At 33.2% G+C, this 120,278-nt stretch overlaps 1 protein-coding gene across 1 annotated transcript; it reads left to right on the forward strand.

Annotated features, from left to right (window-relative positions):
• The first annotated feature begins 2,631 nt into the window (after nt 1–2,631).
• Nucleotides 2,632–65,857, forward strand: LOC149411796 (zwei Ig domain protein zig-8-like). The gene is made up of 7 exons (XM_089646244.1): nt 2,632–2,756; nt 39,751–39,853; nt 39,939–40,018; nt 42,449–42,585; nt 44,808–44,967; nt 57,849–57,985; nt 65,643–65,857. The coding sequence occupies exons 1-7, from the start codon at nt 2,632–2,634 to the stop codon at nt 65,777–65,779; spliced, it is 879 nt and encodes a 292-aa protein (XP_089502370.1). The 3' UTR covers nt 65,780–65,857.
• The last annotated feature ends 54,421 nt before the right edge of the window (nt 65,858–120,278 follow it).

Here is a 120,278-nt window from a genome sequence, read left to right on the forward strand (position 1 = left end):
TTTTTTACTTACAATTTAATGCCTCTATTTTATACTGCTTAATGCCTTTCTAATTGTTACTTAAAATTAAATTCCTCTGTTTTATTGTTTTCTACTTCTTACTGAACATTAGATTCCTCTATTTTATGCTTTTCTTTTTGTTACTCATCATTAAATTCATTTGTTTTTTTATGGTGTACTTGTACATACACTTCTCACCAATTCATTATACTATTGTATTAATTTTACTATTTTGTAGCACTTGTATTGTGAACGTTGCGCCTTAAACAATATGATTTTTTTTTAATATATGATTTATTTTTATAATAACTCCAAATACGAAATTCTCCCTAAGGTAAATAATTTCCATAGGGACCTGTGTCAGGTTTTGTAATACTGCGTGGAGGGTCTTTTTAAAAAAAAGAAGGAGTATAAGCTCTGGGAAGGAAAAAGGTATGAGGGGTGGGTAAGAACCTTGGGGTCGGTTGAAGGCAATGGCAAGGGAGTCCAGTTCGAGAGGTACGATCTTCCAGGCAAACGCATCCGACACCAAGGCATGGACAAACCTTACCCCATGGAATCGGGCACCTTTGTCAATGGTAGAGGTATTGGCTAACCAATTAATGGTTCCCGGGACGGTAATACTCATACCCGCCTCCCAAATTGACATATGACTTTTGTTTTTTTGGTTTATAAGTCTTTTGGATAGAAGCGATTTTCTGTACTACGGGCGAAAGATGTTGGCAAAACGCATTGATTGTTCCTAATAATGGTGCATGGCCCATCTCTTTATCTAGTATCTTTGTTTTCTTTAGCTACAAATTTTGAAAAAGCATATTTTCGTGATGTTTAATAAGACTGTTCCAAACAGAAGGGAAAACTTAGGGATTTATATCGCAGACGAAGATGGAACTTTTTTTAGATATTTTGCGGACAGCCTTGAAGTTTTTTTTCGTTATATCTCAAAGGAATAAGAATAATTTATAAAAAGCCGTACTTTCGCACGAACACCCTCTCGTGAAGTGTTTTCTTCTTGCGCAGCGCGGTTGGTTAGCGACTATATTTTAATATTACGGTGACATTCATAGACCCGAAGGAAGAGTATCGCCTGCTTAAGGTTTGTCAATCATCCATAAACTTTCGTTATTTGGAATATGTGCGAAGAAAAATTCGGAGTAGTTTATACTGTACATGAATACTCAATTTTTTTGTTTAAATAATCCACTTATTGTACTCGATTTTAAGACTCGTAGGAGTTAATCTGTGTTGTGTAGAAATTTCTCAAGAGGCGAATTATGTAACATTAAGTACAACGAAAGACTATAAAGAAATAATATAAATGGTGATTTTTTTATAAATCTTAACTGAATTTTTTCAACATTTTTAATTAAGATGGCCGAAGTGATCGGGGAATAAGATTCTCGACTAGCACTTGGATGTGGCGGGTTAATTAATTTGTGTTGTTTCATAATTTAGTCATTAAAAATTGTGAATACACTATATTTTTGACCCGTTCTGGATTTGAAGATACTCTCATTATCGTCTTGGTTAAGGACTATCATTCAGAATTGAATCGTTGCTTCAAGCCGTATTTGGTGAGACCAGGCTAATTGTGAAATTAATATTTTACAATTATTTTACAAGCAATAATTATTAGCCTGAAACACTCATCCACATTGAAAAATCTCCTGATAAAAGATACATGACGCCAACGGGACTTGAACCCGTGTCTTTTCGATTTCCGGTCGACAGCTCTGACCACTGAGCTATGGCGGCTTATCTCTTATCCGCGAAATAATTCAATATATACTAGTGTTGCTTGTAAAATAATTGTTACCCTTTGTGCTATGCATAAAAAAATCTTGTCTTAAACATTAGTTTACCAAAAAAAATAATAATTAATATTTTACAGTCCACTCTTGATTCGTCGATTATTCACATAACATATTCGTGCATTACTGATAGTTTTTTCTGAAATTTTTCAAATGATTTGTTATAGGTTTCCAGTCCCGTTTTGAACAGGAAAACGAAAAATTTGACTAATAAATTTGTAGCGTTTACGTCACCGCTCCTAGGGTCATCATATCATAACCAGACCGCACGAGTTAAAAATCTGAATTAACAATCATAATTACGAAACTTCAATTGAAATATAGGTACCGCGATGCGTAAACTACTGATACGAGAATTTTTGCATACAGGGTGATGCAAACGTTCATTCAATGAACCGAGTCAGCGATCCTGCGGGTTCGACGTTCAAACGCTACTCCAACCCGTGGCAGACAAGAACAAAGGAATCAGCAGCTATATAAGCGGTGAAGGACCTAAGTACATCATCATTCCATTCAATAAGTTCCACCCAATCATCATCCCACTCGAGAAGTCCGTAGCGGAGGAATCGGCCATTATAGCCGGCTCCCCGCGCAACACGCCTCGCTCTTTTTTCACCACATCGCTACACACCTACACCCGACCTTGCGCGAACTACAACCATGGACTCCTTGAGATTTCACCTCAACGCTCTGGCCCAGGCTATCATTCCTGTCAAGCGCTGACCTCACGCGCCTAGACCCTGCAACCACATCATCGCCGGTCTGCGCAACGACCCGTGACATTCGTCGCCGGCCTGCATCTCCCGTTCATCTGCCGACCATGTCCATCGCACCTTCAGCTACCTCGTTCACGCTGAAGTACCTGGAAGACTCCTCGCCTTCACCAGTGCGGAACAAGCCCACGAGTCCGATCTCCACCAACGAAGTCATTGCCGTCTACGCCTGGTATCATCATCATCGGTCCAGAGCCATCTCCCAACTGCACAATTATACTGACTCGCAATAAATGCCGTGACACCACATAACATCATCCATCATTGTCTCACTACCAGATCCCCACAAATTAAAAATATTTTATTTTAATAAGTTTTTTCCTTGTAGGTACAACTGTTATTGATTATATCTGCCTACCCTTGTGGGTAAATAATGGCTGGATAATTATTTATTCATTTTATTAGTTAATTTTCGTGGAAATAGACCGAATTGTATAGTGAACGTTTTAGTTCTTCAATAAAAACATTTTATTACGGAAGTTAAATTGAAAACACAATGAAATAATTTTATATCTACCTGCTACTATTACTGAAGCCATGAAATTAACATTTCAATTTCTCAATTAAGTACACGTTTGAAAGGAGAAAAATTAAGAAAGTTTGTATGTTTTAATTGTTATTAGAAATACTTCGAACAAGTTAAATTGGCATTTTTGAGATATTAATCTTTTCAAATGAAGTTAAGACGAAATTGCCCATTGGATTTTGGTAAAAAACAAATTTTTCACGAATCGGAGTTGTCAGAATTTTTGCCAGTTTGTGGCTTCTATTTTTGATGTTTTTTCTGAAGAAACTTCATCCTCTTCCTTCTCACGCGTCTTGTTCTTCCATGTCCAAAACAAAAAATCAACCGTAAAAACAAAGTTTATTTACTGCGATACATCTCTCTTTATTAATAGTAATTTTAACTCTTTATTAGATGTAATGAAAAAAAAAAATCTTTTTGGATTTTCTGAAGATTGGGCATACTTTCCCAGGGGCTGGCTCTTAACTGATGGGAACTTTTTAAATGTCTTTTAAAACTATATATATTTGGAGTTAAAGTTGAGATTAAACCTTTCTCCTTGGGACTGGAGCCAACAATCCTAACACCGAAGCCAAATTCTAATTGGATACTTATGCTTAATTTACTGCTGAAAATTTGTATTTAATATATATAAATTGTCATCCAATTTCAATTAGTGCCACCAAAAGATGATACAATGTGCTAAATTTTAGCTCAATCGGGTGTCGGCAAGTGGGTTATTCATTTTTCATTAATTCAAGAAAACCAAATCGAAATTCAAATAGATGTATTTAAGAAGACAGAAGATATTAGAACTTCAAGTACGATCTCTCGTTGGACTTGTATAATCACTTCTACGCACAGCGGTTTTCCTACCTACACATCGCATAACATACGCACAACTTATATAGCTCCACGCATCGTTTTGATATTCCGTGTAGTTAGGTTAGGTTAGGTTCGTCGACAATTGGCACGCTTACATGCCATATCTCCTTTGTTTCTTATATCGAAAAGCTAAACGGTGAAGTGAGAGTGAAGAAGGTATCCGGAAACTAGTGGTACAAGCTGTAAATATCACCGAGATCGAAAACCCAAAAAAAAAATTTTTTCGGTCGGAGCATTTCGATTTCTTTTTCTATTTTTTTTTTGTTCGGTATCTAAAGAGTTAATAAATGAAGCCTAGTTTACGTTTCAAGGTATTTTAAAATGCATAAAACAGCTGATATTAACCCTATAGTGACTTATATATTTTTTTTTAATTTTCCCTATTAATTCCAATTTCGGAATCAATTTACGCGAAAACGTAAGCTTAAATCTAAAAAAAAGTGTATTATGAAATTGACACCAATTGTAATTATGTGGATGAAACATTTTCCTTATTTTAGAGTTTCCGGTATCTATGTATAGGCCTTTGGCGAATGCTTCCAGTATTGTGAATTAATCTTATTCAGTGTCAGCCTTACTAAAGAAAAACCACTTCACATTCGTTAAACGGTGTTTTTGTTACACCTTGTACAAAGATTGTACACATAAATAAACCACGCCTGTTTCCCCGCGAATGACTGTGTCTGTTTGTTATGTGTAATTAATAGTAATTTAATAATATTTTTTTAAATAAAGTTTTTAATAATAATTTCTATCCTAATGACTAACCATTATATTAGTATAATTCAATATGTTTACCATTATTTGTGTTATTTTCGACAGTTTTAATCCGTTAATAATATCATTTTGTGAATAATATAGTTTCATCTTATCGGAAAAAGCGAGGTTATTTCCTAATTATTATTTTTAATTGACTTTCAACGCATGAATTTAATAAAACTTCCATTAAATCTACGCTGATCAATAACATAAATGCCTTATGCTTTTGTCGGTAAATACTAAGTTTAAACAGAACGTTTATATTGATGACAAAATGTCTAAAAGTTTTCGGTAATTCTCTGGAAATAACGTTACGTTAGTAAAATATATTTTTTATTTTTTATTATATAAGTACATTTTTGTTTATTTGTTACAATATATGATCAATATTTCAAGATTATTATAATATTTTTAATTACATAAACAAGATAAAAAAGTGAAGTGAGAGATATCTCAATTTTTTTTAAATAAAAATTCTGTGTTTTTTTATTATTTTTCCGAGATTTTGCGACCTTTTTATTCAAAATATTTGTGTTTGGGTTTTTTTTTATTTTTTTCACGTTTGAAATTAAAATATTCCAAACACAGAAATCAAAAAGGAAAGTTCCTCTTGTTTTTAATTCATTTGTTTTTACGAAATCTTTAAAATGAGGAAATATAGAGAACTTTTAAAATACCTTGGAAAAATTTCGAAATGCGATTGAAAATTTTTATTATTTGATGTTTATACAACAGATAAACTACCGCCTTGGACTGGATAAGCAAAGTATATATCTTATTTATCTTTCCATGAACTATTTTATGACATTTTCTATTTTGCGTTTAATTAGTAAGGAATTGAATAAAATTTTCACCACGTTTTTTAGCTAGGCTGAGTATTAATAATGCTTCAAACATTGTGATTATATCAAATATGGAATACGCAAATTTTGTAAATGTCGCGGTTGTCGTTAGTGATGTATCGAGTGTTGTAAATGCTGCAAATGTCCCCAATGTTGTAAATATTATTAATGTTGTTTATGTTCCAAATTTTGCAAATGTTACGAATTTTAACCAGATAATGAAAATATGAAATGGAATTTGGTTTGGCGTAGCTATAAACGTTTTTGATGGGAACTTTAGGTGACTCTAGGATTCTCAAAATAAATACCGTAATACTTTTGACAAACTTTATATTGTTTTTTTTTTAATTTTCAACATTGGTTCTTTCTTTACCCTCAGTTTCTAAAACATATCAATATTTCAAAAGACATCCAAATATTGTTTTCGTCTTTATAAAATTTTAGGTTTTATATTGAAAATATTATTATTTTATCTACGAGTACATAGGTCAGGGAAAAGATTCAATACTAACCGTTTATTTGGATTCACCGATAACTCGATCTCACCTTTTACGTCAAATTCAATTATAATCAATAAAACTAGCCACGAATTTCTAAGGATTAATTTACCCTTATATACGAAAATGGTTAAGCCCAAGTGTCACAATTCTAACAATTAATAACGAATAATTCAACAGCTGACCACCTGCCAGAAAACAGATGTCCCCGTGGCGGCAGGCAGAGAGGGGGTGATTTATGTCTGCCGGAAGTGGCAGGAAGTGGCCCGGAAGTAGACCGGAAGTCAAACTATCCCACCCCACGTATTCTCCCTTTGTGGTGTCCGGTACTGTTTCAACTTGCGCCTTGGGGAGAGGAATGGGAAAGGGAAGTAGAATCGGAAGGGGAAGCAGCAATTAGCGCAATTTCCCACCGGAAGCAATTAGAATGATCGACTGGACATGGCTGGACTGCGGCGGTACGTGAAACTCCGCTGGGCTTTGCACTAGTGCCCAGTGCAATGCGAAATACATATAATGTGTATTAAGACCTCTGCGCTTGGATCCAATAAATCAATACGTTCAATGGATTCATACTTAACAGAAACTTTATGTGGATGTTATTCGTGAACCCTGTTATGGGAAATAGTAAAAAACATATTACATTAACCTATCCACTATAAATAAATTTCTGAAAATGTATGAATTTACCTACGGGTTACATATTACATAGTTTTTTATACAAGTTCGTAAAAGAAGATGATCCATTGAATTTAGGTAAAATCTAATAGATTTTTCGTGTAAAACCTGCTTTCAAATAACTGCTGTAAAACAGATATATTTTTTAAACACTCGAAACGGCGCGACATCGTGAAAATCGTTTACAATTTGGATTTTCGAGGTTAATGCATAATAACAGTTTTATGCTCAATCAACAAAACAATGAAAGTGAATAATATCAGTGTGTAATATATTTATGTGTAATATATATGTAATTTCTAGTTAAATAAGTGAAAAATGTAATTTTCTTTTATCTAGAATAAAAAATAAAAATATCCATTTATTATAAAATGCGATGCACACAAATGCTTTTTTCATTAAGAAAAATTAGGCTAGACCAAATTTTAAAAACTACATTAAATAATTTTTATATCATTAAAGAAGAACATAATACTTAAATAACTAAATATAAACGAGACGTGAATAGAACAAAAAAAAATCAGAATTAACAATATCTACCTCAACTAATTTTTTTCATATATATTTGGCTACTCTTTTTTTGAATGATTACACCGTTCTAACGAATTTATCGGTAACACAAATAGTGTCTTGGTAAACATGTGATCTTTATTTATAACACGTTTACATAAAAAAAATTCTCAATCTGGTAAATAATATTTTTTATTATAATATCTTTTTTTTCAATTCATGCACTAGGCTATTGTTAATTAGTGTTTTTAATTTAAAAGTCCAACTCTACCGGGAATACCATCGAATCCAAAGGTAATTACATCATAAGTCCTATGGGGGACATGTGAAGCCCCGTGAATTCCAATAAATCCCTGCGATTTGATTGATTCGCCGATAACCAGTGGAATTAACGCGAGCCCGCGGGGCCGGCGATTAAATTGGGTTACCAAGTGCTCTTAGATTTCATTGATGGAATCGTGACACTTATTACTTGTGATAATTCGGGGTTGAGTTGAGCTTAATGAGCATCTTCTAATAAGGTTTTATCGACCACTGTAATGGGAAAAGAGTTCTGAAAGTAAATTCTTTTCACAAACAAAATTTTAATATACCTTCATGCCGTAAGTACCGTGCACCCACGCAGTCGCAGTAGGAAAAACAGCGAATTAATTAATATTTTTAAAATATCATGAAATGAATATCCTGAAAGTTTAACATTCAACCCCGTTAAATGTTTTTGTAATATTTCTCATTAAAAAAATAGCAGTACTAGCCTGCATTTTCATTTTGTCGGGATATTTGAGGGAGGAGATTTGGGAGGTCAGTTCGGTGCCCAAAACCCCTTCAACGAACTCTCTCTGGTATTAATCGTTAAGGAAGTCGGTCATTACCAACGAAACTCTCGTGTCTTTAAAATGTGAACTCAAATCATCGTAAGTTAACTGAAAGGGTATTTTTTTAAATATAAGAAACAAACAGTACATGATTTACAGAGATGAAACAATATACAGGAATAAGATACTTCATGTTGGTTACCTATGATATGTTTCCATGTAATGTTTGCTAAGTGGTATGTTTTTTTCCTTAATTACCAGGTTACGTGTGTAGTATATAGGTTTGTGTGTAATTTATTCGTGAGTGTTTGTGTGTGTGTGTCTGTATATATGCGCATTGAACAGTTTAAATTATTGACATGATGCCGCGTTTGAATTTGGGCAGTGAATCCGAAAAAAATTTAATGTTATAGTTTAGACAAACATTATTTATAGTATGAAGAGCTTGGTTAATTGGCGAATAAGATGCTGAATTTATTTTATAATTAGACGTGTGGAATAGCACTGTATGTCATGTACGTCTCAAAGGTATGTTAAAATTAATAAGTGACAGAAGTTCAGTACAGTCGATGTAATTGTTTAAAATTCTGTGAATAAATATTGAGTCAGCTACTACTTGTCTTTGCTGCAAAGTTTCAAATGAACGTTCAAAGTTATTGTTGAATTTGGAGGTAGTATATGTTATAAATGTGTTTTGGATACGTTCTATACTATCTATGTAAAGTTTATATTGTGGATTCCAAATTAGCGATGCATATTTCAGTGCACGTCTGACTATTGCGAAATATAATATATTTTAAAATAGAAACAAAATTAAATTGTTTAGAAATCAATTAAGTGTTTTCGAATTCGCTTATTCTGGCTGCGGAAGTTAAATGCTATGGTAACGTAAATTTAATTCTTAAGTTTTGAAGTATTTACAGATCTTTTAAAGCTGAAAAAGATTTATCAGTTAATTTATCTACCAAATTTGTCCACAAAGAGATTAAAGCTTTTCCTCGAAGTGTAAACTCATTCGCTGCAATATACTCGTAGGTCTCTAAAGGGACATTCGTTCATACTATTAAAAAATATTTTTTTAAAGTTTTTTATATTTTCATTTCCCAATTCCTGAGAAGCTGTGATTTTTCAAGTCAAACATCAAATAACTGAAAACACGACAGATACCTTCTCGATTGAGCTAGTAAAAAAAGAAAGTTTTTTAAAAGAAAAACAAATATTCCCGGGTTACGAATAACTTCACAATATTTAAAAACCTCCTACTACCACCACGGTAAGCGGAAAATGTTAATAACAATCAACACCAACACGGTTAGAGACCGTTTCTTTAAGTATATAATTATCAAAATATTGAAGACAATATTAGTGATTTCTAAACAAAAATCTGAAACAGATAAATCAGAAAAGGAAACGGTCACATCTGGGACTCGAACCCAGGACCCTTGTCTTTCCGGGACAGTGCTCTACCTCGAGGTTCGAGTCCCAGATGTGACCGTTTCCTTTTCTGATTTTTCTGTTTCAGATTTTCGTTTAGAAATCACTAATATTGTCTTCAATATTTTGATATTACAATTTGAGGTTTTACTCAATAAAGTTATTCCGAAAAATAAATATTCATTCTGGACTTGCAGAAAAGTCAACAGATGTCGCACATTAAAAATAAAAAATAAGATAGGTTTATCTAAAAAGACGCTGTCTGGATTGCATTTAGTTTGGGTTGAATCTTGCGATCATACATAAAGATAGTTGCCAGTAAAAATGTGCGGTGAAAAAATGAAGACGATGTTAGTAGTTCTTATTCGAAGTATAATACAGTTAAAAGTGACCGAGGGGAATAGGGTCCCATAAGCTCAGTTGGTACTGTTGGTAGAGCACTGTCCCGGAAAGACAAGGGTCCTGGGTTCGAGTCCCAGATGTGACCGTTTCCTTTTCTGATTTTTCTGTTTCAGATTTTCGTTTAGAAATCACTAATATTGTCTTCAATATTTAAATATTACAATTTGAGGTTTTACTCAATAAAGTTATTCCGAAAAATAAATATAATTATCAGTTAATATAATCAACGAGCAGAACGGATTGATTTTCGTTACAATAAATTACAACAGACAACACCCTTCGTGTAAGTTTTCGCTAAGAATAGTTAAGCTGCTATTGGTTCGCCGTTGGTTGGGATTGCTTAACAAACATCATTAATGAATAAATATCTACTGTATTTACTCGTATAACAAGCCAATTACCTGCACAAAATTTCCAAATTGTTTACGCAAATAAAAAAGACTCATAGTTTTATAGCGATTTCATTAATGGGCATTATGCCATATGGCGTTACCTCCTCCTACAGGGCAGACGTGTCATGACAGATTCATAGACTATATTTTTAAAGAATGGTAACATGATATTTTCATTATTTTTTTAGTAAAGTTGTACGAATTGATAGATGTGCCAACAGATGGCACTGATTGCTATATTTGCCGGCATTGTCAAAAGTCACGGCCTTTATGGACACTAATGGACAAAAGAGCCGTCCCTTGCGCACTCATGTACAATGTACGTGTTTTGTGAAGAATACAATAGACATTTGAATGAGACGTCTACGTTATTTTGTTAACTTAGTTTTTGTCATTGACACCACATAGTGTGCGGTCGGTGAATTATGCGGGTTCCGTAGAAGGGTCTTAACAGATTGCAACCGTCTGGAGCCGTTGGAACTATAGCATCTCTAATTGGGATCTACTCATCAAAAGGCTGGGGAAGTGAGGAGGGGAAGTAGATAGAATAAAATAAGTTCCTGGCTTTTCAAATCTCTTCATCAAACATGGCTGAAAACATTGAAGGATTCTGAATGGTGGTCTTTCAAACGGACGACACCGAAAGTCTGTGTAACATCTTTAATGAATTAATAGTGAAATTATTTTTAATTAATTTTATTTGCACACGACTGGATTCTAACCCGCGATATCTGGATTTGTTGTCAAGGATCTTTATCTCATGACTAGAGATCATCTATAGATGTTAGACGATATTATACTCAGTATGAACTCTTGTCCAGGCTAACAGTTAAACGAAACGAGCTCAAAACGCACTACGGATATCCCACTATATGCCTCGAATTTCTACAAGCGTTATGCGTTGTGAAAGGATCCGTTCAAAGTTGAAAGCTAAAATACATAATAAAAAGATTTTTAAATGTAAAGAGGTCCTTTTGCTCCAACCACCTTAATACTCCATATCCACCCACAATCAAATCATTTCCTTTCCCTTCTTGAAAAGACTTTGCATGTTTTTATTTTACTTTGAATTTTTATTTTTATTTCGCGGAAAAAACTCCACAATATTTTATTCTCACCGTAAATCTGGGTTTCTTGGGAGAAATTGCCACCAGGTATTAGTCGTTATTCCTACTCGTTGTTTTGTAAAACGGCTTTTATGTGGAACGTGTTGCAAGCATTCGTCTTTCTTCCTTCATTTAATCCCTTCCCTCAACCCATTTACCATCCAACCTACAGCGCTGCCGGGGGATGAATTAGACCCCTGGTTCTACAATAAAACAACATGGATGTATAAATACTCTCCTGCGAAAGTATTAAGTCTGTATTTGAATTTGTTCCTTGTAAACAGAACTTGGCCTTAAAGTCAGTTATTCTTGTGTGAAATACAAGATTGGCCTCCGTGGTCGATGGTTAAAGCTCTCGACTAGCAATCCTGACGTCGGGGAGCGCAAGTAAATTTAATTTAATTTAATTGTGTTTTTCACAATTTAATAATAAAAATATTGTAAAGTTTATTTGCGACGCGTTCCAGAGTGGAAGATACTCTCGGTATCACCATGGTGTAAGACCAACATTCAGAAATGAAATGTTAATTGAAAAGTCTTTAGATGTGTTCGGTGATTTCCCTACTTTCCTCTTTCCTGTCTTTTTCCCTTCCTCGCTACTTTCAGCCTCATTCCCCAATCAGGGATACCACATTCTCTCTGGCTCCAGACGGTTGGGAGCGGTTATGACTCTTGTGCGGAATTCAAAAAATATATATTTATCTCAAATACCCTTCCAGCCCTAATCTATTCATGTAAATCTAAAATGCATCATAATGAATATTCTTATATGACATTAAAATATTAGCCTTGCAATTTATTTATAATATATTATTTTTTCTTCTTCCGTTTGGCGGTGGGGTTGGAGGGGACATCGAAATCTGAGAGTTAGGCTAAGGCTTCAGAAGTCGCCCTGTGATCCTCATCAATCCTCCCGTGAAAAGAATGGAGCGGGCATTCGTTGACCACAAGTTTGTAATTAAAAATTATTCATTCTATTTATGTTACTTTAAATAATCGGTTAGTTGGTGGAGCAGTTCAAAGCGTCTGGTTTACGGATTCAAATAAGATTCTTTTTTTACAATTACTTGTGTAGGAAGTTTTTCAAGGAAATTAAGGAAAACGAGGAAACGAAAGTTGTCATATGAGGGGTGGGTTGGAAACTGGAGGTCAGTGAGTTCAGAAGTTGCGGACGTATGGATCTATCCCTCCCACTGTGATACAAGGCAATGGGTCGTAATTTTTAAAGGGTATCCCTAAACCGGCCTCTCTCCAAATCTATTCGACTTATCAGTGGCTAAGTCGAATAGATTTGATCACCCAGGCATCTTGGATTCAATTCTTTGGCTGGCTAAGTCTTCCATCACAACACATCGTGACAGTAGGAGATTTTAATTTTTTTTTATATATTCAATAATATTGTTATTGGGTTTATAAAAACAGTTTATTTTTAAACAAGTTCTGCTGTGTAGTTATTATTACGCGTGACAGCTGTTTCGCCCTCTAAAGGCATTATCAAACTGTCAAACAGCTGTCACGCGTAATAATAATTACACAGCAGAACTTGTTTAAAAATAAACTGTTTTTATAAACCCAATAACAATATTATTGAATCGGCCTTAGGTATGTTTGGGGATAAAAGAACGAATGACAACGGGAACAGAATACTTGAAGTATGTTTAGAGTGGAACCTTTTTGTGTCCAATACTTTTTTCGATCATAAAGGTATCCACCAATATACGTGGGAAAGAGGAAATGAGAGGTCAATTATCGATTTTGTAGTAATTGACTCTAGGTTGAGAGCCGTTACCGAGGACACGAGAGTTTTCAGAGGGGCAGAGGTTGAAACTGACCACTTTCTGGTGGTGTCGAGAGTAAACCTCTTTCGCGGTTGGCGCTCTAAAGTGAAAACGGTACTAACTCCAACAAGAATCAAAATAGAAAAACTACAAAACGATAATGAGAGGAGTAAGTATGTGAATTGTGCAGAGATGAGATTGAATGAGAAAAAAATGGATGGTCTAAGCATAGACGAAACATGGAACCACATAAAAGTGAGTCTTTGTGAATCTGCTAGAGAGGTGTGTGGAATAAGTACGCAAGGTAGAAAGAAAGGTGATGCATGGTGGGATGATGATATTAAAGCACTGGTCTCAGAGAAGAAGAAAGCATGGTTATGTCTGATTGCGGCTGGCAGTGCTTCCAGCGAAGAGAAGGATCGAGCGAAAGAAGTATATAAGGAATGTAAGAAAAAAGTAAGAGTTGGAGTGAAAGAACGAAAGAAACGCCTGGAAGAGGAAGAAGGAATGAAAATGACAAACCATTTCCAAGAAAACATTAAGTTGTTTTGGAAGGAAGTCAAAAGGTCCCGGTGTGGCCCTGAAACCGGAAGCATGAAAGTAATAAAATCGAAAGATGGAAAAATGTTGACGAATGAGGAAAAAATAAAAGAGAGATGGATGAAGTATTTCGAGGAAGTCTTTGAAAGCGAAGTGAGTGACAGTGATTCTAGCGGCGAATCAGATATGAACGATGATGGACTGAATGTTACCGAAATTAGCATGGATGAGATAGAAAGATCAATTAAGTGTATGAAGAATGGTAAGGCTGTCGGTTTCGACAATATTGCTGCTGAATATTTTAAAGGAGGTAGCCGTATAATTCTCACATGGTTGTGCAATCTTTTTAACCAATGTTTAAAGGAAGGTTACACGCCTTTAGATTGGAGAAGAGCAGTGATCATGCCATTATACAAAGGTAAAGGGTCACGTATGGAATGTGGGAATCATAGGGCTATTAGCCTGCTAAGTTCAGTTGGCAAGCTGTATGGTAGAATTTTGATTGAAAGGGTAAGAAAGGAAACAAAGGATAAAATATGGGATGTGCAAGGTGCTTTTATGAGTGGAAGGGGGTGCATGGACCAGATCTTCTCATTGCGTATGCTCACCGAGAAGTTTCTGGCAAAAAACCAGAAACTTTTCTGTGCCTTTGTAGATCTACAAAAAGCATACGACCGAGTCGACCGGAAAAAGCTATGGAAGGTGTTGTCCAAGTATGGAGTGAATGCGAATCTGACTCAGGCAATTGCGTCTCTATATGAGGGAAGCGTTGCATGTGTTAGGGTGAACGGTGGTTTTACGGGGTGGTTTGATATCACAAAAGGTGTTAAACAAGGCTGCGTAATGTCACCGTGGTTATTCAATCTATACATGGATAATTGTATGCAAGAATTGAAAGATGTGGGATTGGGCGCGAATTTGAGTAATCTGAAAGTATGTTGCCTGTTGTATGCTGATGATGCGGTGCTGATTGCTAATAGTATGGATGATCTGCAGTCTCTCGTGTCTAGGATGAACGAAGTATGCGTGAAGAATGAGTTAATGATGAATGTAAGTAAGTCTAAAGTAATGGTGTTTGAAAGAGAAAGTACGAAAACAGTGTGTAATATAGCTGTGAATGAGGAATACTTGGAGCAGGTGGATGAATTTGTGTATTTAGGAAGCATGTTTACGAGTGATGGGAAGGCTGACAGAGATATTGAAAGAAGAGTAAATGCAGGTAACTCCATTAATGGAGGACTGAACGCAGTTGGCGCTAACAAAAAATTGTCCAAAGAAGCGAAGTTAGCAGTCCACAATGGAGTGCTGGTACCTACCCTGATGTATGGAAGTGAGGCATGGAACTGGCAAAGAAAGGATGAAAGTAGATTGAATGCTGTTGAAATGAGATCCCTGAGGCGTATGTGTGGTAAAACCATGTATGATCGTGTGAGGAATGTGGATATCCGCAAAGAGTGCAAGGCTGATGTAAGCGTAATGAGTAAGATCAAGAAAGGGACGCTTAGATGGTTTGGGCATGTAGAGCGAATGAGCGAAGAAAGGAGTGTAAGGAGAATATACGATGCAAATGTGAATGGTAGCAGAAGTCGGGGGCGCCCGAGGAAGACATGGCACGACCAAGTGAATCAGATACTTGAGTCGGGCCATGTCAAGAGTCAGAACAATAGAAGAGTATGTATGAGACGATGTATGAATGTGAATGAGGCAAGGAGTGTGTGCCAAGACCGAGTTGTTTGGCGGTCCGTCCTCTCTGCCTACCCCTGCGGGGAAACGGCGTGATGGTTAGTTAGTTAGTTAGTTATAAAAAATTAAAATTAAAATGGAGTTCTACAAATTAAACTTAATGACAATAAAAAAAGGATATTTTAAAATTATTTTCTTATAGTCTTTTTTTCTAAAAAAATAAAAATTTTGGAAACCTCTCTCAGAGGTGTTAATCCAATGAAAGGTTCGAGGTGCGACCTCCTCCCAAATAGTAAACCAAAAACCAAATTTAAATGATAAGCTTTCAAGTTTTCAGACAGAAACAACTTTACTTTAATCTAACAATAGTAAAGCAAGGCGTTTTAACAAAATAAAACCATAACTATACACTTTCTGTAATCTTAACGCATATTTAAAAAACGGACATCGTGCTTATCTTCTTGCGTAAAATTACAATAGCCTAAAATGTAAATTTACGCTAAGTACGAAGCCTTTTTGTGGAGAAAGACATTTTTTGCCGAAATAAGTCGTTTGCTCACTATAGGACCTTTCTCAAACAGATATGTTTCAGCTTAGAAATTAAACGAACAATTTTTGTGCGAAATGCGATCATTATCTGTCCAATGCCGTTCTTTTTTTAGGGTACAAAATTATTTGAGTAAAAATGTAAACATTATTGTACAAAAAAAAGAATAAAAAATCCGAAGAAAATCATTAAGCACATTTTATATTGGACTTTTATACAAATTTGTATTCCGTAATTTGGGTAAAATTCTCGAAATGCAATAATTAGGGATCGAATTATATTTAAAATGTTAGGTAGGGTGTAATTTGCAGTATTTATGGTAATACCCGTAACTGATTCAGATTTATCAATTTTACTTGTTTGAGTTTTCCATTAAAAATCACAAGTATTTTTTTTTGTTGACTTTGATTTTTTTTCTGTTGATACTACCATTTATTATAATACCACATCGACTATATTTTGTATAGCTAATGTTAGTTTTAAGGTTTCTACGAAATGCTTCAATGGAATACTAATTCGATGATAAGTTATTCTCAATAAGTTAAGATAACTTATTCATAGAATTTAGTCATAAGTTCATTTTAATCGATTATATCGCTCATATAGTTAGTTGGCATTTTAATATATTATGTATGTATGCTTAAATAGAATAACTTAGAAGTCAAGCGTGCTAGAAAGATATAATACGATCAAATTAACTAAATACATATCTATATAAATACGAATCATGTAGTATGTTATGCGGATGAATCTAGAAGTGGGAGCCTAGAGAGTTATTAAGCTTTCTCTTATATATACCTACCCCTGATAGTTTAGTCATTGGGTGCTGAAAAGTGGTGTAAAAAAAAATCCTCTGTATTCTGTGATATGGGGTGCTGATTACGAATGCCTACAAAAAAAATCGTTGGAATTCCAGTTTTAACCAAGAACTATCTAAATTAAAGCCATTAAATTATCATCAACGATGTTAATATTTTTACAAAGATATGATAAAATATATAGCAAAAAAGTTTAAATGAGCTTTCTGAGCTTAAATTTAAGTTACAAGCGACTGATTTACTTGAGATGTAATAAAAACCAAAAAACTTTACTCTTTCGTTTTGTTTTTCTTTTCACGTAATAGGTGGGATAAGATTTTTTTTTAAATCTGTCAAAATTAACCACAAAAAAAATTTGTCAGATCCGTTTTAGATATTTTTTATTACATTTTTTTAAATATTCTTAAAGCCGTTCATCTTAATAAGTTAACGTAAACTTTACGTCACTAATTAAGATAGAGAAAAAATCTGTTGGAATATTTTTAGAACTTCTGCAAATTAATCTGACTTTCGTGCCGGACAGGTATTGATAAAAACCTTGTCAAAAAGGGACGTAATTTACGCCAGCCTTTTATATCGTACCTCAGGGAACAAAAGGAGTGATGGGAGAAATCCATCAAAGTCAAACATCTTCTGGAGTGACTACATTAATCTTGGGGACTGTTTTTTTTTACTGCATTTAATCTTCCTTTGTCGTTCATTTTTATAATGTAATATTTGAATCCTTACAGGAATATTAATATCCATAATTTAATTCACTAATCTGCAGGAGTCAGACCATGGTCGTGGCTTTGTAGAAGAATTAGTCTGACGTCAATAGCCGTCTGGCTCCCGCGTCAACCCTTTTAAAAGGTTGGGTAGGAAGTTTCAATCCTCAGTCAAACCGAAAAAAATGTTTCTAATTTTTAATTTTTTTTTTAAATATATATGTATGTAAAATAAACTTCGTTTTACGGGTTGATTTTTTTTAATTAAATAGTTACCAACATTTGATTTCACTTAACTTGTCAATGACGAGAAAAGGTTTGGCATGTGCGCTCATCTACTTGGAACAGCTTTTCACGGTGTTAATAGTATTTTTTAATTAACATATATATAAATATTTGAATATTCTAAAAATATTCAAATTTACGGTAGGTTCGCATAACAATAAAAAATCAGGAAGTGGTGAAGATCGTGTCAATAGGGAGAGATTCTTTGAAAAATCAGTAGAATTTACTTTTTAATGAAGTCTGAGAAGAAAGTTCATCAGTTTAGATAGTGGCCGCACTTTTTCATAAAGGGAAACCTTTTTCTAAAATTCCCCAACACGAGGGATGAGGAATGAGGATGCCAGGTAACTGAGCCACTCTCCAGCCTAGTCACTCTCCTCTCCAGTCCGTAGTCGGACCAAGGAGAAGTACAAAATAAAGTTCCTACCTTTATCTTGGAAAACGCCGATGGAGACTTCACATCTTTGTTAAGCTTCGAAGATTATGAGAGAATATTTTAATACAAAATTAGTTATTTATTACGAAATGTGACAAATTTATGCGTAAAACTGTAATTTTATCAATGAAATAATTAAAAATACTTTTTTTTCCCACGATAATCTTTATTTTTAAAAATCAACATGTTTCTAGAACGAACATCGTTCTCGACATTTAAGGTGGAAACACATTATTAAAACCCGACGCGACCCGATGAAACGCGATACGTGTTGAGTCGAATCAAATATATTGTTTTCTATAGACCAGAATCACACTATGAACATCCGACGCGACGCCATGCGCGCACACGCCACCCGATCCAGACGTGCCAGGTCGGTGTGTTGCCCATGGTGGCGGTAAACACGCCACCCGACGCGGCCTGTGCAGTATGTTTCTAGACAACACCCGACGCCACGCGTCAGTCATTCGAGAACTGTCACAGAGCATATACGGAATTTATTCCAATTTAATATTATTTTAGCATTTATTTAGCGAAATGACCGACGAACAATTAATTGAGTTGGTAAAACGATATCCTGTTCTATATGACATGAGTTTAGCTATATACAGGGATCATACTGTGAGAAATAATGCATGGGAAGAAAGTAACCAATATTAAAAAAAAACCCTATTCAAAATACATATGAAATCTTTCATTATCTTGAAGTAAGTATGCTATTCACCACACATACTTCTCTTTTGATTTATTTCATGAACCCAGTAACGCCTAGTTATTTTCTTTTTCTTGAGACGTTTAAGTATCATATATGTACCCATAATTTGCATCAAATCTTCTTAAAAGTCTTCATCTGACTCGTTATTTATTAAATCCATAGTACAAAACCATTCACTTCCACTGCTGTTAGCTAACTGTATTCAGAAATTGCTAGTATGTCGTGGCGTCGCGTGTTGGTAATGTGCACGGTGCATATCGGGTGTCGAGACGTGGCGTCGCGTCGCTTTTCAATAATGTGTTTCCTCCTTTAATGTCCTGATGAAGAGAACATCGTTCTCGAAACATGTTGATTTTTAAAAAATAAAGATTATCGTGGTAAAAACAAAGTGTTTTTAATTATTTCATTAATAAAATGGTGCCACAAAGTGAATTTGCAAAATTTGAAGAATGTAATTTTATCAATGGAAATATTATTTTGCTGTGGAAATATACAACAGCTTAAATTAGTGTATATTTATATTTTATGTTTAATAGATATAATATATTCTAAATGTTGACAACTAATTTTATAATAAGTAATTATGAGTTAAAGTTTTTTTTTGATTTACATTCAGCCTTAAAATATATAAGTGCCCAATTTAATCTCTGACCGGACTTATTGGAATCAAAGTTTTCATAACTTTTTATGTGAGTTCCGCACAACTACTCCCACCGTCTTTACCGATTCAGGGGGACCATGTCAACCCTAATTGAGGTATGGTGTGAGACTGAAGGTAATGGGCAAAGGTAGCCGAACCTTGCTATTCAGACCTGCTACCCAACACAACTAAAGCCATTTTTTATTTTTATTTTTTTATTGTTTAACTTATAACGTTACATTGTACAAAAAAATTAGGTAATAATAGGTAATAGTGAAAACATATGTTATTGAATTTCTACTCCAATGAAGAGTGCTAGCTCTTGAGCTTGGCGTAGAAGTTATTTCACAATTTTTCATGTTTATATCAGTAATTAACATAAATACAGTACAATAAATATAAACTTAAAAGAGGATTGTGACGTTAATTTTGGTTGTAACATGAATTGAAGTTATAACATTTGAAAGGTGATATTTTTTTTTTAAAGATAAATTTGACCTTCTTTTTGAATAAAATAAAATCTGGTATTTTTTTCACTTCTTCGGGAAGACTATTAAAATATCTTATGCCTTTTTAAATGTAATTATTGTGCATTTTTTGTGTTGAAAATAGAGGAATTTGGATGTTAAAATTATGCCTTAGGGATGAGTTAAATTTAAGTTTTTTTTATTACAGTTTCTTTATATATTTGTAATATTGCATCTTTTTTATAAAGGTCTTCAATTTTTGGTACTTCGAAAATTTTGAACAATGATGCTGAAGAGAATGTTGGTTGTTTTTTCAAAATTACTTTAACAATTAGTTTTTGTACCACTTTTACAGAGCTTAAAATTTTTTCATATGCACCTCCCCACCCAATGATTCCATACTGAAGTAATGATTGTACTGGTGCGTAATAGACTTTTTTCAGGTTGTTTAGCTTGAGAACATTTCTTAATCTAATGAATATATAGATAATTATTTTCTAATGCGCTTAACAAGTTCACATATGTGTCTGTTCCATTTCATATGTTGGTCTACAATTACACCGAGGTACTTTATTTCATTTGTTTGGTTTAGTATGGTACATGATTTATTACAAACATCTTTGTTACATTTTTTGTTGTGCATTATTTATTATATGAATGTTGGGGTAAGTTTTGAATTTATTTATTGTGAATGGTATATAAACTGTTTTTTTTTTGCGTTAATTGTAAGTAGATTTGTATTAAAGCAACGTTTCGATTTTAACGGTGGTCTTACACTAGGACACGCCGGGATTTGAAGCCTTGATCTTTGGATTCGTAACTAGGATCGTAACCACCCATCTAGAGGTTGTCGAAACTTTTTCAAATCTTTTCAACGGATGACTTTTGCTTAAAAATAAGTAAACATTCTCTTTTTACGAATAACCTGACAATAATTGAAAAACTTATATCACCTTTACTAACACAATGTTGCTGAGAGAGGACTTGGCTAGCAGATGAATTGAACCCAAGACGCGACGCCGGGGACCCGACGCATTTGTTCACTCAGCTACAAAAACCGATATTTTATTCCATTGGATAAAGACTCTCCCCGAACGCGAATGAACTGGTCGCACAGTCGTAAATTTAAATTTGATTACTGGCTTAACCAATTCAAAACGGAGCACCTAAGAAAGGTTAAATATGTATATGTAAATGTTCCACACATAAACGCTTTTTATTGAAACTCTTAGATTTAAAAAAAGCTGATCGATTTCACGAACTAGAATGGTGTTACGGTTGAATCAAACTACTTTGCATACTATAATAGTTACCTTCCTACTTATATTTATAAATTATACTCTTTATAAACCCAACTTTACGCCTCTTAGCTTTCTTATCCCACTACCTACATAAATCTTTATTATAAATAATGTACAATGTACCCATCTTCCTAATTTATTTTACTGGAAAGTGATTTTTTCAAAGATAATAAACGTCCATGAGATGGTTTGATCACAAAGGAATCAAACTTATTATTATCACTAGTAGTTTTGTGAACAGACGAAAACCCCCTGTTTAAAAAGTCTGTTTGTAATTTTTTTATATTTATAATAACTTTTAATGATTAACTAATGTTTATAAGACAAGGTTTCTTATGCATAACACAAAGCATAACAAATTATTATGAGCAATAATTAGTCGCCTGAAATATCCAATAAGAACTAGTACATATTGAATTATTTGGCGGGTTGAGACTTAGCCGACGTAACTCAGTGGTCCAGAGCACCTGAACGGACATCAGAAGGTGCGGTCACTTGGTGCGTTCAATTCCCGTCAGCGGCATTTATTTTTACTCGGGAGATATTTTCAATATGTTGGATATTTCAGTATTGCTAATAATAATTTCTTATAAGATACATCAAAATAATTTGCAACGGAATCGTATATCTTTAAAAGGCTTGGAAAAAAGTCCGGCATGGTATATGAGTATATATTCCTATCGATTCTATCACCCGAGGATAACCCCAAACAACGCCGAGTACACGTCAGCTAGAATTTCATAAATCAAAACTTTAATTTACTACGAAATCATAAGATTTGTAAGAACATAATACCTTCATACTAATTATTATAAGCCACGTTTATACGAAACATCTGATTATTTCAAATAAGGAATTATATATTTTCCAGAGAAACGTTATTTCTTCATAAAAAAAAAACTTTTTTAACATTCTTCAGGCGGGTAGGTGCCGTAATATTTAAATACGCGAATGCGTACGTCCAAATTAAAACGAGGATTTCACATTTGAAAAAAGAATCTTAATTGAAAGTTTTACGTTTGGTGTGCATCTCCTGTAATTGTGACAAAGATCTTTCGAAATGACAATAAATGGCATGGACCTAATAAGTCCTGGACGGATCTATTTGAAAACAATTTGAATCTGAGGGAAGTGGGGGAAGATGTATGAAAAATGCAAAACCTACTTAATTTTTTTAATGACATATTCCATTCTCTCTCTCATCAAATACCCAAAAAATCAGAATCCGTTAATCTGCATTAACAATACCAAAATGAAAATATTTAATTAAATACCACTTTTTTTACAAATCATTTCAAAACTTTGTCATACAACATGGTTTCTAGGCAATTTCCACTGACCCTAAATTTGGTTTCAATGCCATTCATACAAAATCACACTAATGCTCTGTCCAGAGCTTTTGGGTTCATGATAAATGGTCATAATATTATGAAAAAAAAGAAAAAAACATCACAATTTTTTGGCTATTCAATAAATAATACAAATTTAGAAAGAGTAAAGGAAATGCGAGATCTTGGCATAATAATGGAAAGAGAAACTAGACTTTTCGGCCCACATTCAACAAATTATGAATAAGGGTATGAAAACATTAGGTTTTATATTAAGAACAATTAAAAACTTTGAATCTTTACAAATCATAAAACTATTGTACATATCCCTTGTTAAAAGCCTGATAGAACATAACTCCATTGTTTGGTCGCCCTTCTACAATCTATATATTCATAATTGAAAGGGTTAAACAAATAAAGTACCTAGGAGTTATTATTGATGCATACTTACAATGGACTGACCACATTACTTTTATTACCAATAAACTAAAACGAGTCTTGCACCTAATAAAATCCATTAAAAACATTTTCCCACTAACAATACTCAGATCAATATATTTTGCACTGTGCCAATCCATTGCCACTTATGGAATATTAGCTTGGGGAAGCGCTACAAACACAACAATTGACCCAATTCAAAAAGTTCAAAAGGCAATAATAAAACTCATACTGCAAGTACCATTCTACACAGACTCAACCAAAATCTTCAAAACACTAGACGTCATGTCAATAAGACAACTTTACGCCAAAACTGCTCTCCTACACCTCATCCATAATAATCTTCATATTACAAATCAAGCAAAAGCCATAATAAAAACCAGGTCCTCAACAAATAAAACACTGAACATTCCGATAACACACACCACACACGGTCAAAGACACTTTCAATACTACGCAACCAAACTTTTTAACAGTATGCCCATTACTTTGAAACAATTATTGACTACAAACACATCTACAAACTTTCTCAAAAAACATATCATAGCCTGGATAAAAAATCAAGATATTCACTTTATTCAAAAGATTATAATTCCAAACCAAACATAACCAAAATATAATAAGTAAAATTAAATATTATACACATTCATCAAGAATTATCCACAAATACATACACTCACATATAAAAGTGTGTTTTCATGTTTCAATATATGTCTGTGAAAAAAATAAATAAATAATATTAACTTTCTACCACAACACATAAATACCTGTCACCCTTAACCACAAACACGTTAACACCTCAGCACAGGTTCTCCTAGTGAGGTGCTCACGTTACATATAATATCACACACACACAGTTTTACCTAAATCAACCTATGTTCTTCATTTTTTATACCTTTTTTTCTTCATTTATTATACCTTTTTTCTGTACTTTTTTTCTCTGTACTGCAATATAAACCACTGTAATAATTTGTAAAACGTGTATTCAAGAATAGACATAAATAAATAAAAAAATAAAAATAAATAAATAATGTTGAAAGAATTCAAAGAAAATTTCTACGCTTCGTCAATTTTAAACTTAACATCCCTAACACATAAGTTACCTGTCATTATTGAATCTTTTAAATATTCCGAAATTAGAAAACAGAAGAAAAATAAACGTCCTAACCTTTTTATTAAATTTATTGAACTCTAAATTCGATTGTTGTGAACTCCTGCATTTAATAAATCTACACATACCTACACGAACAACTAGGCAAATATCAACATTTTACATACACACATCTCATTCCAACTATAGTTTTCACTCTCCAATACAACGATTACACAGTCTTGGTAACAAATATTTAAACAATATAAATGTATTTGACAGTAATTTGAACTTGGCAAACTTTAAACGGAGTATGTTCGAACTATTTTTACCTAATTTGTTATACTTTCTTACTGTCATTATGTTTGATTTGGAGGATTTTGGCTGATTTTCTATTTTTCGTCTCACTTATTTGTACTCTATCCATACCTATATTTTTTAAACTCTTATATTTTATGTAACATATTTTGCTAACTCTGATATTTTTTTTATTTAACCTGTATTTTGATTTTTTTTTAATGTTCTGTATAACTAAAAAAATAAAGATGTACATTATTATAGGTAAAAGCCATATGGGCGTTTAAATAAATAAAATAAAATAAAATATTAAAATGTGTAAATTTAAACACATATTTACACGCGCACAGTTCTTGTTTAAGAATATTAAAATTCTAAGTATTTTATGACGTGTAATTCAAAACACCGGTTTTAAACAACTTTTTACATCTGTCAACATAACAACAACTGCTGAAGATTCATAGGACACGATAATTCCCTTTTCATCCCTTTCTTTTCTCCGTTTCTACCTTGCTACACATTCTTCCCGTATTATCCAAAGATTTATAACTTAGGATCTCGCACCTGGTGCGTGTTTATAAAATAGGACTGAAGAATGAAAAACATTCAAAGAAATTCGGTGAAAAAGAGACCCATTTTGTGTTTGATCGATGGAATTCTATCAAAATGTTCAAATTGCAAGGAAACTGGAAGCGAGTGCAAAATATTGCAAAGATTTAGTGAATTTATTTGTTTGTGTAAAATTACAACACATTACAGGTTGCGTGAAGTTAATACAAGGAGAAATGTTACAAATACAGGATAAATAAAAAAAATTACAGCTTAATAACCGAACAGAAATTGGCTGTAACCTAACTAAATAACCGTCACGCCGTTTCCCCGCAGAGTAGGCAGAGAGGACGGATCGCCAAACAACTCGGTCTTGTCACACACTTCTTGCCTCATTCACATTCATACATCGTCTCATACATACTCTTCTATTATACTGACTCTTGACATGGCCCGACTAGAGTATCTGAGATTCACTTGATGGTGCCATTTCTTCCTCGGGCGTCCCTGACTTCAGACACAATTCGCATTTGCATCATATATCCTCCTTACACTCCTTTCTTCTCTCATTTGCTCTATATGCCCAAACCATCTAAGCGTTCCTTTCTTAATCTTACTCACTACGCTTACATTAGCCTTGCACTCTTGCGCTGATTCCTCACACGATCATATATGATTTTACCATATATACGCCTCAGGGATCTCATTTCAACAGCATTCTATCTACTTTCATCCTTTCTCTGCCAGTTCCATGCCTCAATTCCATACATCAAAGTAGGTACCAGCACTCCATTGTGGACTGCTACCTTCGCTTCTTTGGACAAGGTTGAAACCTAAATCATGCATTATAGAAATAAAAAAATTCATTAGCCAGTTTTTTTTCGTAACATTTGTTGAATTGTTGAAAAAGTCTTACAGATTTGATAATTCAATCGAAGTTCTAAGCTATAACAGTAATACGTAGTATAGTGCCTTTTCTGTGAACACCAAGGGCGATGTACAATTTATTATATGCTCCTATGCTCTATCTAATTAAATTTTTGACAAACAGATACAGAAAACAAAACATATTTTATTAGAAAGATTAACGGAAAACCTATTAATTCATTAGTTGAGACTCTGCAATGCCGTTTTAACCATATTAATAATTTGAAGACTTTCTTTATAAATTAGCAATACTCATTTTTCTCCGTGTAATATAATTTTCACTATTTCTTTTATCAATTTGATGTAAATAAGAAGTTGTGGTGAATAGAAATCCCAAAGTTTTTTATGCATTTATAAACTCGCTCCTTAGGGTAGAACCCCCCTCCCCCCCATGTGAATACAAAAGCTACGCACTTGTTGTTAGCTCAAATTATCTGTTTGTTTCTAAAATAATAAAAAAATGACATAAGCTTGCTCTGATCAAAACACCATGTAAAAATACAACGTGAAAATAATCAATCAGGTCTGATCGGTATTGATACTCAGATGTGAGAATTTCCGATATGGCCGCAACCTCTTTTCATCGAACCGGAACAGAAATAATATTTCTCAGGATTTATGCGAGAACCTCCACTATTTACCTGTGCCAAGAGATGATGCACACCTTTTTAAAATACAGCCTCTTTCTGTGAAATTTAATATTGAAAATATGTTTCCCGACTTTTATTTCTTACAATACGGACCATGTCAACTGGAAAATAATTTTTTCGCACCCTTATTTGTACTACCTTTGAAGAGACTCAATTGTTCCCGACTATCTGGAACCAGCGAGACTATGGCATCTCCAATTGAGGTATTTTATGAGGCTAAAGATATTGAGGAGGGGAACGAGATGAGAAGAGGAAGGTGAGGAAGTACTTGGCTATTCAGATCTGGTCACCAAACACGCCAAAGCCATTTCAAGCAACTTTTCAATTCTGAATGGTGGTCTTACTCTAGGGCGATACTGAGAGTATCTTCTACTCTGAAACGTACCGCAAATATGCATTTTTTTAATATATGGGTAATTTATGAAATAACAGAAAAAAATCAAATAAAATTTACTTGCGCGCTGGAATTTGATCGGGCGATCACCTGCTTGGTAGTCGAGAGCTTTACCCCAAGACCACAGAGCTGTCAAACCTAAACTAACACATTGAATTTATCTTATACGTTTGCGTAAGAATATCGCAAAGAGTCCCAACCCCTAACTGTCGTGAGGTTGAAGTGGGTGGGAATTGTATAGAAGATGGGAAGTAGAAGTACCCAACAATTAGAATGAAATAAAATCAAAACCATACCAAGCAACATTTCATTTCAGTTAAGTGGTCTTTCAGGGCGATTCTTGGAGTACCTTTACTTCATATTATATCATCTGTATTTTTTTGTTACCTACTTTTTAATATTATAACAGTTTTATGATTATTTCGAATTCCAATTCCAACTCAGATTGTCTTTTCCCTTGTTTTTTGTTCCGTTCCTAAAAGGCTTACCTTGAAAGAAAGAAGATATACAAAGCGGGTACCGACGCAAGTGTCATTCGTTATATGTTGTTATATGTTGTAACTTGGCCGTAACAGTCGTAGTACATTATTTTTATTTGGCTTCTTATAAAAATTCATCTCGTAAAAAGTCAATTAAATTGTGCTGATAATAATTATCATCCTCAAGTTAAATACATTCAATTGTGTCGTGCGGTGATTATCAAAGAGTTTGTATTGTGAAAATCTCTAACATTGACAGTGCTCACAAGATGAATCATATGTGCCTACGGAATTTTCCAAAAATAAGCAGAACACCAAAAGAACCAACCATCAGCAATAGGTAAAGACAGTCCGAATATTCCTTGTGATAAATAAACATGTCGTGTGCACCAATTGATTATCACGTCCATGAAAGAATTTTTTTAACAGGCCCTCAAAGGATACCCAAACTTCAACCGCTCGGAGGGTTTTGAAGCAGAGATTGTACGGTTACCTCCAGAGGCTTTCCTTTTGGGGAAAGACTAAACTAGTCGAATTTAATGTTTCAAAGACCCATTAATGTCTGATTACGTCTAAAGGGGGTCGAAATGACAATCTAGTCTCCATCAGCGAAAGCAATCTTCACAACTTTCCTTCCATTAATATGCTTGGTGTAACTCTAAGTGACTAGCTCAGGCGCGGGGGCTTTATCGAAGCAAGGGTCAAGTTAGCCTCTCAGATGCTGTACATGGCCCGCAGATACTTAAATAATATATCTACAATCGCTGACCCTGTACAAATCGCAAGTGCGGCCCACTGTTGAATTTGGCAGCCACCTCTGTTCTTTGGTCCTAAAATACCTGAAAAAGCCCTTGACTCTGCAGAAACAATGTCAGTCATTTGATAGATTCCCATCTATGGTATGGTAGGTATGCTGTCCCTATTACAATGAAATATGAACCGAAAAACTAGCGTCATTACTTCCTTCGGCACCGGTGCCTAGTCGGGAAACACGCCAAATGCGCCCCCAATATATAGACGGGGTTGACATTTGTCACGTGAGAACGGGTCGCTTCCACGAATTGTTCTTGAGTTCATCAGCCAGAGACGTCGTAGGCCGTAGTTAAAAAAAGGAACAGAAAAACAAGATTGCTTGATTTTTTCTTCTCGTTAAAATACAGTCCATTTCAAGTAGCAATCGTCGGTACGAATCATTTTATGAAGAACGAAAATAAAATGAAAACCTTGCTTTCATTTCTGCTTTATTTTGTTTGAATGTCAAATTTAAAAGACATACTATTTATTTTTGTTTTATTTTCAAACTGTTTTGACTTTAAAGACAATTCTATTCAACGCTTACATTGTATTGTTATTCCCTGATGATATTGAAAAATTTTTTTTTGTTAAAATCTTGTCTTGTTATATTCATTATTTAATTGTCTGCTGATTTTACCTTTGACTAGGTACCTACCTACCCACCCCAAGGGAATTTTATAAATCTATTTAATTTTCACTTTGACAAAAGTTTTTTCACAGAAATTAACCCACTTCCCTTCTTCCGTTGATTAATTCGCGTTTCTCTGAATTCGAATGAAATTACGGCGGTTAATATACGAAATAAATTTCAATCCTACCCGATTGGCATTTACAAGGAAGATACAATACTCAGTAAAACCAAAAAAAAATGTTTTTAGGTTTTAAAAGACATTTCAAAATTGATGTATTTCGTAAAAAAAAAATGTTTTTTATGGAATGATATTTCTAATTCTCATATTTATAACCTATTTTGAAAATATTTTTAAGGCTTTCGTTGGTGTACAGATACTTGCTGCGTGATACTTATGGCGTATACTTATGAGTAAAACGACTTATAGGTACTAAATTAATCGTTGGTTATTTACCATAATTGATTATTAGATGATAACGATTTTACGACATCCATCGAGAATAAAACCTGTTAATCCGCGTAATTTAGATTAACAGATAAGTAGCAAGAATAAGTATAATTAGTTTTATCGATTAGTTTAATAGTCATTAGCTGTAATTTCTCAATTATTTTCAGCAAAGTTAGAATATTTGAACAATTTTTTTTAGTTCCTTTGGGTAATTTAACTAATCGCAAAGATTTTTACGAATTATATTTTTAAATCTAATTCTTTTTACAATGTAAAACTTGACGTAGGTAGGAAGACATATAACATTTATAAAACAAATAATTAAGTCAATGGTTTTAAAATAAACGTGACGTCAACCATGAACTCGACTTCAATCGAATAACGTAATTTGAAGTCATAAAAATACCCATTCGCTTTATCAAAAAAAATGTGATTTCTCGACTTTCATGGAAAAAATTTAACATGTCAATCAGCACGTACGTATGAAGATTTTTTATAAAACATTTAAAAAAAATTCTGTTCTAATGAACTGGGTACATACACGCTTAAAGTTTAGTATTTTTTTTTAATATATTATTTTTTATGATTCTGTATATTTTAAATAGCTTCATACTGATGATTTCATTGACATATTATTAAAATTTAATTTGATACAGAATGAGAAGGAATTATTTTTTTTTAAAGAAAGTTACGTAAAACTTGATAATTTTTGAAAATCTCCTACTACCACCACAGTAAGCGGAAAATGTTGCTTGTGTCGTGATGGAAGACTTAGCCAGCTGAGGAATTGAACGTATGAGGCTTGGGTGGAACCCAAACGCAATGCCAACTCATAAATATACTTTATTTATTTATTTATTTATTTAATATTTTGCACGGCGTGCACTTGATTTGTGTCAGTATATTTTCTACTTCTGATCTCCGTATGTTTATCCAGCTTTTTATTTGAAATTTTGTATTATAATATTTTCTACTTCTGATCTCCGTATGTTTATCCAGCTTTTTATTTGAAATTTTGTATTATAATATTTTCTACTTCTGATCTCCGTATGTTTATCCAGCTTTTTATTTGAAATTTTGTATTATAATATTTTCTACTTCTGATCTCCGTATGTTTATCCAGCTTTTTATTTGAAATTTTGTATTATAATATTTTCTACTTCTGATCTCCGTATGTTTATCCAGCTTTTTATTTGAAATTTTGTATTATAATATTTTCTACTTCTGATCTCCGTATGTTTATCCAGCTTTTTATTTGAAATTTTGTATTATAATATTGTTGTGAGTTTTGAATGAGAGTGGGATTTTGTTAGAGAGTTATTACCATAATACAGAAAGAATTTTTGTCAAAATGTTGTATATGTAGTTGGTTGTTGGTATGTTACTTGTGAGTGCATTTCTGCTATTTACATATCTATGTATTATTTTCAACCATAGCGAAGTCCTGTTTTTTGTCGAGCGCTTTGCATCTCATCTGTCGTAAATGTATCTGTGTGTTTCGTTTCTGGTCAATCCTGTCAAGATTCAACATGTGTTTCTAGTTAAAGTAGCTAATTTATTAAAATAAAGATAAAATTATCATTAAAGGTAATCCCAATATTTACAATAACCACATCAGCTGAAAAATGTCAATATTTTAGGCCGTTTACTTTATTTTTTATCTAAGGCATTTTTCATTCTAACTTTTTGATTGTTGTTACGAGTATAAATTATTTGCCTGTGGTGTTTATTTCATTAAGTTCAAAGCGCATTGTTCATTGGAGAAAAAGACTGAATAATAACATTTCTCAGAATTCATTTGCTTCATTCATAAGCTAATGATACCATGAATTATTTTAAGGCTATTTTCACAGCGCATAAACTCGTGGGCTGAAGGATAAAGAAATATTAAAATTGAAAGAGACCGGCTGTGGAGGGGGTTTTGGCGAATTGTTTGTTTCTTTCATTATTCCCGGGAAAAATTCATGAAATATAAGAACATAAAAGAAACAATTTTCTCTAAAATGCCTGGTTAAGCTCAATTTATGAAAAATGAAAAACATAAAAAGGTAGAAAACGTTTCAACTGAGAAGTTTTTTTGTTGTTGATTATTTTTATCACCCCCAAAAGTCATCAGTTCATCAAAAAAGTAGTAACTCCTCAAATGAGGCCCCCTCCATGTAATATGACTAGAGTTGTTGAATTTGACAGGCACCTCAATTCCCTTTTCTCATTGGAAGAATCACAAAGTTACAAGCTTAACACAGAAATCAAAGTATAAAGAAGAACAAATAATTTTAAGCAATAATTAGTCGCCTGAAATATCAATACAAATTGAAAATATCTCCTGATGAAAAATAAATGCCGCCAACGGAAATTGAACCCGTACCTTCTGATCTCCGGTCAGGTGCTCTAAACCACTGAGCTATGTAGGCTTATTTCCAACCCGCCAAATAATTCAATATGTACTAGTACCTCAATCAACAATTACTGCTTATTATATTTTTTCACCTGTAAACTACCAACTTTATTTTTGTGGTAAAGGCTTTGTTAGTCCTAAATTTCACAATAGATGGCGTCGAGACATGTTATATCTAAATCTGTTGGTGAAATATTTTAACTTGTGAAATATTATTATTTTTTTGTTTTTAAATTAAAATTAATTTAATTTTTTTTAATTAAAATTTGTATTTTAAATGTAAAAATAAACAAATATATTAAGCAGTAATTGTTGATCAAGGTACTAGTACGTATTGAATTATTAGGTGGGTTGGAAATAAGCCGACTTTTTACTCGGTAGATATTTTCAATTTGGATTGAAATTTCAGGTGACTTTTTACTGCTTATACCTATTTATTTTTTATCCTTTATGCTATGCATAAAACCTCGTCTTATTAACATTAGTTTATCATTATATAAAAAATAATATAAAGAATAACACCATAAGTACCTCGTGGGCGTTATTCTTGACCCAAATTTAAGCCCTATAAGCCCGAACTCAACCGATATTTCCATACAAAATAGTGTTTCACCACGATTACGTAGTGTAGGAGAGACAGATCGCAAATAAAAATGTCAAAATGTCAACGGGTCGGTTTTACGTTTTTGCGTACAATAATAGCTCTGCTTAGAAATGATTTGACCACTTACGTATTTCTTCCATCTAGGAGATTTTCAAGGCCCAGTCTTCCTTTCCTAAAAATAAAATCCCTACATATCATCCCCGAATATGACGCTGAGTTTTTAGCCCTATTTGATATAATTGATTAAAAAATCATGCCGTTTTATGCACCGAAGACGCAAATTGCACACGAAAGGGCCGCTGAGTGGTGACGAAATTACGGCCATTTCCAAGAAATGGGGATGACGAAGCCCCGGTATTATCGGGACCAAATCATGGTAATGACTGAAAACGGCACGACCCTCCCGACACAATGAGACCCCTTCCAGGTTCCTACACCCACCACACGGTATGTACCGGCCCTTCAAAACTGCACTCTCTGTCTTGCTGCACCCTGTATATTATTGGACATTACTAATATATCTAATAATTATTATCCAGAGGAAAAGGTGTATTAAAAGGACTTAGTTTATGGCCGTATAAAGATGACACAATAAAGAGGTACCAATGACGATCCTTTAACAACAGAAGCAAGCTTCGCTGCAACCAGAACCTCCGAACAGTAAACCAACGGAGCGATTGAATTTAGCAACGTGGCCCGACGCGTCACCCTCGTTGGGAATTCGCCATACGATAAGTTTAATTACTTCCTAGGGTAAGTTGAATATCACAAACAACGAGCGTATGTATAGAAACCTGGCACCCGCTCAAATGTGTAGGTACTCGGCAAAATTTCTGTGTATGGATTTACGGCCCTGCCAAAGCTGATCCTTTTTGCATGGCTGTATCGAGGAGCTTTATATCGCATTGAGCTTGCCCTTCTTAACCTAACCTCCTATAATTTATACAACATTGATGCGGTCGGCCAAACAGCGCAGTAAAAATAGAGGAACATTTGTAAGGTTTGGTTTTTTGGTTAAAGAGTTCCAACTGTTCCCAACTGTCCGGAACCAATGAGACTATGACATTCCTAATTGTGAGGCAGAAGGAAGTTGGGAGGAGAAAAATATGAAGGAAGGAAGAGTTGTAAAGTAAATTGCTATTCAGATTTTTCACCAAACACGATCAAAGCCATTTCAAGCGACATTTCGATTATGAATGTTGGTCGTCCACCAGGGAAATGTTGAAAGTATCTAGAATAGGAGATTGCGCAATACCGGAATAGCATTAAATAATTTTAAGATTTTTCTTAGCTTAGATTTTTAGCTCACTTGAAATGATGTATTATGTTTCACAATAACGACGATTTAAAATTACTCATGTATTAGTATTTTCATTCAAAATCATATTACGTCATATATGATTTGTATTTCTAGAACGGAACGGATCAGTAATCATTTCTAGAAGTTTATATTACAAAATTTTCAAGCAAGTAAATTGATTTCGGTTTCAAAGGATAAATCAAAAGACTTCTCCCGTCATTAATAATTGGTAACAAGGTTGGAAAACCAATGTCTCTGCGGAATAGTAACAGGAAACCATCATTATTTGTTTGAACAATATGTTTTCCGCGTCAGGAAACTTTTAACAATTTGAAAATCCTGCATGATTGGATCGCTGGAGTGTACGGAAATTCAAAATACAATTAAAATACGAGTACGTACGTGTTCACACTTAATTGTTATTTAAACAAAGCACGTGTATCGGTATTTCGTAAAATTATTATGTTTCGTTAATGATGTCTGGATTTTAGTCTTCAGAACTTATATCAAACCGTGTATCAAACACTAGGCCACATTCAATTAAGATAATTCTGAAAGTTCTGTAACGAAAGTAAATCAAATATTTAGAAACTTTGTTGAAAAAAATATTTATCTAATCTTTAAAAAAACATATCTTAATACTCACAATGCCCAACACGAATACTCAACCAGGACAATAAGGCAAAATATACTGGTTATTCCAAGTTTAAATACGTTTTTCGAACAGAGCAAAATTAAATTTTATGTTACAACAATAAAATATTATAATGCTCTACCAAATCAAACAAAAAATAACAACAGAGAATTGACAAACAATCAATTTGCAAACATTATCAAGAAATGTAGAGATAATTATAAACTAAATACAAAAATATAAAAACTAGAGGCTGCCTCAGAACAACAAATCCTATTGAGGAGGATTGTGAATACTGTGACACTATTCTTGTACCTCCTATTTATTCCCGGTGCTTTATTTATAACTTACTGTAATTATCACACAAGTCATAATCTTGTACAAGCTTTGCTGACTAAACTTTAGTGTAATTTTTTTTTTAAATTAAATTGTTTTTTTTCTATAAATTTATTGGTAAATTCAGTGGCAGTTCATTGGTATCGTCCATAGCTTTCAAAATATTCCACTGCCACTGCTCGACACGGACGGGTACTATGTAGGTACTACTCTAGTACCTATTACCAAGCGCTAGCGTCCTGGAACCTACTGGAAGAGTTGGTTGATGCGAGAAGGTAACGCGACTATATTATGTATAAATGTCAGTCAGTCTTTTCACAAATTTTAACGCGCTAATCAAGATACCTTTCGCTCTCTTAAATAATCTTTACCAATTGTGTTGTGAATCACTCGTGTGGCTTAAAATTTATCACGGCTGGTTTATCCCCGTAAACAAAAAAGCCTATTATAAAAAGATTATATATTTTTATTTTCATCAACTTCAAACACATCTTCAACCTTCACAACACATAAACCAAAACTCAAAGATTTCCTGTCTTTTTATTTTGATGTTAAGTTTAGGATGATGTTATTTCAAAAGTGCCGCCATTGTAGAATTTCATAAAATCTGAATTGATCTGAGTGCAAACACTGACACGATATGACTACCGAGGAAGACATTGCACGAATGAATGGTTCAAATATTTGAGGCGAACCACGTCAAGTGTCAGAGTAACAGAAGATACTGAACTGAAGATATAAATGAAGAAAGGAGTCTGTACCAAGCTGGCTTGGCTTGAGAGATTTTGAACTTTGATAAAACTGAACCAATTTTAATTAAAAATTGAGGTAGATTTCGTAAATGTAACTTGTATTTTCCTCAAATTCTAAGGATGTGTAGTTTCAGAGAATTTGAACAATTCATCAAATTTCAAAGTTTATTTTCAAGTTCTGTGAAGGTTCTATTCAAATTCTGTTATTATTTAAGTTTTTTTAAATTACTGAACAATAATGATATAATAACAGAACTCGAATAGAACCTTCCCAGAATTTGAAAATGAACTTCAAAATTTGATGAATCATTCAAAATTTTTGAAACAACCCATCCTTAGTGTCCAAAAAAGCTATGAGAAACTTCAGATTTTACATCTTTATTTTGATCGTGTTCATTCCAACAACATATTTTGTTGCAGATGAAGTCAAACGATACGACTTTGAAATAAATTTGAAGTATTAGGAAAGCAGAAAGTTGGAAGAGTGCAGATGTTAATCAAAACCATTGAAGTACCAGAAGCATGTGAAGAAGTCGAAAGGGATAAAGGAACTACTGCAGCATGAGATCGCTGCCCTTCCTACTCGTGGCACTTATCATAGAGGGAGCTTCAATGCCCGGTAAGCAAAACAAGTTATATAAACTTTATACTATAGTATTTTTTTATATGCTTTGTAGACATTCACGCTATAAATACAAATAATTCCATTCGTGCTAAAGTTTCATTCATCATTAACCGCCATTCATTATGTAACCGCCAGTTTGGTCATAACTTACATCGAAAATTAGGAGGATGCGAGTTCAATCCCCATGCAGCGCAAAATATTAATGAATATAATTTATTTTGGATAGGTGTTAAGTGTTAGAGGATGCCAAGACAATAAACTAGTGTAGTTAGTTAGTGTTATGCTACGTATACATCCGCGAGCCGAACTGCCGAACTGAACCTCAACTTATGGGAAGGAAACGAAGCAACCGCAAATAACGAGAAACTCCACTTGCAGTTGATTCGTTCTTTTCCCGTAATTCGTGGTGCGGTTCGCGTCTCGGTTCTCAAATGTATACGTACCCTTAGTGGCAAACAAAAAGCTCACACAAACTGCCAGAAGCATCTTGCTTCAATTGCTCCTATTAGTATTTAGAAATACTCAAAGGTTCAGTATCACCGTCTCCAGAGCTTTGGCGACACAAAGAGAGAGTCAATTATCCTTTGCAATAGTATTTTTTTACGTCTATGTTAGTACACTACTCATCTCTGCTATGTCTTATTATATATATCTGATTTTATGTTTTATTTTCAGAATCAACAACCGAATCCACTCAGGATGTTAATGGAAAAATATCATCTAAATACAGAGAACTTAAACCAACAATTTCATCAAATAACTTGCCTTTAACAGTTAAAATTATATTGAATGCAAAACAAAAGAAAAAATTCCAAAATATTACTACATTCATCCAACATAACAAAAAAAATATACATGAAAATTTAACAAAACCCGTTGACCTGATAAACCATTTAATTAAATTGAACAACAATTTCGAAGTTGGTGAAAAAGAGCCCACTACAAGTTTTCAACAAGATAATAATATCATATTTAATCGAACCTCAAATAAACAAAACAATATTTCAAATATAATGCGTGTTCTGAATTTAACTAACGGAAATAATTTTACAATAGTACTCGTGAATAAAAAAACATCAGTAGATGATTTAATTACAAAGTTTAGAAACAATGGCACTGATAACTCGGCGAAATTTCGAATGGAACAAAATATACATCTCAAAAACATTGGAAACAAGACGAAAAGAACTGATTCTTTAGTAAACACTTTTAATGAAACTTTTGAAAATATCTTTCCGACTTCAAAAGAAGTCAATAATTTTACCACAGGCATTGTAAATGAGATAATGATAACAGAAAATTTTAATGAAACCGTAAAAAACAGTGAAATGCGTATTGAAGAAGTGATCAAAGAACATCAAGACAAAACTAGTGTTAAAGTGGCTTTGGTGTCTCTCTCTCAAGTTATAAAAGAACAACAAATTTTGAACAGAACAAGAATAAGAGTCAGCAAAAAAAATGAAACATTAAAGTCATTAGGGTCAGTTGACCTCATTCTCTCTAACTTTAATAATAAAAGTGAAATTAAAAACCCTTTCAAAAGTTTAAGTGCATCCGGAGAACATATTGTAGGTCCAACGAGAACTGATAAAACAGAAATTCAGGCTTTAAGCAGAACAGATTCGCCAATGCTCAACTATATATTTGATACACATGCTAATCTTAATAAACACCAGCATCGGAATGACAGGTAAACTATCATTTTTCCCAATACATAATCTTAATATGTAAAAATCACGTGTCACTGTGTTCGTACACGCTAATCTCCGAAACCACCCTACCGATTTTGATGAAATTTTGTGAATGGTTGGTTCCAGCTTGAAATATAGGATTATAGTTTTGGACTCGATAAGTGGTGCTGCTGTCGAGAACAAAAAAAAATACATACCACAAATTTTAACTTCAATATGTTTGTGCTCGCAAAACTCGAAAAGTAGATAAACGATATCTCTGAAAATTTCAAAGTTTGTTTTTACTAGTGCCAAGAGTGTTTAGAAATGGTAGAAGTTAGAATCTTTAAATGTTAGAAGTAGTCGAGGCTGCATGAGGAATAATTAACGCAATATCTCTGCATCGTAATGAGATACGGAGTCGAATTAAAGTCCATGTAATGTAGTTTTTTAACAGTAACATTGTGGTATACAGTAGTGAATGATGGAAAAAGTCGGAGGCGCCCGAGAAAGGCAAGAGCAAAAGCGAAGCATTGCGGGGTATCCACTAGTAAGTTTCAAATACATAGAATCCAAAGGCCTTCCTATAATATTGTGAATTGTGACTCTTAATCCAAAATTTTGACAAAAGCATAAATGTTACTTCGGGAGCTTAAATCGTGCTTTGCTGACTCCTCCCTCTTGCGACAACAATTCAAACAGTTTCGCAGTGTCTTTTATCAGAGCCCAATTGTAGATAGTTATAGGTTCGATCGTGAAGCACGTCCTCGCTTTTTGGAATCAGCAGTCACTTCTAGGAAATACCACCTCCGCGATAAGCTATCTTGATAGGTTTGGACGTTCAATTCCTTAGAGTCCAATGCAAAGAAAGAGCTTGTAACTATTTATAAAATGTCTGCTTTTGTGGATTTGTCCGGTTGGCCAAGTTTACATGTTCACACAGAGAACATTTTTCCATTTGTTAGATAAACTGAGATTAAGTTCATGGACTCCACCTGCTATCATTTACATAAATCCAATGCAAAACTTTCTGAAATGGTATTCGAATCACAAAGAAAATATATAAAACGAAATAAGTTACCTCGATACAGGCTTAAGGTTGTCGAACACATATCGCCCCTGCACCAGACCATCATCGCCTCTGCTCGAGCCACTCGTTCATAATTTCACTGTAGAACAACAACAAAAATTGATATAAAAATTTAAAAACTCGTGAAATGAACTCACGGAGGAATTAGGTACGAATGTAAACTGCAAGCAAAAGTAAGATCATAAGGCATATGTGTAATACCGTTGTAAGAGTATTAATAATATTAAGAAAGGGTTTCTTAGACTGTTTGAATATTATGTAGAGTGGATGGATGAAGAATTTAGGACAATTTAATATTATGAAAGGCAAGGCAAATTGCTAGACAAGGCAAGATTAAGTGAATCAATAATTTAACAAGAGGGTATGTAAAGGAAAGCAATGTTTGTGTGTTAAGAAAGAGCTGTTTGAAGACATTTCACTCTGCCTGCCACTGCGAGGAATGGTGTGACGTGTGGCTTACTAGTTAGAAATGTCAATAAATGTAGATCCTAGGAAATAAATTGTACAGCGCCCTTGAGGTGATTTTTCACAAAAACGGCGCTCTACAAATTATCCAATTATTATTATTATTATTTCATGTCTCCAAAACACAATACAAGTTCCATGACTTGAGTAGATTTTAGGAAATTGTGTATTTTGTGTTTATCAAGGAAATATACTAAAAACAAAACTCATTTAAAATCTTAAGCTAAAACCTCGAGAGTTCGAAATTTAAAACTTTTCAGCCAGTGAGAATGGAGAAAGGGGTGTATTTACTCCAGGTCTCTCTACCCACATAGTTTTCAAAGAAGAGAGGTATGAAATATTGTAACTTATCCGTTATACGGTTTCACATCTGCTCTTGAAACCCACTTAAACAAGCCACAAGAAGCGGCGAGGCTTTAGTTTTACTTTAGTAAAATAATGATAAGATGCGCTATTCAGCACAGCAATTAGGAACGAAGGTGTTTGCTGTAATTAGATGTTTAATATGTTAATGTGTTTTGTAGGTTTGGAGCACCAAGGATTGAATCTTCCAGTAGTAACATAACATTAGACACCGAAGAAAGTGCCAATTTAGATTGCAGGGTTTCTTCACTGAGAGAAAAACTTGTAAGACATAAAAAAATAATTGCATTTTTTAATGAAGCAGCTATTTTTGTGGAATGAAGTAATATATTGAAAATATTTTTTGCAGGTTTCGTGGGTCAGAAGAAAAGGAAATGACCAAATAGATATTTTAACAATAGGACTGCAAGCTTACACCTCCGATCCAAGGTAAAAACATTAAAATCCGTTCGAAAGACCGCTTTGGTCAAAGATTTTCCTTTCTTTGTAACTCGCATTCATCCGAAACCGGTTGTTAATTATTTCAAGTCCTAACTTTATACGTCATTGATACATTTTTCCACACAAGAACACCATTCTTTTTCAAAGATCATCGTCATCAGTGCTAGTTGTTCTACTTGGCCAACAAAATCACCCTGGCGTTTTGAGATTAACATAGACTTTTTCATTTATTATTTTTTTTGATAAATTAATGTTTTAAAGACAAGATTTTATTTATGCATAGCACAAAGGATAACAATTATTTTTATAAGCAATAATTGTTCGCCTGAAACACTCATCCACATTGAAAAAATCTCCTGATAAAAAAAACATGACGCCAACGGGACTCGAACCCGTGTCCATTCGATTTCCGGTCGAAAGCTCTGACCACTGAGCTATGGGGGCTTATTTCTTACCCGAGAAAATATTCAATATATGCTAGTGTTTCATTCAACAATTACTGCTTTTTACATTTTTTCACCTGAGAACAACCAACTTTATTTTTAAAATAAAGTTGGTTGTTCTCAGGTGAAAAAATGTAAAAAGCAGTAATTGTTGAATGAAACACTAGCATATATTGAATATTTTCTCGGGTAAGAAATAAGCCCCCATAGCTCAGTGGTCAGAGCTTTCGACCGGAAATCGAATGGACACGGGTTCGAGTCCCGTTGGCGTCATGTATTTTTTATCAGGAGATTTTTTCAATGTGGATGAGTGTTTCAGGCGAACAATTATTGCTTATAAAAATAATAGACTTTTTCAGTTATCTTTGTGTGTTTGTACTCTAGACGGTTTTGGCATTAATGCATTTACTGAGCAAACATCTTCGGAAGTGTTAAAGTATGTTCTCATTTCTGATGATATGACTAGACCTGGTATACTAAAGACAACTAATCCAAACACGATTGTTTTCTCTATATCGCCGGCAAGGTATACTTCTAAAAGTAATTACATCCCTTTATATTTGCAAGAATGTTCTCCTTGCGGGGGAAAGTCTGTGTGTTGTGGTAGTATGAAACCGTAGTATATTTTTTTAAATTTTAAATACATAAACGGCCATACAGCCTTTTATAATTAAACATATAATAGAGTACAAAAGTAATAAAAATAATATCATTACATAATAGTAGTTTTAAACTTAAAAAAAACATACAATTATTTTGTGTATCACAACCAAAAATAACAAAAAAAGAACAATGAGAAATATCATCATTTCATTTCAACATGTCCATATTGCGTATATAAAGTTACATTATGGAAAAATAATTTTTGAGTGCATGTTTATATTGCGCTAATTTTAAGAAATAAATGTCGCCGATGTTAGCATATTCATTTCCCAAAATGTGTAATCGACTGATTGGTGAGTAATAATGTGATAATGTATGTGTGTTATTATAGTAGAACGGTAGAGTCAGTCTATTGTTAGCGCGACCAGGGCAATGAAATCGTATTAGTTCTACTAAATCAGGTGTATCCAGGACCGAGTGAATTATTTTATATAATATTAATAGATCACAGATTTTTCTGCGATCTGATAAATTTACGAGATTAGTCCAGTCAATCTTAGTCGAAATCAAAATTATCGCTTCCATATGCGGCACAGATCCAGAAAAAAACGGCCTCTCGCATTTTGTCAGTAAATTTGGTTTTTTATTCTTGAAAATATTGCGGCTGATTTTTTCATTGAATCGTGTTCAGTCCATCAATCTAATCCGTAATCCAAGATCGGAGTCAAATCGGTGAAGTGGAGCCATGGAAAATAGCGTTCATTGATCGGCCCCGAGGCTCGCATTTGCCAGCAAATATGATGTTATTATTGCAAATGTTCCTTTTTGATGATTTTTTATTGAATCATTTTCAGACCATAAATCTTAGCTGATTTTCAAAATATCACTCATAAATGGCATAAATCTAGAAAACGGCGTTTATTTTTCGTAACCGCGGCTAGCGAATTGCATGTATTATAATGTAATGTTTTTTTTATGTTTCATGATTTTCATTCAGATTGATTAGTATCAAAAACTTTTGTTATGATACTTTATACATTTAATAAGCAAATATTTAAATTATTTCTTATAAACAAGTAGTTTCAATTCTCGTCTCAATAATTTGGATAAACTACTATCCATTATTAAATTCATTTGTGCGAAAGACATATTTGGTCAGTAAAAACAAAGAATTGTGATTGATTTCACGAAATATTCGAACCATGTTGGAGATACCCACTTAGAATTACAGAACCATTCAAAGGTACTTTATAAAAATCTGAATTGACTTCTACCGATTTAAGACCTTTACCCTTATTTTGTCAAATGACATTTCAGGACAACGATTTCATCGATATTTTATTTTGATTATACTATTTGTTTGTGTGTTTAGATTTTCAATAGATTACTTGGAACCGAACACCTGGAGATTGGTGCTACGTGATGCTGTTTCGTCAGACTCAGGCACGTATGAGTGCCAACTCAGCACCCATCCACCCATCATATCAAGACATCACCTTTACGTCCATGGTAAGTTATTTACCAATTGTTACAAAATCAACAAGTAAATATTTCAATATTTTTACACTTTTTTGCTATACGTTATCTCACAACAATTTGAATGGTCCTAAATTTCTGAAGCCAGTGAGACTATGACACGTTGTATGATTGAAGGGAGTGATTCAGATCTAGTTAGCAAAGAAATACGGCTAAAGCTATTTCATGTGACGTTTCCATCACTCAGATACTGTCAGTATCTCATCCTACTGTAGTAGCCATAATCCCACTGGATCCGTGCAGTTGGGACTTTTTTTGGTTTCCACAAAAAACTTATAAACCCCTAAGTCATCTAAATTATTCTTTGAAAACACGCTACTTTATATGGCGTAGGTAATAAAAATAAAATCAATTTGTTTTTCATTGTTAGTACCAACGTGGAAATGAATATAAATATATACTCTATATGTAAGTGGTCTTACCACAGTTAGATAATACTTTCAGAAGGCGAAACAGCTGTCATATGTAGAGATAATTACACAGCAGAAATATTCTATAAATAATCTGTTTTTTTGTTACTTGAATTATTGAATACATAAAAGAAAAACTTTAAATTAAAATGGAGTTTTACAAATTAAACAATAAAATTTGCGTTCATTTATAATATTTACTCTCTCTCTCTCTCTTTCCACGTAAACATAAAAAATATTAAACTATTTATAGATTTATTATATTTATAGATATATTATGTCAATTGTAGGTATGCTGATGCTTAAGATTATTCAAGTAAGTATTTACGTAAAGAATATTCTGAAAGGAGAGATTTTCTGGTTTAACATAAATAAGCTTACAAGAATATCACCGACAGAAAGCTTATCTTTACGTTCTGGTAAAACTTAAAAAGGCTTTAAAAAATTTGATACGAAACATTATGAAACGAAACAGTTATAACAACAAGAATTGGATAATTAAGGAAGCTAACCATACTTTATAATATATAAACCTATTAAAAGTACTTACAGTTCTTTGATGTTTTCCCTGAAGAAGACACGGTTGTGCCGCAATCCGTTGACATGTTGATATAAATATTGGTATAAATTCTATGTAGAAAACGTATTATAAGTTTCTAGATAAGGGTTCACTTCTCCAAAAGTCCCTCCGCACAGAATTCCCAAAGACGATTTACTCCTTGAGAGAAAATATTTCCCTCTGAGCCTCCAGTGTGGAGTACATATTATATTATGTACATGATATGATATGTATGTAAATATATTTTTATCTTTTCAGGGAAACTCGAACCAACTTGTAGAGTTCGCCATACCCACTGAAAGAACACTAAAGTGGCCAGTTCTGACACGTAGATTTTTCATTCCGACGATACTCAAAAAAAAGTCGATACGATAGAGCCACGGGTAGTAGCCATGCACCCTCATGTAAAGAAACTCTAAGGATTTTTTTCTGAACTCTTCAATATGAGAGAATGCTTTAACTGGTGTGGACTCCAAATTACCGACCCACTTTCAAGTCTCCTCCTTACTAAGAAATTAAATAAAAATATGAGACTTAATTAGTAAAACCTCAATTGTAATATTTACACAGTGAAGACAATATTAGCGATTCTCAACGGAAAAATTGAAACAGAAAAGTTACGGCCGCATCTAGGAATCAAACAAAGGACCTTAACCTTGCCGAGGTTTTATTCATTAATACTAAAAACAAACATATCCATCTTAGACTTGCCGAAAACTCAATAGATGTCACTCATTAAAATAAAAATGGATTTATTTATATAAGTATCTAGATTGCGTTTAGTTCGAGAAGAATCTTGCGACAATCCAAAAAAAAGCAAATAGAAAAAAAATCAAAAGTTTTTAGTGAACAATTCTATCAATGTCTGACTGGAGTTGGTTGCAATTTTTAAAGTTAGTATTTCTAAGAAAGGTTTAAGGTAATCAGAGGTTAAAAAGAAGAAACCTTTAGTACAGAATTACTTCTGAAATATCGTTAATAAAAATGGAAAAGAGGAGTGGACCTAAATAAGAACCCATTAATTTTATATGATCAGTTAACTCCTAAACGTCTAAAATTTATAGATTAGAATAGTCCATGAGAAACAAACTGTTTCCTGTCTGCGAGAACAAAAAAGGAGAGTAGTCTCATGGAGAATCCACTTGTAGCCAGTTTATTGAGTAAGACAAATGATTATCGGCTTATATATTATTTTCCTCACATATATTATTTTTATTGTTTCGCAGCTCCAGAGTTGGGCATTCTCGAGGGGGTGGCGGACAAGTACTACGAGATGAACTCAACGCTGGCGCTGGGGTGTCGCGTGAGGCACCTGGTCGCCACCACCGTCAGTTGGCTGCACAAGGACAGGGTACTCAACGATGACACCGAGAGAGGAGGAATCAGGTAAAACCAAAAATCCAGGTTCCTTAGCATGAAAGACAGCATTAATGCGATAAAAGTCCATAATCAACAACACGAGCACGACTATTAAAAGTTGACACCGACTGTAACTATATCATTATTTTACTGTTATAGTTAGAGGCACGAGACATAAATGGCTCCATTGTAGATAGATCTTAGAGATATGTATTGTTATATAGCAACAATAAAACGCTCTTCTTTACGGCCTACGGCAATAATAACATCCAATATTCAGTGAGGTTATTTCGCAGGTTATGCGCAGTTTGAAATCCCAGCTGTTGGCTGTTGGCCTTTGGCCCGGGACCGCCTGTTCCCGGGCGTCAATCCCTTCTTTACCGGCCGATACGCACATTAGCTGGAGTAGTTTCCCTATTGGCTGACAGAGCGCACCTCTGGTCACATAAGATCGAACCAAACTACTGTAGCGCCAATATTAAAATAAGCCGCTAACAGTATATACTTATCTGACAGATGTCAGTAGTAGGTACAAGGAATCGGTCCTATGCAAGTGGATTATTTATGGTTCTACGGTTTCACAACCATGGTGCGCAAGCAGTTAGGTTTCTAGCCACAGAGCGACTTTGAGATCTTGAGAAGACGCTGTCCTCCAGGCCGTCATATGCACACGTTTCTAATTATTTTAAGTTTCAGATTTAAGATTAGTTTCTGAAGAGTTTTAAGTCATAATGACAAAGTGTTTTGTTGTAAAGGCGTTATTATTTATCAAGAATCAATCAAGAGCCATACCGAGCCCGTTCGCTCCTTAGATAAGCTTATTTACATTTTAAAGATCACTGCAAAATTTTTGTGGGTATATCAACTTACAAAGACTACTTTTTGCTCAATACTGGCAGATCTGAATCTATATATATAAAATATCACGGCTAATGGTTAACGACCATTAAAAAAAAACAACAATTAAAAATGTTTAAAATAATAAGACAAATCGAATTTTATAATGCATAATAAATTTGACTCTTACAAATAGTTAGATACATGTCGTTATCGTTCTTTCACATTTAACACGCATCTTACACTTTTAAATTTCGTCAGCCTTTTTCCGGTCATTGATTAATTTATCGATCATTAGTCATGCTAGGGATATTGTTAAGATTTATTTGGGCTTGATGAAGTCTTCAATTTCAGACGCATGGTTTTTTTTGTTTTTACTGCACAAAACTGCATTTCACTTTATTTAATATTACAAAGAGTTAAATTATTCCCGACCCGGACAAAACACTTTTACTAATGGTCTGTAGACCATAATGACTGCTTTTTACTATTTCTTAGGAGAGAAGAAGGAGGAATCCAGTCGGCGAGGCTTTTATAATCTAACCAAGTAAAACACATTGACAAGCTAATTGTAAACAAACACTGTCAAAGAAAAGCCAATTGATAAGCAGTGGCGGTTCGTGACTTTTAGGTTACTAGAGTGCTAATATTACAAAAAATGGCATTATTGATGTTGTTGTAGCTGAAAACGATTTTTAATTTTTTTTTCGAAAAATTAATTTTTTGTATTAAGATTTTCAGGAATTCCGTGCGGCGCACGGCTATACTGAAATTTCCTGAAAATCTTCATACAAAAAATCGATTTTCTAAAAAAAATAAATAATCGTTTTCAGCTATAACAACATCAGAAATGCCATTTTTGAATATTAGCACTCTACTACACCCAAAAGTCACGAGCCGCCACTGTTGATAAGGCAAAACATCTGTTTTATCTGTTAGCCCTAGTTTTACCTCTGACCGCTAGGTGCTATGCAGGAGCCTGTAAAGTAACTGGTGGTGAACTTTGCTAATGGTTCATACATTTTTAACAGATATCGATAAACAAATATCGAAAGCTATTTTTATACTACCGATATTGCTTCATTATAGTTATTCTAGGCCCCCTGTAGTACAAACTTCTCAGTCAGCAGAAAGGAGCGTCGTTACTGTCTGTTGACTGAAATACCAGGACCGGCCTTGCACCAAACGGCGCCTTGCGCTTGTAAAAACCTCAACTATTGTCATCGCCCATTTGAGGAATGTGGAGATCCGCAAAGAGTGCAAGGCCGATGTAAGCATAATGAGTAAGATTAAGAAAGGGACGCTTACATGGTAAGGAGAATATGTGATGCGAATGTGAATGGTAGCAGAAGTCGGTGACGCCCGAGGAAGACGTGGCACGATCAAGTGAATCAGATACTTGAGTCGGGCTATGCCAAGAGTCAGAATAATAGAAGAGTATGTATGAATCTGAATGAGGCAAGAAGTGTTTGCGAAGACCGAGTTGTTTGGCAGTCCGTCTTCTCTGCCTACCCCTGCGGGGAAACGGCGGGATGGTTAGTTAGCCTTGGCTCCTTGGATCAGGCGTATTTCCAAGTCGGCGCCCGGAGCGAAATGTTGCAATTGCGCCTATACAGGGCCGGCCTTGTGAAAGTTCATTATTAATTTCCCCTTTTTGCGCCTGCACCGAAAAGTGTGCGTATGTGAATTTCTACATTTTGGAAATATTTTGTTTGGCTTTTTGTAAGACATTTTTTTACAATTGTGCATTTCTGCAGTGATAATTTTAATATTAACTTTTAGTAAAGCGAACTAAACAAATTAATTCATATAAGAGAACAACGACGCATTGTTTATTATCTTCGTAATATGACGAATCCTTCTCGACACCTCATATCAAGACGATATTAGAAACATTAATCTTACTCACAAACTAATGCAATCTAATATTGTTTACTTAATAAGATGCTTGATTAAAAAAGTGCCCACTGCAATAAATAAGTTTGAAATGGTTTCAAATTTAAATTAAAGCTGGATTGTGAGGAAAACAAAGTTTCTGGGAAATGGTGTAATTGTATTTGCAAACTTTGGTCAGAGTTTTAATATTCCCTTGATTAATTTTAAGTAAGCAAACTGCTGTTTTGTATGAAAAACCAAGTTTTATTAATTGTAAAACAGACTTTGTTTACGAAAGTTTTAAGCTCGGAAGCAAATTGAATAATCGGTTAGTTTTGGTTACGTGTGGTTTGCTTAAAATTTTGAAAGCAATCAACGCCAGCAGTCCGCAACGGAATTCTAATACTAACTGTGTGGGTCTCTGGTATGAACGCCTTTAAATTATCAATATTGACACGTTAAAGGTTCGTAACAATAATATCGTGAATTAGTCGTCCATAACATTTGACAATGCCATCGACCAAAATGTTATTTGTTTATCGAGCCAGTTAGCTCACTATACAGGGTGTCCGGAGGTAAAGTGCAGTAACTTCGTGGGGGGATTCTACATGATCGTAGGAGTAAAAAAGATAAATAACTTTTTCCGAAATTCCAATTTTTTATTTTTCATACAAAAAGACATACCTGCTAAAAAGCCATAGTGTAGGTGCAAACTTACCCGATAAATTCGCAAGTGTGAACGTGGCAACGTTGCATATTTGTGAGTGGCGCGTATCCATGGAAACCGCATGTGAATTGTAAACAATAACAACACAGAGTTCGCCGTATGTTTTGATATTTTACCAAATTCAAAAAGAGAACTGCACTAAAATCACGTTACACTTTTTATTATAAAAAATATTAATAACTCATTGAACACTTAACTAATTTCATCGCTTTTTACTAATAGGCCACTTGCATCATATTTTTTATTTTTTTTTTCCGGTTAAGGAAAATATTCTAAGACATTCTGTATTATTATTATTTTTTTAATCGTATTTTTGAAACCCTGGGGATTTTTTGAAAATTTCTATCCGAAAAATCAGACCTTTTTTTATAAACCGGAAAGACGGGACATAATTTTATAGGTGAGAAAAAACAATGATTACATAGCCGAAAATCATTTTAAAAAAAAAGAACGTTTTCCACACGAATGACACAGCAGAATAACGAGGCATACCAAAAATATTACATCTCATAAATATTTTTTTCCTTGATCCATCTTATTGATCATAAATCATTATAATGTACAACGCCTATATTAATAAATCCAATGTAATATACTTGTACTTGTAAATTATAATAATAATAAGAATATTATAAAATTTGATTTTGATAAAATCAGCACCATAACCATTATACCTCTAAAACACGTACCGACATCTAAATTGTACGGGGTTCTCTTCACATCTGTCAAAAATTCAAACCAAATGAAAAGTTCGCAGAGAACAAACAATAAATCTAGTGAACGAATTCAAAAATTCTTAGATAAATTAAATTTTCAAAGTTGTTTACTCCGCCCGTCAAATTTTGTGACACATTACATTCAAAGCACGATTTACTAATAGCGGGGGGTGCAGGAGGGGGTGCGGGGGACAGTTTACCAGCTGATCGACTGAATTCGGGTGCCGGGGGTAGCGAGGATTAGTTACCGGGGGGGCGCGGGATGTAGATTTGGCAACGACGAAAAAAATGCCGTCTAGGCACGTCGGAGAAATTTTTCGTTATTAGCTTAAAAGTACATCTAAAAGTTGGAATTTCAGAAAAAGTTATTTATCTTTTTTACTCCTACGATCACGTAGAATCACCTCCCGAAGTTACTGCACTTTACCACCGGACACCCTGTATAAGTTTGCCTACAAGTCGACTAACATCTTTATCGAGATATGAGAGTAAATAATGAAATTAGTCGAGTAAGAACCAAAATGTAATGAATTTAGTAGATACGGATTCAAGAGCATAATATAATATGTGGAGATCCATTAAATGAAAGGTCCGAAAAGAATTCTAACAATAGGTAATTAATGAAGTTACGAAAGATACGATAATGCGATTTGTATTCGTATGGAGGATAAATGAAGAAAGGAATATCAGAAGCCTCGAAGATGAAGGTCATGTCAAGATTCAGAATAATAGACATTACAAAATATTATATATGAATGTGGATGAAGCAAGAAGCGTGAGCCAGGATACTGATTAATGGTGTTAAATCCTTCTTAATTAAATCTTCATACCTTTGGTGTAACTTTGATGGCCGGTTTGTGAATTAGATTTTTTAATAAAAATAATAACGCGAGGGGGTGAGCTTTATTTAAAGAATACATGAGTTTCTAAAACTGTTTAAAAATTAAAAATTTCACTAAATTCAAATGTAACCGTAAACATGTACTCTCCTAGATAAAAGTACCCACCACGATTGAACAGCGTTAAAAACTTTGACTTTTGAAATTGGTATAAATTTGCGTACATTTATTACTTTTCAATTTAATTTTTATTTCTATTATGTTTTATATAATAATATGTATACTATTTTTTCAATAAAATGTCCTTTTCCCTTGCGTTTTATTATTTGTTTCCATATAATATTATTTTACAAGTTCTGACATTATAATCTGAATCATGTATGACTACTTTGAGAAAAAATGTAATTTTATAAATTTATAAATAATGTCGTAAAAACATAATATTTCACCATAAATGCACTTTAACCCTTGTAATGCCAGCGAATCCGTGGCGGATTTGTTAGGAACTCGCCGCACTTGCCTCAATTTTATGATATTTTGAACCTTCTAAAGTGCTCATTGCATACTAAGATATTTGTTTTGGCCAAAATGACAAAATGTATCTAACTATAATTTTAACTTGCAAAACATTGTTTTTTTTCTGTGAAAAGCGTGTCGCAAATTTTATTTCAAAATTTTCATTTTCAAAAGTCATAGTGCGGTTAATATTTTAGTAAAGCCTCAAAATAATTTATATTTTGTAAATATTTAATATATATAAAGCCTCAAGATACTAACAATTAAAAAAAATGTCCATAATCAAACTAACTGTCAATATTACAAAAAAATACTCGCTCTTACGCAACAAAATTTGGAATATTGTTATAAATTTTAAAGATGTCTATAAAAATATCTCATGTCTATTCTCAATGTCTTACAAATACGCATGTAGTTTTGAATATCCACAAAATATAAAAAATAATAATTCTATAGTCTATACATTAAAAAACCGACAAATCTTTCATCATTCTACATACTTTAAAGTCAGGATATATGTATTTAAAACCAAAAAATTTAAATCATTCTCTATATTGAAGATAAAAAACCTAAATATTTTCTTAATGATAAAACATCTCTACATACTACACTTTTATATTTATTTTTACAATACATTACATCTACGTTCTACATTTGTATACTCCTACCAGAAAATAGATAATACAACAACAATCCACAACTACGTTTATCGAACGCTAGTAAATTATAGAATACTAAAGTCTAATTATAGATATATTAATTTGTCAAAATTATTATTATATACATTACTAACCCATATATCATGCTGCCAATATTCTATATGCAATAAATCTCTACACTATATGTTCACTTGCACTATTGATATATTCTTACACAAGCTATTTTTTTTGTAATTATTATAAAAAGAATAACTAATCAAATTAATTTTTGCTGTCAATTAAACAAACACTCACTATGTCTCCGAGTATTATCTAAACATAAAATAAATCTTATAGAAAAAATCAAAACCTACAATTTTAGATATGAACTGAAATCGAGCAAGAATAGTGTTACACTAATTATGAGCATTATTACTTATTCATTTCCTCGTAGAATTATATATACATATTTTATCACACCTAAATAAATGCAATGGAAAATTTTAACTTAAGCGAAATTGATAAAAATCTAAATATAGAAGAATACGTAGGTGAAACAGCTAGTGAATGCAATAGGATCTATGACAATATAATACATAGACTAACAATCTTGCACCTAAACATTAGAAGTATAAATAAAAACATGGATGAACTTCTGGTATCCCTAAATACATTATGTTTACAGCCAGATTTCATAATACTATCCGAGGCGCACATACATGCAAGCATAAAAATACCAATCATCCCAAACTACAAAAATTACAATACAAATTATCAGATTAATAAAAATAGTGGAATTGTAGTATACGCTAAAGAAAAATTTACTGATGTCAATATTACCGAAATACACATATGCAAAGCAAACTGTTTGTCATTAAATTTTGTTTTAAATAATATGCCATTCAATATAATCGCAATATATCGAACACACAGCTCTGATGTGTCTTTATTTATAGAAGAATTAAAAAAAAATACTATGTAACAAAAACCATCTAAATTGTATCGTAATAGGTGATTTAAATATTAATATTGGTTCAAATAACCACTGTAAAAATAAAATAGATTATATAAATGCTATGAGTGAAATGAACTTTATATCATGTGTAAATAATTACACAAGAGAATTTGCAAACCAATCGCCATCATGCCTGGACCACATATGGAGCAATATTAAACACACAGAAAAAATTAAATCTATTATATGGAAAAATGATATTACAGATCACCATACAAATATTTGTATTTATGATTTAAATAAAAACTTAGGATTAAATGACTCTAGAAAAAATATTAACATAATTTCCAAATTGAACAATGTAAAATTAAATAATTAATTAAGTAACGAATCTTGGTCCTCAATACTAAATTGTCAAAACCCAGACATGTGCGCAAACTTCTTTGAAGAAACTTTAAATGCTCATATCGCAGACTGTACAACCTTTGTAAATAATCAACCTAGTTCTAAATTAAGGAAAATCAAACCATGGATTACGCAAGGATTACTCATATCTATCCGGAAAAAAGAAAAACTTTTCATAGATACAAAAAAAAACCCTACCAATAGCCAAGTAAAAAACGATTACAAAATATTCCGGAACAAACTCATTAAAATTATCAAAGACACAAAAGAAAAATATTACAGGGAAAAAATAATCTTCACAAAGGAAAACCCTAAAAAAACATGGAACACTTTAAATGAAATAGTGAATAAAAGTAATAAAAATAAGTCTACAATAAATGTCATAAACAATAATGGAACCAAATGTGAACCAAAAATGTGCGCAAATATTTTCAACAAATTTTTCGCTACCGTCGGTCAAAAACTTGCATATAAAATTGACCAAAATTATCAACCTGATGACATACATGAAGATAAAATAACAAATAGCAATCTTTCAATTTTTAAACCGACTACAGAAAAAAATACTGAAAACATAATACAATCATGTTTTCCATGATGCATTTTCAATTTTCAAATTTTCCATTTTCAATGCCATTATAAAAAATGGTAGTGCGCCAGAATACGACGGTATAACTACAGAAATCTTGAAAAAATACTGCAATTTTCTAACCAAACCGATTACGCATATAATTAATGTAAGTACTAAATACGGAATATTCCCGTCTAACTACAAAAAAGCCATTATAATCCCAGTATATAAATCCGGAGATTCAAAAGAAGTAAACAATTACCGCCCAATATCCTTATCATCCAACATTGCAAAAATACACGAAAAAGTAATAAAAAAACAAATTACTGATTATACAGATAACCAAAAATGTATTAACCCTAGTCAATACGGTTTCAGACATAAACTTACCACATAAGACGCAATTGCAGAATTAACTAAGCTTATTTACAAAACATTAGATAGAGGCAAAAAGTGCTTAAGTATATTCATTGACCTCCGTAAAGCTTTTGATAGTGTCTCACATTCAAAATTAATTAATAAAGTAAATAATATAGGAATTACTGGCAAAGCTAAAACATGGTTAAAAAGTTATCTCTATCAAAGAACTCAACAGGTTAAAGTAAACAACGAATTAAGTGAAATAGAAAATATAGATTTTGGAATTCCACAAGGAACTGTTTTGGGACCTTTACTATTTATATTATATGTAAATGAACTTTTTGAACTCCCAATCATTGGAAACATTATATCTTACGCAGATGATACAGTGATAACTATTGAAGGAAATTCTTGGAATGAGGTCGAAGTATCAGCTAATAATGCCATAAATATCGTTAAACTATGGTTTGACGAAAACTTATTGACACTAAATGTCGAAAAAACCCATTTTATACCTTATAGCCTAACAGGGAATATCTCAAATGTAAATCTAAACATAAAAATTCATGAAAGAAATTGCCTCCTTAGAATCGCGCCCTGTAACTTAAACTGTGTAAACATTAGTAGTAAAGAAGAAGTAAAATATCTTGGAATAATTATTGATAATAACATCAAATGGAAAAGTCAAATAAATTCCACAGTAGACAGAATGAGAAAACTGATCTAAATATTTTTTAGACTAAAAAATATTGTATCATTAAAAATACTAAAAGTTATTTATTATGCACTTGCGCACTCTGTACTACAATATGGAATCGTGGCTTGGGGGGGGTGCATATAAATCATCCCTACTCCCATTGGAAACTATTCAAAAAATATTAATAAAAATCATCTTAAAAAAGCCATATTACTACCCAACTATAAATGTTTTTCAAGATTTCCCGGTTCCCCCACTTACAAAAATTTATGACAAAATTGCACTTCTACAAATACATAAAGATTTCTTTAGTAAAAATAATTTACCACAATTGAATATTAGCAAAAGAATAATATCTGTTGGAGGACTAACCGTGCCACTAGCACGAACCACAACAGCACAGCATCACTATATATTCAAGGGTGTAAAATTATTTAATAAATTACCCCTTGATATACGATCGGAAGAAAACTACGAAAAATATTTTAAAAAAAAAAATTTAAATACTCTTGTACCACCTCATAACTTTACTTATTGTTTAGAAATATGTTTTTGCCTTTTCAATTCTTTGAATCATCTATTAACTATTATTTTTCGGAATATTTTTTATTGAGTAAAACCTCAAATTGTAATATTTAAATATTGAAGACAATATTAGTGATTCTTAAACGAAAATCTGAAACAGAAAAATCAGAAAAAGAAACGGTCACATCTGGGACCAGGTCCCACCATCTGGTCCCAGATGTGACCGTTTCTTTTTCTGATTTTTCTGTTTCAGATTTTCGTTTAAGAATCACTAATATTGTCTTCAATATTCATCTATTAACTAACCAATATTTTTATTACTTTTATTGTTATTTTTGTTAAATTACAAATATTTTTAGTTTAATTTAAACAAATGTAAAAATATTTCGTTGTCCTCTCCTAAACACAAGCAGCTGCTTTATTAGGAGAGTGATTGAAATATTGGTGTTTATATTGTCATTAAATTGTAACTTTGTTTATATATTTCAATAAAAAAAATAAAAAAAATAAAATTTTGTGAAAAACGCTTATTGACCTGGAAAATATAATAGTACTACAATATTTTTTTATAATTAAGATGTTAAAAAAAAATCTCTGAACATAAATAGCTATCCTGGGGAACCTAAATTTCATAGATATATTAGGTTTTTACGTAAAATAAATAAACTCATTATCTGGTAAGACGGTAGAATTTGCTAAAAATAAGTATTATCAGAGTATTATTGCAAGTTATTACAAAAATAGTGTCAGCAGGCGAATGGCGGGGCGCTTGGCATTTTAGCTGGTGAATTAAGGGTTAAAAGGCTTTTAACTTGAAGATCACTGAACACCGACCAAACTTTTTTGTAGTTTTGTCATTTGGTTATAGTTTCGATACCGCCCACTAGATGTCGGTAGAGTGTTGTAGATCTAAGTTATTATCATCCAACTAATTTGTTTTATGGTATTTCCTTAGATGGCCGTACATATGCCACATGACAGAGACAGCATGTCGGCATTACAGCAGATGCTAGCCGATCCCTAGGTAGCCAGCTCAGTTCCATTTGCTTCTCTTATTAGAATTGTAGCAATGCTACGAGAATATTTTGGAACAATCGCCAATGCAAAACGCATTTATCGGGAACACTATAGACGCAATGCGAGCCTTCTGCGTTCCTACCTACAGATCTGAAATGTTCTCGACGCATCGCGCGGCTATATAATGAGGCGCGTCAATATTTACTCAGTCAGTCATTAATTAGCAGTTTTACGAGTGACCAACAAGCGAGCGCTGCGTACTGAGGAGTTTCCCCCGCATCGCGCCCCGCTGTTTCTTCACCGCGCCTCTACAGGACCAGCACCTACACCCGGCTCTGCATGGACTACAAATCATTATGGACTCCTCGGGATCACATCAGCGTCCTGGCCCCGGCTATCATTCCTGGCCAGCGCTGACCTCAAGCGCCTAGACCCAGCGACCACTTCACTGGACTGCGCCTCGGCCCCGCAGCGTCGTCGCCGGCCTGCGTCTCCCGTACATCTGCCGACCAGGTCCATTGCACATTCGGCTACCTCGTTCACACTGGAATACCCGTAAGACTCCACGCCTTCATCAGTGCTGAACACATCTACGAGTCCGGTCTCCACCAACGCGGTGTTGACTCACTGACGACACTGCGCCTTGACCACGTCATTGCCGTCTACACCTGGTGTCATCCTCATCGATCCAGAGTCATCTCCTAACTGCGCAACTCTACTGACTCAAAATAAACGCTGTAACACATCTTTCATTGTCTCCTTACCAGATCCCAAAAGTATTACCCATGGTCTCTAAAAGAACGGACGTTATATCCTGTAAGATATTCATTGTAATTATCTTACGGTAATAAGGTACTCGTAATCTTTGATGAACCAAAGCATTTATTGAATACTCCCGATCTTAAAAAAAACTATTAAACAGTATACCAGTTACACTTTTCAAATTTCTGTTTCACCTAAACAATACTGCGAGTATCTATCACCCGTATATTTAGGAACCGATTCGAAACACTTTATGATGTGGGTATTTACGAAATATATTTTTTTGCACACCTCATTTTTTGTGAGAAAACACTTCAAAGACGCCTTACAAAAATAGAATTCACATTAAGCTTAAATTATACAGTTTAGTTCAATAAAAACCTACCCAGAATACTATTAGTCCAATCAAAATAGCTTGAACGATATTATTTCTCAGAAAAGACGTGCCTGACGCCTGACGCATGTTGGGCGAAATATCTTTTGGACGGAACGTCTTTTATACGTAATGAATTTTGTACGTGAGATATTTGAGAGTAATTCTTTTAAGGCGATGCACCACGTCGTGTAACATTTGGGATCGGGCCGCTAACAATAACATTCCTTATGTAGATGGCGATTAGGTTTAAATTTCCAGTTAACACCAGCCGCATGTTTTTATTTATGCTAGTAAAGAAACATAGCCAAAATGTGTTTTATTTTATTTTGCAACGTTCGGGCACAAATATTAAAATGTTTTAAAATTATTTTCTAAAGAACTAAATTTTTCACATTTTATAAAATTCAAAAAAATATTTATTGCACAAAAAGAGTACAAAGGGTATAGCATATAGGTTACATCCTATTTCTTCCAGCTTACCCAACAAATACACATTATATTACATAACCCAACAATTACATGTTAACAAATACATGTAAATAAAAAATAAAAAAACAGAGGTATTTAATTTATGTAAGGTATTCATTTAAGGTGTAGTGACATTTGTTTAAAATAAAGGTTTTTAGTGTTGATTTAAATTTAATTATGTCGGTTATTTGTTTGATGCTACGTGGAAGGTTGTTATATACTTTAATGGCCATGTAGTGTGGTCCTTTTTGAAAAATAGTTTTGTTTGCTTTTGGAATTAATAAGTTTTCTGTGAACCTTGTAGCGTGTTTATGTGTTGAGAATAAAACCTTAATCGAAAATTGATTTGTAAGTAGAAGATTTTGAACTTTAATGTCGTTTTATTGTAGACTTATCAATTTTTTTTTTCAATGGGTAATTATTCTACTCGCAGTATTTAATTTAAGCATCTAAAATATTTACAAGCGATCAAATTTTAAAACCAAAAACACAAGATTTTACATTACTACGTAATGCTTCGCCTTTATAAATTATATCGAACATATTTTGTTTAGAAGAGATTGACTATTGGATCATGAAGATATATGAAGTATGTAAGATTAATATAATTTTTTTTTTCTACAGTGTGAAGATAGAATCTGTACCTGGTGGAGCTGACAGCACTCTACAGGTGGCCAGATTGACCTCTGGCGACGCCGGGAGATACACATGTTTTATCAGGAAGGGACTGCAGGCAACTGTCAATGTTCACGTCCTCAATGGTTAGTAATCTATCCTTTAAATTAGTTTGTTTGTGTTTGTTGTCATATTTACAAATAATGTTGTCGGATCGAGCTTAACTATAAAACAGGTAATCTGTTACGTGATGATTACTTGTAACAGAAAAACTCTCAAAACTTGAGCTCTAAGTTAAATTGGAAAATATTTTTCTGTTTGAATTTTCTCGATAGGCTGCTAAGTTAATAATAATATTATGTATTTATTTCGGATCTGTCGAACTATACATTTATGTAAATAAGAGTGACTGTGTGTGTTTGATTTGTATACAAATCTACAGTTTCATTTCATATCATTTTATTTTGAAATTTTGCACACAACCTTCAACCAACTGGTCAACCTTCAAAACAACACTGTCTATATGAGATTTAGAAAAATCACCACCGCCCCCTTTTTCCATCCCTTAATGCAAAATTTGTATGCTTGGTGATGAAATTTTGCACATTTGACGTTCAGAACAAGAGGAAAATTACTTTTATAATCTGATCCTGAAAAACTGATTAACTAGAAAAACACAAACGATGAGAATATCTAATTTGTAATAAATATGAATATTATTACATTTTTTTGAGATTGCACTCCGTATTTTGATTTAAATTTCTGTACAAAAAACTCGAGAAATATGGTGCGATCTCTGTTATGATGATAATATTCGCAAAGTTTTTTTTTCATATAGAAACTTCTAGATAAACAAGTACGTTTTTTGCAAATGACATTATTTTCGTCGCGAGCTAATCAGCTTTGAAAAATCTACTCAGTTGTCGAATTGAAAAAGATTCAGTTAAAACAAATACATTATTACATTATATAAACTAAAGGCCGATTTACAAATTGATTTGTAGCAAGCGCGAGTATGTAGTGCGAGTTATTACAAGTGCAAGTTATTACAAGTGCGAGCATATAGTGCAAGTTATTACAAGTGCGAGCATATAGTGCGAGTTATTACAAGTGCGAGCATATAGTGCGAGTTATTACAAGTGCGAGCATATAGTGCGAGTTATTACAAGTGCGAGTATATAGTGCGAGTTATTACAAATTAAGTATCAATAATTTAAAGAACAGATGTATTCTTTGGATTTAGATAATAATTTAAACAAATGCTCGTAAAATTACGTCTCACTGATCATTTTATTTATAAGAAGTAAAAAATCCTGTATTCACCTTCAAAATACAATTAATTGAAAAATTGTTCCCTGTATGCTTTGATAATTTGTGTACAACAATTTATCATTTAATTGTTATCTACGTGCGCCATTACTTTCTTTATGTCGCTTGATTACACTATATTATGCACTTCAATTACTCGTAAAACTGTAATGACTGCTCCCCACCTGAATGGATGGAATACACCCACGGAATGGATTTCTCAAGTGAGATGGGTAGCACAGTTAAAAACAAATGTGGATGTGTATATATTTATTAAAAAAAGTTACGTAATAAATAAAATAAAATGTTAACAAATTATTTATGCAGTTACGAACACTAATCAGTTATTAACTAATCAAAGTTTAAATTGGCCTTAATGCATTTAGTCACAGGCGTTGGCATCGTGAATATATTTTTAAAATTTAATTAATTATAAACGTAGTTTCTTAAAGTTTTTATTTTTTATCATGCTTTGTATCCTGACAAAAAAACAAATGATTTTTGAAACATTTCGATATTTTTCATTAAATTATGGCACCGGTCGGTGGCTGAGTTGACATCGCGTTTGGGTCCCACTCGGGCGTAGTGAATTCGATTCCTCGGCTGGCTAAATCCTAAATCCATTGATGTACAGGGTGCGGCAGAGAGGACGGACGTTTTTGAGATGGGTAGTACTCTCCCTCTCCGTCTACGAGAGAGGTGAGGGGGGTGCCGCTTGACTCTTTAGTTCCTAGCATTATTACCAGTTGTCGTGATGGAGCCGTGGACGGTGGAGCACCGCGTATTCGCCTATGATTGTTTCGTCCGAAGTAATGAGTCAGTTACCGTCGTACATCGTGAGTTTCGTCGCCACTTCAACATTCATCGGAATAGAGCTGTTCCCTCTCGAAACACCATCCTTCGCTGGGTTGAATCACTTTGCAGGCATGGTGAACTGATCAACAGAAGACCAAGAGGAGCTCTGCGAACAGTTCGAACTCCTGAAAATGTTGAACGCGTTCCACAAGCCTTTCTTCGCAGTCCGACTCGATCTGCCCGGAAACATGCTGCTGCACTTTGCCTCAGTGATTGTTCGGTAAGGCGAATTTCACATATGGATCTCCGTTTTCACCCCTATGATATAGAGCGATGTTGGAGAGAGTCTACGTGAACTTCCAAGAACGCCTCCAGCTTTGCATCAACGATTTCGGCCACCACATGCCTGATGTGATTTTCCACACTTGATTGTCTCAAATGCTATTTCTTCGTGAACCTGATTCCATCAATAAATTTGTTTTTGAGTAAAAATGAACTATTTTATGATTTTTTTAAAACCGTCCGACCTCTTTGCTACACCCTGGTAATTAGTCTATGCCTCCATCACAACACAAGCAACATTTTCAGCTTACTGTAATGGTAGTAGGATATTTTCAAATATTTTCAGGTTATTCGTAAGCAGGGAATGTTTGTCTTCTTTAAAAAAAATTATTACGATACATTGAAACAATTTTTAACCTATTTCTCCTTTTTTTATTTCTCACCGTTACCGGTTTCAGCCTATCACGACCATCTTCAGACTGGCACAATTTTTCCTCAAACTGTGGTAGATTTGTGGTTAGATTTGTATACAGTGTGTCCGGGGGTAAAGTGCGCTATCTTCGGGGGGTGATAAATATTTTTTTTCGAAATTAAAAGGAAGTTTTTAGGTTAGGAAGTTGATTTGTTTGTATGGGAAAACAAACATTGGAATTAAAAAAAAAATTATATCTACCATCATGTAGAATCACCTCCCGAAGTTATTTCACTTACCCCTGGACAACATTGATTTAACAAAACTGATTCAAAATAGCATTGTAATGCACTGAACATAGATTAAGAGTTATTCTATTTTATCATTATTATGATGGAATTTCATCACGAATTAATTGTCAGTAATAAAAATATTAATATTTAAATCTTTTGTATTAATTTTTTTACTGCCTGTAAATTTGTTTGTTAGTTTGTAAGTCCTCCTTTTGGCGGTCCACACCGACGCATTTAAATGTACTATACCAATGAAATGTACTAGCCCAACGAAATTATAATTATTCTTCTGGAAGACATTACTAATGGTACATTCATTTTGTAGATGGAAATGGTGAAAATATATATGCTCACTGTCATCAGTTCAATTATAGTTAGAGACAATTAGTTTTTCCTTATTTTTTTCTCGTTTGTTGGCAAAATAATTAATTTCCAGTGTTCACAAAAGGAGAGCAGATGTATATAACAAGTAATAGTTTTTAAAGGTCCTAAAATACAAGAATTTTAGTAAAATCCTTCTTACCAAATTATTATAAGCAATAATTAGTCGCCTGAAATATCAATACAAATTGAAAATATCTCCCGAGTAAAAATAAATGCCTCGGACGGGAATTGAACCCGCACCTTCTGATGTCCGGTCAGATGCTCTGGACAACTGAGCCGCGTCGTCTTACTTCCAACACGCCAAATAATTCAATATGTACTAGTACTTCAATCAATTACGGCTTATTATATTTTTTCACCTGTAAACAACCAACTTTATTTTTGTAGTAAAGGCTTTGTTAGTGCTATATTTCTCACTAGATGGCGTCGAGACATATTATATCTTCATTTATTGGTGAAATTTTTTGACTTGTCAAATATTATTATTTTTTTAATGATAAACTAATGTTTATAAGACAAGGTTTTATGCATAGCACAGAGGATAACAAATAATATATTTTCAGATATATATCCGAGTATTTTGGATATTTCAGGCGACTAATTATTGCTTATAATAATTTGGCATCCTTTGTGCTATGCATAAAACCTTGTCTTATAATCATTATTTAACCATTGATAACTACATAAAATCCAATGCGAGCATATTTTTTGTAATAACATACAGCTAAAATACAGCAAACGTTCATCTGCAAAATGGCATTCAGTAAATCCCGGCGTTATTTTACTACGAGTTACCTATAACCCTTTATTCGTGACACTAAAATCTTCAAACGAAAAACGTTTGTCCGCATAGTTTAATGTTACTATGTAATAATTGAACATGATTTATGAGACTTTTTCTGGACTTGATGGTCCCACTGATAGTTTACGAAATATACGGATAGGTAGGATTGTGACATAAACAAAGAACGAAGCGCACATTGTTATATTTTACGTTATTGTATTATGTATAATTAAAAGAAAACGAATAATATATTATTCAATATTAATATATTATTTTTCTTTGTTGTAATATTAATATTAAATTATAATATGTAAATGAAATCCTCAGCACGGGAGATCCCAGTGAGGATATCATTATCTCTATATGTTACTAAGAAAAGAAGACAATAAATCTTTATTATTATTATTATGAAAGAGCCCCGTTAATTAATCTTAAATACATCTATTTAAATTTGCAGTTTGTTTTCGGTAGTTGATAAATGCAAATCTAGGAAGCGGAAATTAACCCACTTCCCGACATCCGATCGAGCTGAAGCTCGGCAAATAGACTCGTTGTTGATGACAATGCGTTATGTTGTGGGCGCATTTTTAGTATATGTTTTACTGCTAGCGCAGACCCATTAAAAATCACGGGATATTATAATTGTAGGAATTGTCAAGCCTAAAGTTTATTTAAATAACACATCAGAACAATTAATAAAAAAAATCACCGAAACTTACTAATTCATTAGTAGGTAGATACTTATCAATTAGTTCCAATTTTCAAAATGAAGCTTAAATTCAAAACAAATCCGAGTTCATTTGAAATAGTTTTACAATCACAGACACACACACAACCGTATTAGTATTTTTATTACTAACTAACGCAGACCCGTGAAAAATCACGGAATATTACAATTTGTAAAAATATTTAAAAATGGCCTTGACCGCCGAAACAGCTGTCACATTAATTATAAACTAAAGTACTTCAGGAACCTAATAATAACATTATGAAATTTGATTTACAATAAATTTAAAAATATTTATATATGATTTATGGTAGGATTTATGATCACGTGTTAGCTTGAAAGCGCAAGACACTTGAAAAATCATGAAATCTGACTTTGATTGTCAAAATAAGAAATTTAAAAAAAATCATTTATTTATATTAATTTAATTTTAAATTACATACTTTTTATTTTACTATTTTACCTATATTTTATTTTATTGTATATTTTATATTATTTAATTTAAATTTTTGTTGTATTCAAAATACAGAAAAAGGTTTATAATTATAATATAATAGGTTGGTAGATGATCGTTTTCCAGAATTCTTAATAGAATCAGTTCCAATTTTTAAAAAAACATTAAAATTCATAACAAATTCATTGAACTAGCGTTATACAACAGACAGACCCACAACCGAAATGAGTATATATGTTTACTGCAAAATAACTCATTCCTACTGTCCTAACCTGTGGGTTAACTTGACTTGGTGAATTTTAAGTTTTTGCAGACCTAGAACCTAGAGGAAGGGAAAACCCTGGCCATTCAGATTAGTCTGTAAATCCGAAAGAAGTCTTTTGCGAGAAAAAATTTGAATTCGATTACTGAACTCTCACTAAAAATATGCAAAGAATAATATTTAATTATAAGCAATAATTAATCATCCGAAATACTAATATAGATTGAAAATATCTCCCGAGTAAATATAAATGCCGCCAACGGGAATAGTATATGAATAGTAATTAATAGTAGGGAATAGAATAGGGAATAGTATTTCGGATGACTAATTATTGCTTATAATTATTTGTTATCCTTTATGCTATGCATAAAAACCTTGTCTTATAAACGTTAGTTTATAATTAAAAAAATAATAATATTTGATAAGTCAAAATTATTTCACCAACAAATGAAGATATCATATGTCTCGACGCCATCTAGTGAGAAATTTAGCACTAACAAAGCCTTTCCTACAAAAAAAATAAAGTTAGTTGTTTACAGGTGAAAAAATATAATAAGCAGTAATTTTTGATTGAGGTACTAGTACATATTGAATTATTTGGCGAGTTGGAAATAAGCCGACATAGCTCAGTGGATACAGAGCACCTGACTGGTTATCAGATGGCACTGGTTCAATCCCCGTTGGCTGCATTTATTTTTACTCGGGAGATATTTTCAATTTGTATTAGTATTTCGGGTGACTAATTATTGCTTATAATTATTTGTTATCCTTTACGCTATGCATAAAAACCTTGTCTTATAAACGTTAGTTTATCATTAAAAAAATAATAATATCTTTGTCAAAACACATTAATAATATCATTGAAGAAGAAGATAGTACTAACAAATCTAAACGAAACGATAAGAATGTAAAATCCAAAATTTCCCCGATAACCGTGCTATAACCTCTAACCATTACCAAAAAAAGTTTCGAATTACAAGTTATACAAAATAGAGCAGTACGGAATATATATAATCTAGCATGGGATACACATTTCAAAGCTATATACTCACAGACACAAATACTTCCTTTTACGATTCTGCCAAAGTATAACATCACAACTGCCATTCTACAAATACTTCAACACTCCTCACACACCAACACTAAACCAGTCTTTAATTCTGACATACACCAGCACAAAACACGATCACAAAATCAAACACACTTATCGTCATCTACTTACACGACTAAATTTGGAATTAACTCCTTACAATACATTGCACATAAGCAATATAACGCATTACCTAGTAATCTAAAACTTCCAGCAACGAACAAAAAAACATTTGCAAAAGCTCTTAAGAGCTATTTCCTCAGCAGTTTTATTAATGACTGACATATTCTTTCTTTGGAACTCCAAAATAACTTCTGCGTTTATTTATTTTAATGTATTTATGTTGTATTGTCTTTAATCTAATGTTGTCTTTCCCGAAATGAGTTTTGTAAAATCACTGGTAATAATACATTATAAATTTGTTATCATTTTGTAATATAAGTTGTAATAAATAAACAAACATGAAACAGAACGAAACCCAGAAAATAATAAGACACGGTCTCAACTGAGAATCGAACCCATTATCTCTATCTTACATGGACAATTTCTTTATCCAGTTGACCAATGGGACCTAATTATTATGGATAATATTTTTCATTCTCATATTTCAAATTCAGAATCAACAATTTTTTTTGCAATTAAAATTTGAAATATTAGATCCACAAATGTGAAATGTAATAATTTAATCGCAATGGTCGGCTCAATTAAAAAAAAAATAACGTATTAAAAAATCTTGATGAAATTTACGATTTTTTAATATAATTCACTCAAATTACCATGTATAATGTGATATTAGAACGGGGTACCCCACTAAGGTCACATTCTTTTCAACAAATGTAAAAAAAATAAAAAATCATTTTTGTTTTATTTTCTGTGTCTTTTCTATTTCGTTTTTCATTTAGATTTTTAAGTATTATCTTCATCTTCAAAGATATATTATATTGAGGGGTATAACTTTCAAAAGTTTTTCCAATGGAAATAGGTCACTAATATTTCAATGCTTTTTTTCCAGGAAGTTTAGCTGAACTGCAGCAAACATCCGGTGCTGATGACCTTACTTCATCACTGGTGGACTTCCTCATCAGAGTCATCATATCATCACTCTGCTTATCGCTCAACCAATTACTGTGCTGTGTGTGGCGATCATAGATAACAGAAATATAGGGAGATTGTCTCCGAGCTACAGCCAAACTGCATGGACCATCAAAGCGGCGGAGCCAATAAAAGTTGTGCGTTTGGTCTGCATGTACATAATTACGATTTGCAGTAGATATGTGAACTATGTTGGCAAATAATGGTTTATGGCCAATCTCCGTTGTTACAGTGGAAAATAAAATACTTTAATATCAAACTGAGGTGCTAAATGTGTCATGTTTTTAATATTAATACGTATGATAAACTACTGTATAGTCTCGTATTAAGATACTTTGTTTTATAAGTATGCATGAAAAACTATGAGATAATAATGTAGAAAGACATCCCTAAAATAAATTTTAAAGCATAATACTGTTTGTTTTCATTATACACGGTGTCTGGAAACTCGCAAAATAAGCGGGAAATTAATAAATCTACATCACATACAAAACCCAAAAAAAAATATATATATATATTTTTATTTTTTATTAATAATTTTCTTTTGTTACATGCATAAAAATATAATTAAAAAAATGAAGTATTACAAAAACAAGTATTACATTATTAAAATTATTTTAGTATTACAAAAAGCATTTCATTCACAGATAAAGAAGGTACTATAAAAAATAAAAAAGGTAGCTTTAAGATAAGAAAAATAAAATGATACAATTAAATAAAAAATATAATAGAATAGTATGGATATATACCAAAAAAAATCCCACATAGGCATCGCCAGTTCGTGGGTATACTTATTTTGTTTAGTGCAGTTTATAAAACAAATAATTCCGTTTTTACAAAATTATAATAAGAAAAAAAGGTTAAAAAATAGAAAAATTAAGGATTTGTAAATTTACAAAAGGTAGGATGTTATAGCAGGTAAGTATTTGTGTCAATGGTAGTGATCCAAGTCTTTATTACATTTTTGTATATGCTGTAAGACGATATATTTTTAGATCTAATTTCTATAGTCTTATAGAGTGCATTGTAGATTTTTGGGGCAGTGAAAAAAGTATATATTCTTTCGATTTGAACATTCCGTAATTTTTCCTTTTTTACGGCAACTAACAGTTAAAAGATTTTTGAGCCGGATCCCTTTTTTACGGACCGTTTTTTTTTATTCAAGTTTAACCATAAAAAAAATGAAAAATTATGATTTTATTTACCCAAAAATGAAACCTCAAATCTAAAAAAGTTGTACCCGAAGATCAACTCCAATGTGATGAAAATTCACCAGTTTTCGGCTTATACTAAGAGTCTTCGGACACTGCGTATTTCTCCCCGTTTCCCCGCAGCAGTAGGTTTATAGGTTGGAACGACAAACAACTATGATTCACTGAGTCACTCATTTCTAGCTTTACCTCAAACAGACTTTTCTGTTAACACGACTGTTGACAGAACCCACCTCAAGTATCGGTTCACTTAATCGTGACATTACTCTCAGGAGAATGTATTACTTCTTTTAAAAAATCATGAATGATGAATGAAAATAATTTTGTTAACTTAAACATTTTACTGAAAGGTTTTTTAAAAATATTTACTACCCAAAAAGGTCCTATTTTAAGTTGAAAAGATTTTGAATAGACAACCACTTACTCAAACGACCCTTCATAGAAATGTAGGGTCCTTTTGGTGTATCTGCCTAATAGGCAAAGCCTATAGAATTTTCAAAGCACCATCCATTGAGATAACGGTGTGATAAAGGTGTTAGGGTAATTCTACCCTAAAAATATATAAAGTCATGAAAAGTGGGTTAAGTTAATAAGAAGTTTATCTTCATCACTTTTCATGACTTTATATCACTTTTAATTTTTTCATGTATAAATGCGGTGCGGTACGAACCACTGAACATGGTTCCTCACCCCATTCACTAACTCACTAGCATACCTTCCTCTCCCCATCTCCTTCCCCTCCTCATGACCTTCACCCACACAACTGACACAACATACCCCATTTTACCATATGCCATAGTTTCAATGGCTGCAGAAGGTTGGGAGCAGTTGAGACTATTGTGCGGTATTCACATTAAAAAAATGTGGTCTAAGAATGCGGCGTCACCTGAGGCCCTAGACTTTCTCACGCACCTAGATTTTTCCTTCTGACCCCCATACGAAAGAAGAAAACTTTTCAAAAGTGTGTAGAATTGCTACACTCCTATGTTGTCATGGAACTCAAAGAACGCGTTCTAACTTTACGTCTGTTTTACGCGATAAGATGAGTCAAATACTTTTTTCTAGATATTCTGAATTACCAGACCAGAGGTGGCCAACAAACTCAACAGGAGTATACACAAATATTTACATGCGCATGATGAAAAAACAACCCAAAAGGAAATAGAAATCTTAAATAAGTGCAATGTAATATATGTATATTCCTTCAGTACAACTTCACCGCATCTAATAATATATTGGAGGATTTACTTCCTAAAACAAGCTTAAGCGTCGGAAAATCCGTGATCATGTTAAACCCCTAAGCCAGGTTTAGAGCGGGCTTTGTTTATTTTGCATCAAGTTTGCCTCAACTTGTAAGACGGCCGATTAAGATCGTTATAATAAAATAAACTGTGTACCCGGAGATTGTTTATGAATACGCTACAACTAGGGGAATGTTTTTAAGTCACCCTTAAGTAGAAATAATAACATAAAATGGAAATTTTGTTTATGTTCGGTAGAGAAATACGCAAAAAACTCTGTTATTTAAAATGCACGTAATACCGCATCTCTACTTTATCCCATTTTTGGGAAATTTTATGAGGCTGAAGAAAAGTGGAGAAGAGGGAAAAGATCACACGGAGAAAAGCATACCAATTTCCTGATGAAATATTAGTCATCCAGATTATATCGAAATACGTATTCACGCGCATAATGCTGATACTACATGGTATAATACTGCGGTTGGTTGATGCTGAGCGGAACAAAAATGCTAGATGTTCATTTGGAAACACAATATTACTAAAACTATGACATAAACGTGTTTCCGTTTAACATACTACTGAACAAACCGTTCCTTCTTAAATGGTGCTAAAAGTATGAGCGCCGTGCATGGTACGGTAAAATTTGCAAAATAATGCACATACCTTACTAAGGTTATGATTGTTCATAGCAAATATGCAAAATAATATTAAAATTGTGGTTCAAAATCGAAAACAAAATGCTACGAACTTAGCACAGTCGCTCTCTAAGTTACGTGATATTCAAAACGAACTACTGTTGAACACTGAATACAGAAACAAGTCGCTCTGCATCTGTTACGCACACAAGTATAGACACATATTTGTATGCCTTATTAACGTATACAAATAACGCCTAACCACTGGATTGCTTTTGGTAATATAAATGCGCCAATTTAAAGGCCTCCGTTTGCTTTATTGAAAAGAATTGCAAATTATCTCGTGATTCGGAAAAACAAATTTTTAAAATTTTGGCAATTCCCGCATCTATTATTTTGCACTATCGCACCTTTTTAAAGATTATTTTATATTAAAATCTCGTTGTCGAGTACAAAGAACTCTATCAACAATCTTGGTGGCTGTCACGCTAACACACGCCAGCACATATGCATCGCGAAAATTGGATGATATTATTCTAAAAAAATTACAGCAGCTAATATGCCAAATTAATCTCAGTCCTGTCCAATTAGGATTTGGAATACGCGTTAGCGCCGTTAGCGGTGCTCACTTACTTTAGACAGTCTCAGAATAAGATTAAATCGTCAGGCAAAACATTTTTTTTTATGTTTTAAAAGTCCTCAAGCGTTTCCATATTCAGTCCAATCCAATCCAAAAACAAAAAATGCAAAAAAGAAGAAGAAGAGAAAATTGAAATATTTTTAAAACTTTGTTTATTATGGGTTGATTTTTTTCGGAATGGCAAACATTCTCGGGTTACGAATAACCTGATATTTTTTTAATATCCTACCACCATCAAACTAAACAGAAAATAATATTGCTTTTGTCGTGTTGGAGGAATGAAACTCACGACGCCACGTCTTTACGAGAAGCAGGCGCGATGCTTGCTCAGCCGCTGACTGATTGTTAGATTAATATCTTCATGTGGGTGCTATGACGTTTATTTAACTCCACAAAAGAGGTATCACACTTCTTTCATATTTGGCAGTGCTGTATAGAAAGTATTTTCCTAATGGAAAACTGGGTCTTGGAGAGAACTTTGTTATTAGAGGAAGGAAACTTGACTCGTTTGGCTGCTTGTCTCTCGGTGCCAATGCGCAAAGGGATCGATTCAAGCTAGTTCCTTTAAGAAACTTCAATTGAAATACCACTGTAAAAAACATTGCATGCCCATCTAATCTATTGTGATAGGACTTTTTTTACGTTTCCCGTGTCAAGAAGAATTTCAGGTAACTAAGTGAACCAAACCAGGGGTGGCTTCCAAACATAATTTAATCAAATTGAAATTGAACCCTGAATTTTAAAAATATTTTACACTTTTACAGACAAAGCTTTGATTCATTGTACACAATTATGTACAAGGTGTGAATATTTAATGCAAAAAAATTGTCTCTAAAAGGATTATTCCAATATTTATTTTAATATACAAAAAATTAATACGATGTTATATGTTAAGATATTATTGCTGTCTACCTTAACACTCCTGAACTTCCAAACGTTTAAAATACATAAAATGTTTTTTTTGATTTTTTTTATCTACAGCATAAATAACTTACAACACTGCAAGATATCAGAATAACATTAAAATCACAAAATTGAACACTAACCATTTTCAAAATATCTACCTGTCTAGGAATATAATAATAACTTACTTTATCAACCTTTCTTCATCGAAAAATGATTGTATACAATCATGAATTTTAGATTAAATTGAAAATTACTCAGACTACTTACTATAATATGTAACAGCCGTTTTTTAATATTTTTTTTGTTTTCCACCAAAGTGTGTGTTTTCTTTAATAACCTCCTTTTTTGCACACCTGTTTCGTGTTTTCACTTCGAGTTGTAAAAACTAAACATTTTTTAGTTAGATACCGAAATATATTATTTAATTATTTGAAAAGCCTATGTTTTGCGTTAACTATGAGTTTATTTTATAGTATGTACATTTTGTAGAAAATGTAATATTTATCGTAGGTATATTTATTTTTAAAAAGTACATATTAACCTTTTATATAAAAACGAATGTTTCTTTGCTTATCCCACACGCGTTCATCATCCATTCATTCGATTGCGATGAAATTTAAAATCTGTGCTTATTAGTTGCAGGAGTGTTTTTAATAGTATAAGAAGTCGAGTACATCCGTGGAAGACTTAACGTACCATCTCTGCATTGGTATGTGATATGGAGTCGAATTAAATTCGATAAAATATTTTTTTGGAGTAAAACCGACTCATGACCGTCACGAAAAACAGTGATCATTTGGTGGTGGGGGTACGGTACCCCCACCACCGCTCACCGTTTACTGTCGCTCTCTCACCGTAGTCGCTTACTGACGAAAGTTCTCTCTCTCGCTCTTCTCTCTTTTCCTCTCTCTCTAGCCAACGACGCCACGCCAGGCATCAGTTGCTTGCTTTGTGTACTGCGCGGTGAGTGTAATACGAGTGAAATACGTAATTGATTGTGGTTTTTTCGATTTGGAACAGAGTTTTAATGTCAAAAATGAGTAGTGACGAGATAGAAGTGAGAAAAACATTCGTGGCGCAAGAATAATGAAATGAAAAGAGAGAGAGAAGAATACTAAAAGTTTCACTTCCGTCGTGCGTAGGCTTGCCACACACTGTATTTTTTTGTAATAGTAACCATATGGCACAACTTGCGAAAGAGTCGGAGCCGCTAGAGGAAGACTTAACGCATTAACTCTGTACCAGAATAAGATGAGCAGTCAATTTAAAGTCTATGTGATTAAGTTTTTAAATTGTAAAAATATGTTATAAATTAGTGAGCTGTAGAAAAGTTGGAGACGCAAGTGGAGGTGATGCACAAAACAAGAGGTGTAAGGAGAATGTATAGTATAGGTTCCTTAGCGATGAGCTCTTTAAACAATTTAATGTACTTGATGTTCGTCAAAACTATATAAAAAAGGTTACCATGTACATAAAAATCTAGACAATATTAATAATATTTACCATAAACATATCACAAGAAGCCACACCAGAAATGACCTTATGATCCTAACGAGCAATACGACAAAGTATCAAAAGACACACACATACATGGGACCTAAACTGTACAGCAAAATCCCCCCTGAATTAAATATAAAAACTTGTAATATTTCATACATAGGCCCAATAATAACTAAATGGTTGATTGGACTGGGCAGAGGAGAATCTTAAAAAATGTTAAAAAACGTCACATAATAAATAGACATAGACTAATCACACACTATATATATCTTTCATTATTCTAATTATTGCTCATACACAATTGAAACATACACAACAGCTCAAGTTCGACTCTATCATAAGATTGTAACGATTAAACATCACAAATTAACACATTAATGAGATATATTATAGACATAGACAAATCACACACTTACTTTCACATATGTTTGGTTCCTTGGAACGGGCAATTTGCCTAGTTAGGAACCAATAATTTCGACCTGATAAGGTACAATAATCTATAATCACTAAAAATATTTTAATTATATCTTAAATCTAAAGGAATAAATAAATAAATAAATAATGTGGAATTGAATGACAGGAGAAGTTGAGGACGCCTATGGAAGACATGACACGTTCAAGTGAAACAAATTCTTATTGAAATACAATAATGATATTTAATAAAATTCACAACCTCCAAACTTCACGCCAAACCATTCATGATCCCGTGCAACGCCGGATTCATGTTCGCTATTAAATAAAAATAAATCTCTCAGTAAAATTGTATTTAAATTCGTAAGTTAACATATAATCCATTCTAAACCTGCCTTAAGGGCTATTTACTTGCTTGACACAACCTTAAATCGCAAACGTATCGATAAGCATTAGCTCTCTGCCCGGGGCCAAAGGCAATCTTTGCCAAATTTGTTCAGGGAATGAGGCCTGTAATACATCTCAAAATGTTATATTTTCTCCGAAACCATTGAAACCATATAAAAGCAAATATTTAATATCACTTTAAGTCTTTGTGATATACAATTACATACATTCTTTCAATAAAAATAGAAAAAACTAACGTGTGGCATTACAGAAGAATCTAATAATCAAAACCGAGCAGAATCTTAGATTAATGTAAAGAAATCATTTATTTATTAATTTTCGGAAAATCGACAATTTACATTTATTTTAGTTTGTACATAAGTAGGTATTATACAGCCAAAATAAAATCAATTATGGATTTTTTCCTTGTTACTACCTCTACTGAGACAGCATAATAAGGAATAAATAAATTAAATTATTAAGAAAGGAATATGAATTCAAAAATCTATACAAAACAAAAGATTATATAAAAGGCCACTACAACCTGTCAAACACAGTATATTTGTTAACAATACTGCCAATAATTATTTCGTTAGCTTTCTAACTCAAAGGCCTCATACACTATGTATCGTATTGAATCATGTTACTGCTGCCACTACCTAGCATTTACATATTAACTTTAGATTTCTTATTAACTAATATTTAAGTCTGTATAACTTAGGAGTAGGAATATTCTTATTTTTGTACTATTTACTTGCTCTTTTAATATGTCAAATGGATATGGTTATATGTATTTTTACTATTACTTTTGTGAACTTGCAATCTTAAGAATATTATTTTTTTTTGAACTATGTATGTAAAAGCCCAATGGGCGTATAAATAAATAATTAAAACGAAAAATTTGCAAAACAAAACATTTATCAATACATTTATAGCTATGAACAAAGGTTGTAGATATAAATCAAATCATAATAAAATATAAACAAAAAGGACATTACATTATTCACAAACCATCAGAGAAATATTCTTTTATGGACGTCTTGTATTCGGTAAGATCGCAACTGAAAATATCGACCTTGAATAATACGCTATTGTAATTATTGCACAGTCTGTTCATCTGTTAGTTTGTTCATTGAGCCAAGGACTGAGAAGAATTTCCTGATTATGTTCCATAAAACGGATGAAAATGATAATTTTATGATATAACACCTCACAAGTGCACCTCGTATACACGGTATTAAGTCGGAGGAACCATATCACCATTCGGCGAGGCAGCGTTCTTGGGCGGGTCAAGTGAAGGATTTGTAAATATGGGCCTTGAAGAGGCCCTAATTGAATGAAAAGGGACCTGCCCGTAGCTCTAGAAATAACCTCTGGAATGTGAAAAAAGTGTACATATGTTATTTTTACAGTGTTTTTTTTCCTATTTTAATATTTGTACTTAGTTCCTGTAATATTTAAAAAAAAATAATGGGATATGGATTCTATTCCCACTGATACGCAGCTGTGTCCGATGGATATTATGGATGGATTCTTATTCTTATTCCTACTAAACATAACAAGTTTTATCGAGAGGTGTTAAGACATATTAAACTTAATTTTGGATTTGAGGACAAACGGAATATAAATAAATGTAAAGTAAATTTCTATCTCTGATGTCAACTATTTTATGTATTTCTTTGAATTACATTTTTATAGATTAGTGAAAGATAATTATAAAAAAATAATAAAGTTAACCTAAAGAAATATAAAATAAAACATCGTAAAAAATTGGCCGGAGTGTAACGAATGCGCTACTAATGCTGCCTTTACATTTACGAGCCAAAACGCGAGCCGAGCCTCGAATTATGGGAAAGGAATGAAGCAACCGCAAGCGACGTTTCGCGCCATTTGCTGTTGCTTCGTTCCTTTTTTTTTTTTTTTTTTTACAGTATTACCGCACAAGAGTCCCAACTGCTCCCGTCTGGAGCCAGTGAGACTATGGCATCCCCAATTGGGGTATGATGTGAGGCTGAGGGTATTGGGGAGGGGAGGGAGATGGGGAAGAGGAAGGTGGGGAAGTACCTGGCTATTCAGATCTGGTCACCAAACACGGCTAAAGCCATTTCAAGCAACGTTTCAATTCTGAATGGTGGTCTTACACCAGGGCGATACTGAGAGTATCTTCCACTCTGGAACGTGCCGCAAATATACTATATATTATTTTTAAATTAATTAATTGTGAAATAACACAAATTAATCAAATAAAATTTATTTGCGCACGCCGGGTTCGAACCCGCGACCTTCGGATCTGTAGTCAAAAGCGTATACCACTAGACCACGCCGGCCGTCACGTCCTTGCCCATAATTCTAGTCTCGGCTCGCAAAGGTATTCACAAGAGATACAAATGCAAATGTTTTACACGAGAGATACAACATGAAAAGATTGTCCAGTGTCTCTGCTTTACAACCGGTCATCCGATATTATACATTGTGCATTACAGTCGTCTCAATAACGAAGTTAAAAGTTAAATGATTTATAAAAGGTTTTATAGTGTTACATAAACCTCAAGGATAAAAATAAGTGTTAATGATGTATTAAATCCTGTTAAAATCCTGTTTTAGTACATTTATAATACATCGGAACACGTATTTATGTTGTTCTGATAATATACAATGCCGAAATGCGAAAATATTAGAATTTTTATGAACACTGGTTCCGATGTCAATTTGGTGTTATACTTAAAATTTTCTAGGAAACCTGTCAATTCATTCGTTAAAATTGTTTTGAACCGGATTACGAAGTTTTGAAGAGATTCTTAATAAATTATCAATACTTTATATCATTCAGTTTTCTCCGTGTAGTATTTTCTATATCGCTGGAATAAGTATAGGTACTCGTATCAGCCATACAAATTTCAGCCCGCGGGTATCTTTTTTACCCCGATATCTTTTTTGGCAGGTTTTCTGAAGACAAATTATTTGACTCTGCCCTTCCTACCATTCTAGGCAAACATTTCTCACGAGAAGTGGGGTCGGACGGTCGGTTTGTTGGATTTCCACTGCCCCGCGGCGAATGTGGTGAAAAAATGAGTTTCCTGAATGATTTATCTATGTACGTAATGGAGTCTTGATAGCAACACTAAATTCACTTTCGGGGAATGAAAAAATAACGTTTGTTTAAAACAATATTTCTGACAATTGCCAACCCTTTTTGTTGTTTGTTGTTTCTTTACATTGTAGCTTTTTTACGTTAGAATTTTTAACCTCACCAGGACAAGCCTGTGTTGAGGTTGTTAATATTTCAGCCAATTCTTGCGCTGCTCTAAATCTTTTTTTGATTTTTTTGTTGTTGTTTATTACATGGCTATTGAAATCTTGTTTTTGCCTCGGAAATACACTGGTCAAATAGTGTTTTGGCAGACAATCTAAACGAATCCCAAATTAATATATGTCACATAATTATTATTTAATTAAAATAATATGGAGTGGTAGATACTCTCAGTATCACCCTGGTTAGAGACCACTGAGTTTTTGTAGACCAGAAACATCCAACCTTCATCCTCCTCTCTCCCTTTAGCTTCACAACATAACCCAATTGGTGATGCTATGGTTCCACTGGCTCCGGTTGGTAGGGAAGATTCTTGTGAGGTCTGAAATCACACTAAAATAAGATCTCCAGAAATATATATATTTTTTAAATTTAACCTACGATAAAAATAGAAACCATTTTGTGATAATTCTAGGAAGACCTTTCAAAAAGACCTGAGACGACTTTTAAAGATGTTCAGTATTGTTCCCAAATTTCAATTAAAAAAGTATCCAACCCAGATTCTCTGTAATTACACCACCCTGTGAAGTTTGCGGAGTGTTTACCAAACACACTCTATTTATAATAGGAGCAGATCTCCATTATAAAAGGAATGCAAACACCCCGTGTAACCAAGATTTAAGATAGCATGGACAAAGTCCTGACCAAACATTTTAACAAACTTTTTCACAAAAATTCTGATTGCTGTTTCGTTACCGTTTTGTTAAAGGATAACTTAATTACAAGGGTTTTTCAATTACTTATACTCAATAATATACTATTTAAACTTACCTTTTATTGAGTAGGTATTACAGATTTCTCCATTCGTACGATGCTCATTAAATATTTACCTAATGAAGTATGTACCTTACATATTAAATGAAAAATACACTTTGTAAAACACCACTTTTATTTTGAATTAATATTAACAGCCAACCAGGTTTCGCTTAGCTCAAGCTTCATCAGGGCTTATTATATATACTTTGTCAGTTGATATAATAAGCCCTGATGAAGCTTGAGCTTAGCGAAACCTGGTTGGCTGTTAATATTAATTCAAAATAAAATTGGTGTTTTACAAAGTGTATTTTTCATTTAATATATAATGTCACATCACAAAGTGTTTGCTTCCTTCGATAAAAATATGTACCTTACGTTTACTTGTGGTTTTTCTTCTTTAAATAATCACTGGATGATCTTCAAGTATTACTAATGATGGGTAGAATAATAATATTAATAAAGTGTAGGTAGAATATTATCACTGTTTATTATCGCTCTGTTATACAAGTTACTAGAATGAAGTTTACTGGTAAAAAGACGCAATAACAAAGCATACAAACCCTTTTATAAGTAGGCATAATCATCACTTTTATACACGAATGTCTCTTTCATACATTTAGACACACTTCATTTTACAAAATAAATTAGACACTTTCCAAAACTATTTAAATATAAAAATTAATAATCAATTTATTGGGTTTAAGTTGAAGCTTGAAAACCATAATTATTGTTAACGGTTGACTTTTTCATTTCTTCGCCTCATTGTAAATTTAATCATCAAAAAAGAAATGTCAACAACTCTCAATGAAAATATATATTTTTTTTTAATAATAAAATATTTATTACATTTTATGATTTTGACTGTCCAACTAGGAAGTATTCCCGTTTCAGGACGGTCAAATATGAAAGACACAATGACATGAAACGGTAACGGTAACCAGATAGCAATAGCTCAAGTGGTGAAGACGCTAGTCGTGGTAAAATTAGAGTATCTGGGTTCGACCCCAGGTTGCTGTTACCTTTTTTAAAATTTTCTATGTGTTTATTTGTATTGGGTTCTTAGAGGTGTTTTCATTTATGTGAGAACAATCCAATGATAAAAACTGTGTTACTTTACGAACTAGTACAAAATATTATAAAACCCTTGTCAGTCAGTCGTAAAATAGAAAAAGTGGCAAAGAGAGATATACCAGTGATTACGTAAATTTCCATTATATTTTCATTGATATTATCTTCTTCAACGATACGATACGAAACGATTGTACCACCCCAGCCAGGAGCACTCCTGTCCTTGTGAGACCTATATACCAGGAGGCAGTGTTTTGTTAGGACTTGTGAACACGTGCTCCGGTAGAAGGTTGGAGTTTTATCGACAGATACCGATACGATATGTGTAATTGCGATGACTAATTAAATTATTAATTAACTTATTAATTAAATTAAATTAAATTGAGGTGATTTCTCACGAAAACAGCGCTATATAAATTAGCCAAATATTTTTACTATTATTAATGTACAATGTATAATATCGGATGACCGGTTGTAAAGCAGAGACAATGGACAATCTTGCAGGTAAGAATATACCTATATTGTTGTCTCTCTTTTACGTTGTATCTCTCGTGCAATCTAATAAGCCAATATTAGAATTTAGGATACGAATTTTCGTTTCTCGTTTCCCCCTTCTTTTGGCTTCGAGTTTCTGAAATGTTCTTACCTCTTATTATCTCTTTTTCGTATTCTTGACCATTTTAATCTCTTCTCGCCTCTTTTCGCTTTTCTTGCTTATTATTTTCTCTTCTTACTTTTTATTGTTCCTTTTTTCTCTTGTTGCTTATTTTTGCGTTTTTTTGCCTCGTCTTGTTTCTACTATGATTTTTCTTTTCTTCTTTTTTCTCATCGCTCATTCATTGCTCTTCTTGCCTCTTCTGGGATCTTCTTTCTGGTTTCTGATCTAATTTGTGGTGCTCTAATTTTCTTGCTTCATTTCAGTTTCATCTACTTGCATCTACTTGGCTCTTTTTACTTCTCCTTTCCTCTTCTTGCCTTATCTTGGCTTATCCCTCCTCTTCTTGAAGAAATTGTTGTTTCACTTCTTCTTGGCTAATTTGCCTCGTCTTGCTCTGTCTGGAATATTATTGGCATTATTGTTTTTTAATTGCTTATCCTTGAGTATTCAAATCAAATAGAACTTCGTGAGAACAAAGTATACCTCTCTGAAATACGATGAAGGGTAATTCCAAAACTAGAATAAAAAATAATGATGTTGCATAAGATGACTCTTGAAACCTTCGTGGTTAATGTTGGAAGTATCAAGAGACATTGTTATATATTCTAGCTGCCTCATACTTGTCATGCAATGCTGGGTCAGCACTCCGTTCTGCCATGTGCAATATATATAAGGTCGTGGTGTCGACACTGGCGGTAGTTGTCCGGTACAATCCATTAATAGGAAATATGGGCTATCAATGCTAAGGGCCCTTCTATGTTAGTTATATTCAAACCCGTTTTATGTATGTATCTATTAACGTAACATTTTTACGTGAAATAAAAATATATTTGCCGTAATTCAATAATAAATACAGGGAGTGGTTATCAAAGAACTAATGGGTGAACTTCCACAGTGGAAGCTCTGATGTAAGACCATCATTTAGAATTGAAACGTTGCTTAAAATGGCTTTATCCATGTTAGGCGACCAAATCTGAATAGTCTGGTACTCCACCACCTTTCAATTCCCCGTCTTTTTCCCCTCTACACTACCTTCAGACTCACAACATACCCAAATTGAATGACGAACATTTCACTGGCTCAAAACCAAAATAATAAAAAGGCGGTCATATCGTACTAACTTCCTCCGTTGAATTCTTATCCCTCTAGCTCATAATCAACCCCATGATCCCTAATCAGCATAACAAATATAATAATCGCGTCACCTAACCATCTCAGCACCTCACCACCTCACCAACTCACTACTTCTACACCTCACAACACCTAGACCTAAAGCACGCCACTCAGTGAGGGTAGGTCCACCGTGATAATGTCGGGGTTTCGCAATTTCCAAATCGTCAGGCAGATTATGCAAAGGCCTGTCCCGTTCCTTAGACATTCCGGGAATTATTTATGCAGACTGTATGTATTACGTCAGATCCGCTGGGCTTACTGTTAAATAAATTGTAATTAGTTTGTGCGAAGGTACAGGTATTATTTTCAATATCGTGTGATTCGATCAAATATGTTGATAAACAACGAATATCTGTCCGAAATTCAAATAAGCCGACAATTATGGCTTTTGGGTAGTTTTTTTCTTAGCTTCTCCGTGGAAACAATCTGTGACCATATTTTGAAATCACATTATTCTATTTTGATATATTCTGAACCGCAAAAAATAAGCTTAAACTCTTTGGGAAGCCTTTTAGAAAAATTGTGATGTGATGGAGGACTTAGCCAGCCGAGGAATTGAACTCACGACGTCTGGATGGGACCCAAACGCGATGCCAACACAGCCACTAACTGGTCGTATAGTACGACTAATGACGTATCATTGATAGTTCTGTTATAACTTCGATGCATGTTACAGAAGCGCTGAACCCAATACTGTAAAAATTGAGAGCATTTAAGATCTTCACGGCACATTCTACCCCTGATGACGGATACTGCAAACCTGCCCAAAACATACTAATCAACAATTGGGTAATATTTTTAAATCTCTAATATTTTCTCTAAATAGTATAAAATAAAGTCGTTATCCGCGTCTCTCTGTTTGTGCGCTTAGTTTTTCCAAGCTACGCAACGGATTTTGAGAGGGTTTTCATTATGATTTAGAGAATTTTTTCGGAGGTTTTATATATATATAATACATGCATTTAATATTTTTAGAAAGTAGACACCTCGATGTTTTCTATTAAGTCGAAAAAAAATATGTTTGCTATCTAAACCATATGAGATACATCAAAATAATGTAATACGGAATTATATATCTTAAAAACGTCCATAAAAAAGGCCTTGTTGGTTTATGTCTAATCTCCTAAGGATAACCTACAGTAATCATTTTTATGCATTTTATATTTATAGAAAGGAGAGAAAAGTCGATGTTTTGTAATCAAGTAGAAATTAAATATTTTCGGTGGCTTATATTGGTAACGCTAGCTAAACCTTATCAGGTACATCAAAATAATGTACTACGGAATTGTATATCTTAAAAACTTCCATAGAAAAGTGTGTATTGGTTTATGTCTATCTCCTAATGATAACCTACAGTAATCATTTTTACCTTGTTTTTACATATGCGATGGGTTATTTGCGAAGCTTTTTTGATGAATAAAATGTTAATCCTTTTCCAATAAAACATGCTAGTTACGTTGGGCATTTAATTTAGATTAAAATTGCCCTTCACAGCATATCATTAAAGTGAATATCTTTGAATATTTGATTTAAAATTACGCACAACAGCCGAAGAAATTTCAAGAAGCTTCTTTGACCGATATTGTTTCAAATCTTACCCAATTACTCATATTAGTTACTTTTGGCTTTAAATGTAGATAAACATTGTTTTAATAATATCTTAGTTTTGACGGGACTTTTAATGATATACATTCATTTGGAAGATGTTTTTTATTGTTTTTGTGTTTAATTCGTAGAACTCCATTTTTTTAAATTTAATTCAAGTCAAATTAATAAAAAGAAATCATTTTTAATTGGGTGGGGGTAAAATAGAATTATGTAAATAAGTCGTCTAAAAGTGGTTATAACCACAGTTTTAAAATGGCTTTATAAGCCGAAACCTCTGTAATAATAAAAAAAAAACAAAAATACTTGCAGAACTTCATGGTTATATTATTAAATTTGATTTTAATTTTAAAAAATTTAAAATTTTGAAAATGAACAGAGGGCTTATTTTACTGTGATGATGTTACTAATCCGTGGGATACAATACAGGACATACACAAACATAAAACTAAGACGTGCAATGAAATCAGGCTACCAAAAAAGGACAAGGCGAATACACAGAACAGTATATTCTATAAAGGGATGAAATACTATAACGCGCTGCCGGAAAACCTAAAGACTGCCCCAATTGAAAAATTCAAGATGTGTAGAAGCCACATAAAACAAGAAAAAACATGGAATATTAATATTTAAAAATTAATTAGTCATTTGTAAACTTTAATGTGCAAATTACTAAAATAAAATTAATAAATAAATAAAACAACACTAAAAGAATTTTAAAAATTATGTGTTCAAGACGGTTTCATAAAAACACAGACATATGACAAAGTTCCAAGCTATTATAAGTGGAATCAGATTGCTAAAACCTACCAACGGAGAAAGCAAGGTACTACAGTTGACGGCTTTCCTAGAGTTAAAAGAAATGGATGCTCTTGCGAGTTTCGCACATAGACGCTGTGCCTCAATTTTGAAGATATGTTTGTAGATTTGAGCGTTGAGTGTTTTTCACATGAAAAACTATATGTTTCCATTTTGATGTTTACTGTTAATATAATCTAATGATGTGGCTAAATCATTAAGCTGTATAAAAATGTATGTTGACAATTAAAAAATAATAAAACACGTTACGTAAAGAAAAATAATTTTTTAATGTATTGCTTAACGCACTTTTTGGAAACTGTCCATGACAAAGGGTCAAAAAATGGATCGGATAGTTCATGTGTTTAAATCACTCTGACACTTATGACGCCATATTACACATTGCACCCTGCGAAACCGGGGCAGGTCGATAGTTTGAAATAACCCAATAACTTAAACAATTTTTATTTTTATACCTAATTCCCCCCTAGGTTTTGCTGCAACCGTAGCTTCGTCGGGGCAAAATAATACCACACTCTCGCAGGATTTTTTTAAGTTTGCATACTTTTGGAAAATGTTGGAAACTGTTGGAAAATGACCAATAAAAAATTTGACAGTATTTGGTAAAAGTATTTTGTATTAAATACTGTACTAACAGTATGTTGACGGCCTCGGTGATCGACGGATAAGGCTCTCGACCAGTAAGCAGATATATAACAGATCGCGGGTTCAAATCCTAGCTTGCGCAAGAAAATTTTATTTGATTGATTTTTGTTATTTCACAATTTAATCATTTAAAATAATATATAGTTATTTGCGGCACGTTCCAGAATGGAAGATACTCTCAGTATAGCCCTGGTGTTAACCACTCGGTCAGGCTGGCAACAGCGCGACTTTGCTCGGGAAATCGTTATAAAATCTGATATTGTTAAGTGATCGATTTCACTGTGCTAGACACCCTGATCTTAAAACTTCATAACATCTCAGGGGATCGAAAGATTCAATTTATCTTCCATATTGTAGATTGGCAAACAGCATCTTCCTTCTAACACTGCCTTGCACGTGCGCAGTCTTTAAGCGGTACAAATCTGCAAGTGAGAATACTAATATGCCCGCTCCGAGATAATAATAATTTGTATGAGAAATCTACCAGCTTTCACTAGCGGGTACGTAAGGTAATATGTTAATATTATTATGTAAGGGGTGAAACATTATGGAAGACATAAATTATACATTTTGAGAATTTTACAATCAAAAATTTTAAAGCAATTTATTTTATGTTGGGGTGCTGTGCCGTGTTGCGCTTTCTCCTTATTTGACCAACTTACTGATTTACATTAATTATATTGAAACACCGCCCCTAAGAAGACAAATACACACTTCACCATAATCTACACATCGGAAACTGAAACGCTATCTGAAAAGTTAACTACAACGAGAAAAATGAGTATTGCCAATTAAGAATCTCTTCAGATTATTAGTAATGTGATTAAAAACGAGATTGCAGGCCGTTTTCTGATAAACTTTTAGTAAATTCCGAACATATCGTAACTTCGTACATATCGTGTTCCAGCATTTGCGTTTGGCTTGATAATATCTAATGACGAAACGCGAAAATATAAGTTCCGACATCCCGTCAGAAAATCTATGAATTCATTCGTTAAGGGCCCTTAACCGAATTACCAATAATTTGTTGAGATTTTCAATAAATTAGAAACACTCATTTTTCTGCGCGTAAAGAATGTGAAAGCGCATCGCGGTATAAAACCCCAAAAATTATGTAGGATAAAATAAAAAATAAAAATTATAAATATGTATTTTGCAGTGAGTCACCTAGTTTATATGACACGGTGTAGTTAGGGGATGCCAACCAGTGGTTATTAAACTCCCGCATACATTACTACCCCCGAGAGTTGCGAGGAACCGCCTTAACACTTTGTACATCCATGCTGCCAACCATAAACCTCGGACAAACAACGCCAAGAAGGAATATTTTGAGGACACATGAAAAACGTGGTAACTTATAAAATATTGAGCTTACCGTTTAAAATAGTAACATAAAACGTAACATGCTTAGTAGAAAATTTCGGCTCTGCAGTCCACAGCTGAAAAGGACGCTCTAGTTAGCTTGTTGTACTACCTAGTACGTGCGAACCAAAGAAAGGCTTTACGTGAAATACATCAATAGATAACCGTAGGAGGTTCTGACTTACCTGGCACCGCAGTGCCTCCTCGGTGTTCACGAAAGGGAGAGTTCCTGGCTTTATAGATCTAATAAGAAACAGGGAAACAGGACAGAGGGACAGGATCAACAACTCAAAAAATGTCCTCATAATCGAATCCCGTCTGACACCAGGATCGAGCATCGAAGATATTGGGTCCTTTAATTTTCGATCCCATGTACCAAAACTATTACTATTACTTCACTGTTTAATACACGAATAAAATTGAGTATTGTTAATTTATCAAAATTTTTAACACATTTATAACAAATTGGAACACGTGTTCATACACCTACTTTTGTACTGATAATATACGATGACAAAATGCGAAAATATTAGAAATTGAATATGTGTTCCGACGTCGCGATAATACATCTATGTTTTGCTGAAAGCTTATTAGGAAACCTATCAATTAAAGGCCTGCAATCCCGTTTTAAGCAGGATTATGAATAATTTGAAGAAAATCTTAATAAATTAGCAATATTTTATATCAGTGAGTTTTCTCCGTTTAAGGAATCATCTCCCTTTAAGCCTTTAGCAGACATAAGAAAACTGTGCTAATTTTGATAAGCAACATTTTTGAGAAATTTTACCATAGTTTTAACGCATTTTAGTAATTTTAACAGTGCCTCCGAGATTAAATATTATGATTTATTTTTCATTCAATTAAATGAAAAACGTTAGTGATACATTTAAATTTCTCTCCATTCGGATTAAAGTTTTTTTCATAGTTACTTTTTCAAACAGGTGATCTTAACTTAAAAGCTATACTTAATCCTTTTTGGGATAAATAATCTTCAATCAGTCCAAAGTCAAGCTACAAAAATAGTCGGATTACGAATAAAATAGTAATGAAAATATATTGAAAATTTCCAAATCCGTTCACATTCCTAGAAAAAATAATTCAGGCTTATAACATCTTCAGGGGCAGAGTGGTAAAGGAGTCTTCGAAGAAATTTTTTTGATTATAATTTGGAATTGATCTTCAGTGTACAACGAAAAAACGATTCAGTGAAGATATTTGAAATTAAAGATCGCTTCTCCTGTAGTTACTAAATTCAAAATCAACAGTTGTATTTTATAACTCTTTTCATACAAAAATAAAACCAGTTATAGATTTTTAACTAGTGATTTTACCTATAGTAAGAAATGATATAAACATAAATTAAGTATATATGACATAAGATATGATTTGAGTTTTTCACCGCTAAAAGTATTATAGTGGTTATTTTTGAGGTACTACGCCGTGTTGCGCTACTGCCTTTTTAGCCTACGTTTTGGACAGCATTACACTGTCCATCGTCAGGGCAGATTCGCAATCGAAGATTGTGGTGAAGTGTGTGCTTATGTATTGAGATGCGATACCGTGCTGCCAATTCCAATCCTATAGTAAAATTTAAAATGGTTTTCTGCATTTAGTTTTTGTGTAGCCGTCAATTATTGAATACCAAAAACTATTGAGCTTTTAGACCCGTCATCTTTATTTATATTAGTGGTATTTTTGTGAATTTCAATTGTTTACGTAAGTAGGCGTGCTTTATGTGTTTTGGGTATTCCCATTACCTCAGGAACAAATCCAAAATAATGAACTATAAAATCTTAGTAAATTATCATAATTAGCGTATAAAACAAATAAAATTTTATAACAAAATTGTATAAAACATCAACAGAAAAGATACTCATGACGTGTCAGAAAACATTTTTCATAAAAATTCTCATATTTATTCAGCTCACAATTGAAGATAATCTACTTTTCGTATAGTATTATTGTAATTATAACACGTGGTCAGTGAATGCTTGCTACATTTATTCCCGGCGGGACTGACGAGGTCCACAGGGTGACGCCTGTTGCTTATAGATATCCCCCTCTAACCCCCCACCATACGAAAGAAGAAGAATTATCATACAGTCTGTTCAAGCAAGAATTTTATTTACAGTTTATTTTGAATAGGATACAAGGGCTCGTAGAGCATTTTGATCCAACGCGTGCTCTCGGGCGACTGCCCAACCTTTGTTGCGCCACTGCCTCCGAGCTGAATTTGAACATTGTTGTAATGGCTTAAGCTGTGTTCAGTGACCAGTTCTAAAAACCAACGTTCTTCTTTCACAACTCCTTCTCCTCCCCACTTCTTTCAGGCTCACAACATTGGGAACGTCACAATCATTCTCGGAACTCTTCCACGGTTATCATTAAAATATATACTTTATCTTTATCAGACAACATTTTAAAAAGATTTTTTTAGAAAAGCGTAAAAATAAACCGTTGAAAAATCTCGCTAACAACGGTCTGCAATATTCGTAAACGTGTCTATCTATTTAAGATTCCCTTTGGTGTCAGTGTTATTTTTCTCGTCGTAGAGAAGAAAGGAAAAAAAATCATGATTAACGCTTGCCCTGCTATCCATCCCCTACTTTCAATAATTCCATTAACAGGTAGCCATTTTAAAACCGAGAAAAGCGCAAGGATTCGTTATTTCAAACTTTGCTAATCCATTAATTGGTTCCATGATAACTCAAAACAGTGACTATTCAACACACATTTAAAAAGTGATATAAAGTCATTAAAAACGATGAAAAAAAATTCAACCTAACGTACTTAACCCAGTTAATAAAGTTTTTGTTTCATAACTTTCCATGACTTTAGATAACTTTTTAAAGATGTGATGAATTATCATTTTGATGATTTATCCGGTCACCTTCATTTCATTTTGTTTCAGGTCTGCTTTCAAGAACAGTATTTTATTTTTAAATATTTCAGAAACTGCTAATTTACCTGGATCTGAATCTGAAAATTGATGAAATAAAAACAAGGTTTTATAGGTAACTATTAAACCTAGTTTTTGTTTCATCACTTTTAATGACTCTATATCACTTTCTGTAGGTGTGTTGAATTGTTGATGACATACCCGGTCACCCTATGAAACACATTTAGCATTTGAAAAATATTTGTCATGGTTTGTTATTATAAAAAAAAAATATTACCAAAAAAACTGAGGTGCAAAATTTGTTCTTATATCTAATTTACTATGTTTTTTAGCTTCGTGTGTAGTTTTTATCACAGTTTGCATGATAAAAAAATCGGTTAAGTGACTTGAAATTTTTTTTTATTTTTTTTTTTAATATTTATTTATGTATTTATTATTACACGCCCTAATGGGCTTTTACACACTACAAAGTTTAATAGTAGAGTATCACAGTTATTATAAATTCTACAAAATTAAAAGAATAAAGGAAACATGATACAACGAAAAAAGAAAAAATATTAAATGTTACAACAAAAGCATATAATAAAATAAGATACATTAGTAAAAATGATAAGAAGTCTCACATAAATAGATATTCAAAATAAAAATATATGTTTTGCGGAAATTATTTATTTGTCTATTTGTTCATCTATAATTTAATCAATACATGTCGATTTGTAATTCCAAAATCTGAAAAATGTTTTCTTTTACATTTACCAGTAATCCTTAGCACAAGCACCTAAAAGAATAATATTGCATGAAATTGAATTGAAAACTGTTATTTTATTTAAAATATATAATGGAAATACAAAATAATAATAATATTAACATCACATTTTAAAGATCTCTTTTACTTGTCACCAAAAAAATATAAACATAATGTAAAGAAAATTGGCAATTTTTTTTTTGAAGGTCATTAAGATTAAGGGTCTGCGCTAGTACATAAATCTAACACATCCTCATCTTAAAATTTTCAGGAGAAATGCAAAACAAACTTAAATCTCCTCTGCTATCCGAAGCTGGTCCACTGAATCTTGCCTAAGAATCTCCGGAGGTATATTAAACCCTGTCAGCATTACCTGAGTCAGCTTTCTCCTTGTTATCTGCAAGTTAAGTTACGATACGGTAACTGACTATGTTATTTTGTACTTGCTCTATGAATAATTATGTTATGTTTGTTTCGTTCTTAGCCTGAATTAAAATAAGATTAAGGACCGGCATTTCAGAATACTCAAGAATGTTATGAGTCCGTTTCGTGTTCTCAGTATAGCGACTTGACGAATAGCAATGACAGTTTGCAAACGCGGTGATTGTTGTTGATATTCGTTGTTGCTGCTGACTTGTGACTTGTTTTACAGCGAGCATATTAAACAAACCGAATGATTAGACTTTTAAACGGTGAATTTAATATGCACCTATTCTCTATTCGGCCTTGCATATTACATTCAGAGATGTGCTTTATTTCAAATAAATCCATTTCAAATGGAAATGCAAAATGCAAAATGGGTATTTTCCATTTTGCATTTCAAATGCTTTTCTAAAAACCATTTTGCATTTTAAGTGCTTTTCTCAATGCATTTTTCATTTTAAATGCTTTTTTGCAACATTCTTCCTACTATCTCCACTCATCTTTTTTTCATAAGCCCCAAATATCAGTCGGTCCTCAACCTCGCTATGAGAGATAATTTACATTTCTCAAGTTGCTCCCTGGTAGGAGCCCTGGCAATTGAGTGATACCATTACAAAAAATACTGATTCAAATACTGAACATGGGGCCATGACGCTGTAATATTAAATGTTAGATAGCAGTTTCTATGTTTTTACGTTGTCAACATTAGTCCCGCGCAAATTTTTTGTGGTTTCATAATCTGTAGTCGTGGTGTTTTTGGATTTACCATCATGTAATATGTTTGTTCTACATTGATGTCCATTATTAAATGACAAAATTGTTTAAAAATTCTATAATTATTTTAATTGTTTGACCTGAGAAACCATTTTGCATTTTCAATGCATTTTGAAAATAGGTCTTTGCATTTTGCATTTGAAATGCTTTTCTAAAAACCATTTTGCATTTTGCATTTTCAAATGGAAAAGTTCTGACCCATTTCCATTTTGCATTTCAAATGGTTTTGGGTACCCATTTTGCACATCTCTGATTACATTCAAACCAAACTGACAGAAATATATTATAATCTATTAAAAAAATTCAACATTGAAAAGTAGCCCTATTTCGTCCGTAACATTTTTTTTGCAAAATATTTTGATGGAAGACTGAAATCTTAACATGTTTCTCAGTTTTATGCAACTTAAAGAGTTTCTTATATATGATATTATATTTTAACCGCTTTATATTCAAGTCACTTTAAGAATAGAAGTAAAATTTGATGGTCCAACCGCATGTGGATCCAATTTTTTTTAATATTTGATTTACAAACTAGAGTCCCAACTATCCGGAACCAATGGGACAATTAAGGGGGGCTAGGGTTAATTCGTACGAAAAAAGGCATTTTTTTGTGAATTTTTTGTGACAACACAGTTAAAATTTCTTTATCAAATCTAATAGGACAGTAAATTATGACATTTAAAGAATGTTGTATAAAATTTTCACGGAGAAATATTAAAAAACACGGCAATGGCAGCAATTATTCGGACGTGTCTCAAAAAAAAGTAGAATGGCGGTGTCCCTCATAACTCGGTGCTGGGTCATCTGAAATCAAAAAATCAAAGTTCATTCGTTAGATCATAGTTTTTCCCAGGTAAAGCTGGGAAGGTTTTTCGAAATTTTAATTTTTCACTTTTTTGGAACACTTTGAAGGGAAAAACGCTATTTTTAGTGAAAAAAATCGGTTTATTTGTTATTGTAAAATAATAATTATTAACGAATTTGAAAAAAACTCTCCAGCGTTACCTCGTAAATTATGTACAAAAATACTTTTCTAAATTTCAAAAGGATCGGTGCAGTAGTTTTGAAGTTATGACGGTCACCGACTTTGAAAACGTGAGTTGTGGGAAAAACGCTATAAAGTTTTGAACACTAAAAAATCTGGTATTAAACGTTTATAAGCAAATTTTATCGGCTTACCTCACACTGAATCATCAATGCCAGGTGCATAAAGGATGTTGCTATCATCCATGATGTCTAAAGCACCTTTTTGCTCCTGTCTACGACGAATCCTGCCTTCTTTAGTTGGTTTCTCAGCTTCCTGCTCTGCTCGGCTTATACGTATGGTCGGGTAGGGATTAAAATCCGACAGGTATAAAAATACTCGTAACTTCGTCAATTTTGCTCCAATCAACTTTAAATTTGAACACAATATTCTTAACATATTAAGCATTTATTTAAAAAATAAAAAATAAATGCAAAAAAAATAAAATTAAAACCCTAGCCCCCCCTTAAGGTGTGTTGTGAGATTGGTAGGAGTAGGAAAGGATCAGACCTAGTCACCAAACACGGCTAAACCCATTTCGAGTTTAGATTCTGAATGTTGGTCTTTCACCAGGGCATTACTGTGGGTATCTAGCACTCCTTTACTTAAACATGTCCATGGCACAAATTAAAACGACCTCTGAAATAACACATTTGGACCATGACACATTAGCCGAAACCCATATTAAATGATAGTTTATTAGAGAGTCAAGTCGTATTTATAATCCGCTAAGACGACCCAATATAACAAGACCCAAACAATAAGACGCAACACGACATCCAGTGAATAGAAATTTCCTAGAAGTGATTCGAAGGAAAAGTGATGCTGCCAAATTTTTGACGCAGTTGGGAAAAGGATCATATTTCGATCCTTTTTTTATGAATTGCGCACCAACTATAAGTTCAAGCAAACTTCATGTTATTATTGTTTAGGGACATATCCCGAAGACTGGAATATTAACTCGGAGATGAGAAGAAAGAGAAAAGGGCACAGCATTGCTTCCGGCCGTCCGAGCTGCGAAAAAATACGATGGATGTTGTATATATTCTAGGTTTTGGCTTACGCATATACGCAACCTTTGCACTATTTTTTCTTTAATTTCTAAAGGAACAACTTTTCTTTAACTCTTGAAGGTTTTACCCGTCAATGTAATTTATAATTAAAGAAGAAGATAATATAGGGTTTTCCAATAAGAGGTGTTATTTTAAATAGCCCGCTATTTCGGTAGATGTTACTTTTGAAGCTGTCATTTTTAATTTATATACATAATAAAATAAAATAAGTGATAAGAAAGTAATAAGTGATAAGAAATGATGAGTAGTTTGTGGCAAGTGTGTGTTTATATAAGTTTAATAAATATAAACGAATCATATAACAGAACAAGATACAGAAGAAAAAATAATTATGGTCTCAGCTGGGAATCGAATAGCAATAATAATAATATTTGACTAATTTATATATTTTCGTGAAAACGGCGCTATAAGAAAGGCGCAGAAAAGATTAATGTTTTTGATTCTCATCAGATTTTGATAATAAGTAGTAGCTTACTACTCGTGAATGCCCTTCAATTTGTTACAATTAGATACTATTTTTATATTTTTTTCATTAACTTATACTGGCAAAAACGTTAACTCTAAAATCGCTGTTTTAAGAAAACAACTTTGTAACAAATTCAAAATTGTTACCAAATTAAATTGCAATTTTTAAATTTATTTGCAAAATGGTTGTGTTGCATCCGATACTGCTTCCGAATTATACCTTCAGGTGAACATGAATTGTGGACTGTAAATTAGCTAATATGAAATGTAATGGTGTTTGCTGGAATTGGAATGAAACATGGTATGGAAAAAAGAAAACAAGATGACCAATTACTTACCAAGAAGGAGCACACGACACAATCACAATATAATGAGTTCCACCGCAATACCTCTAGGCAAATATCGCCACGACATAACGAATAAATACTTAAATTATATATACACTTTCAGTATAGTCAACTTTCTTCATTACAAAGATTATGTACACGACAAAACACCGACAACTTGCTTCCAGTAATTCATTATTTCTTCTGTTATTTTTCAAAATATGCACTCGAATTTGCAGTGTGTTCTTGCCATTGTTCCAAACTTCAAACACTTTTCCAGCAAGGTGATGGAAAGTGATAGGTTGGAACTGGATAAGTCACATTCCGGTATGAACTATGAATATTGTCATTTCAAAACCAAAGAGGTAGCAATTATTATGTTTTTCTAGATGTTTAAACACTAAATTATTAAGTCCTCTTTGTTCGTTGTGTATTTGTTTCCAATTGACTGCTTCACTCTCTGAAATACATATTTACATTTGCTGAATTAAATATAATTTTCCACTCGAACTTTCAAACAAAAGGCAAAAACATGCATCGATTTTTATGTAACATTTACAGAAGTAAAGACACGCGAAACGCCTACAACCAAAAATAATTAAGTGTTCTGCCAGAAATGATAGGAACAGAAACTAGGGCAAATGCATTGACATAATATAATTTGTAAGGTGACGTTTGTTATAATCTACGTGTTCATAGATGGCGTAACATAGATGCCTAGGAATATAAATAAATAAAATTTTGGTAAACTCAATTCTATCAAGAAAGGCACACAAATATAGTATTATACCGGTGATTCCTGATCAATGATTACAACAATCTCCTCACATTCCGGAATATTGAATAAAATAAATGTATAAGCTATTCCGACTCCTGGGCCGCAGACAGGCGAATGAAATTGGTGTATATAATTGACTATCTGAAACAAGAAAAATGTTTGAACATTTGAATTATTTATTTATTAAAATACCTCAAACTAGGCAAATGCCAATAGGCTAGGCCAAGGGTCGGCAACCTGCGGCTCGCGACCCACATGCGGCTCTTTGGATGTGAAGCTGCGGCTCTTTAGTTCTATACACAAATATTATTTATTTTATCAAAAAAAACATTTAAAAATCGTTCTGAATCAATGAACCAGGATTAGGCGCCATTTATGTCTCTCAGCCACTTGTACTCGCTTTTCACCACAACCCTCCCCCGTGACACTCTTCGTCACTGTCGTTAGTCCACCGGAAGCTCTCGAATAACGCCGTCGTCAGATTTTTCTTCAGAATTCATTCAAGATTGGACAGAATCGTTCACTTTCATATGCAACTCAGATGGCCTTCCGACTTGTCTCATTTGCCACAAAAAACTCGCACATAATAAGTAATCAAATTTAGAGAGACACTTCACTACAAAACATACTCACATTGCCAGTAAATATCCAGCCAGCCAGCGTATAGAATAATAGTAGACGTATGGAATAATCTTCCAGATTGCTATGAGTACTGTGAGGTGAAGAAGTTGGCATTTGGAGTGCTAACTATCTTCGGATCGACATATTCGTGCGAGCAAGCGTTATCTTGCATGATTATATTATAAAAATTAAAGTAAGCAGCCAACTAACTTATGAAATATCTAATTAACTAATGAAAATTTAGACTGTCTAAAACCATGCAAAGCCAACGCTCCCATTGAATTGTTTTGCTCAATTGTATGTTATTGTGTTTTTATTTTTATTTTTAAGTACAAGTTACATTGTTTAGAAATGTTTAAATTTTTTACTTGAATAACCATTCAAATCCATCGCTGCCATTGAATTTGTTTGCTCAATTGTTTGTTCTGGAAGTACAAGTTAGTGTTGTAAGTAAATATTTAATTGTTTTAATTTTTTCCTTAAATAATAAGTAATTACGTAATTGTAAAAAGCATTCACTTTGTGGCTCATCATAATTTATAATAAAAACACATAAATTTGTTTTTGACCACGATAGTTTTATTTTCACTCTACCGGTTTCGGAAGATCCCTTCCTTCGTCAGGAGAATATTTAAAACGAATCTACTACACAAAATATTGACACATAAATACAAAAATGTTAAGTGTTTGAGAGAGATGTCGACAAAGTGGAAGGGGTAATTACGGGAATTCCAGGAAGAACAGAGCGTTTAACTGGAAATATGTCAAGAATAGGACTATAAGACAGATTAATTTGGTTATTTATTATACTGGAGTTATTATTGATGGCTTTTCTGATTTCAAGTGCTTCTAAATTATCTAATTTTTTGCCTTTATTACTACGGTGAAGAATTTTAACCCCTGTATCTTTACTAAAAGTATGATCGGTGGAAATGAGATGATTGGCAAACTCCGAAAAATTATTGTTATTTAAACATCTTAAATGTTCGGTGATTCTAATATTTATATTTCTAGTTGTCTTACCTATGTAGAACGATTGACAATCATTGCAACATAGTTGGTAAATGCCTGAGTGGCTAAATTTGTGATCTTTATCTTTAGTATTTTTAAGTAAGTTTCCCAAGTTGTTATCAGTATAGAACGCGGGTTTAATGTGGGTAGGCAAATTTTTTGTACTAAGTGAAGAAAAATTGGATATGTATAAGATTTTACGCCATTGAAAGGGATTTATGATTTTATTATTAGTTTCAGGTGTACCAAATAAAAATGTATTCGTCGAAATGAGTTTAAGTTTCTTATTCAGGATTTTATCAATTAAGTGTGTCGAGTAACCATTATTTAGAGCAATTTGTTTTATTTTTGACAGTTTTTTTTTTTTTTTTTTTCCATTATTTCTGGCTTTCACCCTTCAAGGGTGTTCTTGGCCATCATTTAAAATTATTGAGAAAGGTGTATTGAAAGTTGAATTTAAATATTAATTTTATTTAAATAGGCAAATTTCAAAATTATAATGAAAATTGGAGTCGAGTTCAGACTTAAAAGAGATGAAATGTTGAATGGAGGGGAGGCAATTTTAGTTAAGGCTTGATAGAAGAGAGGATATTTGTTTAGAGAGGGACAACCAAAAAATATGTGATCTAAAGTTCCCACTTCTAGACCACAGAATGTACAATCTGGGGAGTCAAGGACGTGAATTTTAAAAAGATGGGAAGGAACGGAACAATGACCGATCCTCATTCGAATGAGTGAAGAAATTTCTTTTTTGGAAAAATGAGGGAATTGCTGAAACCACGGTTTTGATGGTATAGTCCTTTGTATTGAGGCATAGCAGGCTCCCTTGGATTGACTAGCAATGTGCCAATACTCTGACCAAACATTGCGGGATCTTTCTTTGATGATGGAAAAAATGTCAGATAAGGGAATGTGGTTTACGAGGGTAACAACAGGGTTGGACGCTCCTTGTTTTGCCAAGGCATCCGCAATATCATTACCCATGATACCAACATGTCCAGGAATCCAAATCAGAGTTACAGATTTACCAGAGCTTTGAATGGATGCTATCATCTCTCGAATAAGGCATACAAAATGATCATCAGGATGAAGAAGAGGACTGGATTTAAGTTTTTGGAGGGAACTGAGAGAGTCAGAGAGAACGAGGGAATGTTCAAAATTATTTTTGATTATATATTTGAGAGATTCTATTATTGCAATGCACTCAGCTGAAAATATTGAAAATTGATTTGAAATTGAATGAAATATTCTATCATTAGAATTATTGTGGTAAACGTTAATACCTATACCACAGTTAGGAGAGTCGGGAGATTTGGATCCATCAGTAAATAAAAGAGAAAAGTTGGGCCATTTAGATAAAATAATGTCATTGAACATATTATTGACAGTTCGGGCCGGGAGATTGGAATGACTTTTAAAGATTCCGATCCCTTCTAATATTGTTGGGGATAGGGTGACGTGACTATATTTTAGTTTGTATAAGGGAAGTAGATCATTTTGGATGATGTGGAGCTCTGAGAGAGACTTAAAATTTTTACAGATGTCAGGAATAGGTTTAGTTGAAGCTCTGATTGTAGATGAATGGTTTGAGTCAATGAACAACGAGACGCTGGGGATAACCTGATGACATTTAGAATTTAAACATTTAAGAACAAATTTGTCAGCAAATAGTTGACGCCTTAAATAAAGAGGAGGATCAGAACATTCTACTTGAAGGGAATTGATGGGTGACGATTGCATCGCTCCAGTTATTATTCGCAAAGATTTAGATTGAATTTTGTCTAATTTATTAAGTACATTTTTTGAGGCGGTACTAAAAAGTGGGCAGGCATAGTCGAGATGGCTTCGAATAAGTGCATTGTAAAGCAACTTAATGCAAGTAGGGTGAGCTCCCCACCAAACGCCAGATAATGATCTGATGATATTTAAATTTTTTTCGCATTTAGTAACTAAATTATTAATATGGGAAGACCATTTAAGTTTCCTATCAAATGTTACTCCCAAAAATTTTACTTCAGAAGCGTTGGAGATTGGAGAATTTTTAAATAAAATTTGAACGGGGGGGTTTTTATGGCGGTTTGAGAAGGTGACACACTGAGTCTTTTGGATTGAAAGTTCAAGACCATGTAACGTGAGCCATGTGCAAAGGGATTTTTGACAGTTCAATTTCGAAATTAACAGCTGATAGTGGGATTTTTACTAAACGGTGTACCATTGAATGATAGGCAGAATGTTTGTGTGATATCGGGTGGTTTGACGTGTTATGTATAGTTATATCCGTGAATGTCGGTTTACGATAGATGTTAAATTCAATTGTATTTTTTATTGAAGTTAGTGTTAAATCTAGAAAATTAATCGATGCATTACTGCCTACCTCTACAGTGAATTGAATTTTTTTATGAAATGAATTTATAAGAAGAAGGAATTTAGTTAGTTGCCGCTCTGTTCCCGTCCAGGTACAAAAAATATCGTCTACATATCGTTTCCAAGTGAGAACATTATTTAAAAGTGATGACTTACAATTAAAAATCTTATTTTCTAAGTTATTCATAAAAATATCTGCCAACAGTGGGCTAGTAGGAGCTCCCATAGGTAGCCCTTGGCTCTGTTGGAAGACGCAGTTGTTATACTGGAAATAATTTTGATTAAGGCACATATTGAATAAACGAGACAGGTCATCAATCATATCTTTATCTAAATTAGAGGATTTTAACATATCTACAATTATTTGTTTGCAATCAGTAGTTGGAACATTTGGAACTAAGTTAATTACATCAAACGAAATTAGCTTAGCATTATTGGGAATGAACAAGTCCTTAACTGAATTTATTAAATCAAATGAGTTTTTAATGGTATATAAGGGTGAAAACACATTAAAATTGTTGAAGACATTAGTGATATGAGAAGCTATTATGAAATTCGGGGAAGCACAGCATGACACGACAGGACGAATAGGTTCATTGATTTTATGTATTTTTAAAAACCCGTACAACTTGGGAATTTTAGGATTAGACTGCAAGAATTTATTCTGGTTAGGATAATCATCTTTAAAGATTTGGGATTTGCATGCATTTATTGAATTTTTTATATCTATTTGAAATTTATTAGTCGGATCTTTTTTTATAATAACGAAGTCGTCACTTTTTACGAAGTCTTCCATTTTTTCGTGGTAGGCCATTTTGTTCATTATGATCACAGTGTTCTTCAGTGTTTCCTTTGTCTAATTTTTTGTGAAAAACACTACTTATATATGAATAAATAGATATGTTTTCTTACGAATAAATAGATTAGTTTTTTTATCAAAGAACTTTATTAATGCAATGCTATTTATTGTTGGCAAGAAAAAAAATTGTAACTCTTTAAAATTTTGAAATTATGTAAATTGTAATTTTGGACTCTTCGGACTAGACTAACACCAAAAGTTTGTGAACCCCTGGGCTAGGCCAATACAAAACAAAAATAATTATTATTATTATTTGGAAAGCTGTCCATTTATTGGTGGCTGAGGTGATTTGGGAGCCAGTTGGTAGGTAAATCCGAAAACGTCATGTTGAATAGAAAGTTAATTAGTAGTTGAGAAATCTGCTTCTTCAGTCCTCCTGTTCAGTCCAGTTCTCAAGTCCAGTCCTCTTCATTAACTTACATCATTCACTTCTCAAGAACAGGATTATCTCAATGTCAGCGTTGATCGATAATAGGGATAAAGACGGAATGATTGGTCATTATCTTTTCCCCGATTTCCACAGCGATTCGTTAAAGTCTATCTTTCTTCAGTGAGACAATGATTTTATTCTGTTAGTTTTTTATTCTAGATAAAAGAAAATTACATTTTCACTTATTTAACTAGAAATAACTAACACATTACACATAAATACATTACATAACGAGATTATTCACTTTCATTGTTTTGTTGATTGAGCATAAAAGCAAAAAAAAAAAATTTAAATGTACCTACACTTGTTCAATTTTTAATTTTGTCTGGGAGGCAATTATATATGTTGCCCCCTTCGTAATCATAATGAGTATGTATGGTGTTTAAATGTATTATATCGTGTTTCCGTGTAAATTGTGTGTGTACTTGAGACGTTTCAATGAGTTCTGTATTGATATGTATGAATTTATTATTTATTTTGTTTATAAGGAGACATGTATTATATTTACATAATTTTCTTATTGCTAATAGTTATGTTTCCATATTTTATTTTTTGTGGATGTTCTAGGTCTGAGGTGAAATAGCTTTTTGATAACTTTGTTTTGTGTAACCTGTAGTTCATTTATATATGTTTCATATTCGTTTCCCCAGATTTCAATCAAGTGGTTTAATTGTGAAAATACGAGGCTATAATATAGACCTTTTTTAATTTTTATTTGGTAACATTTTTGATATCCGGCTAAATACGCTAATTAACGGGGTGATTTTATCTTTAATATCTTGAATATGCTGTTTAAATTTTAGGTGTTTATCAATGCATAGCCCAAGATATTTCTTCTGTATCGGGATTTGCAGGTTGTCATATTCAATTTTTAAAGGTAGATGAGGAGGAATGATTTTACGGGCTGAGCTTAAAATCATGTATCCTGTTTTTTTAACTTTCTCTCTGCCACAGTGTAATTCGTTTTTTTAACAGTTTTCTGCTTACTGTATTGCTGTTTGAGTCCATTATATACCTTGAGATATAAAAACATTTTCCATGTAAGTAAGGAAACATTGTGCTTACTTCGGGCGCTAGAACAGATCACAACACACTTCTATTGACTTATCTGTTTATTGGCTACGGCCATACCCAGAAGTCCCTCTCCTAGTGTGTCCAATTCGCGGTCACACCGTAATAAGGTATAATTAGAAGCCGGATAATTCCTTAATTACCATGTGGTAAGTGCTTGAACTAAGGCAAACTTCAACTTGTAAATAAACTACATACATTGTACTAAACTTGTACATTGTCCCTACATCGGTGATTTATTTAAACATGATATAAACAAATATGTTATCGTGGGATTGAATGAATTATGAACTTTAAACACAACATTTTTTAAGTTTCTTTAATTATTCAATTTTATTTATTTTGTATTATTGAAAAAAACTAAATATATATTGTTTACAGATTACAAATATCAAATATTTAATTATTGAAGACAATATTAGCGATTTCTAAACGAAAATCTGAAAATCTTGGCTCAGTTGGTAGAGTGTCCCGGAAAGACAAGGGTCCTGGGTTCGAGTCCTAGATGTGACCGTATCCTTTTTTGATTTTTCTGTTTCAGATTTTCGTTTAGAAATCGCTAATATTGTCTTCAATAATTAAATATTACAATTTGAGGTTTTTCTCAATAAAGTTATTCCGAAAAATAAATATTAAATATTTTAAGGTGGGTACCTATGATATGTTTCCGTGTTGTATCTCATATGAGGTATGTATATTTAGTAATTATCGGGTGACATGTGTAGTGTATATGTGTGTGGTGATTTGTGAGTGTGTGTATATATGTGTTTGAGGATTGAAATTTTTTTATATTATTGACACGATGCTCCTTTTAAATTTGAGCAGTGAATCCAGGAATAGGTCGATGTTAGAGTTTAAATATTATTGAACGTATGAGAGGCACAGATAATTGGCAAATTTATTAATTGCTGCAATTAAGCGTGTGGAATAGCGCCGCATGTCGTGCACGTCTCAAAGGTATGAAAAAATTAATTAGGGGTGAAATTTTTGTACGGCAGATGTTATTCTTTAAATTTCTATGATATTTATAATGAATGCTAAACCAGCAACTGTTCGCTTTGTTCCAAAGATTGATTACTATTATTTTTATTTGTACGTCGAGATGGAAATTATTTTGTAAGTTTCTCAGATATAAAGGCTCGTTCATAAAACATATTTCCTCCAAAAATCATAAGAACTAGCTTTGGAGTTTTAATATTAATGACGGCAAATTAATATGATAAAATAATTAAAAGGTAATATATAGACCTCGCATTAACCCTTCAATCCTCGGAAAGACATTACTAGCCACACATCATATTCCATTAGAGGCTCTGAAGGACAAATTTGACCGAGTCATCCATACATTATAAAAGTTTATAATGCGTAGATATATTATTTGTTTGTCGTTGAAAGACAAATAATTACTATTCACAGTTGGTCTCAAATATTTATACATAACTGGACAAAATACCATGGATAAAATCCTATAAAATTATAAGATTACAAACTGGGGGGATTTTTCATTGACAGTTGAAAAATATTTTATTTTTATTGTGCAAACGGCATAGAAAGTTACAGTTTTCTTACTAACTCCCTATATGAAAGGAATTTCCAAATATCGAATTCTTTTAAAATTATGGACTTTTTGAGTCAAAATGTCTGGGGAAGTTATTTTGATAACATTTTCATGATTGATATTTAAAATAGATTTCTTAGAATCATCAATAATTATTTTAGTTACAAACATTTCGAAGATAATTATATCTACATTCCAAATTAGTATTTTACTCTAAGACAACTTCAAAAATAAGAAATATGTAGCACATTTTATATAATTTTTCACTTGTAGCAAATTTTATGGTTACAATTTTTGATTGTGTACCAAATATTCTAATACTCGAAAACAAAAGTTACGTTGAGTTTTTGCCATGAAAGATACATGACGCCAACGGCGCGGGCATTAATAAAAAACATATTATATGTTTATTATTAACCCTGATGAAGGTTTGGGTTGAACTGAAATCGGTTGGTTATAAATATATACAATAAAGTGGTATTCAAACAAAGTTATTTTATTTTAATTACATTTTATATACCTCGAGAGTATTCTGAAATTCTATGAAATTTCATGGTGTCGTTGGCACTTGTAGGCAAAAAAAACTGTAATCTGAAGGGTTAAAGAGGTAAAAATAAATAAAATACCTTCTTCTTTATGAAAATGATCTAAGAAGTATTTACTTCCACTGTGATAAACATTTTATTTTGATCAGAGAAGTAATTTCCGGTATCGTTATTTAGAATTGTATCAAGTACTGTCTCAAGCATCCCAATTTTAGATATAATTCTCAGAAAATAGCAAAACTGAACGTGGAAAGGTATAATGTGATATAGACAAAGAAATTTCTGAAGAATATATTTAAATACGAATTAAATTAAATCTTAGTCTAATCAAGAGTCAGTGTAACAAAATACTATGTAACAATTATTGTTTATAAAATAATTGTTACCCTTTGTGCTATGCATAAAAAATCTTGTCTTAAAAATTAGTTTACCAAAAAATAATAAAATATTATGTCTTATTTTAATAAACATCAAACGAAAAAAACACCTAGATCACACAAAAAATAGGCACATGAAAAAAACTGTCTTTTAATGGTTACAATTTTTGATTGTGTACCAAATATTCTAATACTTGAAAACTAAAGTTACGTTGAGTTTTTGCCATGTGGAATTCGATTATGTGTAATTTTAGTACGTTTAGTTCTCCCACGTGTAATTCCGTCCATGCGTAATTCTGGCAGTGTGATTTGGCACGTGATATTCACGCCGGTGTAATTTCGTAATTTAACCGAAAAATGGCGTCGTAGTAAGTAGTAAATTAGTTGTAGTCATTTTCAATAGATTTAGCAAACATTTACACTAAATTATGCAAATTCACTTATTTTTTCGGGGCTCTCTCTTATCTTATAGAATTATTCATTTTCTTCTAAGAATCTTCTTTCCTATTGGAGCGCAGAGATTAAGGCATGTACCCTACAGCCTGCTTCCAAATGCACGTACATTTGCCTTTATTGCGAAATATTATTATCTTCATGAACACGTGTTCCGACATGGTGATAATATATTCGTAAATTACCTAAAGTTCATCAAGAAACCTGTTAATTCATTCGTAAGGCCAGCAATTCCGTTTTTAACCGGATTTCCAATCATTTGAAGAGATTCTTAATAAAGTAGCATTACTCATTTTTCTCCGTGTAAACCCTGTTTTTCGTTCATGAACAAAATTAACCTTATAATGAGACTATAACTGGCAAAATTTATGAGAGAAATATGTTTCCAGACTAAAGTTGCCTAATTAATCCATAATTATTTTATATGAAAGGATTTGGAAGATATTTCAAGGATTCGGGTTTGTTTGACCTTTGACTTTTCGGGAACAAATTCCTCAGTCCCAGAAGGGGATGAATTCCATTCCCTTTCCATACAGATCACGGTGATGACCTCAAAGACAAATGAATCAATATCTTCTACAGTAAACAAACCCTTAAAACCTTTAGATTCGTTAGGAAGGAATAAAATACTGGCCATTTTGGATGATTGAAATGTGAAGAAAAATTTCGTGACAATTAAGTAAACGTTTCTCATATGTGTACATAAAACAAACAATGGAATTGTTTAATAAGTATGAAATACCCAAAAGGACACGGAACGACAGAAAGGACACATTTTTTTATAAATACAATAAAGCAAATAAGATAGGACAGAGTTCCTGAGTTCGATTCCCAGTTGAGGCTGATATGTTTTTATTTTTCTACTTCTTGTTCTGTTTCATATTTCGTTTGTATTTATTAGTATTATCTTATTTTTCATTGATACGTTGATGAGTATAACCTTTAAAAGTTATCGAAAAGAAGTTATTCCAGTAAAAATTGAGAATTTTTAAGACTTAGAAAAAGTCAGTAGGTAGGTATCCCATATAATTAACAAAATAATGGATACGTTTATCCGAGACACTATGTAGGTTACAAATAAATTCTTTAGAACTTTGTAATCAATCAAAAAGATAACAGCCAAAAATATGGGAAAAATTAGTTGAAGATAATATTGTTAATTTTGAATTTTCAATATGAGATCGACAATAATGACGTAAAATAATTGTATCCCAATGGCCGAGTGGTTAGAAGCTTTGTCCCGCAAGGACAGAGATCTTGGGTTCGATTCCCCATTGAGACCGTTACCTTATTATTTTTCTGTCGTGTTCTGTTTCATGTTTCGTTTAAAATGATATTGTATTATTTTCTGTCATTTTACTATTTATAATAACAGAGAGTATATTTCGCTGGTGAAAGACCACTATTCAGAACCGAATGTTGGTTGAAATGGCTTTAGCCGTGTTTGGTGACCAGAACGGAATAGCAAGGTACTTCCTTCTCCCCTCTCCCCTCCCCACTACCTTCAGCCTCACAAAATACCCCAATCGGGAATGCCATTGTCTCACCTACTCCCAGTTGTACTCTCAGTTGGAGTCTTGTGCGGTACTTAATTAAAAATAAATATAAATTGCTTTCTCGGGCATTCCCGACTTCTTTCAGTATGCACTTTAGTATTTTATTCTCCTGGTGCTCCTCTCCGTTCATCCAATTAAAAGCCTAGTAGTACTTATATATTTTCATTATCATAGTTAAAAACAAATTTAACATATTCGATGATAATATTATTAAAGTCTATGAATAAATTTAATAATATCCCCTTTCAAATGACCGCACCTTGCTTGAATTACCTCTGCTGACCTTTGTGTAAGCTTTTATGTGTTAGATTTTGCTATTAGGATTTTCATTATTTTGCGGCAAACTCATACCTGTGGTAACCTCCGCAAATAAGCCAGAAAGTGAGAAAAGCAAACTACGAGGAAATAATAATAAAATTGTTCGGTTAAAGTTTTGAGAGTGGGTTTGTTTTAAATAGTTTCTAAACACAGTTGTAAAGGTCTTTAAAAATTAACAAGTGAATTATGAAGGTGAAAGCAGTTGGGGTCAGCCACAGCAATGTTTACCTTTTCACCTTTGTAAATAGGTTACATTTTATTTGTGTTATTTTGTGTTCATGAATCGATGTACTGCTTTTTTGTTTTAAATAATAAATTGTACATCTGAGTATTTGAATACAGAAGGGCAATATGATTGTTTCGCTAACGAAGCATTTTTTGGAATGATTGGTACAGGCGTACCTCAAGGCTCCCGTTTAGGGCTTGTCTTGTTTATTTTATATATAAACGAAATGAAACATGTTAATAGTCATTCTTCTTTCCGATTTTAAGCAGATGACATAAAATTAAATACATTTATTGACTCCACAGATTACTGCAACCTGTTACAAGAAGATGTTAGCAAAATTAAGCAATATTGCAAATAACAATCAATTTTATCTAAATACAGACAAGTGTAATGTTATTAACTTTACACGTAAAAAACAGCCGATTAATTATACTATGTACCCCTACAACGAGTAGAATCAATGAGAGATCTTGGAGTACTGCTAGATTCTAAAATTTTATTTAATGATCACATTGAAAATATTTTAAAAAAAGCTTTTACGCAAATGGGCTTTATTATACCCATTATAAAGGCAATCACTGTAGCACACACACTAATTCTGCTATGTATATCATATGTAAGGTCACAACTCGAGTTTGCCTCAGTCATTTGGAATCCTCAACACCAAACATACACTGACCTATTTAATAAATTTGTATTGGATATTTTCAACACATATCATCGCTTTAGTGATCATCGGTTTGAATCCTACCGCTTTGCACAAAGGCAGCGCCCTTGAGGTGATTTTGCACAAAAACGGCGCTATAAAAGTCATCCAATTATTATTATTATTATTATTATTATTATTATTATCAGAAAAATTTCTGATGTCTTATTCTGATACAAAATCTTTCATTTCTTTAACAGATATGATTCATTATATCTGTTAAAAAATATTGCATTTCGTTGACCTGAACACAACACCAGATCGAACGACTTATTCAACACCACACTGGAAAGCCAAATATGCGCAAAACTCTTAAATAGGACGTATCTGTAAAACTCGCGATGCCTCTAGAGATGTTCACATTTTCAACTGTTACTTGAAAACATATAAAATGCAGCTTACTAAACTGAAAACATTATTTTTATTTTGTGAAATAATTCTTTCACCTTAACTAAGTTTATAGTTTATTTTATCGTTTTTAGTATAATCAGGCGAAAACTGTATAACTACTAACTGTCTTTACTTTTTTATAACATTTTGTAATTCCTTATAATGTGTATTTATTTTTATATTTTTTTGTCATTTATAAATATATTGTGTAGGAGCAAATACTAAATCAACAACTAAACTTAATGGAACTTGGTCTATAATTCTAGAACATATGAATAATTACTGTTTATGCTAATTGTACGACTGTTTGTTTCCTAAATACATTTTTTTAAATTCAATCCTTTCTTCCAATATATGAACAGCTTCAATAAAAAAACTACATTAACTCCACAGGAAATCCTAATATTTGAGCATTTCATCGTGATATGTTAAGGCAAATGCAGGTGCAAGAACGCGTGTTCCAATATGTTAAGAATTTACTAAAAGTTTATGATTAAACGACCTGCAATCCCGTTTTCAACCGGATCATTTTAAGAGATTATTATTAAATTAGCAATACTCATTGTTCTCCGTGGATCCTTACTCTTCCCACTATGTTCAATCTCACACTGTGTCATCTCCGTGTGCCAGCTACAGCTAGTAGCCCAGGTAGATGATTTGTATTGCTTGTGTAGCGCTTTTTTTGTGAAAAATAATCTCTAGGGCGAAGTATTGCGTCTTGACAAACCCGGAACTAACTGCTCTAATTGCGCCCGCATTGAGCCGGCCCTGAATTCTCACAATATACCTTTATTGGTCTATTGGGAATGATGTACTGGCTTCGTGCGGTTCCGAGCAGTTGGGACTGGCGCAGCATTCACATAAAAAAATATTAAACAACATACTTCATACATCAAGTAATAATAGTTTGATAATTTAAATAGCACCAATTTTGTGTAACAACACCTCAAGGACGCTAATGCTAACATAACATAATTAGTCAACTAGATTTCTTAGAGCAAGCTTAGTATGTTTATGTAGAATATTAAATTATTTTATTAAACCTAAAAGTTTATCACACGGATATGAAACGAAGAAAAGCCCACGTTCAAATGAGTCTCGCACCAGTCGTTGAAGCGAGATCTTTATTGCTGTGTCCGCATTTACTGTTTGCTTGATAGTTTTGTTACACTTTGTGAGTGGCTGTGTTCTAGGTAGTTTCGATGACAATGGCCATTACTGCGTAAACCATAATGTAAATCTTAAATAATACATTAATGGATGACTGGATCTTGCACAAAGTATTATCACAAACTTTTATATCCCAGAGAGTAGTTTAAGATGCTACATATAGATGGCATTAGGTTGTAATTTAAGAGGTTAACCAGATATTGCTTTGGTTAATGCAGGGTTTGAGACTATAATAAATACTATTACAACCTCAAAGTCAAGGCCCAGAATAATTCCTACGGCCTGTTAAATAAGTCATTAGTGCTCTTTGTTATCCGTCACAAATAAAGTCAATGGTGTTTTGATGTCTCGCAGTTTTTTTTTTTTTTTTAGAGTTTACGAGTCAAACGCGAAGTACTTTTTTTTAAAGAAACACAAACATTCCCGAGTTACGAATAACCTGACAATATTTGAAAATCTGCTACTACCATCACAGTAAGCCGTGTTGTGATGGATGACTTAGCCCGCCGAGGAATTGAACACACTACGCCTGGGTGGGACCCAAACACGAAGTCACTCACCGACCGGTCATTTATTTATCGGGATCATTTTTTATGGCCTCCGTGGTTTGATCCTTGGCCACGAATCCGGAGATTGCAGATTCAAATCCCGGCAGGCGCTAGTAAATTTTATTTGATTATTTTATTAATTATATTGGTTTCTTACATATATTTTCTCTTATTTTGGAACAATCCAGATATAAAAACTCAGTTATTATACATAGTATAATAGGTACATAAATAATATTATCAGTAGTTGTTCAGTCAAAGAATATATAATAAATATCCACATAGAACTACAAACTTTAAATTATAAAGATTCACTCAAATGAAACATAATACATCGAGAACCAAGAGACATGAGCGACTAAAGTGACACAAAAAGAGACAAGTGATCAAAATGGTCGCATCATAACTCAACTCAATGACAATTCAACACACTTAAAAAAGGATATAAAATCATTAAAAGCGATGAAAAAAAACTAACCTAGTTTTTGTTGCTTGCTTCCATTCCAAATTCCATTGCTTGAAATGGATTATGCCATGTTTAGTCACCAAATCTGAATAGTCAAGTAATTTCCCACCATCATTTTACACATTTTATCTCACTATCCAATACTTAATCGGTCACACTGGCTCCAGACGGTCGGGAGCAGTTGGGATTGTTGTGTGATTTTCACACAAACGAATTAAATAATAATAATATCTTTATTTAGGAAAGTTTACACATTACAACTATACCTACATATTATGGTGTACATTGATTTGTAACTTTTATATTTAAGGTTATAAAATTAACAGAAAAATACAAACATAGTATTGTGAAGGTAAAAAGAAAATAAAAGTACAGTTGAGGTTTCTCAAATACCGCCTCACTAGGCTAGCCTTTGTTGAGGCAAAATTTTTCGTGTTAGTTCCTAATACCTTTGAACATACCTATACTTGTATTAAGATGTATTCACTCAATAATGTGGTGACTTTAATAACTGCGAATTTGGGTGAATGCACCGGTGAAGGCCCTATTCTTATTTTTGATCCAAATTTTAACACTATCTTTGAAATTTTTTTGTGAATCACATTGTTTTATGCTGTCTGGAAGAAAGTTGTAGAGTCTTATCGCAAAGTATTTAAAGTTTCGTTGACCAAACGTAGTATGTGTTATCGGTATTTGTAGTAAGTTTTTGTTGTTGCTTCGAGTACATTGTGTATTTGAACTTTTTTCGTAGTTATTATGTATATTTGAGTATAGATGAGTTAGGATAGTTTTTGCATATAGCTATAAAATAAATCAAATATAATATCGCAATTAGAAAACAAAATTTGCTCACTGACTAAAGGTAAGCTGTGTAAAGTTTTTCGAGTTTGAATATGATCAATTTATTAACATCTTTCGCTTTTGTAATGCCTAGTTCACACGAGGACGGGGCAATATTGTACTGTCCCATTCCGGACCCATTGTCCTAGTAAAAACAGAAGTTTAGAGGACAGGACAATTGACAAAGATATTTTCATAGAGATAGACGATGGATAGCGCATGTCTCATCTCGGCTCTCGGAACTCATGATGCTCGAGAAAATGTGTGTTTCGCTTATTATTTAGTTCATCCTCTAATAATTCCAATACATCTTGCTATTAAAGACCTAATATTTTTCACAAATTGGCTAATAACGTGCCACGTCATGTGTCCATTTTCGCAGTGTTCCTCCTTGGACAGCGGTCGAATTGTTGTACTGTCCCATTGCAGTGTCCTGCTCAATCGTGCCAGTTCATGTAGCTGGGACTGGACGATATTGTATTGTCTTCAGTATTGTCCTCGTGTGAACAAGGATAATACTCATTAGGACGAACGATTAAAAAATATTCACAAATTAATGGAAAACTTACATCTTCATCCAAAATTTACAATCCGTATCTCTTTTCATGGTGCGTTTTCTTCTTAAGGTACAAAAAGAAAAATAAATACGGCTTTTTATCAAGATACTGTTGCGACTGCACGACCATTTCGACCAACAACACGTGTTCTGACTTCCTCATAACATAACTTTACTGATTGTTATAAAATTTATCAATTCATTCGTTATAGGCCTGTAATCCCGTTTTTATTTCATATCAGTAAGTTTTATCCTCGTAGGCACAGCTTTTTAGCCTTTATGGACTACACGTCACTGTTTATTTTATGTATTTGTTTGAGAATCAAATGGTTAATGGATAAAACAGTACATTACAAAATAATAAGTTAGGTTGTGGATTTCGTTTACTCTTCTTCAATGTTTTGTTTTGTTATGAAATAACGTGTGCCTTGGGGCAGTTGCCCAAGTTGTCCAATTGTTGCTGCGTCACTGCCTCTCAACTTCCTTATTATTCAGCAAAACATCCCAAGGATTCTTAGTATATTGTGTAACTTCTCTTATTTTTTAATATTTGATAAATGACCTGCAAAGTAAAGGGTATGGGGCCCATGGCGATATTGATTACCTGGTAGGAATACTGAACACCTTTGGGATGGAAAATAAAACATAGATACTCAAAAAACCTTAAACTGAAACGGACCCTAAAAGTAGGCGCGGGTGTTGCGCGCGTGACTGTACTTCGAATGAACTCACAAATATCTTTACTTTGAAGGAAAATCATATATTTTATATGGCGCGGCGCACAAAGATCGTCTTAACTAAGGAGATAAGGTAGCATTCGGTTAATCTTGTAAATGAGTTTTGAAACAGCCATTGTGAAACAGGTAGCAGAGGTGTGACAAAGACTCAAGTTCGAATTCCATAGTGAGTGCACGGTAGGGTATTTTAATTAGTCATTGGTATACGGAGAAAAAATATCATGTTAAAAAAGAGACAACATGCCAACTTTCTGAAAAAATATTAATCATTCAGAATATCTAAAGAGCACGCATTATTTTCTTGATACATATCATGACGGAATGCAACAATATTATCATGTCAATATCAATTTCAGTATTTGTATGAACACGTGTCTTCCGTCCTCATAAAACATTCGCTTTTGCTTTCGTTATAGGCGTGCAATTCCATTTTTAACAGGAAAAATAATAATTTAACGATTTTTTTAGTAAATCAACAGTCTTTTACATCAGTAACTTTTCTCCGTGGATCTACCAACTTCATTAATAATAAAAAAAATAATTATTGAAGACAATATTAGCGATTCTTAAACGAAAATTTGCAAAAAAGTCAATAGATGTCGCACATTAAAATAAAAATTAGATATATTTATAGGAATCGCTAATATTGTCTTCAATAATTTAATATTACAATTTGAGGTTTTACTCGTTAAGTTATTTCAAAAAATAAAAATATTTATTCTAGACTTGCAAATAAAGTCTATAGATGTCGCAGATTAAAATTAAAATAAAATATATTTATCTAAGACGTTGTCTAGATTGCATTTAGTTGGAGTTGAATAAAAATTGCAGCCATTAAAAAAAATAAAGGTAAGTTCTTATTCGAAGTATGACAACAGTTAAATACGATCGAAATAGATAGGGTCCCATTAGCTCAGTTGGTAGAGTGGCTCCCCGGCAAGACGAGGGTATTGTATTCGAGCCCCAAATGCAACCTATCTTTTTTTGATTTTTCCGTTTCAAATTTTCGTTTAGGAATCGCTTATATTGTCTTTAATAATTAAATGTTACTATTTGAGGTTTTACTCATTTAGTTATTTTGTATTTTGCCCGTGTTGTCAGTAATCTCTATATATGTAGTATAAAATAAAGTCTCTTTTTTCTTCTAAACTACGTTCTTTTAAACTACGCAACTGATTTTGAAAGGGTTTTCACTATCATTTCAATTCAATTTAGAGAATTGCTTCTGGAAGGTAAATACATATAATACATGCATATTATATTTATAGAAAGTAGAGAAACTTCGATGGTTTGTAATCAAGTCGTAATTAAATATTTTCGGGGGCTTATATTGGTAATGCTGGCTAAACCTTATGAGATACATCAAAATAATGTACTACGGAATTGTATATCTTACAAACGTCCACAGAAAAGTCCACGTTGGTGTACGTCTATCATTTAAATATGTGATCGGTTATTTGCGAAGCTATTTTGACTAATAAAATGTTATTCCTTTTCAAACAAAATATTTTAGTTGCTTTGGGCATTTAATCAAGATTAAAATTGCCCTTTACAACATATCGGTTCCATAATGACTCCTCGAAATAAGGTATTGGTACAAATATAAGGTATAGGGTAGTGGGGAGACATTGTAGATGGGGAGGAGGTATGTAGGGGAAGTTTCTGGCTATTCAGATCTGATCTAATGCAATTTCATGGTCTGGTGATGGTTTTACACCAAAACATAGAGTTTCTCTCACTCTAGAACTAAGGAGAGTTCGTAGTGACGACGTAGTTCTTTTTTTATGTGAATACCGCACAAGTTGTGGGGCTGAAGGTAGTGGGATGCGAAGGAGATGCGGTAGGGGAAGGCAGTGAAGTACCCGACTATTCAAATCTAGTCAGCAAACACGGCCAAACCATTTCAAGCAAGGTTTCAATTCTGAATGATGTTCTTACACCAGGGCGAAGCTGAGATTATCTTCCACTCTGGAACGTGCCGCAAATACAGGGTGTATCGGCACGTACCCGACAAACTTTTACCAGCTATTCCTTAGCACATTTGGAGTAAAAAATGTTATGGGCACTTTGCTGTCCGGTAGCATTTTTTTCAATTAAAAACAAAAAAAATAAAAATTTCCACACTACATCACTGTCATTGGCATTGCTTTTCGTGTGCAACAGCTGTTATAAGCAAGTATGTCGAAAAGCGTCTTCGCTCTTTCGCACACGCTAAATAATAATAGTTAAAAATGAGACGAATGGTGCCGTGCCATTTCGTTGTGATTGTAAAAGTGCGCCAATATAGGTACACGTGCATTATTCAACGGAATTCGAATAAAATATTGCCAGATGGGTTTTCAAACTTTGATAAAGGATAAAACAGTGGTGACATGTGGTGAAAATATGAATAGTAATTTTTTTATTAAAAAAAAACGTTACCGGACAGCAAAGTGCACATAAGATTTTTTACTCCAAATATGCCAAGGAATAGCTGGTTAAAGTTTGTCGGGTACGTGCCGATACACCCTGTATACTATATATTATTTTTAATTAATAAATCTTAAACTAACACAACTGAATCAGATAAAAGTTACTTGCGCACGCCGAGATTCGAATCCGCGACCTTTTGCTTGCTAATCAAGAGCCTTACCCTTCGACCATGGAGACCGGGCCTTTTTCGTTTTCATACGATACATGGGAGAAGGAAGAAGATAAACGTTGGGACTAGTTTATTTAATAACACAAATTAAAACAAATTAAAGTTAAATTACATGCTGGCGCCGGGATTTGAACCCGCGACCTCCGGATTCGTAGTCAAGTGCGTTTCCCCTTGCCCACGGAGGCCATTAATGTTTAAATAAACACAGTACTCAAACATTGCACTCAGCATGTTTCAAAATTGTTATTCGACTTCAGGAAGAAAATTAATTAAAATTGACAAAACTTTATGTTAATACCGTAGAAAGATCACAGTTATACATATGCACCAATGCACACAATCCTAAGTATGTGTTGTTCGCATTAACCTTTTCATCACCGCACTTTTTTTTCCACATATGGACCTTGATAACACCTCAAACATTTATTTGCAAAATTTTGGTGTATACATTTTTTTGCGCACTAGATTAGATTTTTATTATTTTTAGGTCTGAAGGGTTATTTTTTATTAGTGAGGAAAAACGACATATCGCAAAAACAATTGCTTAATTTTCAAAAATATCAATTTACAGTGTAACATGCGCCCTACTGTCGAATTTGGCAGCCATCTCTGGTCCGGAGCCCCTAAATACCTGAAAAAAACCCTTGACTCTGTGCAAAAACGGGCGGTCCGTTTGATAGATTCCCCAATCTTAACAAACGGACTGCAATCTTTAGAGCACAGGCGTCAGGTAGGTATGCTGTCCTTGTTCTATCGGTATTACAATGGAAGATGCTCTGAGGAACTAGCGTCATTGATCCCTTCGGCACCGGTGCGTAGTCGGGATACACGCCAAACGCGCGCCCAACATTTGTACACGGTTGACATTTGTCACATGAGAACGGGTCGCTTCTACGATTCGTTCTTAAGTTCAACAGCTCGGCTGTGGAACGAACTGCCGGCCTCTGTGTTTCCTCCCTCCTACAACATGGGACTCTTCAAGACCCATGTTCACTCCTTCCTCTCCACAAAAAGACCCTCCACACAGCATCCCCAAAGATGACATAGGCCCTGAGGGAAATTATTTTCTTCAGGGCCTCCTGTGTGGAGTAAATATAAAAAAAAATAAAAAAAACATGCATAAATATAAAGATAACATAAAAAAATAATAATGGATCCCAGTCCAAGCAAAACAGTTAAAACGGGATCTGTCATTATATTTACAGTATTTGTAACTGGAATATAGGATTCAAACTAGCATTAAAAATATACGCGCTCGAGGAATATCCTCCACATGCGATACACAAAATACGGGGCAATGTGGTTTACTAAATCAAGAGATATTAATTTGTTTGTTCATGTTCCTCGGGAGGAACTTAATATGGAAACTCTAATTGAACGATATATTATATTATACTATTCAGAGCTAAAACACCTGTTCTACCACATGGCAGCGAGCACTTTGCACAGGTCACGGGGTTAACTAAGGCAGTATCTACCTAGTTTTCGGACACGAAGAAAAAGGTCATTGCAAGAAGTATGGGATGTTCTTCAATAGTATTATTTTTTGTAATTTGTTACAAAATATTTTGAGTGTTGCATAATATTTACCGTTGTAATAAACAAATACATACCTTTTAAATGGGTATCTTACAAAACCGTTTTTCATTTGATATAAGAGATGAAATTTGCAACAATTTTCCACATTATTTAGAAAAACGATAAACTATGTAGCATGGAAAATCATGCCATCACGCCAAAGATATTTCAAAGTAGATACAAAAGCAAGATGTTGGCTGTGACAGATTGTTTATTGGTGGGAACAAAGTTTAGTTTCGGAAACAGAGAACAGAAGGGTTAACGAAAGTTTCAGATTGGATGGTGGTCGGAGTAATGTGCTGTGTAAATTATGTTATATTAAGATTAAATTAACAAATACTGTAACCACTACATTATTTATTTAAACCATCGATATACACATGTTATGTTATTAATTAAATGATTTAGTTATTACTACTACAATGTAATGTTATATTTTTTTACCATTTCTCATTTACTTTACCTTTCTGCATTTGTAATCTATGTAATAATATATTGGTGTACAACAACTGTAAAGACTATGACCATGAAGATAAATTCAAATGTAACCATTAACATGTACTTTTCTAGATAGGTACCTTCTAAGACTAACTTGCGTTAAAATTTTTGGTAAAATTATTTAAATATTTTTTTTTATTTAAAAATATATTTATTTATATAAAAACATAAATATGTTAAATTAAAAAAAAGTGGGTGTGTCAAGCCTACGCAAGACAGAAGTGAAACTTCTAGTATTCCTCTCTCTCTATTTTCATTTCATCATCTCTATTTTCTCTCTTAGGTTAGTTTGAAAATTAGAGGTTAAATAATTCAACGACGAAGCATGGATTTGCTTTTTCTAATATTTTCTTATAGATGAATGACGTTCGATTAATGTATAGTTCCAAAAATTTTCAATTTATTCACAAGTATACAATATTACATAAATAACAATATTACAATTAAAAATTACAAAGAAATTACAATGACAATTTACCAATCATGTGCCATTTTCATTGTCAATTTCATGAATATCATTTCCTAATGTCGTGATAATTGGGTTATGGTAACTAAAGTGCGAGATATATACATGAGCACTTAAATCCTTAATGAATCGTGCAAAAACTGCATCGATTGTTGTCCCGTGTCGGGAGAGAACGTTCGTGAGCGGCTCCCCCACCTCAACAAGCGCATATGGTGAGAGAGGGACAGTGAACGGTGAGCGGTGGTGGGGGTACCCGCATTTTCGTGTCGATCCTGACTCGGTTTTACTCCGTCCCCGAAAATTCATTACGCGCCTAAAGAAGTTTCACTTCAAAAAAAACTAATTACAATAAAAATGTTTTCTTTTTAACGTAACTACCCAATTCAATAGAGAAAAACGTTTCTCGTGTTTGATTTGGGGAGTAGTGCCATTACAATATATTATATTGGGTAAAGAAAATAAATGATTGGTGTAATTTTGCATGTACTTTTAATCTTATCTTAATATATTAAAATCGTCCTGCGTATGTTTGTACTCGCAAAAATCTAAAATTAGTCGACTGATTCGCAGAAAATTTCAATGTTTATTCTTATTAGCGCCAGTGAAATTATTAGTGCAAGTCGGAGACGCCTGAGAAAGACATTAGCAACATCGTTATATTATATTTCGATGACACATGAAGTGAAAAAATAGATTCCACTTTTTTACCTCCAACTGACCTCCAATTCTCCCAGCACTCTAAATAAAACTACCGAAGCCTGTCTACACTCTACACACAGCGCTTATCGTGTTCTAATAGTGGAACAAGTTTTGACGAGATATTATTATGCAGTAGCGCCTCTAATTGTAGCTCTATGATTAGCAATAGCGAAGCATTGCTAATCATAGAGTAATAAGATATAAGTATGCAGTAGCGCCTCTTATTGTAGCTAATCATAGAGCTACGACAAGACATTAGTATGCAGTAGCGCTTCTAATTGTAGCTAATCATAGAGCTACGACGAGATATTAGTATGCAGTAGCGCCTCTAATTGTAGCTCTATGATTAGCAATAGCGAAGCATTGCTAATCATAGAGTAATTTATTTATTTATTAATCTTAAGTTAGCTCACATCTTCGTGAGTGCTAATAGTTTTATAAACATATAAACATGTACATTGTTTGGCAAACATAATTGTACGGGACGTGTTTGCCTGCACAAGAAAAAAAAAACTGTAAAATATAAGCACCGGCACACATTTGCCTTTGTCCTGTGTAATGATTCAAATAAAGCACTTGAGGTATTTCATTTGAATCATTACAGAGTTATTTAAAATATCATAAAAATGCAGGGAATATCGACTATTGTAATATGTTTGCCTCAATGAATGCGTCTTGAGAAAGACGATATATTCGAAATTTGTAATTTGCTTTTGAAAAGAACGCCTTTATAAAGGCGGTTGTTTTTATTGCGGATAAAACTCCTTGTATTCGTCCAAGGTCAGTCAGTAACGGCTCTGTGACATCGGGGCCAGTGAGCAGGACCGCACGCTGGAGGGAAGGCTCTCCGGGACTGGCTGGCAGGCGGGCTGGCAGGCGGGCTGGCTCAGTCGGCAACGTTCAGTCCCCTCGATCCAGGGAATATCGACTCTTGTATGTTTGCATAAATGAATGCGTCTTGAGAAAGACGATATATTCGACATTTGTAATTTGCATATTGGAAAGAACGCTTTTATAAAAGCGGTTGGTTTTTATTGCGGGTGCAACTTCTTGTATCCCTCCAGGCTCAGTCGGTAACGGCTCTGCGGGGCGCTGGCTGGTTCAGTAGGCAATGGCAGATCCTCTCTCCGAGGCTGGCTGTTGGGAAGGCTCAGTGAAGCCCGAGGCAGAGGCGCCGCGACGTCGGGGCGTCGTTGGCTTGTCGGTGAGCAGCGAGCTCAGCAGCAGGCAGTTGCAGTAGACAGCGGAAGTGGAGCGGGGGGGGGAACCGGGTTGAAATCAAACACAGCGTGTTGCTCTCAGGTAGCGAAGCGGGTCAGGCAGAGCGGACAGCGGTAGATGTTGCTCGGTCCAGGGCTTATGGCGGAATGGTGAAGGGACCGGTTTTTGCGGCGCCTTTATAAGATTCTATAGGACCGCGCCTCCGACCCTTGATTGTATTATGAAATTCCCGTAACGAGCTTGCTTTTTTCTTGCTATGAAGCTCGCCACGCTTGTAGGATTAAATCTGTTTATCTCAGAAATATAGGAATATTTTATAATATTAGACCTTATCTACCTCTGTCGCCCTGCCAAAACCACATCGTCGCAATATTGTTTATTTAGTTATAATAAGACATATTCTACAAGATAAGTGGTCAAATCTCTATAACATTTTCAGAGTTTCGCTGATTACATAATTATCTTACGTGTAACATATTTTATTTCTATTCGAGCTTATTTAATTAACATATAAGTATCTTTGTATATAATTATTTAGTTAACATTGTTTCCTATTATTACAGGAAGGGCTTGCAAATTTGTATTTTTTTACAAATCTCTTGGATACACGTGGGTCGCTCAAGCAGGTTTTGTGCTTAGCCAATCAGCGGCTGCCTAGCCAGAGTAAGATGGTTGCTTGAGTTGAAGCGAGACAACTGCCTTTTAGGTCCGAGCGATAAAATTTACCGTTAAACGGCAGGGCAGGTTTTTAAACATGAGTTACCTATATGTAAGGCAGGTTTATCAACATTAGTTTTATGGAAGGTTTTACATAGTTTTCGACAGTGGTAAATATGATGGCATTTTGTTGTGTTTTTTTATAATTGATGTACATTTTATATTGATGATGCTGATGACGTTCGATACAATAATCTTTCTTTAAATATTTCAATAAAGTCACAAAAAAAACATTAATAATTGAGTTGTTTGGTATCAAAACTGGTCAGATCCAAAATTTAAAAAAAAATAAACTAAGTATTGAACTGTGTTCATTATTAACAAAAGAACAGTTCTTATTTTTCAAAAGCAGTCATATCCGCATATTTTGTAAGAGAAACCGGTTTAAAAAGCGGCTGTGGTATGAAAAATAGTCAAATCCAGCACTTGTTTTGGTGTTTCCTGAAAATTCACCTAAAGTGGAGTTGACCAGTTTTGATACCAATGGTCACAATTGAGGTAGACATATTTTCTTAATTCATTTTTGAACTTATTAATATTTTCTATCACAGCAATTTCCTTCGGGATTTTGTTATAGAGTTGAACGGCCTGGTACATCAGAGATTTTTGGGTGCTTGTTTTTTTTCTTGTTGGCAATCTAATTTGCTTAGAATTTCTCGTCCCGTGTCCGTGTATCTCGTTATTGTAATTTATTTTTCTTTTCAGTTCCTTAGACATCATCCCTATGTTAATTTTATGTATAAAAATAAGTACATTCAAATACACAGTTTGCTTCACCGTCAAAATATTCAGCTCCTTTAACATGTCTCTTATCCGTGTGTATATGTTGCGCTTAAGTATTATTCGCATTGCTTTATTTTGCAGTATTTGCATTTTTTTCATTTTCTCTTTATTGCAGAGAAAAAGAATACTTGAACAGTAATTAAAGTGTGGTGATATAATTGTATTGTATATTATCTGGCATGTTTCTTTATTTACTTTGTTTCTGATTCTACCAAGAAATGATATTTTTTTGCAATTTTTTTAATTGTATAGTCTGCATTTTTTGAGAAGTTCAATTTTGAGTCTATAATAACACCTAGATATTTAATTTCTTCCACTTTTTTTGTGATTTCTCCATTTATAGAAACCTTTGGTTCCTCATGCGTATTTGTTCTGCCTATATGCATGTATTTTGTCTTATTTACATTTAGTTTTAATTTATTTAGTTTGAGCCATTTTGACAATGTTTCTAAGTCACTATTTATCTTTTTGATTGCTTTCTCATAATTATCTTCTGCAATATAAATTAGTGCGTCGTCTTTTTTTTTTTTTTTTTTTTACAGTATTACCGCACAAGAGTCCCATCTGCTCCCGTCTGGAGCCAGTGAGACTATGGCATCCCCAATTGGGGTATGTTGTGAGGCTGAGGGTATTTGGGAGGGGAGAGAGATGGGGAAGAGGAAGGTGGGGAAGTACCTGGCTATTCAGATCTGGTCACCAAACACGGCTAAAGCCATTTCAAGCAACGTTTCAATTCTGAATGGTGGTCTTACACCAGGGCGATACTGAGAGTATCTTCCACTCTGGAACGTGCCGCAAATATACTATATATTATTTTAAATTAATTAATTGTGAAATAACACAAATTAATCAAATAAAATTTATTTGCGCACGCCGGGTTCGAACCCGCGACCTTCGGATCTGTAGTCAAAAGCGTATACCACTAGACCACGCCGGCCGTCTGTAATAAGATATAATTATGCAGTAGCGCCTCTAATTGTAGCTAATCATAGAGCTACGACAAGACATTAGTATGCAGTAGCGCTTCTAATTGTAGCTAATCATAGAGCTACGACGAGATATTAGTATGCAGTAGCGCCTCTAATTGTAGCTCTATGATTAGTAATAGCGAAACATTTCTAATCAATTGATCCACTACTTTTTTTTTATATTTTGATTTTTATTTCTATTTTCTTTAAAATATCTTTTAATCATTAAGTGTAATCTAAATTTTTATATAATAATGTGTATTGTGTTTTTTATTCCATATGTCCTTTTCCCTTGTGTTTTATTATTTGTTTCTACAAAGCATTATGTTTCTAGTTTTTACAGTATAAACCAAATCAAAAACTATCATAATACGGACGTGAGTCTAGTATGGTAGTTGAGAAAATCACAAAAATTGTTATTTATAAATAAAAATAAATAAATAAATTTTCACCCGCTATCACAAAAACTTTGCGAATGTAGAAAGATTTTTTTTATTAAATGCTATTAAATTCATTTCAAAATAACACAAATTCAAAGGTGAAATAATATAAGGAATGTGAAGGAAAAACAGAAACATTAGCAAAATTGTTGTAAATTTGTGATATTTAAGGCGATGCCATACGTAGTAATGAAAAATCATGTGTTTTTGGTTTGAAAACTTGGTCGCCTAGAAATGTTTCACACGCTTTAATTAAATACTGCGTGTAGAATACATCTTGGCCTTTCAAATAATCGATTATTTTTTAGATAAGTCTGTTTATAAGCCCAGAAAAAAATAGTGGAAAAGCCTATGAAAACTGCTTTAAAGTTCAAAATCTCCTACTTACGAACCCATTTTCGGTTTTGATTTTATTTTATAATGTGGCAAATTAAGTTATTTATAAAATGATCGAAAAAAAAAATATTTATCCCTGATCATCCACAAAATAAAATAAAAGGCACTTTTTGGCCATGTTTTTTTCTTGCAGAAATCAAAACAGGCGGATGGTGTTAAGCGGGAATTTAAACTTTATCGCCATCTACGTAAGGGTTGTTATTGATAGCGGCTCAATTTCAAATATTACCCGACGTAGTGCATCGCCTTAATGTAAAATGGAAAAAAGTAAACAAAGAAAGGAAATGTTTGGATACATATTTTACACGACTATATATAGTAATAAATTTTACACGACTATATAAAGTAGAAATTTGAGACATGGATCTCGCTGCTATATGTTAGTTAATTACTATTTTAGAGCTACTGCACTGCCCTGTAAGCGTCTTTACTGCAGACATAATACCCAGTAGCGCAATGGGATAAGATGAGGGTGTGCTATAACAACTTATGCAACTACAAAGGTTCTGC

The sequence above is a fragment of the Hesperophylax consimilis genome, chromosome 24 (assembly GCF_061612785.1).
Source record: "Hesperophylax consimilis isolate HC1 chromosome 24, BYU_Hcon_1.0, whole genome shotgun sequence".
NCBI lineage: Eukaryota > Metazoa > Arthropoda > Insecta > Trichoptera > Limnephilidae > Hesperophylax > Hesperophylax consimilis.

Excerpts from the sequence above, each read along its gene's own strand:
- LOC149411796 (XM_089646244.1), top strand. The coding sequence starts at position 2,632 with ATGTCCATCGCACCTTCAGCTACCTCGTTCACGCTGAAGTACCTGGAA. Across the intron at positions 42,586-44,807 it reads ACATCACCTTTACGTCCATG|CTCCAGAGTTGGGCATTCTC; the intron begins GTAAGTTATTTA and ends ATTGTTTCGCAG. Across the intron at positions 44,968-57,848 it reads ACCGAGAGAGGAGGAATCAG|TGTGAAGATAGAATCTGTAC; the intron begins GTAAAACCAAAA and ends TTTTTTCTACAG.